General features: G+C 39.8%; 1 protein-coding gene across 4 annotated transcripts; it reads left to right on the forward strand.

Moving 5' to 3' along the window:
• Positions 1 to 2,703: 2,703 nt before the first annotated feature.
• Positions 2,704 to 95,544, forward strand: PAX3 (paired box 3). 4 transcript variants are annotated; one of them, XM_033112286.1, is made up of 10 exons: positions 2,704 to 3,176; positions 4,475 to 4,710; positions 6,109 to 6,238; positions 7,378 to 7,512; positions 64,789 to 64,994; positions 73,741 to 73,906; positions 75,367 to 75,581; positions 93,251 to 93,497; positions 93,994 to 94,024; positions 94,177 to 94,781. In XM_033112286.1, the coding sequence occupies exons 1-10, from the start codon at positions 3,092 to 3,094 to the stop codon at positions 94,241 to 94,243; spliced, it is 1,518 nt and encodes a 505-aa protein (XP_032968177.1). In that variant the 5' UTR covers positions 2,704 to 3,091; the 3' UTR covers positions 94,244 to 94,781. The 4 variants fall into 4 exon arrangements, with proteins under 4 accessions (XP_032968177.1, XP_032968174.1, XP_032968175.1 ...); XM_033112283.1 differs by having other exon boundaries at positions 93,994 to 95,544; XM_033112284.1 differs by having other exon boundaries at positions 6,112 to 6,238; positions 93,994 to 95,544.
• Positions 95,545 to 144,179: the final 48,635 nt, after the last annotated feature.

Raw genomic sequence — 144,179 nt, forward strand, 5'->3', positions numbered from 1 at the left:
TTCGAAAAGATGCAGGGGAGGCGCACGCTTCGGAGATAGGGAAGGAGTGGCTGGAAAGTCGAACTGGTGGTGCGTTCTTCGAAACCAATCTGGAAAACCGGGAACCACCCCGCCCTCCTGCGACCTGTTGTGAATGGCTGAACCCCGGCTGGCTCTGGGCCTGGTCTGGCATGACTGCGAGTGGACGCCACTGGCAGCCGGGGAGCCTCAGTCAACATCGCTGGCCTGGCCTTCCCGGGTCGGACTTCGAGGACACTAACCTCAGGGAATTTAGACTCCCGAGGTCGTTGGAAGTGGCCTGGCACCCATACGGCCCCCCCCTGAGGGTGCCCTGCCATCCCACTGGGGGTGGAGGTGGGGGGGTGGGTGGTGGAGAAGGGCCTTAATGACGCCCACAGCGCTCCGGGCACCAGAAAAACCGGAAAGGATAGACCCCAGAACTGCAGACCCCAATCCACACACACCTTTGTGGCCTCTATTTGCACTTATTTTTTTTTTTTAAATAGAAAGTGGTGGTCGGTTTGTGGATGCGCGCACTGAACCAGCACCCGCAGACACTCGAGATCCGCTTCGACCCGCAGTACCTCTTCAAAGATTCTCTGGTTCTACGGCTTCCGCGAGGACGCGCAATCCGGGAGAAAGAGTCTGCGGCAAGCGCGTCCCTTCACGTATCCGCTGGCTTTCCAGAGAGAGAGAACGCTGGGCAGGAGAGCACACGGTCAGCGCCCGGAGGGCTTGAAGATGAGCCTTCGGCTCAAAAACAAGGGAGACTCAGCCCCCGACGTTCTTTAGCAGCTCACCACCGGTCCTGGGTTCCTTTTAGCCTCAAGTTGAATTTGCATTTGCCCTCTTGAAGTACACTTTCGGTACCTCCCTCCCCCAACAATTGCCGCTGACCCTCGAAGTGCTCTGTCTGCTCCACTCAACCTTTTGGAGACAGAAAACTTGGAAAAAGTCCAGCTCCCGAGATGCACTCCCTGAGAAGGGGTGTAGGAAACAAGGACACAGACTTTGGTGGCCCCCAAGTGTGCAAAAAGGAAATGAGAAACTTTTCCCTTTGACAAATTGAATCATTTTATGTAAAACCAAGTTGAACAGGGCTTCATTCTAAGCAGCGTCTCAACTTTGTACTATGAGTGCACATGGGGCCTTCCCCCCCTTGGGTGGGTAAGGGGATGTCCAGACTCTTTCGGATGTCTTTAGAGGCCTATCTTGGCTGCTCCCAGGTCAACCAAGCCTTTTGAGGTTGGGCCCAGCCAAAAACTGCCTGCTTTTCCCCACGTGTGAGAGGATTTTTAAAGGGCCAACTTGCATTGCAGACTGTTGAACAGCTATACTCCCCCCACCCCCATCTTGCCTTCTGATCTTGCCTTAATTAGGGGGTTGGGGACCCGAGTTCACGTAAAAACTGTCAAAGGAGTCGGAGGAAGGGGGGACTGAGAGAGAGGGGTGGAGAACTCCAGCGCAGGAAAAATTCAAAAATCGTAAAAGGGAAAAGGGGGAACTTGAAGCCCAGAAGTCATTGTTTCCTTTATTTCAAAGGGAAAAACCTGCCTGATTCTCATCCTTTTGATTGATTAAGGCCCTGAATACCTCGCAGCCACAGAGTGACAGTCCCTGAATAGACTCTAGCGAATAAAGCGCAGTGCAGAGCGCGGGGCTGGCACTCGGGGGTGTAAAGGAGGCGAGTTCGCTGGCACTTACCAAGTTATAAATAAAAGGCTATGCACAATGGTACCTTCTCTAAGGACAGACAGTCTTTACAACACTCCTGGCGTCATATCCTGCTGGGGACACTTCAGTTCCTAGCCAAGACTTCGCTCCTTTTATTTTTCCAGCAGTTTAGTCTGAATACCATAATAAATTCCTGAGAACAAACGCTGCAGCCGGGCAAAACCTTAACACGTAGACGCATCTCCGCCGACGCATTGGGATCTATACATCGAGATTTAGAGCTGGGGCTTCCCAGAGAAGTTTTTTCATTCAAGAAGAGGAGACGGTTTTCTTTCCTGGTCCCCTCCTAAGCCGTCAACTAGCTAGTCCTGAGGCCTCCCCAGACTGCCTGGGCTTCACACTACCTCTGCCCCCAGACAGAGAAGACAAAAGAACTTATCAGCGCAGCCTGGACTCCTCCTGGGAGGAACCCCACTGGGAAGACCCCCTGAACAAGCCTAGGCCAAGGGGCATTGACTAGAGGAAGGAAGGCTAAACATGTCTGGGGTCTCCCAATGCCTTCTTATTGGAATTGCGCCCCCTCCAGTGGCAGTAAGCCAAGAAAAATAAGAGAGAGGGAGCGAAGGAGGGAGGGAGGGAGGGAGGGAGGGAGAGAGGGAGGGAGGAAGGAAGGGAACGAGAGAGAGGTTGAGAGAGAAGGAAAGCCAAGGAGAGACACACATAAAGTAACAGAGACAGAGAGACAGGGACCCCTCCCTACTCTCAGCAGCTGTCATCTCCCTCGGCGCTCTCTCCCACTTTCCACGGGTCTACCTTTCTCTCCCAGGGAAGGGTCTCATCGCGGGTCCCTCTGGGGCCGGCGGAGGTCTCGGCATTGCGGAGGATGGGAAGAGAAAGTGGCCGCTGTCGCCCAATCAGCGCGTGTCTCCGCCACCCGGGACTGTCTCCCCGTCGGCCAATCGCAGCTCAGGGCTCCTGACCAAGCTTTGGGTGAAAGAACTAATAAATGCTCGCGAGCCCGGATCCCCTCACTCGGTGTCACCACGGGAGGAGACTCCGGCAGTCCGCGCTCCCGCCCCTACCCCCCTTCCCTGGCTCGTCGCAGCGCTCTGAGCCCCCTGCCCAGCGCCCCCAGCCGCGGGGCCACTAGCCCAGACTCCTACCAAACTTTTTTGCCCTCGGCTCGAGATCCTGGACTCAGAGGCCTCTCAGCCTGCCCCTTTTCCTGGTTCCACCTCGAGCCTCTCCCTGGACTAGGAGCGAGCAGTCCCCCTTCCCGCGGCCCTCCCTCTCTCTCCAGCCTTTTTGGGGAGGGGCTCTCCACGCTCGGAGAAGTTTCCGAGGGTCACCAGCGCCAGGCTCGCTTTTCTATCTCGCCTTTACCTGGATATAATTTCCAAGAGAAGCTGCCTCCAGGATGACCACGCTGGCCGGAGCTGTACCCAGGATGATGCGGCCCGGCCCAGGACAGAATTACCCGCGCAGCGGGTTTCCTCTGGAAGGTAAGGGCCTTAGCAGCATAAGGAGCCGGGTCTGGGCCGGGGCTGCTCCAGCCTATCCGAAGTCTCCGTAGGCTTTTTTGGCGCCCGAAGGGACCCCATTCCCTGAACACCCCCCCCCAGGAGGTAATAATTGGGGCGATATCGTACCCGATTTTCTCTGCAAAAGAAGGGCCCGTTCTCTCCGCAAGCCCTTACATAGCTAGGCGGCCAGGCCTGCTCTGGGCAGGTCCACTTTCCCCTGTTGTTTTGGAAAAGCCATAGTGGGGAAGGGATCAACCGGCTTGTGAGCACCAGAAAGCAACTCCTGCGCATTTTGTCTACCCAAAGACGTCTCAAAATTGTCTCAGCTGAAGTCCATATTTGCTAAACTCTTGTTACTTCCAAAAGAATTTTCTTGCTGGGGCAAAGCTGCGGTGGCGGGCGCCCGCCATTCGACTTCGTGCTTGTGATTTTTAGTATTAATTGATTAATTATTTAGAATTTCATTCATCTTAATTGGCATCTTGAAGTTTCTGTAACCCGTTTTGGAAACTGCCTTTCTGTTAGCTTGAGGGTTCTGGGAATCCCGGGAACACAGGAAGTTTTGTAAGCCCAAAGCTTTTTAGACAGTTTGAGAGGTTGGGACGTCCCAGCAGGGGTGCTGATCCGGGGGCTCCTGCCCTTCGACCTTGGTGCAGAAGAGAATGTAATAGCCAGAGCGTGAATGGAGGCGAGGAGCCCTGCCAACAGACCTGGCTGTCGTCTAGGTCCCGAGGTGTAACAGGTGACACGCGCTGCCACCTGCGGGCTCCTTTCGGGACCCTCTTTGATCCTTGGCTGCTGCCCTCTTAGCCGGAAACCCCAAAGGCTATCAGCTCTTCCAAGTCCCTTAGAAAGGGAGCAACCCCAATTGTACAGTGTTTGGTGTGAGCAGAGTTTCCAGAAGGCCAGAGCCCAGGTGAACTTCTGTCTGCCAGGAGGCTGTTTCTTGAGCAAGATACACTTGGTGCCAACCCTAGGGTCCCCCGGTTCCCCAGAGTTGGGACCTTTCCTGGGCCTAAAGGGAAGGCAGCTTTTCTGGGGCAAGTTATTTTACCCTAGCTGTTTTCTTCACGCAAGATTTCGTGCCCCTGAATTGCTTAATAATTTAAACAAATGTGATTGAAAAGGGTTTGTTGTCGATCAGTTTCAGTGCTGAGGTTGTAACATGCGCATTGGCCAGAAGAGTGCAAGTTAGGTGGCCTCATCTTTCGGGTTGCTACTCTTAATTCGCCGGAAATAACTTCGCGTTTGCCTCTCTTTTCATCTTCTGCCCCCAGTGTCCACTCCCCTCGGCCAGGGCCGCGTCAACCAGCTCGGTGGTGTATTTATCAACGGCAGGCCGCTACCCAACCACATCCGACACAAGATCGTAGAGATGGCCCACCACGGGATCCGACCCTGCGTCATCTCCCGCCAGTTGCGCGTGTCCCACGGCTGTGTTTCTAAGATCTTGTGCAGGTACCAGGAGACGGGTTCCATCCGTCCGGGTGCCATCGGTGGCAGCAAGCCCAAGGTGAGCAAGGTTCTGGAGGCTTTTGGGCCTGCAGTCTCCAGGTTTAGGGGAGAGCGGGCTGGGGTGAGGGTGGGGTGGGGTGGGGTGGGGTGGGGGGTGGCAGTGAACTGCCATCTGGCGCTTTCCAAAGAGTTATTTTTCAAGTCTGGAAAGGTGTGTGTGTGTGTGTGTGTGTGTGTGTGTGTGTGTGTGTGTGTGTGTGTGTGGTGGGTGTGAGGGAACTTGGTTGCTAGCTGAGCCAAGGCTCCTTAATAAAGGCTAAGGGAAAACTCCAGGCCTTCTGCAAGGAGATAGAGCATTTTAAAAAAATTTTTTAATGCCCCAATCCTGTAATTCCTCCTCGAATTATTTAAATAGGCAAACACCAAGCTCTATGCGCCCACCTGTTGATGGTTTCTTCCCCAAGTATCTCCCCAGTTCCCACTGACTGCAGTGCCCTTTCCAAAACAAACCTAAGGAGCCACTTTTGGTTTTTTAATGTTTTCTCTCCCAACTCCGGTCCCCAATCTCCTTCAATCCAAATTGTCTTCAAGGAGTCAAAAGCTGGATGATTTGCTTTCCGTGTAATGAGCCAATGACTGGCTTTTAAAAAGCAGTTTGGTGTTATCATCAAATTATTTTTGTTCCCCTTAAAAAAGGAAAGAGAGTCACTCAGGCTGGGGCTGAGTGGGAGGGGATTGTGTCAGGTCTGCCTTTTCTTCTGGATGTGGGGAAAATACAATATAATTTTCTGGTTGCTATAGGGCAAAATCAAAAGAAGAGTTCTGGTAAACTTTAGATTTCCAAACACTCTTGTCTCCTCTCCCACCACAATGCCCTTTGCAGCCTAAGAATCTCTGGAAACTCATAACTGGAAAAAAAAATTAAGAGCCAGCCTCTCAAATTATCCATAGTTGTTGTTCTCTCTAACTAAAATCTAAAAACCTAGATCTTTACCTTTTGCATTTCATTTTGCTCTTCACTTTAGTTAAAATCCTGTGCTCCTCTGGAGAGGCACAAGTTGCAGATCTAACTTGATTGTTCTGCTTTTCTTTCAAGCACTTCTTTTTTAAGTTTCATTTTTCTGTTGATTCTGTGTCAGGAGTTGCTTTTCGTTATTTCCAGAGACCAGGAAGTGCACCCCTCTCTCCCCAAATGTTATACTCTTCTTCATTTATCCCCATTGTCCGAGCTTATCTGGGAGAAGGGGGGTCCCTAGGCTGCTCTAGAGTCGGGTGCTTTCTTGTATGCCCCGACCTGAAAGTAAACTGCCTCCAAGAGTTGGGGTCATTTTACTAACAAGGGAGACCTTCCCAGGGGATGCAGGAAGGGTCCTCGGGCCTGGCCGGGAGGCAGTGGGGCCACCACATGTGGCTCAGAGGGCTGGGTACCAACACCTGCCTGCCTGTTCTCTTAAAGCAGGTGACAACGCCTGACGTGGAGAAGAAAATTGAGGAATACAAAAGAGAGAACCCGGGCATGTTCAGCTGGGAAATTCGAGACAAGTTACTCAAAGACGCAGTCTGTGATAGAAACACAGTGCCCTCAGGTAACCAGGACCATTAACGTCTTTCTGAGGCGTGGCCGACGGTCTCTCGATCTCTCGCTATTACCCGGGCGGGTCATCTGAGACATAATGATCCCAATGATCGTCCCAGGCCCCCACCAGAAATATCCACGAATCAGGCATTCTTGGCGTTTTACGGAGGGAGCTACGAGCTGTTAGGCCTGGGGTTGAGAGACCGCCGCAGAGAGGTCCCCAAAGAGGATTTCTGTTGAGGAAGCAGAGCAGGAAACGCAAGGCGGAGGCCAAGCGTTTATTAATATTGATGTCCCTTTTTAAAGAGAAACAAATGTTTTGGTAACCCCAACCGAAGGGAGATGGGGCCGCGCCCGCTGAGGCTTTGCAGTGTTCGCAAAGGAGGGGAGGCTTCGCAACGGCCGGCAGTGTCCCCGAGGGTTCCAGGGACCGGCCGGCGCCCCCGGCAGCCGGGGGAGGCGGAGGGAGAAGAGGGGCGAGCGCAGGGCGCGCGGGAGTTTGTTTTTAATTAAAAGGAAACTCCCTTTTCCCCCTGCGAGAACGAGATATTTCAGAGCATGGATTTGTTTACCACACTGGAATCTGGAAAAAATAAATGGGGGAGAGTGCATTTTCTTTTGATTTTTACAATAGGAAACGATTCTGCAGTTGAAATTTAAACCCTTTATAGCCTCCAAAAAGAAAAAAAATAGTTGAATTCCTGGGGACAGTCCGCTGTGGTTCCTCCTCCCTTAACTCGAATTGCAGGGCCCAATGCCTTCAGGTGTGTGTGGCGGGGGGGATGCCGGCTGGGCTGGTGGGAGAATTCTCTCCGATTGGAGACAAGAGCCCTGCTTACAGAGTCGAGAAGGGAAACGCTTCCTGCTGAAAAAGAGGGACAGAGATGGCAGTTCCCAGCCTTAACTTGGAGATGCCAGCTTCCCAGACTCCCATTTCCCTGTTACTAGGTGCTGATTACGGGGTAAAATGTTTGAGTGGGAGGCTGAGGGGGCCGTAGAAGGACCAAGAGGCCCCAGGAAACAGGAGGAGACAGCAGCGGGCTTTGCGGGACACCCGCTCTAGGGCACCGGCGGGGGGGGGGGGCTCCCTCCTTCCCAGCCCTGCCGGTCTCAGTCTTCCGCTCTCCCTCCCTCCTCCCGCCCCCCCAGTGAGTTCCATCAGCCGCATCTTGAGGAGTAAATTCGGGAAAGGCGAAGAGGAGGAGGTGGACCTGGAGAGGAAGGAAGCAGAGGAGAGTGAGAAGAAGGCGAAACACAGCATCGACGGCATCCTGAGCGAGCGAGGTAAGCGGCGGCGCGCTCAGGGCCTGCGCCTAGGCAGACAGCCGCGCTCCGACGCTGGGGGCCTGAGGGCCGCCGGCCCGGCTCGTGTCAAGGTCCTTCTGGCTCATCCTCGCTGCTCCCGGGTAAGAGCCTCCAAGTGAGAGACCAGAGACGCATTTGCAATGAAAACAAAAATCTCTGTTCTGTTAACGAGCTCTGTTTTGTAAATTTCTTCTGCATCACCTTCAGCCTCCCTCCCCGCGGTCTAGAACTTCGAGTTGCACTTTAGGTCCAGGGCCACCCTCTAGCCGTCAAGCATACAGACCGGGGGTCTCGGATCGATTTGGGGGGGGGTCTGGGGACAGTCCGTGAGTCTCTGGAGGTTGAAGGAACGTTTGCGTCCTCAGGACAGGCCCGGATCTCCAGAGTTTCCCACTTCAGAGGAGGGAGGGCGGGAGAGAGCAAGAGCGAGCCAGCGAGAACTTTTTAAAGCAGTGGGCCCCCAAAGTTGCCCCACATCAGCTGCCTTATGAATATATATGTGTAAGTTGGCTGGTTGTTTGTTTTAAAGTGGTTTTCTAATATGATGGAGTTTGATTTGTGTTTGGCTGGGAAGTAAAACCAGCCAAAGCTCCGGGTCACAAACCGAGGGGATTTGGGTCTTAGGCCGGCAGTGGTGGCACTCTCTCCGCCCAGGGGTTCGGACCACCCGCTCTTACTTAGTTACGACCTGTCTGCATCAAGAGCAAATCTCTCCTTCGTGGAATCATAAGTGCAGGCTGCTCCCCTTTTACGTGCTGTAGCATCACCTTTAGACTGTAAAGGTATTGACCCGAAAGGGAAGTCAATCTCATCTAGTGAAACCGGAAGGGAGGACTGCAGGAAGGGGAGTCTCAGCAGTTTTGCACCTTAGCAGTTTTTGCTTTGGAGATGGCTGCACCTTTTCAAATGCACAAAGGGTCTAGAGTTGCTGGGTGCCCCTGCCCACGCCTTGGGTTCCCGCCTCTGGGGCCCGATTTTGTTGAGCTGAGTTGAGTTTTGAGTTGCTCGGAGCAGTCACACACTGTGACCAGCTAGGTCTGCGCCCTCAGCCGGTGGCGTCCACGGTGAGACTGTGGTTGTGAAGGTGGTCCCTTCTTTTGCCTTCATTGCCCAACCCCTGCCGGGACTCATGGCTTTCTGGAACAGCAGCTTTATGAACTAACGCAAAAATCTGTTCGAACCTCGAAGAGACACAGATTTGGATGTTACAAATCCAAATGGCTGATTTCGGGGATAAACAGAAACCTAGATACTCTGGCACACACACACACACACACACACACACACACACACACAGAGGCTATCAAGGAAAAAAAAGAAAAACACCAAAAACCATGACAGGTCGCTTCCTTCCCTTTAAAGTCGTGGCCTCACATGGTCTCAGGTCTAATCCCCTCCTTTTGGAGGGGTGCGTTATTGCCCTAGTCTCTGAGAAGACACCCCGGCTTTTATTCCAGGTCTAGATATAGCGTAGAGGTGCTGGGGAGGGACGAAGGCAAGAAATCAGCAAACTCGCAATCCAACGGGCCCCTGTAGGCGACGGAGCCAGGAAACCAGAGCGTCAGAGATGCTAGCGAGGGGTCGGGGGTGACGTGGCTTTGCTACATGTTGCCAGAGGCACCGGCGCAGTAGATCCAAGGCTCTATGGCAGCACAGGCAACCGAGGCCCAGGAGACAAAACGCCCCAAATGAGCTGGTCAAACATTTGTACAACTTTTCCAGCTTTTACAAAGAAGGCCTTCTCTACACAATCTACACTTGGAGATGAACTTGGGAGACAAAGCCTGGAGAGTCCATTGAAACTCACACTTTAGCTTGGTCCAGACAAAGCTCCAGCTCGGAGCAGCTTGATGTGAACAAAGGAAGGCAACCTTTTTATAATTCAAGGAGAAAAGAAGAGAAAACAGCTCCACAAAGGGCCGCGAATAGACATTATGGGCTTGCAATGAGGGATGAATTATTCAATGAGCCCCGATAGCTGCTGCGCCAGGAAGTTTTATGGACTCTCCAGCGTGGAAAAAGTGGCCATTTCACCTACAAAATGTTTCTAGTCTTTCGGGCCGTCTAGCTGGAACGGCTGCCATTCAAGGGCAATTGCTACCATTTTTAAAATCAGAGTATTCTCCCCAGCGGGAGCTGTACCGTTGAACACACACACACACACACACACACACACACACACACACACACACACACACCTCGGAGGCTGAAGCCTAATTTAATTTGGGGTTGTCAAGGATGATGCAGCGTCAGTCTCTCCAGTGCCTCTAGCTCCCTTTCCAGATGAGCCCTGGAAGGCAAGAGGGGCCCAGAGAAAGGAGAGTGAAGAGTAGTTTGAAGGGAAGTTTAGAAACTTCAAAAAATTCCCTGTTGTTAGGGCATCAAAAGTCACAAGTCACCCTGCTTGTAAAATACAATGAATGTTGTTAGTAAAGCGCTCTGAGCGCCCTGGCCGAGGAGGGTCTTCGGGTGCCCTGACGAGGGTGGCATGCTTTCTCTGGAGGTTCCAGCTTCCGTGTGGGCCTGGCGGGTGGTGCTGACACTTGCTTTCCAGGGGCACCTTTCTGCTTGTCAGACACTAGGACATAGGGTGAGAAGCACCCTGAAAGGTCAGAACCGCTCTCGTTCTTCTCTCCAGGGGCTTGCTCTTTCTCCTAGATGGCCCCTTTCATCTTACCAACTTTTCCCGGTCCCACGTCCAATCCAAGAGCGGCGCAGCGTGCGGGCCGGGTGCGCTCAGACCCTTGCGCCGGTGCTGGGTCTATCCTCCCAACTTCTCTGCGTCTAGAAGAGAGTGGGGCGGCTAGGGAACACCCAACCCCCCCATTGCCCAGTCCCTGGCCCTCACGGAGATCTGAGCAGGCGCAGCCGGAGGAGCCAAGCCCCGGTCGCGGCATCGGGGGCTGTGGGCACGGCCCGCGCTGCGGCCACTCAATGGGCGCCTCTGTTCCTCCCCCGGCGCGGCCGAGCAGGCCCTCGGGCGCCGCCACAATGGGCCGGCCCCCACTTCTGCGCCCTGCGCCAAAGCGCCGCACCGCCCCCTCCCCTGCGCTCAGGCCCGCTCGCAGCTTAGCTCGCCGGGCTGCAGCCGACTCAATTGCCTCCTTTATGTCCTTCTCACTTTCATCTAGACACAGCCCGCCCCCCCTCCTCTTTTTTTTCTCCCTTGCCTGAGGCTCACATTAGTGAAATTTCTGCAACCTCCCCCTATTCCCCCCCCCCCTTATTTTAAAGAAAGCCCTTAACACAAAAGCAGTGACTAATCAATAGAAACTGCTTCTTCTTCTTCTTCTTCTTCTTCTCCTCCTTCTTTTCCTCCTCCTCCTCCTTCAGCAGGGTGACGCTTTTCCTGTTTGTGAGTTTTGGGAAACATTTTTGCTTTGTGCCGTAATGGAATTAGAGGACAGATGAGGACTGTAAATGGACACGCGACTGCAAGACTCTCGCTTAAATATTTAGATGCAACGTTACAATTACTGACTTGTTGCAACGACTTTGAAGTGGAGGCTCGAGGGTGCGGGGGGAGAGAGGCCAGATCGCCAAATTGATGTTTTGATTGTGGCTGGAGATACACTTTCACAGGACTTTCCCTCTTTTTAAAATCACTAGTGAGCGTGGGAGGTTTGCAACAATTTCAAAGGTTGAGTTAGGAGATCCCAAGCATAGGAGGTCCATTGGCGCTTATATTCTTTTCATATCTCTCCCTTCCTTTTTGACATTTATGAAAAGCAGTGCTGGTTTTGTTCTGTTTTGTTTTGAATTTGAGAAAGTCAAAGTGCCAAAAGTTGTGCTGGGGTCCCCGTTCTGTTTGTAAACTTGTGAGCTTTTCTAAAATTAACGAGAACGACGTCAGCTTTCCAGCAGGGCATAGATAAGGCCAATAACAACGCACAAAAGTTTTAAAGGTCCTTGAAGTATTTCATTTCCAGTGGAATCGTGAAAAGAGTACTTTATCATTAAATGGCGTGGGGAAAGTACTTTATCATTAACTGTAATCGAGGGGAACCGAACGAAGGCCGTTTCTTTCCCCAGAGTTAGCTGGGAAGGACATTTTGGCGCGAGGCAAGGGGGTGGGGGACGAACTTTCCCACAGATTAAAATCATGGGGTATAATAAGATCTGAGGTTTGTGGCATCGGAACCTTTATTAAAGTGGACAGCCCACTCTCCAAGCCCATTTGTCAGAATCACGAATTTGACACCAATGTTGTCTAAGTCTTCAAAGTAAATTTCATATATTTCGAAGTCCTTGCAGCGCTCAACAGTGTGTTTAAAAATGTGTTGGAAACCTCAGAATTTGAATTAAATTAGAACACCACGCTGCGTTCTTTTCAAGAACATAGCGGTAGCGATTTTTCCGTTGGAACGATTGAAAAGGAAGCACCCGAGTTCCGATGTAGGTTTTTCTTTTTCGCATGTTTGCTTTGTTGGGTTGACTGCTGTATGTTTACTTTCTAGCCTTATTGAAAACATGCAGATTTTCTAATTAATGCTTGAAATCGTATGTTTATTTTGGGTCTTGATTTGATTGTTGATAGCACCGGAACGAGGACGAAGGGCTTCAAGTGCGTAATAATTACTGAAGGGTCATTTAAGAGTCCCCAGGGCTGCGTAATAAAACCCACCCAGGCGATGAGGCGGAACCTGCGAGTGTGCCTGGGTTCAGGGCAGTGCAATATGCGGAAATCAATCAGGTGGATAGGAGCAGCGCCCCTGAACCCAGTTTCAACATCCACGAATTCATATATTTTTGAGGACCAAAAAAAAAAAAAAAAAAAAAATTCTTCCTAACCATGAAGTTAAGTGTTTAAGTTGTACATAACTTAACAGTCAAGGAGAATAAAAAGCTGAAGCAGCAACAAACGCACAAAGGATGGAAGAGAGAGAATTTGGTCAGGGCTGGGGCAGAGGAGGTTCTTTTCCGGGAGGTTCTGCCCCTGGTAACTTATTTATGCGGGTAAATAAAGATTAAAGAACCATTAAGAATGTAGATATAGAACTAACAAGACACGAAAAGGCAATTAAGCAGTCAGTTTAATGCCTTATCTCATTGGCTGCTCTGGGGTTGTTTTACAACTAGGAATTAAAATCTGAAAAGGAAGTTTTCAGCAGCTCTGGCCAAATATTGATTAAGTAGCTGTTTGTTGATATCATTGTTACACATTAAAAGGCCGGGATGGTGGCCCCTCAGTGGCCATCTTCTATTGTGAGAGATTCTTAACCACTGAGATCAAAGAGGGATCATTTCAACTTATCTGTCTTGGAAAATCCTCCTTTTCCTCTGAAACCTCTAAGGAGGATTGACCAAATTCTCTTTAAGAAATAGGAACCGAAAGCAGTTACATGTCTTGGGTTGGTAGAAAAGAAATTCATGGGGTGTTTTTAATTATCCTACTGTGATTTCTTGTTTAGAACTTAGGCTAAGATGGTGAATTTATCATCATATAGATTCTCATTTTCAGGGGGTGGAAGGAGGCATGAAAACTACTAACTGCATGTCGCTAAATTTCTAAATATGGAAGTTTCACTGAAGTTGCCTTCCAAGCTGCAATGATGTAAAGGAAAGATGCCAGCTTTTTATGTAAAACTAGGTAGGGAATAGTTAAATACACAGGAAAGTGGGAGTTATATTGACTACATTTCTCTACATGTGTTTCCATAGTTTATAGATGCTTAGATGGATCTCGTATATTTTTAAGCTCCCTATAATGAAAGAGTAGATATGTGTTTATGTGCATCATTAGAGTTTATTTATAAGTTGGTCACTATGAATTATGCTGGCAGGAAACTATACCCAGTTGCACCAAATAAAGGTTTATTGGTTCTATGGATTACACTTTCTAGAGTCATCAGAATTTGAGGTAACGGCATAGCCTCCTAATTGATCTCTACCACTGCTGTTGAATGCTAGGAAAAATATTTCCCTGAATGATTTTATGACTTTTATTTGCTGTTGATTTTTGGATGAATTAGTAGACTCTTTTGGGGGGAGTTTGCGTGTTAAAAATTCAATGTATTTGGATAGATTTTTTTTTTTTTTTTTTTTTTTTTTTTTTTTTTTTTTTTTTTACTATGAAAGCTAAAATTCCTGCAAGGGCTTTTTTGGAAATACCATCTCTGCGCTTAATTTGCAAATTCCAATGAGCCACTCTAAGTGAGGTTGTGAAATTTATGCCAGATTCAGGCTTTGGATATTCAGCTGTGCGTCATGGAGCTGCCTGTGTGGGGGGATTTCCTGAATCCCCTTCTCTGATTATGCTCATTTTAGTACTAAATAGTTGTTCATAAGGCTTTATTTTTATTTCATTTTAGTTTGTAGTCTTTCTGGTGTATTTTTGAACAAGATGGATCTTGACATACAGAGTCAGAATCCTTAGCCATATTTTCTATTATTATCTCCCAATTAATTAATAATCTACCCATGCTCGAAGGTTCTTTGATATAGGCCCAATCATTGCAGTGTAGAACAACTGCCTAAAATTGATTAAGCTGGAAGTGGCAGTCAGCTCAGATCTGTTATGGTTACCTTATCCTGGGTCCAGATGCAGCATTGGAGAGTTCCTTGTTGCGTATCCCACATGTGCATGTATGTTTCATATACCTACTCAGTTAAAGTGGCTCTGCTCCCTTGGTTCTCAGGCTATGTGTGCATATAGTGCCAGGGAGACAGCAGAGTTGAGCACCAAGTTGGGCCTGATCTCAATACCAAGGTATAATAACCGACTCAAGAACTGGCTTATGTCAATTATGTCTCAATAAAGATGGAAAAAATAAATAAAACTTTGACATCATTGTTAAAAAAAAAAAAAAGAACTGGCTTCCTTTAGCGGGGGAATTGTGATCCGAGAAAGTGAAAGGGAATTTTAGAAGTTGGCATTCTCTTGGAAGATGCATACCAAAGTGGGAGCTGAGGACCATCTTCTGCTCTGTTGGGAAAGATATCCCTGCCTCACTTATGCCAGTCTCTGGTAGAGAGTGGCACAGCTCAGCTTTCAGCATTCCCTTGCAGTGTTAGGTCAAACACTGAGCTCCAACAGTGTTGAACTTTTGCTGGAATCAGGACATCTCTCCTCTAAGAAAGCTTCCCCTCGTATTATTTGTGTTGGGATTATGCTCCCTAGTGAACAGAAAATATATAATTTCCAGTTTGTGATTGGAAATTATATGCCCAATTTTCAAAGTGACCATTAACATTATAAAATATCTATTCAAAAGAGATGAGTTAGAAGCTTCTCCATTGTCAACAGGAGATAATGAAATCCATGGGAAGTATTTGTTGAAGACACTTGAGGAATAATAGGCTTTTTTTGATTCTTACCTTCAATGTCTGTTTTCCTTCCTACCTGATGAAAACTAAGAAAAGACTAACAGATAATTTCTGCTATCGAAGTGGCCACTTCTCTATAAAAAAAGAAATTGTATTTTAATAAAGAACAGTGGTGTGAAATTTAGAATTTGATTGGATGCACATTTCTCTTAGAAAGGAAAATCTTGAGAAAGACTTTTACCTTGCACATTGCACGTAGCGAAGTTTGCAACATTTAAATTTTTGCTGCAGGATTTTAAGTAAACAACGACTACGAAGAACCCCTTCTCTTTGGGGTAAAGCAACTTGATCAAAGTAGCCTCAGTTTTTATGTCCTTCTTAGTGCAGTTATTGGGAAATGAATTTTCCCCAATATAACAAATTAGAACTCATGACATAACAGCAAACTAGCTGTATATTTACCTCATTAAACCCATCCAGTGATTTCTTGACTCTAACGTACTTTCATTTGGCTAGATTTACTGCATCTACAATAGTACATTAACATCAACTCCCAATGCTAGGAGCCAGTTTCCCATTCATCCTGGATCTAATTCCTGGATCTAATGGATTTCATTTTAAAGTAGCTGATCAAAATGCTTTGTGAAAAGGATGGGAGATCTTCTTGGCTGATTAATATAGGATGTAGGGAGAGGAAACGGTACTGATATTCAGCACTTAAAAAATTTCCAGGATCATATTGAGACTTGAAATATTGAGACTTTATCATGGCTTAAATGAATGTTTTCAAAAGTTTTGTAATTGGATGGTAGGCATATTTTTGGAAACAACTGCAGAAATAAATGTACTTGGCCTTATATCATTAGCTGGAAATGATAAGTAAGTTAGAGTAGACTAGTTAAGAAAGGAAAGCCAATTGCTGTGCAATTTATATTGCAACGTGGAATTGGTTTAGTTTTTGTGTACTTTCATAGTAAATGCTTATATGATCACATGCAAATTTGCGTTTTGAACAGAAAGCCTACATTTGTAGGCTTGTGATTTTTATAGGTACATGGATATGTTACAAATACAGCCACTCTAGCCCTCTGATCTTATTTTATTATTATTATTATTATTATTTTTGGCAAACTCTAGTATAAGGCATAACTTAGCCAGTCAGCAGGCACTTGGGCATCAATATCTTCTTGTTTCCTTTATAAGGTCTCTCTTTTACAACAAACATTTTGTTTTTAAATAATTAAAGACTCATTGAGTCTATCTTCAAACACACATTTTAAAATTCTCCCAATATTCAAATACATTATCATGGTTAAGGAAATCTTGGCCAAAGGGTGTGTGTGTGTGTGTGTGTGTGTGTGTGTGTGTGTGTCTCAATTACCATGGTTGAGTTTAACCTGAACTAAAGAAAATTAATTGGTCCAATTCATTTTATTATATGAAAAGCAACAGGTTTCTTCTTTCTGAATCCCCACTTGGCCAGTTTCCTGATTGAGGTTCACTAAATCAATTGAGTGTTTCCTGTCTTCTCTGACTTCAACACATCCCCAAATCCTTTTCCATGTCTTTGTGTTACAAGAGCAGAGTACCAAGGTAAAAGTGGCCTGTTCTTGCATCACTAATTTTGCTCTAAAATTGAGACAAAGCAAAATTCAGGTGTGACCCTTTGAACTTCAGTTTCAACATCTGTAAAGTGCGGGCACATCACACCAACTTCCCAGGGTGACATGAGAATAAAGTGAGAAGATGCAAGTTATGTGCAAATAACACCTATCACAGGAAAATTCAAAATCTTGGGGAAAAATAACCTCTGAATATGCAGAAACTGACCAGCCTACTAGCAGATGGGCTCTGCCCAAGGGCAGATAAAAGCTTAATTCAGGGCTTAGGAGCAACAATGAAGACCAACACACACACACACACACACACACACACACACACACACACACACACTCCCCAAAGTCCATTTTACTGAATCAAAAAAATTGAGTTTATAAGAACTATTTAAGTAATAGATCTTATTGATTTAATAGAGATGAAAAAATAACAAAATTCTAAATCCATTTACTGAGCTGTCAAAAGATATTGCTTACTTTTTCTCCTAGTTCTATAAAGATTCCTTTTCTCCTTTAGATTAGCATGGCTTTGTATACCACCTCCAAATCAAACTTTTCTTTGTCTGTCTTTCGTAGAAGTTCTTTTTGCTCAATGACTTTGACGAACAAGTTGCTTTTTGAAAAGAGGTCTCCTACATACATTCTTACTCCTGGAATCCTGCCACAATAATTGGTTTTGTGGCATTTTGGGGTATAATTTCTCCTTATGTCTCTTCTTCAGCCTACTTCATTGTTCTTAAACATCCTTATAACTCCACAGATGAGACTGTGTGCATTCTTTCTTGGTGCCTGATTCTTCTTAATCCCTCTCCTTTAAAATTTGAGTTCAGAAATATTAAGGAAACTTTCCAATTTGTTAAGCTGGAGGATACATTTCAGTGATCTTTCTATTGGATGTCTCTCTAGCCAATCTCAAAAGCTTGGGATTTCTGTCTTACTGGGGTGCGATGAGAGGGTGAAAGAAAGCAGCCGGGCTTGTGAGGCTTTGGGGAGGCTGGAGTGCTCCTGCCCCGTTTCTCCTGCTGGAGCAGCTTGCCAGTGTAGCCACTGGAGAGAAGAAGGCTGTTTTCTTATCCCCACATGCACTGGCCTGACCTGTCTCCGAAATAGGTCAGGCTGGGGCACAGCCAGTTTATGCAGCTGTTGTGGCTTAGGCTTCTCAGCAGGCAGCCGGGGCTCCTTGGCCGGCAGTTCCCCAGTGAACTGATAAAAATTCACTGGCCAGTCATGGGGCCTTCCTTCTGGTCTCTGCTGGCCCCCTGAAGGCTTTTAGATGCGAGGGGACTCTTGGATGATGGAGGCCAACTCTCAGCCTCAAAAGGGAAGCATTCTTTATTCCGAGGATTGTACTCATGTGGATCCAAACACTCAAGTGAAATACATGCTCTGTCAGGTTTTATTTTAAAATCATCGTATTTATTTTCGACTGGGTAAAACTTTCACTCTGTACAGAATTCAAAGGATAGAATGAGATGTACAGTGACAACTTGTCCTCTCACCCAGGTCTCTCAGTATCTTGGCTATGTGTCTAGAGTGTATGTGCATAAGCAAGCAATTACATTTCTTTCTTTCTTTTAAAAATATTCTCTCCTCCCTTTTTGCAGAGATGGTAGCCTACCGTGGAAGCTATTCTGTGCTTTGCTTTTTTTTTCTTTTTTCTTCCACTTTAGAATATATCTCCGCAATTACTCCACACCAGGGTCTGATGGTTGACTCAGCCTGTTTGTAGAGCTGCATAGTATTCCATCATATTGGCAAGCGATGATTTAACAACATCAGATTGTTTCCACTCGAACAACACCATTTGGCACATGTGTGAGTTTATTTGTAAAATAATTCCTCCGTGGTAGGGACAAAAGGAATAGCATTTGTAATTTTGATAGCTTTGGTGGCATTTGGGTTCTGTGCGGACAACAAATGGTGGAGGAATACTTAGGAACCGTGGAGTGGCCACTTTTGCGCAAGAAAAGAAAGAGACACTTTTCTCTGCCACTGTAGGTCTAGAGAAGCATAGGTTTTGAAATTTCTGCTTCAGAAGTTGTTCTGCTAACAGTGATTACACTCTGCATATTCCTGTAATATTCAGTTATTTCTCCAAATAGAACATTTCTCTAAATCCAAGAAGAGCTTTTTTTTTTACTTATTTGTTCCTCTTTTTATTCTTTTTTCCTTGTCTACTGTTAACTTCGCTTTCACTGCCATCAAAATTAGCATATTTTATGTTAAGCATTCTTACTTAGTTTTCTTTCCGTGCTGAGAAAATTATGGATAGTTTTATAACACTTTAGAGGCAACATGTTCTGATTATTTAGCTACAAAAGAGAAATTGTCTTTCTGAGTCACCAAATTAGGTTTCAACTAGTGAGAGGGTAGGTTATGAATACTAAAATCTGGCCTTGTATTAATAATTTTTGAAAAGTGCTGGCCTGATGGTCTAGGGGTTTCATGAGTTTGATAAAGGCTAATTTTGAATTTTATGAACTTTTAGGGCGTATGTATCCGTTCCTTTCTGTGCACAAAAGACTTTTTATGTTTTTGCACATGCCTTGCCTCCCTCGTATCAGCCTATTTTTTCTTAAGTCCAATGCTTGGGAATTCAGCTTTTGATGCTGCCATGTACCTGGCTTACTAAGCTGGAAGTCCAAGTCTGTGAAAGGAGCCAGAAAGAATGATGCTCCAACTACCGAGAAAAACAACCCTCTCCAAACCCTCCTGAGAAAACTGGAGATGCAAACGCCAACAAATAATTAGAAAGTAAATGTTTCAAGTCATTTCTTGTTAGGAACGGGCCTTTCAGAAATCGGAGAACGAGTTAGGGTCTTCGGATTCATTTTTGAAAATCAAAATTTTGATTCGGTTTAAAAAATAACAGAAAAACAAAAACAGGTCTTCTTTCTTGACTGTTCTTGCCACTGGCCCCAGAGCATGTAGCCCTGTTCTACTGGGTCTGAGACAGGAAGATAGTTCAATGCTAGAACTTTCGTTTGCACTTAGAAGGCGGCTAGCTGAGTGCTCTGGGTTCTCTTCCTGCCTCCCCTCTGACTGCTTATGGAAATCTGAGGAAGTCAGTTTGTGGATGTAAACAGACCTGCCGTTAAGTTAAGAGCATCTGTGAAGAGCTGAGAGGAATTAAAAGCAGTTTTTTTCTTCTGTCTCTCAGCTCTGTGCATAATTTGGATTGAATGAGGCCCATAATTTGTGACATCTGATTACTACCTGCAGAAGTATGCAGCTCTCCACATAGGAAGGAGGGTGTAAGGAGAGTTAATCCCAACGAGAAAAATGTTTTGTGATTTGTTTGTCAGGTGGCTGTGATGTTCCCAACAGAAATTTAGACCATAGAAAATAAGTGGTTTTCAGGCCCGCATCGGCAGAGTAACCACACTTGAGATTCACAACACATCATCATGTTGTTGTCATCCACATAGGTACAGGGACGTAGCAAGTGGAGGCATTCTTCAGGGCACTGGCGCTGTGTCAGCCAGCAGGGTGTCAGTAGGAGGGATGTCCCCTCTCTTCTGAATTGCAGATTTGTAACTTTTTAAAATAAAGAGGAACCCGTGAGTTCATCTGGAGAAAATGCTTCAACTTTCCATTTCATGATTCCCAAGTGAGTGGGATTTCAGAGTCTGGAACTGTTGGTTATATTTTGGAAAAATATGGAACTTCTAACATCCTCTCAGACCATTTTTGAAGGGAGATGGGAGTCCACTTCCGGAAGTCTAGCAAAGAAATGGGGGGGGGGGGTGTTTTTCTCACAGTGCCTCCGGCAGACCAGCAATTTGCCAGAGCGGAGTATGATTTGGGAAGCCATCCAGTGTGGAAACTTTCCAGGTGGTAGATTTGCTTGGCTTTTGTGCAGACAGGGCACATCCGGGACTCGTGTGTGTGCACGACACACATTCATCAGAGGGCAGTAGAAAGGCAACTTCTATAGTTTCTTACTGGAAGCCAATGTCTGCCTGTGGTCACTGGCCCTGCCAAGCTCTGAATACTTGCTGAATTTTTGTCTGAAAGAAGAAGGCAAATGGAAGACCAGGTACTTAGCATCAGGTCAGAAACTGCGAAGAGCCAGGCTTAAGAATGGAGGGTCGGGGGTATGCTGGGGTATCAGCGAGTTCCCCCTTATTCAGGGAATCGGCTCCAGGTAGAAGGCCAGAGTGGACACTCAAGTCCTGGCGTATGTTGGCTTCAGCTTCTGGGCTTTTCTCAGTGAACTTGACTTCTGTGTCTTGTTTTTGCCTGTGGAAGGTGTCAGCTGGTATTCTCAGGGCATTCCTGAGCACAAAGCCACTTGGTAGCTGGAAAGATCACATCTTGTTTTCATCAGAGGCTCAACAAGTGGCCAGTAGAGTGTGGGGACATATAGATTCTTCTGCAGGTCAAAGGCAGTATTCATTATGAGTCGCACCCTGGTGTTATGTTGTCCTTTGCAGGCAAATAGAAACTAAGCCACTCACTGCACAGGCTTTTCTTCCTGATGGGGTCCCTTGGGCAGATAAGGAGGGGAACAATTTCCTTATTACAAAATACAAATGACACAGAGGAATAAATTTGGTCTGAATCTTTGTTTGCTGGCTAACTTTCATCATTTTATTGAATTACTATAATTTAATGTTACTAATTTAAACTAATGATTTCCCCCTGAAATGAATCCTTTATTATTTTTTTTTCAAATGGAAAATCAAAATTAAATTCACTAGGAAAGACAATGATTATCATTCACAGTCAAATTTTTGGTACTTGGAAAATCCTTTTAGAAAATATTTAGGAAAAATAGAAAGAACAGTCCCTCAAACTATAGTTTATAGGAAATGATATTACCAGAACAAGTTTGGGTTTTTTTTATAGGGATGTTTAAAGATCTCCCTACTCCCAAGCCTCCTCCCCCAAACTCTTTGAAAATGTTTCCCCCCACTTTCCATTCACGAAGGTCTCTATGGGCTGACCTTAGCTTAAAAAACAAACAACAATAACAACAACAACAAACAGAGGCCAGTCTCAAATGTTCCCTCTCATTTTCCTGACCCCCCGACCCTGTCCCACTTCCATCTGGCTTACCCTCCCCTTGTGCACCCCAACTCCACACACACATATAACATATGCTTTCCCTGAGCTCCACATCGAGACTCAACCCGGTACCTCCAAAAGGACCCTGGGAGCTGACAGCTTAGCATGGAAGAATGAATCCCTAATGGCAGAATTCCAGTATCCATGCAGGAAGGGTTTTTGGTGGGGATAATTTCTGATGCTCCTCAAATGACACTCCAGCAGATCCTATCTTCACTGTGAATGGGCAGGACTAGTTCTGCAAGGAAGGAGCTCCTTGCTGGTGAGCATGGCCTGCCAGTACATGATACCATGCTGAGCTACCCAGAAGGTGGCAAGCCCAGGTGGGGCGGAGAGCAGCCTGCACCACAGGTGGGTTTTGCACACTTCCTGTGTGCCAAGGAAGGCCCTGGGCTTGTGTCCTTTGGGCTTCCCAGCCAAGAGCAGGGCCAGAAGGATAAAGGGTCTGTTTTAGCCTATCACTGTGGGGCCCATCTTGCCTCAGAGCTCACAATGCTCCCCAAGGAGCAGATGCTTGATCTGAGCTCTCACACTTCCAGTGGCACCTGGACAGTGGTCAGAGGTCAGAAGTAATGAGGCTGCCCTCCACAAGAAGACTAGGGGCATCCATAATTGATCCACTGGCTGGGAGAGTTTCTGGAAGGCCAGAGTCTCCTAGACTTTCAGTGCTGGGATCCTGGAGAGCCTCAGAAACACATTGCTTAGGAGGTTGGAAGCCACGAGGGTCCCAGTGGAACAGCTGCGATTTATTCCACCTGCGTGCGATAGATGGGGCTCACACCAGACTGTGGTGTGTGTGGACAATTAAACTGATCCCTGCTGAACCCCCAACATTGGCACTTAGACTTGATCGGTGATTTATAAGTATTAGGTAATAGTGGCGGATACATCTAGAAACAGCCTACTTCTCCTCCAGGCCCTGTCAAGTGGGGATGACAGAGGAGCCTTTGCCAGAAGTGGGTTTACTGGAGAGCGAATGAACCTTCAGTTCCAGGGCACCTCACCTGCCTGGGCCCTTCCAGGCTCTGGAAGGGGTCCTAACAATGTCCTCATGTCATTAGGTGTTTGTACATGTTGCAAAATTAAGGTATGTTGGTATTTATTTCTCAAGAGGGGCCGCCCAAATTATAAAAGCTTCAGGTCCCATAAAACTGCATCTACCCTTGTCAGCTTAGCATCGAAGAATGACTAAGTTAAGAATGACAGTTTAGGGTGGGAAAGGCAGGGGTGCATGGAGTATGGCCGTGGCACAGCTGTGTGTGAGAGCAAAATAATAATAATAATAATAATAATAATAATAATAATAATAATAATAATCCGCAGTTACCCTCTACTTGTATCTTGGACTTTAGTGTTTCCAGGATGCTTCCTCATTTCTTATGCCTTAGCATCTTGTTTACTATGGAGCCAAAGTCTGGGTCTGGCAGCCCAGAGCTGCTAAGAATTTAGCCCTATGGCCCTCACACCACACAGCAGCCTTGGTCCTCGCAGGGAGCCCCTGTGGAGAGGGATCTTGGATTGACTCCTCACGAGAAGCAAAGGAGCATCCATCCACTCACTGGATACGGGCAGGTGGGCAAAGCCATTAATATATTTTGGGCCTTGGTTCCCTCAGCTGTAAAGGTTGCATGAGGCAATTTTCAGATGTTTCTTGTAGGTCTCTGAAACTATTACTCTTTGCTTTCCCTCACTGGACTCATTCTCTCTTCCTCTGAGAAATGGAAGCATTGGCAAGGTGAAGGTTACAGTCCCTCACAGCTTGGGCAGGTGTGGAAGCTGTGGCCACGTCCTGCTCCCAGCCAACTCTTAGAAGTGCCAGGCAGCTGTGTGAGGATACAGTGGGACCTTCAGGCAGCCAGGGAATCAGGATGGAGCTGTGGTCCCTCGATTTCTTAAGTGAGCCACTCCTACCAGTCCCGTCTCTGAGGGGAAGGATGCTTTACTGCTGGAACAGTGAGGATGGGAACAGAAGTTTGTTGTGCCATTGAACAGGTGGACTCACAGGCTCTTCCCCATCAAGGTGGGAAATGCATCCTTTATTGCGTCTCCTGTCATAGCTGTGGCTTCCAGATGAGGCTGGAAAGGCCTGAGGGTATTGTTTGGAGAGCTTCCCCTTAAGTTACAGTTGCTTAAGCAAGACTGTAGCATTCTCTTTCAAATCATCAGTGCCTAGACGGTTTCCCCTGTGCCCACAGAGGGACACACGCGACTTCTGATAGCTGACCAAATCTGGGCTTGAGGAGAGAGAGAGAGACTCAGACAATGATGCCTTCACTTTATGCGATTCTGCTGTCATCTCTTAAATTAGCTCCCTTGCTAGCAGTTGTCAGAAACTGAATTGCACAAACAAAAAAAATTTTTTTGCCTCTGAGTTAAAATACATGCGTTTATGCTTACAAATAATAATAAAAAAGTATTGGAATCAATTAAATGTTTCCATGCAAAACAGCTTGTGAGAAAACTTGTAAAGATTAAACAGGAGATAATTTCAAATTCAAAACCTTTTGTTTTTGTAAAGACATTGCTATGAAGCATTTTAGAAACTTGGAAAAATATAAGAAGCATTTTCTGTTACATTGAAAACAACTCAAGCAAGATGTCATAGCCCATCAAAAGTAGATTCTAGTATTTTTTTCCTTCACTATTTTACTCTTATTTTTATGGAGGAAAATTATTTCAAGTCAACATCTATTGCATATTGACCTCTTAGGTATATGTATATTCTGGAAATAGAAAATGACTCATTCCAATTCTGCAATCCTTTATTGCAAAGACCAAATGATAAAATAAGCAATGTAGAAAGCACTGTGAAAATTCATTTTTTGTTTGAGGACTTTTAGCGTATAAAATATCTACACTAATATTTGCATGAACAATTTTTCTTCTGAATCTGATGTCCGTGGCTCAAGTTTTGTTGTAGTTTTCTTTATCTTAAACAAATAATGCTACAAAATATCTACCAATCTTTTAAAATAGAAGCTGAACGTTATAAAGTGAAAACATCAGGAAGAGGAACTATACCCCTTTAGACATTCTGAATAATAAGTACTACTGTTTACCATATGAAAGAGTTTGTTTCTATTTTTCTTAGTGATTATCCTGTAGTCAGATCGAGTGTGTTACAATTTGGAACTTTGAATCGCAAATTAAAATTTTTGTTTGATAAGAGTCACTATTTGACCTATAGGTAAAGAAGAAATCTGATCTTAGCTACTTTTGGTCAACATTAACATTTTTGTTGAGTAACTCCATACAAATCAAAACAATTCAAATTATTGACTCTCGAAAGCAAAACTTTGACTTATACTGCCACATGAATTGAGTTCTAACAGGTTAGAAGAAGTTGAATTTGTGAATGTTATGGCACACATTTATCTAATATAGTATGAATAGCAAGATTATTGTATGACTTTTAAAACAGCAAGCATTTATAATACTTTGCCAAGTTTGGGGTGGTGAGCAGTACTGGATCTCAGTATTTGATTTCTTCTACTTATTTTTTTTTTCATGTTTTCTTAGGGAAGTGCCAGTTGAGATTCGAAGAAGAGTTGTTATTCTGTTTAACTATATAAAAACATTAAAACATTGTAGGGAATGCAAAAATACATGTGCTTCAGGTTAAAGTATTGAGACATTTTGGATATTTTAATAACATTTCTGTTATAAAGTAGCAAAGGAAGACTTATTTTTTAACTGCCTTTATACAGGAGGTTACATTTGCTGATTAAAATAATTTGAACACTTTGGAAGAACACTTTAACTTTCTAATGGTGAGACAGACATTTACTATTTTCCATGCTGTTACTGAATGAGGTGTTTTTATTTATTTTTTAAAAATTTATAGGTAAAATACTACTATGACTATTTACAATTGTTCAGAAAGATTTTAAAAGTCAATGTGAATACAAGTTTATATGCATAAGAGGAAATGAAATCACCAAATGCTAAAACTAAACTGCAGAATGACATGACATTCTGTAACATAAGGTAAATAAATATACATTCCACTGAAATTATTTATATTAATAATGTTTAAAGACTTCGTTGTACAATTCATTTGGATATTTGAGATTAAACACATCCCTTTAAAATTTGGAGAAAATGAAACTGTTGTTATTTGCAAGGAGAGGGAACAGTAGAGCAGAACACATGTTAGAATATCCTTATTCGAAACATTCTTCAAACGCTAAGAAGTCTGCATATTTTATTTCACAAGTTCTTTGTGAAGTTTATTTCTCACATTAGGATTAAAAAGGTAATGTCCCTAGAAACCAAGTAAATACCAAACTCCAAATTCACGTGCAAGGCAGATTATAATTTAGACTTTCTTTTCTTCAAGTGGTGAGAATGTCTAATGAAGGAAATGAATTGAGGAACAAATTTAAGAAATTATGGCACCTACTATGTAATATTGTAGTTTTCATTCCATTGTGGTCTCAGGAATTGTCAAATTACCCAACGAAAACAATGATTGTTTCACGACAGGAAAAAAAGAAAAGGAAAAAAATTACCCAGAGATGCTGCAACTTACAAAGCAATTGTCCCCACTAAGCTTTGTGCAACTTTAAATACAACTGAATATTAATTCTATCAGACCTAGTTGACTTAAAAGCTAGGATGGATCAGGAGCTGATTTTTGGCATTCCTTCATTTTTCCACTCTTTTGTTCACTTGACACACAGCTTTTATACACTGGCTTTGCGGCAACCACTGGCATGATCTCTGAACAATCTGTTCGAGGAGGACCGGCTTCCTCCAACCAGCAGCCAGAGTTTTAATTAAATACTGTTCGTCCTGTCTGTCTCAAGCAGCTGAAGAAATAGCTGTTGGCGTAAAGGTACCAACGAACTTATGTTTTCTGGTGTTAATAGGGAAGAAAACCCTATGTGTGGTTAAAACACACGCACACACAAAACGCCCCCACCCCAAATCATGTGATGGTTAGTATTTTTAAAGTTAAGAAGAATCACCGCAAAGCAGTGACAGTCCTGTCCGTGGAGCTAGACTTAGTGTTGTCAGGGACATGCAGGTTGAAGAAATTATTTTGTTTATTAATTCAGGTTGCACGGCCTGCCAGTCTGGCTGGAATAGAAAGGAAAAAGAGGTGTAACTCTAAGCACACCCTGATTTGTTCTTATTACATAACAAAAGTCTATTTCTTTATCATGTTATCATTCAGTTAATAAAAATTAGCTACAATAACAGCATCAACTTAAAAACCCCTCAAAGTCCGGGGGATTTTCTTTCACAATGAACATGAATACTGTTCAGAAATACAAACAGTCAGGATAACTTTAGGTCTGAAAGAGAAACCTGGCAAGGGTAATTGAATAAGCCTGGGTCCCTTGACTGTGTCATGGTGAGGGCAGTCAACATGTCATAATTAGGTTTATTGAGGACCATTCCAACAATCTGCTTCTATTCTTCCTGCCTTATTGTCCACAGCTAGGCAAATAGCCAAGGGACAAAAGGAATCAAGTGCTGACAAAACATGAAAGAGGAAAAAGATTTAGCTGCTTTTATCAAAGAAACTGAGAAGGACTTTGTGTAAATAAAATAAGTGACTGGCCATCCTGCATTTAGGCAATGCCGTTTTCATTAGAATTAATTCTTGACATATTGGAAGAGTTCCAAGGGAAGGATTTCTACTTCTGACAAGTTTAATTTGTAAATTAAAAACAGTTGGTTAAACATGAGCCTCCATCAACAAAACTTAACCAAAGCCATACTCGGCAAAGACCTAAGCAGGTGAAAAAGAGAATTACTTTGAAAACAAAGTCTTCCCCCAAATTATGCAAATTCTTATTACTTCATAACAAATGTTTCCCATTGAAGCCTACAGCAGGATGTCTGCTCCTAGAGGTTTGTTTAGATCACATTTTCTTACCCTTTAAGCCTCTTTAGTTGACGTAACACTTACTCTGGGCTGGTTCTTGGGAGAAGTGGCAGCAAGCTCGGAAGAGACTGGCTTCCCTTTTTTACAAAGTCAACTAACAAACTTTTGTAAGTCTACAAATTTCAGGACAGCCTGCCCTGCTTTTTCTTCATTGAAGGTGAGAACTTCTTTCAAGTGTGCTTCTGATTCCTAACTGGGGTAAACAGCGGAGGCTACCATGCAGTGTTTCCTGAACTAAATACTCACTAGATCCCAGGTCCACGTTGTCTGGTAGGAGGGTTGCATGCAACGCCAGCAGCTTTGTGGTTATGACTTGGTGACACAGAAAAAGTGAAAACCTTCACTTTGGAGAGAGATCCAGCTGGCATCTAGACAGCTTTTCAGTTAAGTCTAGGAAAGCCCTTTCATGGAACAGCTATTTGTGAAGTTGGACACCTTTTCTTTTGCAGTTTTGCAGCTTGCAGGTTAAGCTTCAGAGAGGGTGTCTTTCACCTGAACCTGAATTTCAGAGTACCTTTTTCAAGCTGCAAATAGGACGGTGGCTAGAAAAGAGAATGCTATCATAAAGGATTTGTCCCTTGGGAATATAAGTTTTATGTGGGTATCAAATGCCCCTTCATTTAATTGAGAGTTACATAGGAAATAAGAAACCTATTACGTGGGTAGCTTCAGTGGCTAGGCTGTTTAGATTTTAAAATTTCACATTGCTTGATTTCACCTGACATCAAGGCACATTGGAGACTTACATTGTCTTATTCCTTGGTACTTGAAATTAAAGTGAAAAAATTTTTTTTTCTTATCTCAAAGAATCATAGTATTCCATCAGAGAGTGGGTGTGAAAAACAGTTTAAGAAGTGTAAAGCCTTAGACAAATGCAAGATATAATCATTATCGCCAGCATCAGATTATTGCTGTTTGAATGGAGTTTATCAATGGCTGTGTTTATATAACTGTCGCTCCTGGGGAAGCATTGAAATATATGGGCCACTTATCTTGTGGCTCATTAACCTGGGTTTGCAGTGTCTTGAAGTTTATTCCACTTGTGATTTTGATAAAGAAACCACAGCACGTTGGGCTGCCCAAATCTAGCTCTGCACCAGGTAAAACTGTGATTTTTATGAAAGGTTTCGGGGCTGAAGACTTGGCTTTTCATCCTAGTTCACTCTCTTAACTAGCTCTGTGATCCAGGGAAACTCAGTAGACATTCTGAGCAGGGGGCGATACTGTCGTTCCACTCCTAAGAATTGTTGTGATGTCTTCGTGGCTCTGAACACATTCAAAGTTCAGAACAAATATTATTTCCTTATAACCTGCTTATTGCTTTTGTACTCATTGGAATAAGATTTGGTGTCCTATCGATTTGCCTTAATGCTTTCTCAGAGTCCAGATTAATAAGAATTCAATGGATTTTCCTGTGGTCAGTCCAAAATACACTGAAATGATTCTGTATCCAGGACATAGGGGACCTAGTTGCTAGGATAACATCGCTTTAGTGCAAGCAGCACGCATATCTAGTGGAAGAGTCGTATGGGAGAAACTGCTTTTAAGGGTTTGGATTGGGGCAAAATAAGTCTTTTCATTTCCACATTGTTCCGATGCCTGTTGGCTCATGTCACCAGATTGGAAGGCCCTGCAGGCCAGGAAGGAGTTCCTCTGGAAGGAGCTGGAGATTTATGCAGACAGGCTGACTCTCTGACATTTATTTGCTGCCCTTTTCTCACTCTATTTTGGCAACTCTGAACCAGATGGACAAGCTCATGGAAAATCAGGCCAGTGAAGAGAACATGCTTTTGATTTCTTCAAAGATAAGGGAGAACTCTTTCTCTCTTTCTTTTAAAATCGTAGTAGCAATTTTATATGCACAGATTCAAAACTGGCAACTCACTCTTGGAGACTGATTGAAATGTTTGAACAAGGACCTTCCTTGTTACATCATCGAGAGTAAGTAACATAAGCTCTGTTTACCAAGACAGCCACCGAAGAAAGGTCCAGGCGGTCCAGGCGATGGTCTGAATGTTATGTCTACCAGAGGCCAACCATCCACTTTGTAGCTGGGCATCAGCGGTGCTGTCTGAGCTTTTGCTAAGATGATAATTCACCAGGACTGAAATCCTTCCTTAATCACCAGCCTCTCCAAAAGCAGGATGAGGAAGAGGGGAAGCATGGCTTACTATTTCACTCTGTAATCATTTAGGATTTGAGCTGTATTTTACCTTACGCTGACCTCTGGTGCTGCTGGTGTACTCATTCTCTGGTTGCAGCTCCAGTATAACAAGGGGGCAATGAAGACAGTGCCCCGTAAGTGGTGATTTCTCTGGGACAAATGGAAAATATGGCCGACCTGGAAGGATGGGTGGATGGATGGATGGATGGATGGATAGGTAGGTAGATAGATAGATAAACAGATAGATGGATAAGTAGATAGATAGATAGATGTGCTTTACTAGTTCAGGCTCAAACTAAATTCTGTGTGCTGAGGCACTGAAGCATCGATAATTTAAGCACAAATATTCATATCAAAAGTAATTATGTCTCGAGCATGGGGACTTTATTTGGTGAAAAGTTACTTCCTCCCCCACCCCCATTTTAAAGTCATACCATTTTCCCTTTGCGTTGCCCATGGCATAAAATTTCAGACTGCAACTACCTTATCTCGGGCCGTGTTGTTGAACTCGGTCCTTGGAATTTCAATATTTAATTTCAATATTTAAACCTGGGATTAAAACGGTGAATGGATTTGCTAATTAAGTGCAGCTTTTTTTTTTTTTAAAGGAACGTATCCTAGGGGATGTGCAGCTCATGAACTTCGCCTTATTTATGTTGTTGCTGTTTGTAGCCTTTTTTTTTTTTTTTGATTTGTTTACCCTTGTTTGTTTGAACTAATCACTACTTAGGGAAGAGTCCTCACAGGACAGCCTCCCTGTCCCGAAGCCTTTAGCCTCGGTGACCATTCAGGCATAAAAACGTGCTTATCTGCAAATGAATGGCAGCTCTTTGCTTCATTAAAGCCCCTTTCTCTTTTGGCACTCGCATTGTGACCCTTTGATATTAATTCAAAGGGCAATTAAAGAATGCGGCCCATCTTTGAAGTGAGGCATTCGAGGCAAGGGTAAGGATGAACCTGGGCCTCTGACGGACTGTGTGTATTCAACAGGCCTTTTCAAGGCAGTTTGAAGTGAGTCAAAGAAAATGGGCAGGAGAAGGTCAAAGAGAAAAAAGGGGCTAAAGAAACAGTCTGTATTTGTTCGGAGTATTAGCCAAGCAAACTGCAAATAGCAACAAAATGAAACAGTTAATAGAGCAGCCAGACAGAGCCATGTCAATCACTTAACTTGAACAGCGTTCGGCCTCCTGAGGCTCCCTCCCTGTGTTACCTAATTATCTTGGGAAAGGCAGTAACTGGAAGTAATGGTATTGTATTTCTTTCTGCTTACTGCCCAGAAAAGGTGATAAATACTCCCTGCTCCATAATTATGCAACATATATACATAAAGGAGTAGGAGGAGGGTGGGAGGGGGCCCGAGGGGGGCAGGGGCTGCATTGAAGTTGAGTTGCTAGTTAAAGGGCCAAATATGGCACAAATATGGCATTTTCAAACATTAGCATGCTGGAGGATCACTTAACTCGTTTCATCTGGAGCTGGCTGAAATATGCATGATGTTTTTTAACAACCCTTAAAGACAAACACGTTTACCCATCTAGGAAAGTTCTTTTTTAGGGGAAAAAAAAATTAGGCTGCAAAAGCTGTGCTGGAATAATATGAAGGCTTTGGCTAACATCCCCCTCTGCCCCCGTGAAAAGGCGGAGATTCAGAGTGAAGGCAGCCACTTGGCTCCTCGCTGTCCCCACAGTGCCGGGATGTTGACACACCCTTGGGGGGAAGGTGGCCCAAAAGCACTCCTCCGTGACAGTGCTGGGAGTTGCAGACGTTACCTAGAGGCGTGAGGGGGGCGGGGGAGGACTGGCAAGTTGATTGGAAGCTGCATGGGTTTCTGTTAGTGTGGCGAGAACTGATAGTTTTGGATTCCACTTTTATTGGTCATTATAAAAAAACGAAAGAATAACATCAACCAAGCCCTTCTTTTGAAAGTGTGAGCAGATTTTATAAAAGACTTCCAGACTCTCCCAGGGGTAATGAGGTAACGGGAAAACCCCAAGCACCCATGTAAATGTCTGCAAAGGGGTGGGAGCGCATCTCTGAATCGCAGGGACGTGGCTGGATTTCAAGAGGCTTTTGTGGACTCCGTTCAGATTATTTGCAACACGGGCTGTTGCAGATTTTTTGTTTGATGTTGCATTTGTGCATAATGGGTTTTGTTTGGAGGAGCAGTAATAAATCTGAAGGATCTGTTATGCAGCTTTTTGACATACTGTTCCAGAATGTAGCTATTAATATAAAAGTCTCTGCCTTTGTAAAAAATCCATTATTGAACTAAGTACTCAAATGCTCTGTCTTTTAACACACCAATGGTACATTGAAAACTTTCTCTTCTTAAAAAAATCTTGATTTGTGGGGTCACCCAGGGCAAATTGTATACAAAACCTGGAAAACAAATTATATGGTTAATTTTTGAACATATTGCTAACTTTGACTATTTAGTAGAGCCTATCCATAAATTCTCTCTCCTGTCCTGTTTAATGTTGTGACAGAAAAATGTTTGAGGGGTTACGAGGAATTTCTACTCCAGAAACAGTCAACAGAGCAGTAGCTGATTAACTAACAGGAATCCACTATGTGAATTGGTAAATTTCCTTAGATGTCGTGGGAGAAAGTTACCACAAATAATAATAAAAAAACTGTAATTAAACAATAATCGTAAAAAAGGGAGAGAGGGGGAGCAAGCAATAGAAATAGAATAAGCTAGGACATTTTCACCAATAAAAAAATAACCATGAAACTTTTCCATTTATAGAAAGAAGACATTTCGTTTTTCAGTAATTTTGAAAAGTTTTCTTACTTAGTTCCAAAAATACATAGCTCATTTTGATGTCCTTTTTTAGGATGACTACAAATCATAGTATCTGGAAATCTTAGAAAATGTCCAGGATCTTAGAACACTGAGAATATTGCCATCCCTTTCAGACCAAAATCAGCTCAAATTTGGGAGGGAAGACGGAGCTTTTGCTTTTCATTGGGCTCTTCCCCGCTCTTTCTGGGTGATGTGCCATTGGGCTCTTCCCCGCTCTTTCTGGGTGATGTGCAAATTTCCGCCAACTTTTACCCTTCTAGCCTCTTTTTCCTTACTCTCGGTCCCACACAAACCCAACATTTTTTTATTTCAAGAAGTGAAGCCTGGGGAATAGTGGCGAAGCAGAACAACTTGTTTTTCTTTTTGTCTCCCACTTGAATGTTGCCCACTGCCCTGAGCTATCAGTGAGAATCATGTGCCATCTCTAGGTGAGACTGGTTCCGAAGTCAAGATAAACTTTACCCTTTGCTCTGCCTATACCTCGGTGAACTTGGATTGAAATGGCTGAATCTACAGTTATTACACGTGTAGCTCTGTGACGCCTACTGCATGCAGGTTCAATGTCATACGCTTTCATAGATTTACAATGCAAAGGACCCAATTCTATCATTCCGTAAATTGCTGCCTAGCGGTACATAAGGAATTCCTGGAATCTGTCTGATCTTTGGGATCTCACAGTTTTAGTGGTTCCCTCAAATCAGACTTGACCCTTGGATCGACAGTTAGCCCTTCAAGGGCCAGGCAGATGATGATGACAAAGCAACCATAGAAACGTACTTCCTATTTTATAGCTAAGGAACGCAGAGGTTTAGAGAGGCTGAGTAACACAGCTCGTAAAAGGCAGAGTGGGGCTGGGAATCCAAGTTTGCCTGACTCCAGAACTGGCACTCTTAACTGTCGCACTGTGTAACGGTCTCGTGGCTTCTGGGAAGACAAGAGGCATTAAGAAATTATTAAGGAGGGAATCTGTTTTCAGGGAGTGTGCCTAGCTCCTCTGCAGCTGGCTGGTCTATACAATGGGACCAATAGTAGTGTTTGCCTTATAAAATGGTGATAAGAATGATATGAGAGAATATACAGCAGCACCAGGGCCCCTCAATAAGCGTCAGGTATTGTGCTTGTTGATCTTATCCGTGGGGTGTGGCTCTAAGGTAGGCTTCCCAGGAAGCTAATAGAGCTTGAACATCAGGGCTCTCCCATGCAAAGACCCTTGACAGTGCTGGGAGTTTGCTGACTGCTGTAGAGGGTTGTAGGTGGCGAGAGGAAACCAGGATGCAATCAGGATGTGTTTCTATGTGAGCATCCCTAGTAAATCGCCTCAAGAGATACACACAAAAGGGAGCCCTGGTAACTTATTGTGATTTCCCCCCTATTCTAAACAAATATTCACTTTGTACCTGGATTTTGTATTTGTAAATTTAGGTTCTTTTACAAAGAGGCTCCCCCCAAACCGGGTTCAGCTACTGGCTACTGCCAGCAGTATTGGGCAGGGCCTGCTTTTAAACCCTCGGAGAGGGACCCTGTGTACTAGGCACCAGTGAGCCAGGTTCTGGTGTGGGGTTGGAGATGGCTTCTTTACTGATTGCTTAGTTAAGAGTTGGATTAATGCACTGGCTCTATCTGAGACTTCTAGCTGTTCTGTCAGATTCTAGGCATACGTGCATGTACTAAAGAAGGCCAAACCACCATCCTCTTCTGGAATTGTTTGTAGTCTGGCTTGCTAAATTTCTAATTCCCAATATCCTGAAAGAGAGGAAAAATCTTGCTCTGGAAACCACAGGAGGCTAACTTAGAACTACTGGGAAAGCATAAAACCTGGGGACTCAGAATCCATTTGAAAGCAAGGATAACAGAACCTGTATGAATAAGGAGACTAGGGCTTGTTCAGAAACCAGTTCAGACTGTGTTATGCGAAAGATATAAACATCCGCACAAACCACTTATCGAGTGACTACTGTATGTCGGTGACTGGAGAGAATAATGAGTAATAAGACATGCCCCCAAAGCCTGGGAGGCACATGAACACAGGAGCAGACCACACAGCTCTAATGTGTTGAAGTGCTTTAAAGTCCAGGGTGCTGTGGCATTGCAGGGGAAGGTCGTCTGGCTATCCCCGGGTCAGGAATGCTTCCTGGAGGAGAAGATCTCAGAGCTGCGTGTTAGCAGGGGGACTAGGAGTTCACCAGCACAAAGAAGACTAAAAGGAAAGGCATTCCATGCAGAGGGAACAGCATGGGCAAAGGAACTGAGCAGTCAAACACGTCGTGTGTATAGGAAATGGCAGGCAGCTGAAGACAACAAGGGATCCTGTCACCAGAATTAATTTGCCTTAAAGGCGAAATAAGTCCCCCCCCACTTTTGTCTCTTTTCTGTTCTGTTAAAAATGAATAAGCAACATACTCTCAAATACAACCACGTTTTCAAAGGCTAGGTAGGTCACTTTGCCCCGAGTTTTACTGAGACATAATTCACATCTAACGTTGTGTAAGTTGAAGGTGTTGATTTGATACAAAGTGTTGATTTGATACATTTATAAATTGTAAAATGATTACCACTATTACATTAGTTGACACACGCCTGCATCACATCACATAATACTTCTTTTTTGTGATGAGAACATGGAAGATCTACTCTCAAGTCTATAATACACTATGCTGTACATTAGATCCCCAGAACTTATTCATCTGGATTTGTAGTAGAATGGCATCCCTGACTTGGTAGAAGTTTGTTCCCTTTGACCGACATCTCCCCTTTCCCTTTCGCCCCCAGTCCTGTGTAATCACCTTTCTGGTCTCTGTTTTTATTGAGTCTGGCCTTTTCAGATTCCACGTATAAGTGAGAGCGTACAGTATTTGTCGCTCTCTGTCTGACTTATTTCACTTAGCATAATCCCCTCACGGTCTACCCATGCTGTTGCAACAGGCAGGTCACTCTAACATTTGTTATTAAGTAAGTGTTGTTTGAAAAGAAAATGAGTTTCGTACTCTTGCGTTCTATTTTTTTAATGGGTCAAAAAGTTCTCCCACTATGAGGGACCGTTTTGCAGGAACATTTTTGGGAAGAAAGAGCCTAATGCTCAGAAATGGGAAGTCCCCTGGAATGTAAGAACCTAACTCTAACTCTTCCTTTATGCTTTGTTCAGGGAGGTAAGCTGAGCATGGAGTTATAGACTCTTATTAATTTTTTTCTAGTTTCCTTCTTTTTGTCACTTTAAATTGACTTTATGAATTTATCATATAGTAAAACAGGTGTTTCTGGATTTTTTCTTGGTAATGAGGTAAAGTTCGTATAACATAGAATTAATCGTTTTTAAATGAAGAATTCAGTGGCATTTAGTACATTCACAATGGAGTGCAACCACCAGCTGTCTCTAGTTTTAAAATATTTTCATCACCCCAAAAGGAAACCCTGTACCCATTAAGCAAGCATTCCCCATTCCTCCATTCCCTAGTAACCACCAGTCTCGGTTCTGTCTCTATGATTTAATTATTCTGGTTATTTCATATAAATGAATTTATATAATATGTAACCTTTTGTGTCTGGCTTTTTTCACTTGGCATAATGTTTTAGAGGTTCCTTCATGCTGTAGCATGCATCAGTACTTCATTGCTTTTTATGGCTGAGTAATATTCCACTGTCTGCATATGTTAACAATTTGTTTATCCAGTTGTCGATTGTTGAACATTTGGGCTGTTCCCACCTTTTGCCTGTTATGAGTAGTGCTGTTCTGAAGATATGTGTTACATGTAGTTGTTCTTTTTTGCAATTTCAACACATGTATAAATTCATGTAACCACCGTCACAATCAAGATACAGTATGGTTCCATCATCCCGAATAAACTCCCTTGTGCTATCCCTTTGAAATCACACCCTCCTCCGGCCCTTAGCTCCTGGCAGCCACTGATCTGTTCTCCATCAGTGTAGTTTTGCTCTTCTAAGAATCCCATAAATTGAGTCATGCTATGTAACTGTTTGTGACTGGCTTCTTTCACTCAGTATATTAATTTTGAGACTCATCCAAGTCATTGACTGTGTCAATATTCTGTTCCTTTTTATTGCTGAAAAGTGCTCTGTTGAATGGAGTTCTATTTTATTTGTTTATCCATTCACATGTTAAGGGACATTTAGATTATTTCCAGTTTTTGTTCCTTATGAATAGAGCTGGTATAGACATTTGAGTAAAGGTTTTGTGCAAACACAAGTTTTCATTTCTCTAGAAATGGGGGTGGGATTGCTGGGTTATATGTTAAGTGTGTGTTTAACTTTATAAGAAACTGCCAAACTGTTTTTCACAATGGCTGTGCCATTCTGCATTCTACCAGTAATGCATGAGAGTTCCAGTTGCTCTGCACTGGTGGCAGCCCATGGTATTGTATTTTAGCCTTTCTGACTAAATTCTGACTAGATTTTAGCTATTCTGACGATCTACTCATGATTTAATTCACATTTCCCTAATGGCTAACAATATTGAACATCTTTTTATGTGTTTATTTTCCATACAGATATCCTCTCGGGTGAAGTCTCTGTTCAATTCTTTTGCTCATTTTAAAATTATTTTGTGTTCTTACTGTTGAATTTTGAGAGTTCCTTTTTATGTTCTGGATACAACTCCTTTGTCAAATATGTGGTTTGCAAATATTTTCTCTCAGTCTTTAGCTTGTCTTTTCATTCTTCTAACAGTGTCATTTGCAGAACAAAAGATTTTGATTTCAATGAAGTCCAGTAGGTCAATTCTTTTTATTTTATGGTTGTGCCTTTTAGTATCATGTTTAAGAAATGTTTGCCTAGCCCCTGGTCATGCAGATTTTTCTCCTGTAAAGCATAGATTTTATATTTAGGACTATGATCCATTTTCAGTTACTTTTTGTATGTAGCTTTATGTTTAGGGCAAGGTTTATTTATTTTGTGCAATTGGATGTACAGTTGTCCCAACACCATTTGTTGAAAAGACTATCCTTTCTCCTTTGAATTGCGTTTGTACCTTTGTCAAAATCAACTGGCCATATTTGTGTGGGTCTGTTTCTGAACTCTGTTCTGTTCCACTGATATGTGTCCCTTTACTTTGCCAGTACCACAAATGTATCGATCACTGTAATTTTGTAGTAATTCCTGAAATCCAGTAATGTGATTCCTCCAGTTTTCTTTTTCAATATTGTTTTCTGCTATTCTGGTGCTTTATCACATACATTTAAGAATCAGTTTGTCTATACCTACAAAATTCATGCTGGGAACAGTTTGTTTTCTGAAAGCTGTTTTGATTTAGAAGAGTTTTAGAAATCAGAGAGATGAAATAAATCTATTTTTATTACATAAAAAGTTAATAAAATTATTGACCAAGTTGGAGATGTTATTCTATTACAAATTCTTCTTCTACGTAAGTGCTCCATTTTGGTGAAATGATTGGCTGTACGTCAGAGAGGTTATACAAAGTCATGCCTATACCAGCGATAAACTTTTAGTCTCCACACATTTGACCTGCTTTCTGCATCTGTCATGCAATGCTCAAATTCAGTTTCAGAGAACGAGGAAGGTATACATGAAACATCTAATATATGTACATGTAGAACACATCAACCTACTCTTGGCTTTCGTATCATTTATTTAATTTATATAGTTTTAAGCCTTTGGGTCCTTTCAAAACCATTTGCAAATGTACAATATTATAGGGTTTCCAGGCCAGTGTTCTTGCCCATGAATTAAAAACTAGAATATCAGAAACTCAGGTATAGAGGTAGAAGGTAGGAAGTTTGGCTTTCCTTTTCTGCTTTGAGTGACGAAAGAAATCCACCCTCAGAAGGGGATAATTAGAAAGATGTTACAAACTTCCTGGTATCTTTTCCTCCAGGTCCAGAATTTCATTGCAAAGTTTCAATGAATTTTGAATGCCATGTCCACATGTTTTATACAAGTGAATATGTATACCAGGTACTTAGCCTGTTTTTCCTTTTATACCAATTTTCTAACATTTACAATAGAATTAACATTTAACACAAAGTTAATGTTAGCATTATGAAAATGAGCTGAAAATATAATCAAGGATTCAACAAGTGAATCTCAAATTTGGCAGAGATTACCTGTGACACTCTTGGGTTTTCCAGGAGGTCAGTCATTTGGACATGTTGGGGGCTTGCTATGTGCATATCACGTCTGCTAGAATAGTTCAGTTTTTCTATGTAAATTTGGAAACTTTGGGTTAAATCTGTTTATTGCAGATCACTCCTTAAAAACTGTATGTTGAGATGACTATCCAAGGTTAAAGTTTATCAGTTAAGTAATTTTAGGAATTTTGCATTGAGACGGAACTGCATTGAAGGGTGTGGTGCCGAACGTTTGTGGCTACCTGAGCTCATTTTAATTATATGTATGAGATCTAGGTGGCTCTAGGTGATGCTCCAATGGTTCCCAGGAAAGCATTATTTTTAAATTTTGTGTTGCCAGAAATACTTTTTTCGTTCCTCGATCAAGACTTTATGGTGTTGAAATGCAGCCACATGTAAGTGAAAAGTAGTTATTTGATGTCTTAGTCAACGAACAGGTAGAAATATGGTTTAGTAAAATGATCACCGTCCTGCAATGATGATTAGAGTAGTTCGTTTACATGTCGTGTTTATTAGCAATACAACTTTAATGTTGTGATGGGCTGCAGAGTCCATTGCTTTCCCCGCCTCAGACGTGAAGAAAGTGAGGCTCAGAGAAGTTAAGTGACTGACCCAAGGCCACTGAGCTGGCAGTAAGTAGCAGAACCAGAAAGATAACTCATTTTCCTGAGACCAGTCTGTAAGGACATTTTACTTTTAGATAAATTCCTAAGGGAAAGGATGACTCAAAGTACTGTACCTCTGATTCTAAGACAAAAGTTATTAGGTATTTAAAAATATTTTCCTTTAAAACAAAAAGAAGAAAGACAGAAATGCTGAATTCTGTAGCAGCAGCTCTGGCTTTGATAGATATCAAAAGATATGGGCATTTGCATTATTCTTTCTCTAAACATAGTGTTATTTCCCAGTGTAATTTCTCTGTTTGGACTAGTAGTTATAAACCCCTTTTATTTTTATGTTTCTAATAGATGTTGATTAGTATAATGCTATGCCTGGTATTTGTATTTGATATGTCATATATTACCTGCAAAGTGCTTATTTGCTTTGTACAACCTTTTCGTCTTACCTTTTGATCAAGATGTAAAACAGGCAAAAGCAATGTGATTCCTGCCGTTAATGTAACATGATTCCAGGAATTAGGAATTTCAATCTCGGAATGTATCAGGAAGTGGTGAATGCACTTATTCAACAATGATGTTCTGTTGGATAAGTTGTGTTGGTTGCTTCTAACTCTGTGTGTGTGTGTGTGTGTGTGTGTGAGTTCATTTAGAAGCAATAAAAGTAAGTTTTTCTTCTTCCAACAAACGACTCCTGGAAGGTAGATCTCAGCTGCTGTAGGTGAGGTAAAATATAGAATAAATTTAGTTTAAGAAAATTAAAATGTTAAGATTAATTTTTTAAAAAAGGAAGCCATAGAGGTACAAATCTGCAGAATCAAGTTTCCTTATTCCAGCTTTCTTGTCCAGGCCAGTTTATCGCCTCACTTCACAGTGGGCCTCAGGGTTTGAGATTTTTATAGCATGTGTTAAATCAGTGCCATGTAGTCAATCCCATATTGGACCCAAGAGAATAAAAGTTGGAGAAAAACGAACAAACAACTCAGCCTTACCAATAAGAAGGCTTTCTTTTTTTAAGCACCGAATTTCAGATCCCCCCTTTGTCAGCACCCAATAAAATTCAGATTAAAAAAAAAAAATTGTTGGGATGGAGGGATTGTGATGGTGGCACTAAATCTTCTATTTTTGAGATTTGGATCTCTGGTATAATTCAAATTAATAAGTGTAATTAAATAGAAGATTTAGTGCTACCATCACAATCCCTCCATCCCAACAAAAATCCTCCATCTGTCCCAAATATTTTCTAATTGCAAACAATATACAAGGTTTAGGAATCAAGTCCAAAGGTTAAAGGTTCTTGCTGGCGTGCCAAGGAAGGAGGAATGAGGTATATTGACCCATGTCAGTTTCCAGATTCTGGGGTCAAGCTGTCGTTCCTAAAAGGAACAAGGCACCTTCAGAAAAAGTGTCATTATCAAACAACAGGTCAAAGTTTATCTCTAGGTCAATGAAAAAGGGGTGGGAGCTTGTCATTCAGGCTCTGAATATAATCTTTGTATGAAATACATTTGAGACAAGATAGTCATGTTGTAAAAAAATTACCTTATGAAGTTTATTAAATATTATTTAATAATAGAATCAGGAAAATGTTCTCACATAATTAATATGAAGAAATAATAATAATAAAGCTTCACATACATTATGTAATTTAATCCTTGCAACAATGGTATGAGGCAAATATTATTCCCACTTTTCAGATGAACTAATTGAGGCTTAGACACACGAACACCTCTTCAAAGGTCGTAGTAAGGGACAGACAAATGCACTGTTCTTTCCACCACTACAGTTCCCTCCAAAACCACATGGATGGTGTGATATGAATTAGTTCTAATTTGATTTAACATCAAGTATACAGAGGGTGCCAAAAAAAAATATACATATTTTAAGAAAGGAAAAAAATTGTATTAGAATTGTAATACTCAATATATACCAATAACAAAAGATGAATACAAGTCACATGTATACAAATTTTTGTCACCCCCAGTGAGTGTGCTTGAGAGCACTCCAGAAAATCAAGTCAGTTTTAGGATGGAAGGGTGTCCCGAATATTCCTCTTACTTGAAGCAGTTCTTTTTTTCCTTCCCTTATCCCCAGAAGGGTTTTCTGTCTGTCCCTTTACAAAGCTCCTTCTGTCCCTGCCTGGATGGCCCCCCAGCAGGGGTGGTGTGGGAACTCAGTCAGCAGCGCTGGGGTGACCAACAACCGGGCCCTGGTGAGCTCAAAAGGGCCCATTTCCTGCTAGGCCACAAGCCCTGAGCCATAGGAGGCCGGGACTCCCAGCTGATCTCAGATGTGCAGGGCTCTGGAGTATTCATGACTTTTCATTGGTTTTTTTAGGATAAGATTCTGGGAGGACATTTCAATCAGTGACCATTGCATGCCTTCTTACCTGCATTCAGAAAGATGAATTGAGACAAGTAGTTAATATGATTATTTTTTCTACACAAAATACAGGATGTTTTGAAACAATGTCTGGAAATTAGGCAGTGTCTCCATGGAAGTCATTGAGGACAGGAGTCTCCCCAATTAGCATGATAAAACCTCAAATGATTGTTTATTAAAAATTCTCAAGCTAAGGAGGTTTTAATTTTTCTGGTAGCTGTGGAGGCAAAAAAGGATTTGTTCTGACATGGTACTAATTCTTTAAACATAAAAGTGTATTATTTAAAAAACAAAAGTGTATTGTTAAAATGTAAAAGTGTAATTATTAAACATCAAAGTATATTATTAAATATGTTTGGTTATATGAGTTAAAAGCAAAGGAAATAAAATGCATCTTTAATTACTAAGTTGTGAAAACTTCAGTAGTTGGACAAAGAGCGTGAAGAATTAGATACGATCTAAAGGTCTAAGAACACTGAAATATTTATTCATCAAATATTTATCGTGTCCTTATTCAGCGAAGACACCTGGAGATATTTAAGTGAGGTGTAGACAGTTTAAAATGTATATCTATGTGAAAGTGTTTCCCCCCTGTTTAGGTAGTTTTTCTTTACACACAAGCCTGTGGCACAGTATGCCTATGTGTGCCCGTTCTTTGAACATTTTCCAGATTTTACCAGCATGTTATAACTATTATTCATTATATTTACCATCTCCAATTTGCCTAATGAAACAAAACCGTCTCACAACTACAGGGTCTATTTCAATGCAGGTTGAGCCAAAGTTTAGTGTTTGGTGGTTACATCTGCACCAGAGGAGATCAGTCAGGCCAGTGTAACATTTCAAAATGGAGAGCCAGTTCATCAAATCCAGTAACTGCCTTCTGAGACGGAGTCAGGTTACTCTCCCTAAAACGAGTTGTAGAGTGGAAGCTAACATTAAAAATACTCGCTTTCGTCATTGCTTTCGGATTTTTAGGGAAAGGAAATTTAAATGATTATTGGTTTAAACATCACTGTTACACTGTATTCATGAGAAAATGAGACTTCTAGGTTACCAGTAAAGAAAGTGAATTCCTTGCAGTAGAGAAATCAAAGAGCGATTTCGAAGTCTCCTGAGCTGAAGGCCTGGAGGAGGTTAGGGGTCTCAGTGCCTGGGGGATTGTCTCCGTGGGAGTGGAGAGGGAGGGGGCCAGATCAGGAAGCCCCTGCCCCTGGGTGAGCCCCAGGGATCAAGGAAGGACTGCAGGGGGCTCAGAGAGGGAGGGATGGCATTTGCGAACCTGAGGAGGTCCGGCTAGGGCTAGGATCAAGGAATCTTCCAGGTTACAGTGAGCTCAGTTCTTGGGGCTGGTCGGAGGGAAGAATGGTTTTCTGTGAGCAAAGTCCTTCATGGAAACTCCGAAAACAGCTTGCTAGGGTGTGGTGTGCCTGCCAGCCAGTTTGTCCCCGTGGAATGTGATTTATTCTGGCACACTCCCAATCCCAGGAGAAAGAAAAGAAGCAATGGGCTCCAAGGCTTCCAAGGACAGAGCCTGGCACAAGCTATAGAGACTTGATTGCTCATTCTCAAAGTCAGCTCTCACACCTGTGAGTAAAGAATGTGGCTGGGTGTGTCTTTACTGATCAAGAGTAGACATTTTCCTAAATGCACTTTAGCACCCGCTGTAAGACAGCATGCATTTTGTCACTTCAAGGGGATGTTCTAGTTCGCACCCATTTGGTGCTTTATGTGTGCCAGAAATTCTGTCATCACAAACACCATGTAAAGTAGGAATTGTCACCCCTGTTTTACACAGGAGTTCTCTAGGGTGGGGGAGGTTAAATAACCTGTAGACAGCCAGGTTGTTAGAAATGTGACATCCGGGATTCGACTCTACGTGCATCTTACTTCAAAATTTAACCCAGTGGTTCACCAACTTCACAGAACCCAAGAGTCATACATAACAGGACCTGAGTTCATACATGTAAAATGCTCAGAACATTGACTGACATTGTAAATGCCGGGTAAGTGTTAGTATTATTACAATTAATTTCTGGGTTGCTTGCTCAAAAAATATTTCTGGGATCAAGTGAAGGGATTTTGATTTTGCAGATCCGGGGTGGGGCTCAGAAATCATCATTTTAAACAAACACCTCAGGTGATTGTGATGTGGTTGCTGGTGGATGACATCCCTGTATAATAGTAATGCTGAGCATTTATCACCTAATGGGGACTCTCCTGCCAGGAAGTCCTGATACCCCTCCCCCATCTCCTTGACACCTTGACTGCATTTAGGGCGGCAGACATTTTCTACCACATACCTCTAGAGGGGGACTACCGCATTCATTCTCAGTATTAAAATCAGATTCCAGGTCTCATGTTTTTGAAGACTATACGTTCCCTCTTTCTCCAGTGAAATCTGTAAATGAGTCTGGCTATTGAACGAAACAGAATCTCTATTTCTATTAATATTGCAATTTTCCCCACTGACTGAGTTGAGAATAGAAAGTGGAATAGTAAACCTTAAGTATATGAGATTCTATGATAAATGCATGCTGATATTAGTTAAGATGTTTGACATACTTGCAGGGTGATACAAAAATAAGATCTCTAAGTCATCATCGTGTGATTTCAGCCAGCCACAAAACTCTCTTGCACCCTAACTAATCATTGCATTGACAGAAAATCAGTTTAGGGGTAGACCCAGAGATGGTCTCAAAGATGCCAGTGTGATAAAATAATACTCACAGACTGGGAAATCCAGATTTCCAAAGGTTTTTCTGGCTATTTAAGAGGCCCTGAATTGCAGACTTTCAGGGTAACCTTATATGTCTGAAGTGTTGGACAATACTTGCTGCAGGAGGAAGCATGTCAGAACAGACAAAAATATTTCAGTACAACAGAACCAGTCTAAATGGAGGTGAGACAAGACTGAAAAATGTAAGGTAAAAAAAAAAAAGACTGTGTCAGCTACTCCCCTTCAACCCCGGCAAATGACATATCCACTGAACACAAAATGGGATTAGAAGTCCAACTATTATCTGGTTAACCATCTAGCATAAAGTGAAACTCTGCATTAAAAAAAACAAAAACATTTGCGATTGGTGTTTCCTGGAGATTGGATGTCAGGTTTTTTTTTTTTTTTAATTTGCTGTTTGCTAGACTGTGAGCTCTGTTCTGTTCACCTTCTTTCATGCACTGCTTTGCACAGAACTAGACATAGAGTGGGCACTAAATAGCATTTGGGGAATAAATAAATGTGGAATTAGAGAACAATTTTGTGATGAAGTTATTAAAAACTTTGATCTCTTTTCCCCCCAGGCAAGAAAATATATATCTAAACATATGCATGATGTAGGTTGTGTCCTGTTATCTTTGACAACTTGTTTTATTGCTATTTCTGGGGGTGCACCATTTAGGGTTTAGACGTACAGACAGCATGAAGTTTTGGATCCTGAATCAACCCCCCAAATGTCTTTAGCGTTTGAGAAAGTTGGCATACTAATCTCAAATCAGGATATATATTTTATACTTCAACACTATAATTTCCTTTCATTTTACATTTCTACTTTACATTTTCCAAAGTCTACTCGTACCCCTGTAAATTGTCCCTCACAGTCACCTGGGGGTTGTTATTACTCTACAGACGGGGAATCTGAGAGCCACACAGTTTAGGCAATTTGCCCGACTGAACGTCTGGGTTGAGAATAGAATCCTGGAAATAGAATACCAGTGCCTTCTTTTGTTCTGTTGCTAGTTTCCTTGTTTACCAAAGAGGTGAATTTGTTGCCTTGGTGGTGGCCATCTAGATTACAAAAAACGGGAATGGTGTATGGGGCATCAGGGCACAGGACTAGGGAGTTAAACGACAACTGTGATTCCAGCATTTCTGCAGGGTTAGCCAGTGGTTCATGTCAGAGGTCACTGAGTTCATGGCACGGAGATCCAAGACACTCCAAGTGTCTGAAGTCAAAGTAAGGTCAACATTAAGTTAACATAACCACCGGCAGCCAAGACTTCAGACCACCTGGAAAGGGGTTGTTTAATTCAGAGTTTCCTGGTTCTCTATCTCCTTGTGAACTGAGCAGTAGTTTGGTACTTGGGTGTAATTAATCCATTAATTACACTTGGCACCTGCTCTATGAAGTTGAGTAGCATCATAGACACATGGGCCCTCATGGGAAAATACCCCCACAACGCTGGCTTCATGCATGCGTAGACATGGGGGAGTGACAGCAGCAGGAGTAGGGTGATGCATCCCTCCATCCACACTGCAGAGACATCGGGACTTCCCTCATGCTATGCGAAAATGAGAGTTTGGGTTGTGTACTGTGCCTGCCCTTGGGTGATGACTATGGCAGTGGGTTTTGGTGGTGACAGGGACTGTGGCACAGAGTTCATCAACATAAGTATCTACATGAGAAAGAAAGAGATGCCTAGTCCACCTCATCTCCAGGTAAATCTCTCTGTGTCTCAGTTTTTAAAATCTGTCAAATAGTGGATAATAATGTTAGTTTGAAGATTAGATGACTGAGAGCAAGTAAGGATGATTGGTAAGGTACCTGGTGCATATAAAGTATCTATAAAATGTTGGCTGTTGTATAGACAAGGAAATTTTTTTTTTCTGTAAAGGGCTATGTAGTGAAAAATTTTGGTTATGGACTGTTGGTCTCTGTCACAACCACTCAGCTTGTCTTTGTAGCGCATAGCCATAAAAAATACGTAAATGAATGGGCATAACTTTTATGTTCCAATAAACTTTATTTATGGATACTAAGATTTCATTTACTTTTCATGTGTTGATGTTATTCTTCTTTTGATTTGTTTCAACCATTTAAAAATGTGGAAATCATTCTTAGATCACAGGACATTCAAAGGCAGGCAGTGCGTCGTGTTTGGCTGACTGGTATAGACCTCCATATCTTCAATTTGGAAATAATATTTTATTTCCTAGCACCACATCTATGTTTGTAGTGATTCAATAATTAGAGTTCTGTTGGTAACTTCTGGCTATGCAACAAAATATGTGGTGGCGTGTTGACAGTCTTTCTCATTCACCTGAGATCGGCTATACCCACAAAGTGGAACACTTCTAGAAGACGATTAAAGTGATGGGATAGGTGGCTCTTTAAACTGAAAAAAAAAAAAAAAAAGGTACATTTTCAATTTTGTGGAGTCTTGGCAAAGTCAGCTCAAAATTTCATGTTTACTAAAACTTCCTTAAGTGATAATGTGTTAGAACTGCTAAGATGAGGGAAATTTAGTGTTTGATCTATTTAAAAATATGAAGAAATGTAAAGAAATTTAGTCCCAAGTAAATCACTTGGGGGAAAATTGTGTGAGAGTCTATATCAGAATTTAAGGAATCTCAGATGAGAATAAAGCCGTATCTTCAAACGCAAGTAAAGAAGAAATGCAAGGAGCTATTTTAGTAAGAGAAACTCTAGTGCCCTTGTGTGTGAAATAGCCAACCAATTTAAGCAAAAGCATTGTTTTTTCTTGTCACTTTGTAATGGCCCCATTTCTTTCACTCCAGTTTCTAGTATATTATATCTGGTCTAAGTCTGGTGCAAGTCCTACTTTTTACAATAATTTGTTCCAAGTTTCTGTGGTGCAAATATTTTCTATGCAAGATGTTACAAATTAAAAAAGATTTCAGATGCTGGCTACAATGTTGAATTGACTCAAGGTTGTTTGCAAATTCTCATAAAAGTCCCAAGCTGTTTGGGGGGTACATCTCAACACTGGAACGGTTTCTATTATTACAAAAGTAATACACGATCATTGCAGAAAAAATAATATTTAAAATAAAATTTCACGAGTTGTTTCAGTTGCCTTCCTTCTGAGGCCTAATGAATATAAGGAACATACACATGAAGGAACCACACTCACGGTATTGATTTTAGGAGGATATCACCATCCTCACGAGATCCCTACCTAGTAGGATAGGTCCAGGTTCCTAACATAATTCATGAAGGTTAGAAAACAAAGCAAAATGGCCTCCATATTTATTATGAGGTTCTCTGAACTATCCATGACCTGTATGTTTTCATTATTACATTTTATAGGATGAGCTTTACTCACAGGCTGAGGAAGTGGCTACCTCTGAGGGTAGATGTCAGTGGAATTGGGGAACAAACCCCATGCCCGTGTGAAAGATTCTGGGTAGTTTATAATCATGAGTATTGGTTGACTTGTCTGTTTCTACTATATGTGGGAGGGGGTAGAGTAGGCTGTCATTGTGGTTGTTTGGGGATGTTTAATTGTGTGCATTGCAGAAAGAGTGGATGTAGAAAGTGAGTGTCTTTTTCTTGAGCATTGCACTTAGGGACTCTGGTTTTACCAGAGGTTATTGAACAGAAATGGTTTCACAATGAAGCTGACTTCAGAGCTCTCATTGGCAAGGACTCCTTCCGAATCCCTGCAAGGGGCCCCAACAATGTGTCACATAGTCATGCAATTTTTAAAAAAATATGCAAAAGAAAGAGAGGGGGGTGTGGGGGGATAGAGTGGAGCTACTAATGACGGAAGTAAGGGAAGGGCGGGAGGACGAGAAGAAGGAAGGAAGGAAGGAAGGAAGGAAGGAAGGAAGGAAGGACAGGCAGGGGGGAGGAAGAAAGAAAGGGAAGCAGAGGGAGAGAGCTCAGTCTAACTCCACCCCTCCCTCCTCCCTCCCTCCTTCTCTCTCTCTTTCTTTCTTTCCTTCCTTTCTTTTCTTTCTTTTTTTTTGTAAAGAAGAACTCCCTCCCACAACGTATAAAAGCTTCAGGTCCCACAAAGCATGATCTGCTTCCGGTTCTGTATTTTCGGGCTGGGACTTAGACTTTTCTGGAAGGGGAGAAGAAAAACATCTTTGTTGATACGTATGTAGGATTCTGGAAGTTGAGAATAGATCTTCCCTAAGTCCTCAGACTACAGAAGAAATCATGAAAAGGAAAGATTTTTCTTGTTTGAGAGAGGAATGATTCTGTTGGTGTCCTCCTGTATTCAAAGAAAACCAGAAAATTTGAGAAAAAGGGGCAAATGTCTTTGTTGATCAGAGAAGAACCTCATACACTCATATTTTTATTTTCTGTAGAAAGTGAAAGGGTAATTATAATTCCTCTTAATTTCATATTAGCCAATTAAGTTTGCTTAATTTGTGTTCCATTGCCTATTAGAATAAAGACAATGTGTTGAAGATGATGATGACAAAAATGGTTATGTTATGTGAGTGTTACAGTTTACTAAACACTTCCACATATTTTCTCTCATTGGTAACTCTTGAAGTCAAGAAAGTGTCTCTTTATTGCCTGTGGATGCCTCCAAGATGAACTGTAATCCTATGAAAAATTGAGGTAGAATGGTTTCCATGCGCCTTTCAATTATTCTTTCCTGATTTTGTGGTAAAGCCATGACACCATCAGTCAATTTCTCTTTTTCTGTGAATTCTTCAACATCATAGGAGTCGAGATACCCATTGAACTTTGACACACAAAGTCATTTCTCTTAGAATGGCCTCTAATTTTTTGCTTGCAAAACTATTCAACTGGCAAGCAAAGGACCACGTCTCCTCAAAACCGGCTCTTAGTAAGGTGGTGTTTGTGTTCGTTAGATTTGTCTGTATGAACTTACCAGTGGCTTTGCTGACCTCTGACTGTTTGACCCTTTAAATGAAAAAGTATCACTGGGACACAAAACCAAATTTACACAAATTCAAGGAAGCGGTCAATCAGAGAAGTAAGTGTGGTTGCAAAAGACTTGACCTGAAAGTTTAGTCACTAGTTCAATTAAGAGGGAAAGGTGCAGAATGTATGAAAAGTATGCAGTATTCTTGTAGGATAAAGAATGGAGGAGTATTTGTGACTGGGAGGTTCAGGGAAGGTTTTGTGGAACTGGGTTTTGAGACCTACGCATGACATTGTATAAAGATGGACAGATAGACATGCTAGGTAAAACAGACAGTGAGTTAGGGTACCAGATTCAAGCTATGACAACAAATCCTTTGTCCATTTTGGCAAGCACGTGGGTTTCTGGGAAGTAGATTTGTAACAGTCCAGTGAAAACTTAAAATTCCACGCGGTGAACTCTTAGCAGGTTTTTGTGTACATGTTCAACCTCATATTAATTTTTTTTCCTCATTTTAAAGCTGATTTAGTCAGGAATATATTAATTATTATTTCTTGTAAATATTGGTCATTAGTGATAAATATCTGAATATACGTGTTACTTCAATGAAGAAGTTTGTGAATTATATTAAGAAATAGATGATCTAGAAATCATTTTTTATGTATTTTTAAAGTGAAAACTGGTGATTACCTACTTAACTCTGACACCTAATTGTCTTGCTGAGACTAAAGGCAAGTTCTTTTAAATACTCTGAGTGTCAACTTCATTTTAAAAACAAGAATAAAAATGTCTAACTCACAGTGTTGTTATAAAGATATAATAAGGTAAAGAATTAAAAGAATCGGAAACAAAACAGCATCATATAATGGTTAGATGTATGTCAAATGATAGCAATGATAAACATTTATTTATTTTTCCTCTAGGCCCAATTTTGAGTCCAACTCGTTTCACCTCATTTCACTAATTTTTGGATTCGGTGGGTCTGTCAGTGAGAGAAGGACTAACATAGGCAACTGGAAAATGGAAGTCAGTTCACCCACAGATTCAAATGGGTTGATGGTGTGACAATCAGGAAAGAACCAGAATTTAGAGTTTGAAGATCTAGGTTGAGATTTAACTCAGCCACTAACAACTAGGTGATGACAGAGATATTCTTTGATCCATTTGAAGCTCAGTTCTTCTTATTTTTTTATCTGAAGGTAAAGTGTGGTCTGATGATCTTTAAAGTGATTTCCAACTTTTAAAATTCTATGCTAAGCAGCACATTTAACACAAACCATGAACATCACTAGCAAGTAGTGAACAAAAGATTTTAAAGAGTGACATATTCCTAATTTTTTCCCCTGCAGTTTACATTGTTAGTTACCTGGGACATTGTGTTCCTGTGCTTCCATTGGTTTTCTTCTCTAGCCCATCGTCTCTCTACTCATAGTCTTACGCTCAGGCATTCACACACTGCTCCCGCACTGGCTTCCCGATCTGGTGTCTTCTATCAGGAAGAAGAAAGCACTTCAAAGACCTCCTCTTACTTAGTTGCAGGCTGGTTAGAAATGGGGATGGGGATTGGGGAGGAGCGGTCAGTAAGAGCAACTACCTTGGATACCTTATGCCTTTGAAAACCTTTCTTAAAACTGTGACTTATTTATTGTGACAGTAGAGAGAAAGATATATGAGTGGTTTCAACGTTCTTTTGAATAAATTATATACCTGAATTATGTGACTGCAATGAGAAAATATATCATTTATCTTGGTCCTCATATCTAGAGATGTGCAAATGCTTATATTTGCATATTCAAATGTATCTACAGGTGTATATTAGCAAATTGGAAGGAGTAATGCTATATGATTTCAGAACTCATGTTAAATTTTCACGTAACAGTACTATCAACCAAACAATTTTGTTGTTATTACCAAAACAACAAAGATAAATTCATTTGAATACTTACTGGAGGAAGGTGTTGTGTTTACTTTTTTAATATGTAGCTAATCCAGAAAGAGTTTTAAAAAACTTATATTTTTAATAGTATACCAGAACAAAAGAATGGAAGGAAACACAGTAAAGGACTTTGTTCACTCTATGGATACATCTATCTATCGATCGATCAGTCAATTCATCCCATCCATCCATCCTTTACCCATCCATTAATCTTAGTTTCTAATTTAAAATCAGTAGTGATTGTTTTGGATTCTGGGACCATCATTGTTTTCAGACACTTCCCAAATTTTATTTGATAATCTAATGTACTTTTGCCATAGAAAAACCAAATTTTATTTGATAATGTAATGTACTCTTACAATATAAAAACAAACATACCCACAAAAATAAGAAATATATTTTGTCCAAGAAACTCTTCTTAAGAATGAACTTATAATTGCGTGGTGAAAAGTAGGGTTTGGGTTTGAATTGAATTGGCAACAGTCTTTAAATGTTGGCATTTGTCGGGACTGATTTGATGGGGTGATTTCCAGTTAAAATTACTGGCTGGTGTGGGTGGGAGGATGAGTAGGACCATCTTCCAACTGCGTCCAGGAGGGTACTTACCTTATTCAAATCGGCTAAGGATCAGGACATGTTTTCAGACCCTCACTCCCCACTGTAGGCCCTCTGAGCAGACTTTCCTAACTCAAAAAGACTTGTCATCAAGGTCTTTTGGAGAAAGCAGTGTTTGGGGTCAACCCACTGCCTCTGAAATCACTTGCTGCATTCTTATTCCTCTTTGCTTGGAAAGAGGGTTGAGCTTCTTCTACTCTCTTCTTCCCTCCTCTCCCTTACTCTCTTCTACATAGCACTTTCTTACTCATTTCCCTCCAGTTCTGCCAGATGATTCCTGAAAAGGCAATGTGGAGAGGCAAGGCAATTGTCCAGTAACTCATGTAGAAACCCGCTACTGAAGAAATTCTTGATATTTTTTTTGATTTGGCTGCCTGACATATTCACATTGGCTGTTGACATGAAACAAAATGATCAGATAGTGCATTTCTCAAAACTATGCTTCATGTTGTCTGTATAGATTCGTATCAGTATACATAAAGGAAGCTAAGAATTTGCCTCCAAGCAAACATAGTCAAAGTTCTTCCTCATGGAAACTGAAGTGAATGTTGGCATAAAGGAGAGGCCAAGTACACTTAATTTCTTTTAGGCTTGTTGCCTGATTTTGTTAAGCTCAGCCTTCTTGTTTAGGCCTTGGGGTATTGGGGAGCACAGACTTTATTTACTTTCATAGCTACCTTAATCATTGATCTCACGTTACAGACACAGGTCGGGGATGAGGAGGAGCGGAGGACCCTGGCCTATAATTTGGATTTTTAACCGGAATTAGATATGGAGCAAGAGCTGAATATCCATTGTAAATGGATACCTATATACTGGCTGATTATGGGCAGGGTGTTCAGAAGAGAATTTCATAAATTCGGGAATGTCTACAAACATCTTCAAAGTTTTGGTGATGATTTTTCTCCCTCACTCTTAGAATAAACATAAACATTCCTCCCCAACCCCTAACCCACGCGACTCCTTTCAGCCCGGTGGGCTTGGGTAATATGAAGGTGAAGGGATGCAGAGGGGGCTACCTTTGCTAAGGTTACGTTGTGGGTTAGGGGCTGTTCTATGCTTTACAAACCATCTCCTTTCCTTAAAACCAGCCTTTGAAGCAGATGTTTTAAAGACAATTTTACTATTGAAAAAACTGGTTCAGAGGGTTAGATATCTTGCCCCAAATCATAGAGGAAGTGACCAAGAGGGTATTTGGAGGAGATTGGCTTATTTGCAGAGCTGGAGGGCTTCCCAGCATGCCATACAGCTTCATTTGCCCAAACCTCTGGTACTGCCTCTTTTGAGTGCAATGCTGATTGTTGCTTAGGCATAAAGAGAAGAAAGAAGAATTTCAAAAAGCAGCTGTCCCTACCTGAGGACAGTGAAAAATCCTTCATGTCATCTACTTAGTCATCTCGACTGGTTTGCCAATTCCTTCTGGGGTCCTCCGGTGGGAAATGGCACCAATCTGAAAGTCAACCTTCCAGACCTGACCCTCATACCTTTGCAAGAGGAAAGGGAGAAATCACACTCTCTTCTTCTTTATTATCCCTTTCCTTCTAGCCTCCAGCAAAGTACTTCTTGCACAGTAGGTATCCCATGAGCGATTTCTGATGATGACCTTGATGGTGCTACTAATTCCTTTGCCAGTGAGAATTAAGCTCGGCTTTCTCTGTTGCCTCCAGGAAAAGAGTTTCCTCTTTCATTTATGTTCAGTGATTACTTCTTTCTATCTTCCAACAAGCAGTAATTGACCCAGATAAGATTCGGATTTTCAAAACAGCTTCCTGTGCTGCTCCTTTTCTTCCTCATGGAACCCAATAGAAAACGAAAAGCAAAGAAACAATCTTGAAATGCCATATGGGAGGTGTCAGTTTAAAGCAGTGAGGTATTAATTTGATCTCTATATTAAAGATCACAGGCTCACGGGATCTATGGCTCTGTTATTTAGTAAATAACGTATCTAGGTTTTTCAGCCTCAAGAGGCTAGTTAATCTTTCTGTTGCTGCAGGGCATGGCTGGATTATCTTGTGTATATACCAATACTTTAGTGGAAAGAACACTTGGGAGTTAGGTGAGTTGAGTTTTACTTTCTGAGTTTAAGCTCCATATATTATTCATATTTGCATCCTGGCACCAAGGACAATATCAGTCATATCTTAGGTATTAAAAAGCTTTACTAAAAGATGAGTGATTTTGAGGCAACGCTACTTGCTGTCTCCTGGTTTTCGCTGACAAATGAAGGGACTGGACTAAGTTTTCTTCCGATGAGCTGCCATTTTGTAAGTGCTGTGCTCTGATAATTCATGTCTCTGAGTCATTTATCTCCTTAACCTCCTTATGTAGCTTCTGACACAAGCAGTGTAGTTTTTGACTTTCTTCTTAAATCTGCCTTTCTTTTATTTTCCGAACATTTCCTGGCATGCTAACCCTGGCAAAGTTTAGTTGTGGATAAGCTGTTTAGATTTTGCGTGTTTTAGGGTAGTCTTGTCTTAATAAGTGTGACAAAGCATCCTTTTGTTTTCTACCCCCTCAAAGCTTCCCTGTGTAACTTGTTACCTCTTTCATATATTAAGCCTGGTTTATTTGTTGACTTTAAAATGACGGAGGCACACAATAGGAAAAATATTCGATCGTAGAAAATCAAGTTGAAGTCAGGGTGGTTCTTTCTTTGTTGATTGGGTCATGAGTCTCCTTGTGTCTTATTTAAAGCTCTGTATATATAGCTAAGGTTTAGGTTCATAGCCAGAATTCTTTCTTAGTAACCATATTTTCACAAACACTAACCACCACTGAAAGTGTCACTCACCTTTTATGGTCATGTTTTTACAGCTGATTTACAGCGTTGACTGTAACATCTGAATCCTGGCACTGTAGACCAGGAAGAAACAAAATGTGACAATATTGGCCTTGTCTTTCTTCAAACTCATGTCAAACCTACTCCTGAAATGACAATGTCAATAAAATCTTATATTTGACATATATGATCTTATATCTGGGTAGCCTCTCTGAGTTCTCATGGAGCAGGTACATTTCTCTCTAGACCTTAACTTTTCTCATCTGTAAGATGGGGGTGACAATTCCCCTCCTAAGAGGGTTTTGGTAAAGATGAAAGAAAATGTACTTAAGGACACTGGAAGCAGGGGTTGGTTATAGTAAGCTGTCACTGAGTCAGTGAAGAGTAGTTTTTCTATATTGCTATTAACTATTATTGAGTTAATTTTGCCCAGAATTTTGAAGGAACCATCCCAAGAAGGGCTTTGAGACATCCTTGTTCTGCCTCTGGTTAGCCAGTTTACATGGAAATTTTTTCAGAGGTAAGTTGTTCTACATGGCAGTGGATGAACCACACATGCACCAGAAATCTGGTTTTAATTCAGATGCAAGTAACAAAAACATAAGCTAAATCTCCTCATAAGTGAGTCTTTTGCAACATGGTTTTCGTTTCCCTATTAAAGATATATTTTTCCAAAGAGGAAGGTGAGTATGTTTGGGGAAGTGAAGTGGCCAGACACAATTATTGCTTAAACTGCTTATTTTTTTGTTCGGATAGCATTGAGAAAATTAATGGTAACCAACCTAGAATATGAGTATTTCTAATATTCTACAGTTCTGAATAAATATAGTATAAATGGAAGAAAGGTACGTAATTACTACATGGAACATGATTTTCTGTTCTATTTCATAGGGTTTTTTTTTTCATACATAACATCTTAGAAATGCGTATTTAATCATGGGAGATTAAATATGCCTCTTGTTCTTTCAAATTGTTTGCAGTGTTTTGATTTTTTTCCTAACTCCATTCCATTGAATATCTATGAGTTGTCACATTTTTAGTAAGTAATAACTGTGTCAAGCTGTGCTAACAAAATGTCCCAACATAACTGTTCATAAGCATTGTCATTTTAAGAATGAAACAGTTTAGCTAACGATTTATCTCTTATAATGCAGCACTTGGGGCAGCTGTATGATTTGTCTCTTTAGCAAGTCAAGTAATTTCTTTAACAAAATGTTAAGCACAGATGGGCCATAAGCTGTCAGTTAACTATTATTGTGTCTGCATCTGCTTGCTTTCAATGCACTGTTTTATGTATTCAGTCAGTTACTTAGCTGCCGCTCTGTGAAAAGCCGAACCTACTCTGATTGGCAAATAAAATGTTCATTTGTCTCTTCTTCCTATTGTTTTGTTTTGGTAACACATGTCAGCAGCTCAATTACCCAGTTCATTAACAGCTCCCAAAGGACATGATGGCCAGCCCGTGATAAGAGGGGCAATTGTGGCACATATGGTCAATAATAGCCTCTCTCTTGGCAATTGTAAATAAAAGTCACTTGGCCCTTTTCCTTTCACGAGAACTACTGTTTTCCTGTTCCCCTTACCGTGCAAATTACCTTTCTTTGCCCCGTGCAATCCAATCCCACTGGACCAGAGCCTAGTTTACTGCTTTTAGAGACATGGAGAAGTCACAAGGATAGAGCACTGCCTCTTCATTGTAATTATGACTGACTTTTAAGCTCTTGAGGGAGAAAGTTCTTATCAGGGGAGACTATTCTTAGAAAGCTGTTAGCTGATTAATTAGTTAACTAATCAGTTTTCCTAATTGAATAGCAACACATTTTCTTGGGCTTTCCTCTCCTTTTTCTCTTTGAAATGCTCTGGTGGCGGTTACCATGGAGTTTAAAAAAGCCATTTAAAAAAATTTGCAAATAGAAATTATTTGCAAGGTTGGGGTAAGGAAGCATGACTTCAGCTTTACTCCATGGGAGAGATTCATGTTGTCAATGGAATTCTTGTTACACACGTAAGTCTCAAAATAAAGGGTTTAGGAAGCCACTGGGTTAATTTGGGTCAGTGTCAGGGTCCCTAAGCCACTAGCATCCCTCCTTCACTTTACGCCTTTGGAAGGACGTGTGGAAACACAGTTTGGTGGGGATTTTGTGGCTCCCTTAAGCTAAATGTTGCTTGTGTCGGGAAGAGAAAGGATATAACCATGTTTTTACTTAAACTCAGCTACTAAAAATAATCCCTAGCAAGGCTGCCCTGAATGAAAGAAAAATCAGCTTTCCCCCACACCCCTTTACTTCATTACTTTTTTAAGCGACTAAGAGTAAAGTGGTGGCTGTTGGGAGAGAATTCCATCCAGAGAAAGGTTTCTCAGTGTAACGTGGATAGAAATTCAGCTCGCACCTGAAATTCAGATTTTGGAACCTTAGGATACGGGGATGTTGGGCTGCACAACTCAGTGCCTTGGAGGCAGCTTGGCGGTTCTGCAGCCTCTGCGTGTCAGCCTTATCTTAAATAAATACCCAGTGGTCCAAGTGGTGCTTAAAAATCACTCCTGGACGTGGGAGCACAGGGCGGTCTTCCTGAGCTGCCTCTGCAGCAGGCCATATTCATAACCAATCTGTACTCTCCTCCCAGGGCAGCAGGCACTCGGGGAGTTGTTGAGTGTCAGGGTTTATTTGTGCTATTTTGATTAGCACCAAACCTGGCAGGAGCTTATTTCCTTCTAATGACCCCGTGCTGTGAGAAGGCGGCTTCCGAGGGAAGGACTTGGGTCCGAGGGGAGGGGAATAGCGTTACATTTCGGCAGCCCTGCAATGGGGACTGCTGGGCAGGGTAAGAATGGGTCAATGGCTGGAGGGTCTTCATTACATTACTGTTCTTCAAAGCACCTTCTGTGCCTCCAGGAAGCCCAGAATAGCCTGGCCGTACCTTGTCCCAACTTCTTTTGCATTTGCTAAAGATTCTTGTGCTGGCATATTTGCAGGAGAAGTGTAGAGGTAATAAAAACAAAGAAGACCCTCCACCCCCAAGTAGACCGCTGCTTTCGTTTATAAACGACCCCTCTGGCTTACCAACTAACAAAATAAAAATTGCACGGATCCTAGTTCTGGGTTAGGGAATTCTGGGAAGTTCATTTATTACTTCATAGATTGTTAGGTTGTACATACTTCTAGATCTACCTTAGGATTTTGTTGTAAATCCTGGGTTTGTTTCTTTTGGAGGTGTATCTCTTTTCTTTTCTGGACATATACAATGTAAAACAGGAAAACAATGTCACCAAGTACTTCTTAGCCTGTGAATTAATGTGGAAGAGAAGCTTCCAGGTGCTGAAGTTTCTCAACTGGATTGGATTAACCCCTGCTGTGCATCCATTTCTACCTCCCCTCCTCCTCCCTCCTCTGGAGAAAAAAACAAAACAAAAAAACCCACAAAAAACCAACTCCCTTTTCTCCATCCACTCCGGCTTTCTTTGTGTCTGCTGCTCCCCTGCCAGGCAGGTGTCAGAGCTCTGAATGAGGGTAAATGCCCCGTTGATGGATTCCACAGATGGAGCATGGAAATCGAGAGAATAGGCCTCAGCCACAGGCCATTTCTTGGGATCCAACAAAAGCCCCCAAATAAGTCAACAAAAATCCCAAAGATCACAAAGGGAAAATGTCATTTGTCATTTACTCTGGGTCTGTGAGGGAATATCAGTCTTGCTTCACTCCTGGATTTCACCCGAGTAAACACGAGAGAGGTCATTCACATCTCTCTCAGTGTAAAAGGGCTACTTCAGATCAGAAAAACAGTTAGTTGTCCCATTGTCCCCTTTATGTGAATGGAGAAACTCACAAACACAGGAGACGTTCTGCAATTAGCCAAGTAGGTGCATCAAACTTCAAGTTGACCTGTTAAAGACCTTATGGAATATACCTATGAAGTACTCTTAAATTGAGACACAGGATGAAATGACCTCATGGACCTCTCAGGAACAACTTCTATTTTTTTTTTTTAAGTCCGTGAAACACAACTTTGACTACAAATGCTGACCAGTCTAGCTTGGAAAGATTAGTACAGATGGAAAGATCATCTGATTGGTCTGAGGCCATCTTAAAGGACGGATGACTAAGGAAGTTCAACCCCAATTCTCGCAGAGCGAGATCCCCCACCTCCTCTCCAGTCTGTAAGCACATTGTATTATATCTGGGGCAAACATCAAGTTTAAATGGTTGTCATGTTTTGATTCTTTAATTATTTAAATGAAAGGTCTTGCTGAGAAGAAAGGTAGTGTGCCAAATTCATGCTTGTGAATTATTTTGTTTCTCCATTTTTTGCCTGTCTCCCGTCTCTGAATTATATTGGTCTGGAAACCAATAATTATAGAATTCCACATGACTAAGTCTCTATAAAATTGAGGTTAGATCGCATGTATAATAGCGTTAACTAGGATGAAATAGTTCCTGAGGCTACAGGAGAGGTCACAAGGGGTTAACGGACAAAGACATACACTCTAATTCTGTAATTCCTTCTTTAATTAAACTTCATGGTTGGTCCGCTGGTGGTAATACTTCTGCCTTCTCCTCCCAGTTTGATTTGTTTCTGAAGGAAGAATTTGTAATCCTGTGGGGGTATGATTGTTGCTTACGCTTGATCTTGATCCTTTTTTTTTTCCCCCACTGACAATGTTCATTTTCCTGAGGTTATTCTTGGGAGTTAATGTGAAGTCATTGGGATAACTAAAGCTGTGGTTCCTAAGACCTAAAATTAGCCTGAGATAGAAAAAGAAGAAATGAACTTGCTTACAAAGCTCAGAGTGGAAACACTCAGGCACCTGGTGAGAGGTGACATTTCCCTGTGATCACTCTGGGATTTCTGCTGAATAACTTGTGAATATTCAACAGATTTCAAGTGATTTATTCCTGTACTTTTATCTAAAAATAATTTGAGATAGGGATGTAAACACCCTAAATAAATATTGATTTGGTGTTTACTATGAAGTTTTAAAAATACATCCTGGTGACCAGGGAGAGAAAAGTGAATAGATCGGTATTTTTAGGGCAGTGAAACTGATCTGTATGATACTATAATGGTGGATCCATATCATTATAAATTAGTTAAAACCCATGAAACTGTCCAATAAAAGAGAGAATCCTAATGTAAGCTATGGACTTTACTTTATAATGTATAAACATTGGTTTATCAAGGGTAATAAAAGTACCACACTATTGCAAGGTATTGATAACAAGGGAAAAATAAGTGAGGGGAGAGGAAGGCGGGTATAGGCAAGCTCTGTACTTCCTGCTCAGTATTTTTAACCTAAAACCGCTGTAAAAATAAATTACATTAATTAAAAAAAATTTGAGCTTCTTTACAGCTCTTGATTATCTTTCACTAAGGTGTCTTTTTTAAAAAAAAACACAAAACATTCCTTCTTTCCTTCCTTCCTTCTTTCTTTCCTTCCTTCCTTCCTTTCTTTTTCTTTCTTTCTATTGGGGAATATTGGGGAACAGTGTATTTTTCCAGGACCCATCAGCTCCAATTCAAGTCATTGTTTTCAATCTAGTTGTAGAGGGAGCAGCTCACTGGCCCAGGTGGGGATCGAACTGGCGACCTTGGTGTTATGAGCACCAACTGAGCCAACCAGCTCTAATCAACTGGGCCAACTGGCCACCCACTAAGGTTTCTTTAATATCAAAAAAATAAGACCTTAGTAAAGATATAAAATGAGTGATTAGTTCAACTGCTTGTGAACAACAGTATGTTCTAGATTAACCTTGGGTCTTAGAATCAAGGGTCTGTGATGATTCTTATTGGAGACTGCTAATGGCCAGACTGACTATTTTGACTTCTTAAATCCACTCAGTACCTTGGCAAATGGATTCTTCTTAGCGCTTAATTACGTTTAATAATTATACCTTGTCTATATGATGAGTTCGATATATATTTATTGAATTGAATTCAATTAGAAAAGTTGTTTGACTTAGTATAAAGTGCTGATGAAATTGTTGTATTTCTTAAAATTTCATTTGATTCTAGAAAGGTTTTGAAAATTTGGGACAAATGAGCAACAGTGACAATCAGCTAAATGATTTACATTGAAATTCCTGTTTTGATTTGTTTCTGGTATCCTCTTCAAAAGCAGTGTGTGTGTGTGATTTAAAGGAAATCAACACCTAATTAGGACATACCAGGCTGCAAAACAGAGAATATGTTCTTAGCGGTCTCATAGACCTGGGTTAAATCCTGAGTAAACAGGTAAGCTTCCCTAATTGTGTGACTTGAATAACTTCTCTGAGTCTCTGAGTCTCAGTTTTCTTTTTCTGTATGAGATAAGTACTTATTTCTTAGGGTTTTTGTGTAGTTACCTGGGCAAGGGACAGAAATCTTCATCCTTTTGGTAAGATTTGCTCCAGGTTCATTGGCGGCATTGAGTTAAACTCATATGTAAGTCAAGAATGGATTATGAGGGGGTTTTAGTAATAGAGTCAAAACTTTCAAAGTCTGAAAAACAAAAAAAACAAACAAAAAAAACTTTCAAAGTCTGATAAGAATATGGATTGGGATAAAATCTGAGAATTGTTATGCAATTTAAAGCAGTAAAATTTCCACTTAAAAGACCATGTATTGTGTATTGATACATATTTTCTTATGAGAGTAATTCTGGAATTTGAAATTGGAGGGTTGCTACCTTTATTTAAGGAATAATAAAGCAAACTTTGTGAAGATATGTGTAGACTATGATCGAACAATTTAAACGTAATTGAAAATGTCCCCTTAAAATTAAGGCTGGACAATAGAAATCATCTGTAGAGATTATATTACTGAGGAGATTACATTTAATCTAGTTGCCTTGTCCTGGCAATTTATTACACATGTAGGTAACCATCTTAAGTTTTAGATTTTTTTTTTTTTTTTTTTTGCAAAAACTGAATAATTCAAATTCAGGACATTGTGAATCATGGTGTAAATAATGAATTTGATTCCCGTTGAATGATATAAGAAATAGCTAGTATTTCTCAGCTGGTAGATTAATCTTGGGTTGTTGACTTAACATATTTCAAAGGCCCACATCATTTTGGGATTTACAGATGGAGAAAAGTTAGAACTAGCTTGGAAGATGGTGGCTTCTTATTGCCAGAAATGATCAGTTGGTTCAGATAATTTCCCTCAGAAAAATCATTTCCTCAGTGTCTTTTGAATTGATGCTATGTGGAAGTTTTCCTAGTTAGATGCAGTCTTTGGATTGCTTTTGAATGAAAGTCTAGAAATAACAGTAGCAATTTGTTAGCTTGTTAAAGAACATTTTATTTTTGATGGTAAAGGCTATCATATTGAACTCTTAGAGAGTATGAGTCTTTAATCACCAACTGTTGCTGGTGCTTCATCATTTTTTTTGTCATGTCCTCTGAAAACAATTGATAATTGCTTTCCAGAAAAATGCAGTATGCAAATACGTAAGAATTTCCAAATAATTTTAAAGGATTCACATCCCCCCATCCAAAAAAAAAGCTCATGTAAATAGATGGGAGACTCATTAAATCAGAATTTCCATTTAAGAAGATAAAATGGTGGCAGAAAAATCAATGTTAGTTCAAAACTAAATTTTACCTGGCACTTTCATTTATTCAAAATGTATTTATTGAGCACCTACTATGTTCTCAGGCTTCTCACAGTGAGCAAGGCAGAGAAAAGCCTTTAGCTCCCAGAGTTTATATTTCGGGGGTGGGGGGTGTTGATTGTCAAGGTGAAACAAAGTGGTCTTGACTCTCAGAATTAGCTCTTGCTGGGTACTTGTTACTCTGAGCAGCCCTTTTTCTTCAGGAACCAGAGACGATTTTGATTAATTGACCTGACAGCGCATGGCACATCATATTTACTTGGGAGGATTTAATAACCTCGGAGACTCCCAAAGGCATCATGAAAATTTCCACATACTATTATCCTAATGGGATCATAGTAAGAGAAAGTGCAAGCACCGATATGAGGTTCTCACAGGCAGAGGAAGCTTTTGGTCAGTCCTTCAATGCTGTTGAGTTTTTCGCCTGATTTCACATTAGAAAGAAAAGTGCGGGCAACAGAGACCCAAAGCATGGAAGGAAAACATGGAAGGGAATTTATTGTCCTCTTAGGGATATAACTAGGTTGTTTCTTGTGGTGTGTATTATTTTTGATTTAAAAAGATAGAAGTGAAAGCAGTTTTTTTTTTGATAAATTGTGGCAGGAAATATTTTCTATACATGGGAATTCTGAGAGGGTAAACAATAGTTAATCTGGAATAGTCTAGAGAGGTGGTTCTCAAAATGTTGTCCAGGATCAGTAAAATTGTCATCAATCACCTGGGACTGTGTTAGAAATGCAAAATGTCAGAGTATACCCTAGACCTACAGATCAGAGACTGTGGAAGCATGGACAGCAATCTGTGTTTTAACAAGTTTTCCAGGTGATTCTGACACTCCAAAAGTTTGAGAACCACTGCCCTACAATGAGGCACAAACTCTTGCTCTTTGAATTTGGCTCACATTTATCACACATATAAACATATAAGTTGCATGGGGAGTTTTTGAAGTTTATAATACAATGCATAACATATTTCTTAGCATGTTAATACTTCTTTATGATATTCCCATACTTTAGGACTGTCTGTTTTCTTTATTTAAGTTAATATGAAAATACCGTAAAAGAATACTAAAATGTCCTAAAATAATTAATTTATATTAAACTATTTTATTTTATGTTAAATTAGATAACATAATTGAAAAACCAAGTATGGCTAACATACAGTTGATGCATTGTACATTATAGTTCCCTTTTGCTTTTCTGCACAAATATTTTTTAAAAATTGTCATATATATTAAGTCGTCTTTAAATTTTACAGTGTTTGGATGTGAATAAAATGTAGAGTATGAAAATATTAGAAAACTTAAAATTATATTTATGGGTTATTTTGGATGGGCACGTCATTGGGCAGCTTATAATTCATCCTGACGTAGAATGAAAGTTTAGATTTCTGTAGGGCAGAGTTAAGTTTGAACTGAAGATGCAAGAGAATAGTAACACAGGAGATTTTGCATTCTCATATTGCTTCTAGTGCCACCTGCATTTCCTCAGGTCCGACCAGTCGGAGGTTACAATGAGTGACCTTGACTTTGACATTAATAGTCTACAGTTTTCTGGCTTTCCTTCCCCATCTGCTGAGAGTGCATTTTAGCCCCTTTCCCAGAGGATCGCAGATATTTGGGGAGTTTTCAGAGCACGTTTGGATGTGCTCAGGAGCAAGGCTGCTTGGGTTCCTGGTTATACTTACAGCCTGTGGCCTGATGGCCCTCTGATGGCCCTCAGCCACCGCCCCAGTGTGCAGGGCCTCCGGGGAAGGGCTGCTCTTCTGCCCAGAGCCCTGTGTCTAGTGCACCTTCAAACTGCAGAATCCTCTATAAGCAAACAGGTCCTCACAACTCAGAGACAGCATACTGTATCGTGAACTCGAATGCCTATCTAATTTCCCAGCTCTTCCTCCTTTCCTAGGAACCTACACACAGATTGGAAGGTCTCCCTCCCCAATGCATATTAATACTGGTGAATGCAAGCTTTGGTGGGGAGGGGGCCGCAGCAGGCCTGGTTACATGGAGAAACCTATGTCGTTGCCCTGGGCCCCACACTCACGAGGGTCCTGGGCTCAGCTTTATGCTCTGTTGCTAGCTTGAACTTTTTGAACACAGGGACCTGTATTTTCATTTCGAGCTGAGTGCCTCCAATTAGGCAGTGGTCCAGGGCAGCTGCCCGTGCAGTCAGCAGACCCCAGATTCAGAACTTCCTTTTGGGGCAATTTACCAGACTACCCCTGCTTCTTCTTGAGTCTGTTCTTGAGATTTGCATTAGAGGTATCCACACTCTCCTTAAAGCATTTCCCAGAATCTGGTAAGGAGATACTAAATTTAAACTAGATTTTTCTTCTAGGAGCATTAGACTCCAAAAATTTATAGGAATCCTGTAACTGTTCCCTATGATTGATTTTTTAGATGCTAAGTCAATTTTGGAATATTTATTTAAAAAGTCCCTTTTGTTAACAGATATTTTTGGTGTAAACATTGGTGAAAGTTGATGAAGAACCAAATTAAGTATGACTCATTCGTTAGCCATGCATTAAACTACCTATTAAATGCTAAGGATGAGAGTCCTAAAAATGGAATAAGACCTGTCCCTGTTTTTTAAGAACTCCTAAGAGGCCTAGAATGACAGATGCAGAGAGTGATTATTTTTCCCTGAGGGGCTTGCAGATAGGGTCGGGGAAGAGAATAAATACCATTTAATAATATAATACCTCCAAGAGGGGCGTGGTATCCGTGGAAGACCTTGGGAATGCCCCTTAGACTTGGGTCTGAATCACTATGGCTTGGTCACACTTGCTTCTGATTCACATTTTATCACTTGTTTTCTCCTGTGCTCTTAGCCTCTGCACCCCAGTCGGATGAAGGCTCTGACATCGACTCTGAACCAGACTTGCCACTAAAGAGGAAACAGCGCAGGAGCCGAACCACCTTCACAGCAGAACAGCTTGAAGAACTGGAACGCGCTTTTGAGAGAACCCACTACCCTGATATTTACACCAGGGAGGAGCTGGCGCAGAGGGCGAAGCTCACGGAGGCCCGAGTACAGGTACTGACGTCTACACCCACGTCCTGCTTGGATCCAGGCAGGAAAACAAAAAGCGTCTTCTCCTTTAAAGCCTATTTCAAACCAAGAAAGTAGATACAGTAGGAACAGCACATCTATGAATTTTAGCCTGTAAGCATTATAAAGTTCTTCCGTCTCTAAGGCCTTTTCTTTATGTTTTGCCTTGTCATGATAACGATGTGATGACCTCTTATTTCTTTTTATTTGCATTTGCCTGGTTCAACTCCCGGTCCCCCCATCCTCCACGCCCACCATCTCTTTTGTTTTAGATTGTATACAGCAGTATTTTACTTTGCTAACCAGTCAGAAAATCTTTTTTTTTCCTTAATAGGTTGGTAAATCCAATTAAATTGGTGGATAACGATGTATACGTTTGGCTTCATTTCTGTCATGTTGTTTGATACAAGTATTTTATACGTATAGATTTTGAAACGTGATCTATTGAATTTGCTTTCGTTGTGTTCTCAGTATTTGGGAGGTACTTATGAAAATGTGCATTCTTATTTTAAAATCTGGTTATTATTACTAGGAGAATATGATTATATCAGATATATCACACAGACGTGTGTCAATTCCTGGTAGTCACTCCTCATTTCAAGAATCCTAATTGTGTGTGGGGCACTATATGGACTTTGGGGGTGGCACCCAAATCATGGTAAACCAAATCTGAGTGGTTCCTCCGTGCCAGGCACTGTTCTAAGTGCCTTGCATGAATTAACCCATTTACTTGTCATTGAAATCCTGGGTAGTACGTACCATTATCATCTCCAATTTATTTATCAGGCTAGTTAAGTCACTACCCAAAATTAAACCATTTGTAAATGATAGAGGTAATTGGATTCCATATACTTGTCCTCCAGGTCCTTTCAAAGATGAAGCTGTGCAAAGGTATATAAGGTAAAAATCCTTCCTTGGAAGGGTTTTATTGTTCAGAAGCATTTCAAGTAACCATAATATTTCCAGAACCGTTTGAATTATCTTTTTTAGAATTTTTAGAAGTACAGTTGACCCTAGAACAACATGCGGGTTAGTGGCACCGACCCCTGCCCAGTCAAAAATCCGTATATAACTTTTGACTCCAGGAAAACTTAGCCGTCCCTCGGTATCTGTGGGGGATTGGTTCCAGGAACCCTGGCGGACACCAAACTCCAAGGATGCTCAAGTGCCTTGTATAAAATGATGCAGCTCAATGAATACAGATATTTACTAAAAAACCAGAAATCTGCATGTAAGTGGACCCATGCAGTTTACACCTGTGTTGTTCAAGATTTACCTGTACTCTGAACCCTCAGGAAAAGACAACTTTGGTATAATATGTTTCTAGTGAGTGATACAATAATGTTTTCATCAGAAATGATGAACCTCCCCGTCCCCGTAGTAAAACACTGAAAGATTACAAATGTCTTCGGGTAGCCTGGCATGTCTTGCTGCCCCAGAAGTTAAGTTACCTTACCTGGAAACGTTGTGTTATTCCCAGATACTTGACTTTCATTTCAGTCAGCAGTGGACTGGTCCATTGATATGGTCTCTAGGGTGAGAAGGTCTCTAGAGTGATCAACACTTTCTCATAGGGAGCCATTTTCCTCTCCTATCATAGAATTTTACAGAAACAACCTCTTCTGGGTTTCAGAGCTGAGTTAGAGAGATTCTCTTATTTAATCTTATTTTCCATAGGATCATCATAGTGCTAAGAATGTCAAGGAATGCCGAGATCAGTTAAGACAAGTCTCTCAAGGAGCGAGTATGGGTAACAAAGTAATCATGCAAACAATTCAAAAACAAAGCAGATGTGATAAGTACCATAAGAAAGAGACCAAGGGCAGTGGGAATTGAGTAGAGGAAAGGGTGAGATCTTGTTGGAGTCAACAAGAGAAGCTCATGGAGAAGGCAGATTTGAGATGGACTTTTGAGACTAACTAGATATTCATTGGACAGGGTGGGGGGGGGAGTACAGTAGTAAGAGGGAACAAGAGGAACAAAAGCACAGAGAGTTGGAAGCCCATCAGTTGCATATAGGTGATCTTTCATTTTCACTCATGTTGAGGGAACAGTGAATAGTTCACTAGGATTGGTGGATAAGCAGTGGTGGGTGGCAGGAAGGACTATGGGGGGAAGTCAAGGCTGAGGATATCTGTGGAAGGCTTGGGTTTCAGGCTAGGACACACACGCTTGATGCAATAGCAGTGGAGGCTGTAGGCGTGAAATAGGTCAGTGGCAGTGGGAATGGAAAGGATGGCAGTGAAAGGTATTCAGAAGTGGAACGTAAGCAACTGATTGTATAAGCCGGAGGTGGGTGAAAGAGGAAATGAAGAGAGGGTCCCAGATATATGGAGGTTTATAGCATACATGTTTACTGTTGATACTATTCAGTCCCTCTGCCTGTTACATTGGGATATGGAGTTCCTTCCCAGAAATGACCACCTCTAACCACACATCATGATCATGTATATACATAAATATTATCTTATTACATAATAATATATAGTATACATATTATAGTATTTCTATAACAATGTTACAACTGATATATATGTATATACATATATATGTGTGTGTGTGTGTGTGTGTATATATATATATATATATATATATATATATATATATATATCTCAAATCTATTTTGCTTTTATCACAGTTCTGTGATTACCTGGTTTCAATGTGAAGTAAAGTTCATTCATCACTTTACTCTTTCAGCAAACCTTTATTGCATACCCACCATAGTCCAGGATTTGGTCCCTATTCTCCATGGCTGGCCAAGTTCACATATTGGGTGTGTTCTTAAGATAGATCAACTATCAGCTCTGAACTCAGAGTCCAAAAATAAACACTGATTTTAAAGAAATCAAACAAAGAAAGTGATGGAACACTGAAAAAAGTGTTCAGTGTTGCTCTGTCTCATTCTTGCCTTGGCCAAAGACGAGGATGAGGGATGGGATAAATCTGAAGCCCGCGCAGCTTGTACAGTGCCTGGCATTCGCGTCTGGCTCAATGAATGTCAAAGGAGAATGAGAATGGCCCATTAACTTCCAGAGGACAGGGGATCAAACCAATAAAGAGTGGTTCATATTTTTCTATACAGTGACCTCGTCTCCAAAGCAGGGCCCTCATTAACCTAACAGCTGTCCTAATGTGGCTTTAACCCGGTGACTTTTTACATTCCTTATGGCTTCATTAGTTCCCTTGAGACACATCATGTCCTGCACTATGGCTGTGATGTACAGCCTAACAAATTCCCTACAACACCCAGCATATGGATCTTTTACTTAACCCAGCAGGAAAAAGAAGGGAGTAGTTAATCACTGATTAAAATGCCAGAACAAAATCCTTTAGTTTTTAGAAGGATCTGGGAAAGCAGTAGCAAAGTCAACTCAGTTTGAGTGATAGCCAAAAAGTGTGAGTTAGTTTAATTTGGCGCACCTGGGAAAACCAAACACCAAATCAAAAAAAAAAAAAAAAAAAAAAAGGAAGAAAAGAAAAGAAAACAACACCCCAAACACATTCCATTCCATTTTTCTTTTTTTCCTGAGGAGACGTATTTCTAAACTCTTCTGAATAGAGATGAGACTAAAGCTATAATAGCTTAGGCTTTTGTCAGTATTTCAGAAAAATTTGTTTGGACAGTAGCTGTTATGTTTATCATAGCCAAATCTAAGTACACAATCTAAGAATTGTTGTACACCAAAGATTAATTTGCCCAGTTTACTTCCTAGGTAGCTGTTATTTTGTAAATAATGGCAAGCATTCAGGTATTGTGGGGAAGAATGCCTTGCAAATATTTGGGATAGGAGAAAGTTTTAGTAACTATTTTATCTAAGAACTCCCCAAAGCAGGCAAGTATCATTCTCTTTCATCACCAAGATAATGGAAGACAGGTCACAGAAACAGAATTTCTGCTTGTAGAAGGAGAATTTAACTAGGGAGTCAGAAGTTGTGAGTTTTGGTCTCAGCTTGCCAAAAGCATTTTGTTGAGCAAGTCACTTAATTCTGCTATAATTGCTGTAATCCTGCTGTGCTTCGGGTTTTTTTTTTTGTTTTGTTTTGTTTTCTTTTTTTAAATTTGTGTGCATTAGATGAGATGATCTCAGTCAGTCTGAGTCTGTGGATGACTTTAGGAGAATTGAGATTTGTACACAAAATGTGATTGTGTGTGTGTGTGTGTGTGTGTGTACAGTGTTAACTGGGGAGAGGGCCTCTGGCTTTTATCATATTGTGAAATACCACCTCCCCCTGTTCTGTCTCCCAATTAAAAACTGCTAGGATGCATGATCTGTCACTCAGGACCCTGCTGGCATCAGTAATTTGGGGTTCTCAAAGAAACTAATGGTGACTGAAAGCCATCTAACAGATCTGCATAGTTCAGAAGCTGAGATAGGTATGGAATCTTTGAGCCTAAACTCCATAATGAAGCAAAAATATGGTCATCCTGCAATTTATTGCAGGACTTGGCTCTTGGAATGTACGGGGATGCAGTTCAGTGTGCTGTCACGTGTGTCTGTGGTCCTCTGACACTTGTGGGAGGGAGCATGGCATTTCTCCACGTCAACTTTGCTCATCCTGACCTCAGCCTCTCACCATACAGTGGTCAAAGCTGGATGGCAGCAATAATGGGGGGCTGGGAGAGTGTGGTCTGAAAAGCCAGGGGCTGGAGTGAATGAGAAGGTCCAGGGGAACTAGCAGCTTGTCCTGAATTTACCTGCTCAGAAAGTACTGTATTTGGCTTTGTAGCATTAGACATCACCAAATCTAGTGTTTAATCAAGCATTTTATAATCTTGTTATGAATTCTCTTTCTAAGGATTAAGTGTTACATTCTTTCCCTATTTCCAAATTGCATTTGAAATAACCCATCTGGAATAATGTAGGTTAGATTGCCTTTGAGGACCACACCAAAAATGTGAACCAGTAATTTATGGATGGACAAAATTAGGCTTACACCATGGGACAATTAGCACTAATCCATGAAACTTGGAAGCAAATTTGACCTCAGTCTTCATTCAAGCCAAACTGGCTTTCAATTATTTGAGGTGTTATTTGGGCATTTTCCTGTTTGCTCATGGGCACAAAAGGCTTTGGCTGTAGACCATAGAGCTAAGAAAACAAAGCAGCCTTTAATTCTTGAGTTTCTCAGACAGAGGTGGCAATGTGACATTTTTACGTAATAGCTAACATTTATTGAACACTTAATATCTCTCTGGGATTCTTTTAAGGGCTTTGATTGCACTGTCTCATTTAGTTGTCACAACAGTCTTATGAAATAGTTTTTTATTTTATTTCTTCCATTACGCAGATTAGAAAACAAGAGTTCCACAGATATTGTTCAAGGTCATCGCGGTACAAAGGGGGGGAAAGGGGGAAAGCGATTCAACTTTTGCCTGGTCTGCGTTTGCACCCATGTTAATAAAAAGTATTACTGTATCTTTTAAAGTACTAAGTTTATCCCATCTCATATTGTTGAGAGTCTGCACAAATTGGTTACTTCTTTTACTCATGGAGAGAAAAATTTGTTAAAACCTTATTTTTCTTTTGTGATTCTATAGCTTTCCCCCCTAGTTATGATGTTATGGGGGTCTTTCTGTCAACTTAAATTTTTTCTCAAAAAATCATTGGATATTGTATGACTCCAGAAATGGATCTAAAGATCATTTCCAAAAGGCATGAATGAATATAGCTTTGTGGAAGACCTCTGTAGGGGGATTTACAAGTAAGGAGAGATCCATGGGGCAGATGAAAATGAACCAGGCTGCAGTTCATCAAATGAAGTAAAAACTTCAAGGGAATGTCTTTCAGTTAAAGATGGGGTGGTAACAGTATTCCAGGATCACTGTGCTTGGCTAGTTTGGGTATTTAAAATAAAGGTTATTTTAAGATCAATCTTTTCTTTCTATTAAAAATAGAGGGTATGTCTTTTATGTGTTTCAAAGAATAAAGAAGGAAAAGACCACTTCCCAATTTGCAACTTCAGTCTATTTTTTCTTTAATGTTTCTTTTGGCAGATCAACTGGTTCTAGGAGATGCAGAAGGTTAGCAGTGGCAAGATGATAAAAAATTTGGTTAATTGGCCAGAGACAGGCAGATCTGTCTTTAGTAAGCCCTGGTTCTCCCAGAGGACTGGCCCTCTGGACTTAGATAGCCTAAATTTAAACAACATTTAAGTTCTTTTCTGTGGCAAACTCTTTAACTTCCTGTTGAAGGTTTGTTTTTCAGTAAAGATTTGCTTCCCAACTATTTCTCTTCTGTTTTATTGTACTTTAAATATAAGAACTTTAAAATCCAACTCTTGCTGGATTTACTCAATGTCTTCAATATTTTTTGTATTGTTTTGGAAAAATATAACCAGAAATCTTATGCCCCTAGTCTTTTGGATTCAATCATTTGAAGCTATTTGTAGAAAATTATGATGCTTTTCTCATTTATTATTTGAAGAAAGACATTTTTGATTAAATAATTGGGTTATAGAGGAGTTAGAATGAACTTGAATGAAAAGTAAGTTGAGATTATTGGAGTGATCAGGCATAGCCACCCAATGGATAAATCAAACTTGGTTTACTTATGCAAAGGTTACAGAAGGAATTTGGCATGGAGAGATTGACAACATGGCTCTGATAACGCCAGAAGTGCAAGCTTCTGAGTTCGTCTTAAAAGAGCTCACTGGTCCAATTGAAAACAGTAGGTCTGAATGAATGAAGTCACATGAGAACTTTTGGAAATTCCACTCTTCTCCCAGCTTAGTACAGAAAGCTGGAGATGCGCTGCACGAAGGTTGGTTTAGATAGAGGTGGGGGACCATTTTACCTGAGCCAGGTGGTCTTGTTAATCTCAAAGTTTTATAATATATGACCACAGTGTGTGGAATAGTACAGTACACTCAGGCATGAATATGGCTCTAATTTTTCACCCTCAGCCTCCTCTGGCTAACACAGCTTGTTCGAAGCACATCTCTGAACACAGTTTTCTTACCCCATGCCTCTGGGAGTCATAGTAACAGACACTCAGATTTGCGGTGAGAAACCACAATTGATGTGGACCTCAAACTGAGTGCCGTTCATGCTTCTATTATCCCAGGTGGCAAGTCATTAAGTTAAGTAAAATGCTAATTCAATTATGTATCAACATAGGAAAATATTGACTTACCTTCTTTTCCTGTTGGAAACTTAAGGAGTATTCAATGTTAGTATTTTGAGGACGTTCAAACAGCTTTCCTTACCAGTATCTTGCAACATGCTTAGAGAAGACCAAACTCTTTTGCAGACAAATGCTTGAGGGGATAGCAAACATTTAACCTGAGGCCTTGGCAAAATATTTGTTAAGTTGGGCTTTCTTGCTCCAGAAAGGAGAAATTCCACCCTCCATTCTTTTTAAAAATTTCATGACATAAAAAATTGCAAATAAGTGGTATAATTGTTAACTTCGTTCTAGGAGGAAATTAAGTCTTATCTTTTCTTAGACATGCTGGTCTCCTGCATGTATCACCTCCATCTGGAGTGACTTTTTGTTGAAATCATGTCTGTTAAAATGAGTTGAAACTCTGTCTCCACTCTAAACTTTTCCTGATTCTCTGCATTTCCAGAATGGAGCTTCTACCTCTAGTGAGCAATTATTTTGAATTCTTTGAAGACTCTGTGAATTCTAGGAGGACGAGACTATAAGCTGCTCAAGTGCAGGAATCTTATCTTATTCTATCATCTTATTCACCCCTTTATCCCTCTGACCCCAAGCACAGGGCTTTTCCCCATATAAAGTTTTCAATGAACTTTTGATATAGGAATTGGCATATCTTTAATTGGTAGACATCCTCTCTCATTTAGGGGACACCATCCCATATACACTCTGGAAAAATCATTCAAAGTTCTGCCTTTAAATTCTGCAGGTGTCAGAGCTGTACAAGATCATGAGGCCCATTCAACACCTTACATCACAATGTCTCAATATTTTTAGATGTTCAGTTACATTTCTTGCTCCAGTCACTGCTATTTTTCTCTAGCTACACCCACAAAATACTTGGGCGTTATGTTCCTTGAAGGCATTTTCTTATATTACATCCGATTTTCCTGAATGAACCTGGTTAGCATAGTGCCTGGCACAGATTAGCCTAGCTGCATAAAGCTGTGGATGAAAGAAAGAATTAATTATTTAAGGGATCTCCTTAGAGGAAATGCTTTCATTTTTTGAATGAAATACTTAACCTCTTTGGCCTGTATTTCCACTAAGATCAGTACAATGCCTCACACTTTGAAAGGGATGTAAAACGTCTCCATTTAACCTCTTGGTCAGTTTATATGACTGTCCAGGAGCTATGCCCATAATGACAATAGAAATACAGAGACAGACTGATAAGAATATAAACTACAAGGGTGAGTGTAATAGGCAAGGTCAAATTGGGACCTATGTTCTGTGGAGGTCAGAGGCTCATGGATCCTCCCTAGAATACAAGAAAGTAGGAGGGTGCTGATGGTGACAGTAGGACGTTCCTCTTGTCCCATCTCCTGTTCAGCTGTCCCTGGATTTGCGGGGGCCTCTGCAAGACCATGGAAAGCGCTTGAAGCCCCTCAGTGACCCCTGACATTTAACTCTCCTTTCTCCCCTGACAACGCAACACAGAGGGTGGAGAGCTCTTGCTTCTATTTGCCCTGTCAGTAAGCGGTCTTTAATCTGTTTTAGCATGAAAAATTCATTAAGAATGTACTATTATTTCATCAGTGAAATCCTCAAATTTTAAATTAAATCCATAGGTCTGGTTTAGCAACCGCCGTGCAAGATGGAGGAAGCAAGCTGGGGCCAATCAACTGATGGCCTTCAACCATCTCATTCCGGGGGGATTCCCTCCCACTGCCATGCCGACCTTGCCAACATACCAGCTGTCGGAGACCTCTTACCAGCCCACCGCTATTCCACAAGGTATGGAGGAAGGGAGTCCAGGGTTTCAGTGTAACTCCCTATCATTTTTCCTGCTGTTTATTTTATGTCATGCTGACATGGTTGCTGTTTGTATGTTAATTACATTCCACTAGGTTGTCCTGAACGTACCAGTCCCATTCCAGAAACATAGTTTGTTTTGGGACATATCTTAATCTCTCTAGATGAACTGTGTTGTGATATAATATGATGTCAGTATTTGAAAACAAAACAAAACACTGAAACTAAGCAACCTTTCTGAATAAATATGCAAGTTGCTTTTCTTTTGTTAAAATTTTACCTCTTCATTTGTATTCCAGTCTGCAGTTAACTGAAGTTCTATGATGCTTACTGACTGCAGTAGTGATAGAGGGAAGATAAGCTTTGATTAAGTCACTATTTGTTAGCACATAGAGGTGAATGGGATAAACCGTAAGACAAAATTATTTTGGATTATGAAAGGTAGCGTTCCAGGCGTTCAAAACCATACTATTGTATTAATACTTACGTGACTCGAATGTGTATTTGCTAAAGAAGCTTGAGACTTGGAATTCTTACAGTGGTTAATTCTTATGTTGATTAATAATATTCACTGTCAAAATAGGTTTGTTGGCATGTTAATCTGATTTCTGAATTCCTATTCTGGAGGAGTGTGCCTTGAAAGTATTATTAATATGTAAATAAATTATGTACTTGCACATACGAGGTCTGGCGATTAAGTTCGTGAACTCATCCTAGGAAAAGTGCTACATACCTCATTGCTGAATATCACTATGGTCACCTTGGAAGTACTCCCCTTGGGAAGCTATGCACTGATGCCAGCACCTAGTCCACCCTTCAATGCAATTTTGGAACTCTTTTTCTGGAATGGCCATCAGAGTTGTTGTATTACCCTTGATGTCCTGAATGTCATCAAAATATCTTCTTTTTAATATTTCCTTTATCTTCGGGTAAAGAAAGAAGTCACTGGGGGCCAGATCAGGTGAGTAGGGAGGGTGTTCCAATACAGTTATTTGTTTAGTGGCTAAAAACTCCCTCACAGACAGTGCCGTGGGAGCTGATGCATTGTCGTGATGCAAGAGCCATGAATTGTTGGCTAAAAGTTCAGGTTGTCTAACTTTTTCACGCAGCCTTTTCAGCACTTCCAAGTAGTAAACTTGGTTAACTATTTGTCCAGTTGATACAAATTCATAATGAATAATTCCTCTGATATCAAAAAAATGGTTAGCAACATTGTTGCAACAAGTTTGCAAACTTAATTGTCAGACCTGGAATTGTGCAGAGATGTGCCTATATTCGTCACAAGTGGTTCTATACCTGCATGGGAAGAAATGCAGCCGGAAATTAGCATTTGGCCTGACCTACAGACACTACTGATGGCTTGGTGACTGTGAACTTTGGCCCTGAACTTACGCTGCTGACCCTCACAGGGACTCTATGACTAACCATCTTCTTCGTTGCAGCTGTGTCAGACCCCAGCAGCACCGTCCACAGACCTCAGCCGCTCCCTCCGAGCACTGTACACCAAAGCACTCTGCCTTCCAATCCGGACAGCAGTTCTGCCTACTGTCTCCCCAGCACCAGGCATGGATTTTCCAGCTATACAGACAGCTTTGTGCCTCCGTCCGGACCCTCCAACCCCATGAACCCCACCATTGGCAATGGCCTTTCACCTCAGGTCAGTCCCGTGTTTCCAGACAGACGATTTGCTGTATACCAGAACCAAACAGTCAATTCCCTGAGGCAGTCGTATAATGAATTGCCAAATTTAAACCATAATGTATGCTTTATACAAGCCACATGATTTCAGTTTCCTAGTTTCCTTTCTCTCCAACCTTCCTACAGGCTGTACCAAAAGTTGTAGCTTAGACTTAAAATTCAAGTGATTTTTAATGTAATCACAGAGATTTTATGTTTATACTCAGTTGTGAAGGCGTTTGTCATCTCCACTCCTAGTTCCGGCCTTTGGGTAAGGAACTTACACACACATTTTTTTTTTTAAAGGTATTTGGTCAGCTGATAGGATTGTGAGCAAAAGCAACTAATAAGCAACCAGCTTTTATAAAACAATTGAAGAGGACGCAAACAAGTTGTTTGGGGAGAGACCCAGCTTGTGACTACAGTATAAATGAGTTATAAATGCACGAATTAGGAGAATTACTGCTCTTTGGGATTATATATTTGGATGTTGTAATTGTTTTTCTAATTTGCATTGGACTATGAGCTTTTCTTGAGAGATCATATTAATAAATTGCCTTGATAATTGCATGTCAGAGGGTTGGTTAAATTTCCTACATGTGGCATCTGTCTGAGGTTGACATTATTAGCAGTTGTTTAAATACAGATCGCTTGATTTTATTAGAGAGCTCTTAGCCCAGGTGGCGAGGATAGCTGCCCGCTAAATTTGGAGAAATGTCACAAAGGCGTTGCAATCTATAATTGCAATCGAGAAGCTCTTCGGGGCTGAGAGTGAGAGTTTTAACAGCTTTATCTTTTCTTAACCCCCTTTTTCTTCTTGGTGGTTAGAAAAACAGAGAGGAGCTCAGAATGACACAAATGAAAAGTGAAAAGACAATTATAGTCAATTACACACTAATCACTGACTATCACCGCTGCCTAAGCACCAAGAGGGCATTCTAATAGGCAGAAAATGAGATTTTAATGGCACAAAGGGTGGCCAAAATAACGACTCATATATCTTTGCCTTCTTCGTTTTCTTCAACTTGTGGTTTGCGTCTTGGGAGTGGAGTTCCTGGGCTCTGCTCAACAGTGATAACTCTGAGCAGCTGAAAAGTTCAAAGCCATTGGAGTTGAAAAGAATGAATAGTAAAGGCAATGAAATAAACATTTCTGCCTGAAGGCAAAAGTTCATAAATCCTTTTTTGTAACAGTAAATGTAATTAAGTTTCACAGATTCCTGTAGCACATCCTGGGATTAAAAAGAAAAAAAAAAGAGGTGGCTTTAAACCTCAGCCGAAAAATAACAACATGAAAACAATAAACATGCTTCCTATAGGACTTTAATACATTTAATTTCCAAGGGCTGGTACTTGTGAATGTGATTTTGCATGAAAATCATGGACTTATATTAATAGCTGCATCTTTAAAATGCCCAGATTTGTAGCATGTTAAGTGTCTTCCGCAGTTTAGAAGTAACATCAGAAGTAGTTATCTCTGCAGTTTTTTTTAACATAAGTGGTTTTGGACCATAGAAAAGCTTCTTAGGAATGTGATTTGGTAGAAAGTGTTAATAATAGTGAACTTCAACCCTAACCAGTTCTGTAAGGTGAGACCCAGGATTCCCTCAGTGTTTCTTAATGTTCAATCATAATAAATATAAGAACACAAATCTGTTTTCTAAAAGTGAAACTGTTAATTTTTTGTATTATAAGTGTATCACCTTGTATTTTGTATACATGTATTTTATTGTATTATATAAGCATTGCATAAGTGGCATTATTAGCCCTTGATCTTGACACTGTCAATCCTTGATTTTTCCAGAAGACTGGCTATGATTCTAGAGTTGGCAGTAGGGTAGCAATCCTTCCAGTATCAAGCAATGGAAAATTCCACAGGCAGCCTTTCCTGTATTTCTTGACAATGCCCTTACATATTATGTTAACTCCTTACTGAAAACGTTGCACATTTCCAGGATATTTTGCATTTCTACTATACATTTCTGCCTCACACCACCAGTAGGGAATCCATGTTGTTTTGGTTCTTGTAGCATCCCCAAAGAGTTAGAAAAGAGACAAAAAATATGAAGCTCCCCCTTACTTCCTCAGGCAAAGTTGAAGAATGAAAGACAGTGAGTGAAATCAGTATCTTTACAAAACATCAGTATCTTTATAAACATCTTAAAACAAGGGAATAAGAGAATTGGGTATTAGAACTCCGATTTCAGTAGCTTTTGGGATTTATCACTTCTCAGGACTGTAAGCAGAGGGAGCAGGGTTACCCTACTTTCAATTGTTTGGCTTTATTAAAAGTATTATGAAGAAAGGAACTCACGTCTACCAGCCTTGTTTACCTGTTAACTAAAGCAGAGAGTAAAGAAAGGATGGTGACCCTTTAGTCTTATTATATAGAAGTGCTTATTAATATATTCTTGGACGATATAATATTAAAGTGAAACTAATTCTATGATTACCATTCTCCTCTTCTTTTCCTCCTACTCTTCCACTTCCTCTGCCTGTATCTGGACATCTAAAATGCAGACAAGTCAACTGAGGCTCAGAGAGCTTGTGACGTGCTGAAGGCACAGGACTCGTAGTAAGAGAACTGGGATTAGAACCTAGGATTCTTGGCTCCTGGTCTACATCTCATCCATCCTAGTCCATTCACAGTTACATGATGAGGAAACAGATTTCTTGAAAAATAGAGGCAGGGGGCTTTCGTCATATTTTTAAATCATTTAGTAGAAACTGGTTTTCTAAACTTTTGGGTTCAGGTTAATCTACATTCTTTTTTGCTAATACCCTCTACGTATTATTTTATTTTTTTTTGCTTTATACACTTCTTCTATTAATCTTCTAATACACCCCCCATAATAATCTATATGCTTATTGTATAAAACGGAAATATTTTTAAAACTGTCTTTAGAGTAGGACAAAATTACCCATGACAACCACTATTAATTTCCAGCTCTTCTTTTTGGGTCTTAGGCCTTTGAGAAATATCTATAACTGCTGTGGTAGTGCATACAACTTTGCATCTTGCCTTTTCTCTATCTTTACCTTTTATCATAGTCCTTTCCCACCTATTGATTTAAATCGAATTGGAGCTAAAGTTCTTTGAGTCATTATGATCAATTCACTGTAGAGCTCTTCTGTGGAGGCTATTTGCCATGTTCAAAATATTTGTGCATTTTATTTCACTTTTTTCCTAGTGTCATTGAGATGGCTGTATTATTTGCCATTCAAGCTTGAAAATGATGGGTGAGAATGTGTGTGAACTATTGTACACTGGGCTTTCTAGTTTCTTGTCAAGGAATTAATAGACGCCATCATAGGCATATTGTGCCTCTGTATGTATGGACTTCAGTTGCTTTTCTTTTGGGGTTTCTGACATGTCTGCCCCCTCAAGCCAAGATTCTTTTAAAACTTGGCATCAAAGCCATTAGCCAAATGGTGTGTGTTAGATGCCCTCAATCCTTCTCTCGTGGAAGGTCTCAGCTTTGCGAAGGATGGGTATGGAGCATGACTCAGGAAGGTCCCCGCCTGTCCAGCTGATCAGATTGGAGTAGCAGTGGACTGCTATATATTTGTGACATTATACGTCTCAGAATACTGCCAAAAATTTTAGAAACTATTCATCTCTTTCCTCAAGGTGCTGACAGGTTTTGTGCACTACTGAATCGTTGGCAAGTTTATCTTGTTCTGAAGGAATCAGTGACTATATCTAGGGAACATTCCCATTTTAGTTACCGAAAAACTGAGGCCAATGCAACATAATCGTCTAAATGACAGAGTGAGTTACCAGCAGAGTTAAGAGCCAAATCTACCTCTTTTCCAGTTATTACTAATTCTTCTATAAATAGAAATTACACATTTCATTTGTTGGAGAAGCACAGTGTCCGAGAAAGCTTTTGTGAGCTCCGGCACTCATATTCAACCTGATTTTCCTGTAGGCATGGTGGAAAGTCTTCAAAATTGGCGTGTTTGGCTTCCCATTCCTTTAAAAACTAGATCTGTCAGGGAACTTGAGGCAAGATTCTCAAGTGATGAGTAGGTGGGGAGGTAGGCTAATGACCTCAAAAATTTCTGCTGTCTCTGAATTGTATTTTGTGTGAACTACATGACCATTTTAGGAGATGGGGCTTACACTCGTCTATGAATGACAAAACACCCTCTGAGAAGAAAACCATTCAACTCACTCCATAAAGGGCTTTCTCCTGCAGTAGCAGCCTTTTTTCGAAAGGTTCTATACCCTTGTTGTGGGACAATACAGAAGAACACAGTTAAGAGAGACCATGTATTTCCCCTTCGAACCCAGATGGTATGTTACCAACACCCTCCTGCATGTGCAGGAGAGAAAAAGGAATATTGACTTGGAATATGGTGTACCAAGGAAATACCACCATGTGCTCAAGACATGAGATGGATTAACATGTTCTTCTAATTAACTTTCCTTTGCGAGAAACGCTACCCTCACTGTGTCCCCCACCTCCAAGACACACACAACCAAACCCCCAAAACAAGGCCAATTAAATTAACAAACTTATCATTTCACGGCCTACCCCCACCCTACTTCTACTAACTCTGCACTTTTTGGTGACAGCTTCTAATGATTTCTTGAGTGAAATACAGTATCAGTGGGTTACATGGTTTCTAGGAAGCTTTTTTTATTTTATTGTGATGTAGTATACAAAAATGGGCCAACTTGGCTGCATTTAGTGTTCATCAACCATTGCAAATGATTCTTCAAATGTTTTGGGTTTGGTAAAACCTAAAACACATTTTGCCAAGCACTTTTCCTTCTTAATTTTTCAAACTGTATTTTAGGGAAAATTTGATCCATATGGTTTTAATTCATTTACTCTTATATCATTGACATTTTTTTTTTCCTATGGAGCCATTTGATATCCAAGAAGCTTTCTGAGCCTTTCTTACGTTTGTTTTAAGATTTCCCTCCTTAAAAAGAGGAAGTCCTCTTTGCAGCCTCAGAGGCCATAAATTTTGAGTACTCTCTCAATTCAGCAATACTTAAAAATACATTTGGTATAAATCTGGATTATTACGAACACATTTTGTGTCTAGAGCAGATGGGCAGATTTTCGTTTCTGGTTTACGAGTGAAACGAATGACAAAATAAGAAAATAGGGTTAAATTACAAAAAAAGGTTTTGTTTTAGAGAACGTTTAACTGTTATTAATAAATCCCCATGGTGAGAGCTATGCTCAGAGGCCTCATTTCAAAGTTTGTCCGGGTCCTTGGTAAGAAGTAATTGAGTAACGAGTACACCTGTCCTATTTCATGGATAATCTCCTGAGGAAAGAAAAAAAAAAATCTCATAAAGATTTGTGTCCCTGGCTTGAAAATGCTTGAATGTTTGCTCACCACTCAGCAACTCAGGAACAAAGCCTAGGTCTGCAGATCTCATCAAGTTTATCGACCGTTCATCTTTTAAGTCTGGTTGAATCATCCCAGTTTTGTGGGCATGAGACACGGTCCCAGAAGTAAACTCAAGAAAGAACAGATAGATCTTTATATTAATGAGATGGTGGTTAATGACGAACGATGTCAGGATGAACTTTTGTTCTGACTCCCATTTCACAAAAGAAAACCTTTAACTTCACCACCCCTCCAGTTGCTTTTAAAGAATAATATTAAAATTGAGATTATTAGTGTGTAATGTATGTAAATTGCATATTTGGTGTCAGCTACGCTTATTAGGCAGTTTCTCCATTTCATGCATATATGTATTAGACTGTCGAGGTTCCAATTCAAATTCGATTTCAATTGCTCAGCACAGTTTCTTTTGACAAACATTTGTTAATCCTGAAACTTATTAGGGAGGGACATTTAAGTGTTAATATGTGTACCCCAAACTCAAGACTGCTTTTGATTTAGCTTGTCATTTTGTGGACCACAGTATTCACAATTATCTTGAATTCCTTAACCGCCTGGCAAGATGATGGTTTTTGGTCCATCGTTGGTGTAAGGGCTTACTAGAGATCAGCTTGTTTTGTGGATGAGGTACAATTGCTAAGACTGGTTGTGATGGATACTTTTCTGTTTCATATCAGGAGACAGTGTTTTTCACTGTGGCATGATTGTTCCTTGACCTTCACTCGTGCTCTTGGTACATACATGTAAAAGCAGTACAATTTTCCCTGGTGGCAGGCCAGCTTCTGTTTCAAGGCAGCTGATTTTATGGACATTTGTAAGCACACATCCAGATGCCCGGCCAGTTGTTCTGTGCATTTCACACACGGGTTGCAGATCCTGTGCCCACAGCCTACTTTTATCATCGTGCAACACCAGGCAACCAGGTCGCCTGCCACCAGCCCGTTTCCCAACAGAGCTACTTCCTTCCATTTACACTTCCCAGAAGTTCATTTGTGGAAGAAAAAGGAGTGATTTTGATGCAAGAGATTGGTGGGGTGTCAAACAAAGCTTGGACAGAGAAACAATCTGTACCAAAGTGGCAGCTTCTCCAAAGCTTGAGTCTCTTTCTGTTTCATTTCTAAAGTAGTTCATGAGCTCAAAACCATGGCTGCAGAAGCCTCGGATGTTTATAAAGACTCAAGGATGTTTACGATCATAAATGAGCCCATTTCAGCTGTACCAGAATAACCATTAGCTATTTGCATGTTTCCATTCTGCCATATTAGGTTTTTGAGATGTTCTCTCTGTGGTGAAAACACTGCTGCTAACCCATTTGTTGAATCTATGCAGATTGCAATTGACTTGGTGCCATTGATTTTTCTCCGAGGACTGTGGTCGCTACCCTTAAAGCATAGGAGGAGAGCCCTGGTTTATGTCAACTCTAGCCACGGTCTCTTGAATTTAGTTACAAATTTGGAGAATTGTGAGAGAAACAACCACTAGGCCAAAATCTCCGTTTTTAAGGAAAGGGAGGGAGGAGCAGCCAGTGACTGAATCTCACATCATGTCACTGAAAGGAGCCACAAGGAAACCTTTCTTGCTGAATTAAAAATTTTTGGTTTCTGCTGAATTGGTTTAAATAGAAACTCCATCAGTGACTTTCTGTCGTACATTGCACAAATTAAATGCCACAATCCCAGCGTTTTTAGGCCCATTTGAATTCTTTTAGCCCTTGCGGAGGAAAAAAAGGAGTGTGATTACTTGGTCTATAACGAAGCTACTAGAATGAAAAGTTTTTCTTTGTAGTTTGTAATATAGGGTAAAGCTGCGCTGAATTCTAGTGTGCGGCCAATGGTCTGAATCAACCCTTTATATGTGGTTGGAATGCAATGTAAAGCTTTTAATTTATTACTGCATTTGCAAAATGGCAATATCTACAGAAATCTGAATACTTGCATATTTATTCAATTAGAGGCTGAATGTATGCTTTGTACTGCAGACACAAAAAACTGGATTCAGTCATTAGTTGTGTACTATTTTTTTTTTCCTGAAGAATTTGCCTCTGCAAAACAGTCTGGGTTTCATCAGAGGTGTATATTTTTCAATGTACAGTATAATATTTAAAAATTACTCTTGACATTTCGCTAGAGTTTAGTAACTAGAATTTCAGAGATTAGTGATTGCATTGTCCCTGTTGATCAATGGGCAAGATGGAAAATTGGGAAACCCTTTGAGGTGGTGCGTTTTGTAGAATCCCCGGGTAGTATTTCTACCTTAAAGGGAATATTTCTTAGCTGTGAGATGATGGTACAGCTAGTCTTCAGCCTTGAACTAATGAAAGAGACAAGCATTATTCAAAGAAATCATTACCTTTTGTTTTTCCCACAAAATGCTGCTGTCTCATTGTGTGCAGCGTGCCTTGAAAAATTGAATTAAACTATTGCATCTGTTCTAAGATTAAAAAGCCCTTTATAGAGCTGATCTTTATGACTCGATGGGAAAATTTCTAGTTCAATGTCAACCCTTCCATAACTCTTCCAGGCAGAATTTCTTGTGTTAGCCTCTGTTGATGTCACAGTGCTGTGTTTATACTTGTACCTTGTTAAAACACGTATCACACTGTAATATATTATCAAGTATCCATTCACTCCTTTGACTATGAGCTTGCAGAGGAATGGTGCTAGGACACAATCATCTTTGAACACCCAGAAACCAAACAGTGCCTCGTAATAAAATTATTGTTCCCCAAAGTGGGCTCTTTGGAAGAGTGGTTTGGGGAAAAAGAATTCTGAATCAGCAATTTGGTAAATGTTACAAACTATATCCCTTTGTCTTTCAGAGTCTCAGTACACATTAGCCGACTAAAGGCTCTGACAAGGCTTGGGGTATGGAAACATGTTTTACAACTTAGTGTTTTCTAATTTAACTATGGAGCCCTTTGGTTGAGTAATCAAACTACCAAATTTTGAGGAACAATTCCTAGGAAGTACTGAATGAGAGAAAACACATGTGGAGGCCCAACTCATGACTCTTCCATTTCTAAAATAGTTCCCTTGATTTTTTTTTTTTACATGTCAATGTTTCTTTCTATTTTACATCTGATGTTATCTTCTGCTTCAACACATTGTCAACCTTCAGTATAACAACTTAGCAGGAAAGAGAGGAATTTTAAAGACAAAGCTGTAAACTGCTTAATAATGTTTAGATAAGGCAGATAAGGGAGTAGAGGAAAGAAAGAGAATCCCTGTTTAGTGAATTGATTGTAATGTGGGTATAACTCGTCCATTTAAAGCAAGAGCCCCTAGGTCAAAGATACTAGATTCCGATACTTATCAGCCCCTCACTGTGTGTCATCAGACAAGTTGCTTAAACTATCTCAGTTTCTATTTCATCTTCTTGTTAAACTGGAAAATATTAAAAAAGAATTGCCCCATAGAGTTATGTGAGAAACACAAATCTTTTTGACAAAGTAATAATACTATTGCAACATGGCTTTCATTTTTGTTTACTTAGAGATATCACGCAAAAAAAGTAATTTTGATTGTTGCCGGCAAAGAGAGCAAATGTGGAAACAGAAATATATAAAAAAAAGGCACTTTCTTGGTGGACTGAAGTATTTTCAGGTATTCCACTTAGACGTTTTAAAGAACTGAGGACTCATGTTGGTATCCATTCAGAATGCAGTATTTGTAATGTGCTTGGAGTATGAGAGTCCCCAGAAATGCAACGTACAAAAATGGGTTTTGTTTCAATAATTCAGATCACAGTCTCAGGAGAATTCACTACAATGGAAACAGGAACCAACGACTCCTCACTCCCTGAGGCTAAGTGTGGGGAGGAAAGAGGATTGTCTTACTGTTTTCCTCTCCTTATTTTTGTTTTGATTTATTGAACTAGAGTTCCGACGTGCATACGTTTTGAGAAATATGCAATCCATCTTGTGGGATACTGGATCCTGGGTAAACTGGAACCATGCTGCTTACCTCAGCGGCAGGGCAATCTGACGAATCTGTGCTTCTCCGTCCCCAGCAAACGGTAAAGGTAGCTAGAACAACAGGTATGGTAGAAAGATTTTAGGAAGGAAGGGGCAATCTAAGTAATTTTGAGTTAACCGATTGTGGAGCATTCTTTTAATCACTAGATCACGAGGACTGTCTTTTGTCAAGATCTGTAGGAACAGATTTCACTTCTGTAGATCGAAGACCTATGGAAGGGGCTTCCCTGTATGGTGCCAGCCCACATAAAGTTGCCTGTGCAATAGGAGTCATAGCTACTGCTCAATGTATTATCAAAGACACAGGCAACTTTTTCAAGCAGAAAAGCAACACAACATTTTGATTGGTCCAGTGCCCCTGGCATTGGATAAGGGAAGGAATTAAGATAGATAGGACCTTAGCTTTGTGGAGTCGTAGCTTCTGGTTCTTGGAAGACTGTGTGCTCAGATGTTGTCCCATATTTGTTGAGTTGCTACAAGTTTCCATGCATCTAAATGAATGCTTATTCTGCCTTATCACAAAGCCCAGGAAACTGAACAGAAAACATTTCCTAAAGGATATGTTCATTCTTGACATCTACTCATTAAATCAGTATCACTTGGTCTGTTCACTTGGCTTTGTTTTCTATCCTAAGGACATACCCTCCTTCACATGAAGAGAAGGGAAGGGAAGGCTTTCTTCTAAATCTTCAGGTGTTTAGTAGATGGAGTGTTATGACATGGAGTTTGGGCAGCCACCGACATATTTGCCTCCTTCACACATAGTTTGGAAGAAAGGAGAAATTTCCTTGTTGAGTTAGGCAACCGTTTTCCTCTTAGTGAGCTGGAATGTCTGCCCTCCATGTTGTTAGAGTTTTGGGTGAAAGGGAAATTTTAGTGGAATGGGAATTCAGTGGAGCCCAATAACCCTCTTTGGAGGGGCAGAGCTGAGTCCCTACTTTCCAAAAGGCAGTGTGGATTTCTAGTTTATTATAAGATTTTTTTGGTGACTCTCAGACAGAGCTGGGCAGTTAAGGTTGAGCAAGGTTTGCATTCATGAATCCAAAGGTGAACCAGCCCTGCATTTCCTTGAATGCAGGTTTAGTTTATGGGCAATTAAAGATAAGTTTTAAATGCCATCTCATTGAAGTAGTGTGGGATGCCCAAGCACAGAGCTTTTCCCTTACTATATTTGGCATCCTAGGTCCCAAAGGGTCAATTAATATTCAGTAAACGTGTCCTGAAGTAGTCATGAAATTAAACCAAGATATATGTTGGATTTTCCACAGTCATGTTTTCAGACAGGTTTTTGAAACGATGAGAAGTTTGAGTGCTTACCCTTTAAAGGGCTACTGTGGTTGTGAGAAATTTCCTGAACTAAGAAGAGTTAACAGCAGGTAATGTCATTCCTCCCAGAAAGAGTTTAGTGTGAGACTCTGTGTTAAGTGATGAATGAGGGTATCTGACCCACATCTGTTTTACATTAGAATGGAGCATTGCCCTGACATCCTTAGGAGCATTTGTCAAGATTCCCTGGACAGAGCTTCTGTAAATTACATGCTGCAAATGTGTCAGGGTCAGATAAGAGGATATCATTAACTCCCCCAAGTTTATTCAAGGCTCTGTCAGTCCATCTTAATATGCTAACGGCCAACAATTTTCCTTGAGCCGTCTTGTTATATTTTTCATTCATAGAAGAAAAAATATATATGCTATACCCCTTTATTATTGCACATGTTCTTTTCTCATAAATCATATTAATTGTAGACATGGTCACAAAGCATATTAAATGCAGGCATGCGTAAATGAATTAAAACATATGAGAATTTTATTACGGCCCATGGTGGGTCTAACAGTCAAATACCAAATGTATTAACTGGCATACTTTTTCATTTAGGTGAAATAAGCTTTTTCTTAATGGGCATTATTTTATTGATAATAGGTGGGCATAATATGATTGTTCATCATTAGCTAGAAGTAAACTATATACAGAGGGTGCCAAAAAAATGTCTACACATTTTAAGAAAGGAAAACTGTTATTAAAATTATAATACTCAATATGTACCAATAACAAAAGATGAATACAAGTCACGTTTGACTTCTGCAATTACAAGAGGTTCTCAAAGTGGTTACGATCAGCGTCCAGACACTTCTGATTATGGTGAACTACTGCTTGAGCAACGTTGACCAAAGTGTCCACTTGTATACATTTTTTTGCCCCCCCATATATGTATATATGCATATACCAGGGGTGCCAAAAAATGTATACACAGTATTCATCTTTTGTTATTGGTATATATTGAGCATTACAATTTTAACACAGTTTTTTCCTTTCTTAAAATGTGCATATACTGCATACTCGTACACAGTATATATAACATATAAGGTATGTATGTATGCATCTTGCAAGCCATTTTCCGTTAATGCTTTACCTAGATTTATATTTTAGTCATTAGTCCCTAAAGAACATTGCTATCAATTTAACAGCTTAGCTGTATTGAGAAATAGGTATTCTAAAGAATTGATAAAATAAAAGTCATTCTGTAATTTGTCACAGAGCTGGAGATTAACGTATATGTGTTACTTAGGGTTTAATAGAGACAGTATTTACTGTGCTCTTCACAAATAAAACTGGAAAATATATGCAGCATATGTCTGGTACTAATACTGTTTCATTATGCATTAAACATAGCTACTTGTAAAATGTTAGCTAAGGATTAAAATAAACAATAAGGATGTATTTAGCTGGACATTTAAATCCACTGTTTTTCTATCTGGTTTGGTAAAGGTCAGCCATGCCCTTCCCATAACTCTCTAGGTCTGGGTGAGAAGGTCACCATACCTACCTTAAGAGAAACTTCTGCCTTCAGGCAACTTCCCTCTTACAGCTTTCAAACAGACAGGGCCAAAAAATCTAATTATTTAGATGCTAATCAACTGCAGGATAATTCCTAAGGCATTTGAATCTGAAAACAACATGTTCAGGAAAGTCTCGGCTGTTCAAATTTAGGCTTTTCAGTCTCCAAGATACAGTCACTGAAAATTAACCATTAGATGACTCCATCCGTATGGGCAAAAATCATTTGGACAAACATTTGAATATTTTTGTTTTGGTTCTGGAGATAAATGATATCCAAATTAAAAAATAGACATATAGTCAGTGGACTTGGATGGAAAAGTAGAAAGTTAAAAAAAACACTTTTATACAAAACTGTAATTCACAGCGGTTTTCTAAAAAGCAACTAAATGTATGTTATTAAATATTAAATCAGAAGAACATCTGGTTACTTAAGAACAAAAAAGAAAATAAAGACAGGAACCAGGACTTCTACTAACGAAGAAAGAAGCATCTAGATGTTCCTCATAATTTGCTAAATCATTTTAGATTTCTGATAAGCTCTGAGCACTTTCAAATGAAGGCAAAACCCTAATGCTTACGCCAAGACAAATATTTTCCAGACACATTGTTTAAATGTAAATCTTAATTTGGGCCATAGTTTTTATCTTTTATATTTAATCTTACAATAGGAAAATTAATTCAAGAGAAATATGGCATGAAGCAATTGTAAAGAGTTAGTTTTTCCTGAACCATATAATCTTCCAATCAAGATATAAACAACCTATTTGGAATTCTGAAATTTGATAATGAGCTTAAAGAGATCTTCAGAAAATGTCTCTAATGCGGATGGCTGAAGAAGTGTCAGCTCGTGATTCTGACGCTTTGCATTTGTTTTTAAAAGTAATCCATAAAACAGTTAAGAAATGGTGTCTAGGAAATATTTTTGGAGGTAAAAATTTAGAAATATACTTAATAGATATTTTTCAGATACCACACTTACGAGTTGTACTCAACTAAAAGTAAAAACTAAGTTCTTCCCCCATGTCCCTTCCCTATGGGACAGAACAGATTTTTATTAAAGGACAGTTCGCTTCCTGGTCATTGCATCTACTGGATTTATCTGGCGTTTAATAAGAACGTGGTTAATGTTCAGTAGACAGATCTGAGTAACCCTGAGTTTATTTCTTTTCCTTTGAAATTGTTTGTGAAAGACAGGCAATTGTGCTTTCCTCTACCCCAAATTTAAAGAAAAAAAAATCAGACAAAAATGCCAACCCTATAGTTGAAATAGCTTACTAATGGTTTCTGAGGGGAAAAAAGCACACGTTTTGCAACAAATGAAGATTTTATTTTACCTCTGAATTACAAATTGCTATAGGAAAAGCATGTATAAAAGAAATCCTGAGGATATTCTTAAAGAGAAAATATGACTGAAAGACATTCCATAACCATATTGGGGGAATTCCAAGAAGTTCGTTTACCAACTTCTTTGTGTAACAAAAAGAAATTTCCATAGCTTCCCTTGAACCATATGAAATACAAAATAGCTTTCAAAGAAACATACATAAAAGTGTAATGGGACCCTTCCATAGAGATTTGAGGTTTTAAATGATGTTGGGGAAAAGTAATGTATTTTGTAATTCTGTATTCACTATTTTTTTCCAACAGAGGTTTCATTTCTAATTTTTAAATTAGAAGTGATTAAAAAGATGTATATTTCTCAAATCTCAGTGCAAAATATTGAAATACATTGTATTAGTTACAATTTGTTTTATTAATTTCAATTTCAGACCAAATATAGGATAGTATTAATGCCTCTTTCCCCATCCTTCTACAATTCTTAAGAAACAAATCACAATTACAGTATGTGACAATCACGGTGGAAATAATAATTTGTGGGACAATGTCTGTATTTTGAGCTCTATCAGAGAAGTGAAAGGGACCAAAGATAATTAGTCTCTGGTCGTCTTAATTTCTTCACATTAGCGGCTGCAAGTATTGGGCTGCTGAGCTAAGAGCTATTGCTAAAGCGGAAGCTGTCACTAGCTTCCTGTGTGACAGTGGCAATACTGACAGGAAGACCCAATAGAACCTCTTCTATTCCATTCACCCAGCATCCATCCCTCCTGATTGAGTCGCACTCATGGATGTCTTAAAGACATTTTGCCCTGGAATCTTTGAGGAACTATCTTTCTATTGCCCTAGATAGAATATGGCCCTGGCAGATATCTTTATCCTCCAATAGATACAGTCAAGGTCTTAGATTTAAATCCTGACCTACAGTTTTTTTTCAAATTCAGCAACTTCAAAAGTTGCTTCATGACCATCATAAGCTGGATTTTGCTTATAGGAAGGACTCATGTCTTCTCTTTTAGGATCTTAATGGCTTTCCCCCGCCCCCATAGACAGTTATTGCTGCCTTCAAAGTTATACAAGCAAAAAATGAAGGCAGAGGATTAAAAAAAGTTTATCACAGCAATGTACATATAGTTCATGGAAGAGTATGCATGTTTTGAATAAAATTCTGCTCTTACTCCCCAACTTTAACTGTATATGGAGTATTCCATTTCTCCCTTAAAGTGATATCCCATTAACTGAGTTACAAGTACAGATCCTCATGAAGGACACTGTTAATTTAAAATATATTTCCTTTTTTTTTTAAAAATGTCTTTTTTTAGTCTAGTACCGCTGGATAATTTTCTTCTCTGAATTGATACAGTTACAAAATTGCTTTTTCTAAGTGTTTTTTTTACACAGCACAGCTTATTTACAGGAAAATATTTGTACGCTGTGTCATTATCCTCCTTTCATTAAAAAGTCACATTTTTCGTATTTTTATTTTTTCTATCCATTCTTGTCTAGTAGGCCAGTATACTAAGAGGTACCCCTGATTAAAAAGGAGTGTATTTGGCACTTACCAACCTCTACTTTGAAGACTCTTTTCTTCTAATAGACACAAGTAATTTTGGCTTGAAATAAAATATTTAATAAATTAGTATATCAATTGAAGTTTATGAATTTTCCAATATACTACTGTAAAATCATCTCTATAAGCTCTAAGAAAGGCAAAAAAATACAAAAAACAAAAAACGAAACAACCCAAAACCCAAACAACACCAATAAAAAAACCCTCCCAAACCAAACCAATGTAGTTGAAAGAACATTCAGGAAATAAATGCATTCTAGGTTGTGTTCAAGTTTTTAAAATGAGAAAATGAAGTCATTAACTTAGTATAAAGAGTGTTGGATAGGACCCGAAGAGAATCCCAGCGTTCCACTGACTTTCCAGCCTCATGGAGCTCTGAGTCCTATTAATTTTTATTTTGTGATTTTCATTTTCCCCCAATCTCCCATAAAACATAACAGTGCTCTGTCAGTATGATATTTTTTTTAGAATATAAGTAATTTTTAGAGATTTTAAAAAAGGTATTTCACCACATAGCTCCAGGAAATCTGGGAATATCTTTTAAAAGTTGGGTATTACTGTGTTGCTTTCAATGTGTTGCTTTACAATGGCCCATCTCCGCATGTGCTGACACACATACCGTGTTTCCCTGACAATAAGACCAGGTCTCATATGAAGTTTTGCTCCAAAAGACGCATTAGGGTTTATGGTCAGGGGATGTCCTCCTGAAAAATCACGCTAGGGCTTATTTTCTGGTTAGGTCTTATTTTCGGGGAAACACGGTAGTAACTCAAATGAAAGGGAAAATAGGACCTCTGGGGAAAGGTGAGGGAAATCAGCAGGCTGTTAAAATGGAGTAAGAAAAGGTGGTGGTGAACAGATTCTCTCTCTACAGAAGGTGGTGAACAGATTCTCTCTCCTTCTGCCCCCATCCTCCGTCTCTTGGGGCTAATTGAAGATGGATCCATTTAAAGCTGTATTTCAAGAAGATTTTGTTTAGCTATGAGGATTATGCAAACCTTTCCCAAAGGGGATTGTGGTCTCATTGTTTTTGGAATCTAATTTAGGATGCTTTCTGGGATGCAAGACTTGTCTCTCCCTCCTGCCCTGCTGGATCCCCTAGATCCAGGCTTGTGTGGCCTGGATTTCCTTGGAGGATAGCACAGGGCCTTGAGTCAGGCATCGGGTTTCGTTGCTGCCGGCTCGTCTTGCTCTTATTTGTACACTTTAATCTCCATATGCTTCCAACGTCCTAAAACACAACAGGACTATTATGGCAATATTGTGTGACTGTGGGCCCCTGCATGTACATACTTTGTAAACAGGTGATATTTTGAAAGCAAAGGAGACCCTTCACCTGGCAGTAGATTTCCACAACTGCTTTTTGAGCCCTGCCACTGAATTGTGTGAAGTTGAGAAAAATCACTTCCTCTCTCCTGTGGCAGGTTTCCAGCTGCAAAATTAATTATCCACTTACTTCTGTCACAAGGTGTTGTAAGGGTCAGCGAGCTTGAGTTTGTGAAGCATGTCACCGCGCTAATCTGCAAGTTGTTCTGTTATCACAGTTCTGTTTTGTTTTAAAGTTCTCTCTTGTTCTAGGGTTATTGACAAAACTGAACGGACTTTTTACAACATGTTTGCATTTCAGGTTTTTCTTTCCATTTTACACTTCTTTATATGAAAAGTTAGTTTAGAGAAGAAATGAAAGGCTAGATAATGGAGGCATTTACTTTATAGTTTGTTCGTTCCTCATTCATTCATTCGTTCATTCACTTAGTACCTCATATGTGCAAAGCACTCTGTTCGGTGCAGGGATATGAAGCAGAGTAGGTTACCCCCTCAGAGCTGTCACAATTCAATGTAGGTGACTAAGGTAATAATTACACAGTGGGAGGGATGAGCAAAGTACAAGGAAGCATCAGGGAGGGAGCAATTATTTCTAATTACTGAAGGAGACAGCCAAGATAGGGAGAGGAAGTTTCTTGAGAGGGAACACTTTGAAAAAAGACATGGGGATCTCAAAATGCACAAAAAGAATTTAATTTAGATTCATTTAACTTAAATATATGTGTGTGTGTATATGTGTATGTATATGTGTGTGTATATGTGTACACACACATATGTATATGTGTATACATATATATATGTAAATGCCTATTTAAAATCACATGTGAAACTTCCAGATATACTATATGGTTAGACAGTCTTCTATATGAACAGATCTAATTTCTCCCTAGCTCTGTCCCTCTGTCCCCGTGTCTCTGTCCCTCCTTCCTTTCCCCTTCTTTGATATTCTAGTCTGATTTTATCACAAGGAACAGGGTGTAATATCTCTTTCCTGTCTTCTTTCTTTTCTTTTCCCTTCCTCCCCCCTTTCTTCTTTCTGAAACTGCGGTCAGATGTTATCACTGGGCATGATGTAATATCTTTGCCACTTTGAATTGAGGTCACCGTCTTCTGGACAGCTCTTGAACAGTAGATTTCTAAAGAAATAAAACTGGGATTTTTCCAGGTATTCTGTGAGCTGTGATCTGGTCCCCTCTGCATTCTCACTTCTTCCCAATCTGCCTGTTTATTTTAGGTAATGGGACTCCTGACCAACCATGGTGGGGTACCCCATCAGCCCCAGACCGATTATGCTCTCTCCCCTCTCACGGGGGGCCTGGAGCCTACCACCACGGTGTCGGCCAGCTGCAGTCAGAGACTAGACCATATGAAGAGCTTGGACAGTCTGCCAACCTCTCAGTCCTATTGTCCACCCACCTACAGCACCACGGGCTACAGTATGGACCCTGTCACAGGCTACCAATATGGGCAGTACGGACAAAGTAAGCCTTGGACTTTCTAGGGGGTATGACTCCTGGAAGGGTGAACAATTGCAGCTCTTCCTCAAGAAAGGGGAGGTGGCGGTACGATTCAGGCCTTACCTCCCAGTGTCAATTTTGTGCTAAAGTCAGCTGATTGTTCCAGCCGGGGCTCGCTTGTATAATTATTTTCTTAAGTGATGTCAACAACATCTTGCGGTTATTAATTGAGAAGATGTGAAACCTGATTGCCATGAGATAAAACACAAGGGTTGGCCAAAATGCAATAACCCCTGGCATTAGAAACACATGTTCTTAATGAGGTCGGTTCAAGGATCATATGGAGTGTAATCCCAAGGACACACAGTTGTGTCAGACTTGTCTCAGGAATAAAAATATTAGTCTGGATCCTTTGATACCACAGTATTAAATATGACATTGTCAGCCTGTAGCTGATTTTGCCCCTTGCTGTGAATTGTCCCAGCGTGACCTAAAAAGCTGTGTGTGTGTTTCCTTACAGGTGCCTTTCATTATCTCAAGCCAGATATCGCATAAGTGGACTGTCCACTTGGAGATAAACCTGGCCCTGTTTTCGGTCTTCACAACCGAGACATGAAGAATATTCTCAGAAAAAAAATCACCCCTTTGGGGGGCAGCCTTGACAGGAGACAAAGGAGAATGATTGATTTTCTTTCTCCAGTCGTTGGTTTCAAATTCTTTTGAACACATTGGACAAAAGCAGTGGAGAAAAGGAAGACCCGGAACAATAGACAAATGCAACATTTTAAGGCAATGAGTTAACATGGCTATGTATCAAATATCCCAACTCTTTAGTGCTGATGTGATATCAAGGAGCTAAAACATTCCGTGTGTGTGTGTGTGTGTGTGTGTGTGCGTGTGCGTGCGTGTGTGTATATGTGTGTGTGTGATTTATCTGGACTGGTTTGGGCAAGCAGAATGTTCTAAAATATAGTCGCAGAATTCTCTAAGGTGTAACATGATTGATGTCCAATGCTGACACTTCTACAACTTTAAAACTGCTCAACTAATGAAGCAGGAATCCTTGACTTTTACACACTGGAAATTGATCTGAAAATAAATGCCACCATTTTTAGGAAGTTAGACTAGATGTAAAGGACCTCCCAAATAAATTATTTGTTAATCTTATCCTCATTTGTAATTCAGTTGTTAATAAATGTCCCGGAAGGACACGTCTTGCTAACAGGATTATGGGATAACAGGAAGAGGAGCTTGTTTTTTTTCCCCCGTGTGGGAGAGGTGCATGATGTTTTCCCAATTCATTTTCATTTGGAAGCCAACCTGGGTGGGGGGGGAGGGCGGGGTGGAGAAGAAGTGATGTGCATTCCCACAGCTGCTTATCAGTGTGCAATACTGTGTACCTCACCGAGGCTTTGGCGATGGCCAGGGCCGTAGAAACAGAATCAGAACTATATTTTTGCAGGTGCTTTATTTTCGCAGCCCGGGATTCATTGTGGTAGAATGCAGTGATGTTCGCCATTTGCTGGACAGTCAACAACCCGGCTCACTCCTTTCGATTAGAGACCACGATCGAGAATAACGCTTTTAAGATGACTACGTTTACATTCTTCTCTTTTCTATGAAAGGCAGGGCAAGTACAGAAATGGCCACATGGCTCTCACATACTTTTAAATTATACAATGATATCCAATATTAAAAGATTATAAGAACTGAGGTTTACATACATTTATGTGGTGACATTTTAGAATGTCAATAAATTTGTTTTTTGAGATGTTAAGAGGAATAAGAAGGTGGAAGCCAGTGTTATTTATTTCTTTCTATCCTTGGAACCATGAACGAGGTAGGCACAAATCCATTCCTTTTAGAGCTACAAACTATGACATAGTGAGTTAGTGAGACTAGACGTAGTACCGAGTTTAGTTCATACATTGGTCTTAGAGGGTGATGGGTCAAGAGTTCTATCTTTGTGTTGCAGCCTCAACCAACAACAATGTGTTGTAAAAATGTCTTTCATGTAAAAAGTGCAGTAAATATTTACTATTTATAATGAATAAACAGTTATGAAAACTTGCCCAACATTGCTTTTTTGAGGGAACTGGTGAATGTCGTATTAATAAAAACTTGGAAATGGGGAGCCAACAAAATGTATGCCTCACTTCTAATAGTGCCTTTTAGATTAGACTGTAGCATGGACAAATAAAGTTCCACAGCTCACAGCTGTATTCTCATGAAGAGGCTTAGTTGAACACAGTTTTAAGGATTGAATTTTGTGTTTCCATGGATGTGGAATCCAGAAAACACCCTCAAGGCCCGCTTCCTCTTTCCTTGGTGCTGTCAGTTATCACATCCCTTCACTGTTACATGGGAGCATATTTTCCTGCAGAACACTTACCTCTATCTTCATCTGCAATGGTTATCTCCACTGAAATTTTTATGGAAAGCTCTCATACGAGGTGTGATCAAACTCTACGGTGACTGTTTAAATAAAAAAAAAATTACAACAGTAAAAGACACATTGCATTAATCCCCCTCAAAATACTCCCCCTCACTTTGAACACACTTATCCCATCGTTCTTACCACTTTCTGAAGCAGTTCTGGAAGTCCTCTTTCGTGAGCCTCTTTAGTTGTGAGATCGTGGCTGCCTCGATATCCTGAATCATTTGGACTTTGGGGAAGAGCCAGAAGTTGCACGGTGCCAGATCCAGTGAATACGGTGGATGAGGACACACCATAATGTTTTTATTTGACAGAAATTGCCGTATACCAGAAACGATGACAACACAGAGTGTTGTCATGTTGGAGGGTGATTTATGGCAAACTTGAAAACACACCTCTCAACCGTAGCTCACAGCCGACTGACTGCACTGAACAAGTTGAAACTTGTCACACACTGTTACTAAGGTTCAACGTGCCACTTTCTGTATTGAAGATCCCTGCCTTTCCATTGGATGGCACTGGGCAGCAGCCTTTACCACATTGTTTGATCACACCTCGTATTTTGTTTTAGAAACTTTCTTCACTCATGAAAAACATTTCTACCTATTTCATTCACTCATCCTTCCTTTCTCCCTCCCTTCTACTCTCCTTCTCTTCCTTCAACACTTATTTAAACACTTATTTGTTTAATGAGAGTCTAAATATGCCAATCTTGGTGCTTGGCACTGGGTTATAGCTGTGCTTATAACCTAGTGGATAAGGCAGAGGAGTAAATACATAGTTAGTATAAAGCAAGAGGACTTTTCTCTTAAGCAGGGAAATAATTATAATACCCTCTGAGGTTCTTACTTGTCTTAACTTATCCCTCCCAACGTCTTATATGAAGCTGGTGATGGCATTAACAGCTCTCTTTTATAGATGAGGAAACTGAAGCACAAGGAGCTTAAGTGGGATCACCTAATGGCAGAGCTTGGATTTGAATCCAGGCAGTCTGATTCCAGAGCCAATGTGCTCAAACTCACAGCCTCCTGCTTGTCCAAGGCCAGACCTATGAGAGAGGATCGTATAGTCACAAAGATCTACAGGAGTGCTCGTTGTTCAATTTGGTAGCAACTAGCCATGTATGGCTATTTAAATTAAAAGTAATTAAAAATAAATAAAATGAAAAGTCAGTTCCTCGGTCGCACCAGCCACATCCTGATTGTGCAACAGCCACACGAGGCCCAAAGCTACTGTCTTGAGCAGTATAGACAGAGAACATGCCCGTTAAGGCAGAAAGTTCTGTTGGGCAGCGCTGTTCTAAAGCATGTGAGTTCATCTTTTCAAAACCTCAAGGACTTGAAGTGCGCTAGGTAAAATTTCCCAAATTCTTTAAGTGCCTTAGATCTCTTTAGCTCACACACTTGTCCATTCAGTCAAATATATTGCCCTTTTTCTGACAATTATCTATTCAAAAAATATTATAAGAAGAGGTAATCCTTACTGAACACTTACTTTCGTTATCTTGTTTGATCCTCACAAAATCCTGTAAGGCAGACGTTTATAGCCCCAATTTACAGATGTGTGGCCTGAGGTCTACAGTTGTTCATCAGTTTGCCCAGGGTCGCACAGAGCCAGACATAGCAGAAACAGGCTTGACTTCCGCTCAGCCTAGTGTCAGAACCTATTTTTATTTACCCTTCCAAATGGTGCTTGCAATACTCACTTCGTTATGTCAATCTATCTTCGTGCCAAACTCAACTTGAAAATAGGCATTAAAAAAAAAAAAAGCATCGATTCCCATTACATGAGAGAAAAGCTACCAGGATGTGGGATTACACCATGAAACTGATCTTACACATCACTTTCCCTTCCTTCCTGATCTCAGAACTTGCCATGTATGGCTCATAGCTCTTTTTAATATACTTCTGTATGCCATTCTCTCATTTCTGCATGTCTCTTGAGATCTGTTCCTCTGCTCATATTTCTCATGTTGAAAGTCTCCGTAGATCTGTTTTTTTTGTTTGTTTGTTTTGAATCCATTTCCGAGGGAATAGGGATCTGACTTCCCCAGTCCAAGTCCTTTCGTCCCCTGGGACAAGCAGCCCTAAGGACTTTGAGCCCTTGCTGTTCAACTGAGTTTCAACTTGATTGTGTATGGAGGACTTCCCCTGTGTCCACATAGTTATATACTTTAATTTGTAAAGTTAAAAGCAAAACCTGAAAATAAAAACTTGAACTCATTCAATAATTGATGTATTAGTGTCAGAGGCTGAGTCATTCCTTGACAACAATTTTCCTAGGAATGGATGTCATATTGCATATCTGTGATGGGAACAAGCATATTGTTTTAGGCTTTTAATCAGCCCCATTTACAAATGTATTTTCACATACCCTTGGGTATTTGGGGAACATCCTATGTTAGAAGGGACCTTCATTAGTGCTGGCATATAGAACCAGTGTAATGGCTCATGGTGTGAGTTTAGAAAGAGCCTTGAGTGGGAGAGGAGGATAGATTAATTAATACTCTTTGTGTGGAGAGGCCACGGAAGAATTAATCCTCAAGTTACCTAATCACCACACGGAACCAGAACCAAGCTCTCTATAGGACAGAAATCTATTTTGGAGATGAAGACTTAGGCCTCAACCATTCTGAGTAAATGAGTTTTGGTGTTTCATCACTTATGGATGAAGAGAGCTGATGTCAAACACTGAGGAGCAGAACAAGTTTGACAAGGGGCAGTATTTATGCCAAGAGAGCCACACGGCTCGCCTCAGCCATAGACAAGCCCTCACAGATCTGGAATTAAGTGTTAGATGATCTATACGCGAAAAGAAAGAAACGAGAAAAGGAAGAAGTGGAAGTAGGCTTATGCTTCTTACCAAATCCACTGACATGACATATTAGTTTCCTAGATCCACTCTTCAGTATTGCAGACCATTGGGTCCTAAGTGCCTCGCGCCATGGCTGACCCACAAGGGGTACTCAGTACCTGCTTGTAGAATGAACGAACAAATAAATAAATGAATGAAGAGTGACTCTCTTATGCTCCCTGTCCCCACATGATCTTCTGAAGAAGGAGCTCAACCTCAAGAGTCTGTGAATTGGGGGAACAAGGATGATACTGCAATAATCCCTGCAGTACAGGGACCAGCTGTTTTGCTCATGTAAAGACCAGAGGCACGCAGATGGTCTTGAGATTGGATTGGCGCCAGGCTTTAGGGAAGGAGTGGGAGGCCGGGGGCCTAACAAGTCACTTGAAAGCCACATTTCTGGTGTTTCTGAGCAATGCAGACGGCACAACTTTTTGATTTTTTTTTTTTTGGATTCACCACTGGGAAGATTAGAACAGAAGAGGGGGTTAGACAGTTGGTTTCTTGCTTAGAGCACTGGTTCTTAGCCCTGGTTATATAATAATCTGAGGAATTATAAAATAAAAACAAAGCACTAAAACTTGTGTCCATCCACACTGATGGACTTAGAATCCATAGAGATGGATTCGGGGTCCATGTATCAAGAACTCAGGGAGAGAAGCCTTTGGCTGCATTGAAGCCTTGGCCACACTTGACCAGAAAACTGACTGATGAGTTTTCTGGGACCTGAAGCAGTGGGTAGGGTCACTCACCACAGCAGAACTGAGGGAAGTCACTTTGAAATGTGGAGACACTTTAGCCTTATCTGCCCTCAAACCCCACCACCTGCTCTTGACCCAGTGGAAGAGATATGGAGAGAAGCAGTGACACTGTGTGAGGGTGAGCAGTGGAATTATGATTTGGTCGGCATTGAGCTCTGGTCCCACTGTCTCCCCAGCTGGAGGTCGACAAAGCCCCACCACACAAAAATCAGTAGTGCTGAGGTTTTTCCCAAGAGGTGTGTTGACATCTTGTTCCCCAGGCTCTTGTAATCCTGTGGCATCCAGGAGACTTTTAATCATGGAACTGGAAACATAACTGCCTTTTGATCCTGCTCATCTGGCTCCCCCCGCTCCACGAAGCCGAGCGTTTGTAGACCTCCTGAGTCTGAAAATAATCTCGACAAACATCAGCTCTTTTCACTACTTGTAGAGTGAGGGCAACAGGCAGTGTTATTTCCTAATTAATTAACATTCTCGATGCTTATCGAGCGCCTACTGTATGTTGGGCAGTGGGGCTGTAATGGTGAGTAAGACGCTTCTCTCTGAATGAGCTGGAACAGTAAACAAAGAGTAGGAACATAAAGTGACATGTAAGGTAAAGTGAGGATGGGAACCCAGGGAGGGAGGGTATACTTCCACCCAGCCCTGGAACACTTTTCAGAAAAAGTGACCCTGGAGCTGAATCTCTAGGGATCAATCGTAAGTTACTGGGCAGATGCAGTGGCAAAATGCATGTCAGCACCATTTTCTAAAAAGATTTTTGTTAAAATAGAGCTAACATACAATATTATATTAGTTTCAGGAGTACACCATAGTTCTGCAACATTTATCTGCCTAAAGAAGGGATCATCTTGATAAGTCCAGCAAACATCGGACACTGTACTATGTTATCACAGTATTATGGACTATATTCCTCCGCTGTGCATGACATCCCCATGACTTGTTTGTCTTATACCTGGAAATTTGGACCTCTTATTTTCCTTCACCTTCTCCCCCATTTCAATTTATCAATTATATTTGACATTCAATATTATTTTATATTTCAGTTGTACAGCACAGTGGTTAGACATTTATATAATTTAAGAAATGATCCCTCTGACTAGTCTAGTACCCACCTTGCACTATACATAGTTATTACCGTATTGTTGACTATATTCCCTGTGCTTTACTTTACATCCCCATGACTATTTTGTAAGTACCAGTTTGTACTTCCTAGTCCTTTCATCTTTTTCACTGTGCTCCCATCCCCTCCCATCTATTATCCCAACAAATCTAGTACCCATCTGACCCCATACATAGTTATTATAATATTATTGACTGTATTCCTTATGCTACACCCTATATCCCCATGTCTACTGTGTAACCACCAACTTGTACGTCTTAATGCCTTCCCCTTTTCACTCATCCCTAAGCCCCCTCCATCTAGCAACCATCAAAATGTTCTCAGTATCTATGAGTTTATTGCTGTTTCATTTATTTATTTTGTTCTTCAGATTTCACATATAAGCAAAATCACATTGCATCTGTCGTTCTCTGTCTGACATACTCCACTCAGCAAGTATCCTCCAGGTCCATCCATGGTGCCAAAGATGGCAAGAACCCATTTCCTTCCAAGCAATATTTCGTTGTACATATGAATCACATCCTCTTTATCCATTCTTCCATCAACAGACACCCAGGATTCCTCTACATCTTAGCCATTGTAAACAATGCTGCAATGAACATATAGATGCACATGTCCCTTCGAAGTAGTATTTGGTTTCTTCAAATAAATACCCCAAAGTGGGATTACTAGGTCCTTCTTTGCCTCTTGTTATAGCCTTTGTTTTAAAGTCTATTTGTCTGGCATAAGTATTGCCACCCCAGCTTTTTTTTTCTTCTTTTTCCTTTCCATTTTTACGAAATATCTTTTTCTATTCCTTTGCTTTCCATCTGTGTGTGTCTTTCCATCTGAAGTGAGTCTCTTATAGGCAGCATATGTAAGGGTTTTATTTTCTCATCCATTCAGCCCTCCAATGTCTTCTGAGTGGAACATTTAATTTACTTACATTAAAAGTAATTATTGATACGTATGTAGTTATTGCCATTTTATTATTCGTAATTCTTATGTTTTTATTTTTCCATCTTGAAGAAGTCCCTCTAACATTCCTTACAATATTGGTTTGGTGGTGATGAACTCCTTCATCGTTTTCTTGTCTTTATCTGTCTTTTGATTTTAAATGATGGCCTTGCTCTGTAGAGTAGCCTTGGTTGTAGATCCTTGCTTTTTACCACATTGAATATTTTGTGCCATTCCCTACTGGCCTGCAAAGCTTCTGTTGAGAAACAGCTGACAATCTTCTGGGGGGCTCCCTTATAAGTTCCTAGTTGCCTTTCTCTTGCTGCTTTTAAGATTCTGTCTTTGTCTTTAACTTTTAGCACTTTAATTATAATGTGTCTTGGTGTGGGCCTGTTTGGGTTCATCTTGTCTGGGATTCTCTGTGCTTCCTGGGATTGTATATCTATTTCCTTTGCCAGGTTAAGAAAGTTTTCAGTCATTAATTATTCAGATAGGTTCTCAATCCCTTGTCTTCTCTCTTCTCCTTCTGGTACCCCTATGATGGTAATATTGTTATGCTTGATGTTGTCCCAGAGGTGTCTTAAACGATACTCATTTTTTTGGATTCTTTTTTCTTTTTGCTGCTCCGATTGGGTTTTCTGCTACCTTGTCTTCCAAATCGCTGATTTGATCCTCTGCTTCATCTAGTCTGCTGGTGATTCTTTCTAGTGCATTCTTCCCTTCAGTTATTATAATTTTTCACTTCTGAGTGGTTCTTTTTTATTGTTTTTATGTCCTTGTCCGTGCGTGCCATCTCTTTGTTGAAGTTCTGACTAAGTTCCTTGAGCATCCTTACAACCATTGTCTTGAATTCTGTATCTGGTAGGTTGCTTGCCTCCATTTAATTTAGTTATTTTTCTGGAGTTTTCTCCTGTTCTTTCATTTAGGATATATTTCTTTGTTTCCTCATTTTGGCTGCCTCCCTGTGTTTGCTTCTATGTATGAGGTAGATCTTCTATGTGTCCTGGTCTAGGCTGGGTGACCTTATGTAGTAGGTGCCCTGTGGGGCTCTGACACTGTCTCCCTGGTCACCTGCTCCAGGTGCTCCAGGACTGCCCCTTGCGTAGGTTGTATGTGCCCTCCTGTTATAGTTGAGCCTTGATTGCTATTGACATGTCAGTAGGTGGGATTGACCCTCAGGCTGATTGGCTGTGGGGTTTGGACATATCCACAGCTTATAAGCTGCTGTGTGGGGAGATTGCCCCAATGAGTGGAATTCACCCCAGTGGGCTCTGCTGCCTCTTAGGACCACACTTTGTGTGTGCTGCTTATAGGGCTAATTGGGCAGTGCTCTGCTGTGGTCTGAGCCAACCGCCAAGTATGTTGGTTCTGGGACCTCTTGGGAGGGGATCTGGTGCAGGCCCAGGTCACCCACTCCCTGTGACCAGCTGGGGACTACCTGGTAGGAGCAGTAAAGTGATCTGCAGTTGTTCACTGCTTGTGCAGGTGGGAGAGACTATGCTGCAAACTGAGGATGTCTGCCACCAGTACAGGGCCTGGGGTAGCTAGGCAAAATTCCAGGACACAGAGGCCTGCTGCCACCTGCCAGTTCCCTTAAGTTCAGCTACCAATAAAACCTTGTGTGGTATGTGAGTTGGGTGAGACTGGGTCTCAGGGAGTTAGTAGAGTGGGAAGAGTTGTGGTCACCAGGTTAATGTAGACTCTGGTTTGGTGCTGGTGCAGACCCTAGAGCTACTCAGCAAAAGTCTCAGAGCACACCGAGGCCAGCTGCCTCCCACCTGGGGCCCATGGACTCTGATAGTTTTCCAAGAACAAGAGCAATTTGTTTGGGTCTGGCTGCTCACAGATTAAATGCCTCCAGTGTTGGGGAAGTTGGGTGGGGTGGGGTCTCAGTGAGTCAGCAGACCAATCAGATTCAGATTTGGCCTGTGGGGCGGGCTCAACACATTAAAAATGGTGGCTCTTGCTGGCTGCATGGAGGAAGGACCCCACAGAGGAAAAATGGCGACTGTTCCTCCAGTGCCTCTGACACCCCCCAAGTCACCATCCCTCCCCTGGAGCCCAAGGTGAGTGTGTGCAAAGTGAGTAAATCTGTGTGTGGGCCGTTTAAGAGGACATCTGGGTTTCCCACAGCCTTCCATCCCACCTGGATGGTTCGAATCCCCGCTGTTTTTCACAGGCAGATATTGTGGGGGCTCCATTACCTGGCACCAGTGCTCCAGCCTGGAGGGACTCGAGTGTTGTTGGGGTCCCTCGCTTCTCCAGGGGGAACCTCTGCAGCCAAGCTATCCCTCCCAGTTCTCAACCGCCACAGTGAGGTTTGGGGCTAGCCCATTTCTCAGCTCCATTTTTATATGATGCCAGCTGTGTGGTTGCCAGACAAAAGAAGCCAAGGTGTTCAGACAGAGGCTGGGACTCCCAAATTATCCAGTAAGAGAGGTCCATGGCTACTGGAATCTCCAGTTTATAGGGTTCAGAGGATCTGAGATTAAGCAACATGGGACAATTCTTGCTTCATTAAAAATAGATTGAGAGACTTTCAACCTCAGGGGCCCAATAAGAAATTCAATGGAGAAGGAACATATATCTGCCATAATTATCATCTTGCTGAGCTGTCCCATCAAAAGCTTGGTAAGGATGCAATGCCAGCACTTAGTGGTCCAGCTGCATTTTCATCAATGGAGAGCTCTTCCTTGGAGGTCTGGACGCTGCAGTGCCCTTTGTTACAAGCTGATTGGGATGATCATTCTTGCTAATTATCCAAATGTGTGTAATTGGGTGCTTTTCTGAAGATGGGCCCCAAAGTATTTTTTTGTTTAGCCTTGATGGCCAAAAATGGGAAGAACTGCCTTCTTTTCTTTTTGTTTTTTTAAGCTCCAAGTTTAATTTTTTTTGGGGAAAACTGTACTGCTCTCCTTCCCCAAACACACTCTAGTGGGTCTCTTGATTACGTAAAAGGAAAGCAAATATCCTACTCTGGGTTGGAGAGGAAAGAACACATAGCTGTACTACAGACAATGAAGAACTAAGTAGCTTTGCAGATGGATGTCAAAGGCTACATTTGTAGGTGGAGTTTTATGTTTGCATGTTATATTTACTTATATGAAACCAATTTCTTCTTTCTGGGCTTGGAAGAATAGAGGACTGCTGAAGGGAACTAAACTGCTCCCCGAAGCACAGGGGCAGGTGGAGGGCCCCGTGGGAACATTTGGGTCTGAGGGTGCTGTACTGTCAGGTGATCACCGGTCATGTCAGTCAGGGTCAACAAGAAACAGATGCCACATTGAATTTGGAAATACAGAGAAGGTTTTTTTAATAAAGAGATTATTTACAAAATTGGAAGGGTATAGGGGAATCCCAAGGGATCATGCACAAATCCCAGGAGAGTAGTAGAGCTGCTATGAAGTGGGGAGGGAGAGATTACTGGAAACTGGCAGAAGAGAGAGTAGTTGGCTCACAGAGTGTCCTCTGATGAAGGGACAGAGAAACTAGAGGTAATTGCAAGGGAAGCTAGGCAAGGGAAAACTGTCTTGGCCTCACTTTCCTCCTCTCTCCTAACTCCTGCTGGGGATCCCATTGTCTGAACCCACTCAGAATCCAGTGGGCACAGGAGCCAAGCATTTAGGTCCATATAGCAGTTCCCTACAGAAAGAGCAGGGTGGATAAGGGTGGAGAGGGATCTGAGAGGGCCTACAGAGTGTACCAAGGTTTAAGTTTTCTGTTTTGCAGTCACTTTCTGTTATACCCAACCCTTTAGAAAAGTAAGGCCTTAGCTGTTGTCCTAAAGCATTAAGGGGAAAGTCCATGCCCAAGTTGGAGAGAAGTGCTATAGTCTTTGGGGACTGCAGACCTAGGTCTTAAATTCTGGGTCAGCAATTTAAAAATTTTTACTAGCTGTGTGATTTTGGATAAGTTATCTAATATTTCTAAACTAATTTCAAATTCTGTAAAGAAAAATGGTGATGGTTTCTTTATTGAACTCTGTTGAGGGTTAAATGTTAGCTTGTAATATGCTTGGCCAATGGTGAGCAATCAATAAAAGTTGGCTATTAATATTATTAGTTAATCACATTAATCACAAAGTACAGATTATCAAACGTGTTTCTGGGCTTTTAAACTTGCACGTTAAGCTATCCAAGTTACTAAAATAATGGTGGGATTATTTTTTAAAATTTATTTTTAATTATAGTTGACATACATGGAGGGATTGTTTTTAATGACCCTGAAGGAGAAGTCACCAAATAGCTCTTTAATGTGAATAGAATATGTTGAGAAGATGTATTCATAGTTTCTTTTTTTTTTTTTTGCCATATATGGTCACAGTTTTTAAATGACTCTCTCTTACCACTCTGAGTTCCAAAAATAATGGGACAGAAGTTACAAACAAGAAAATAATAAGCTGACCTCTGCTCTAGAGAATCTTTACTGACGGTAGCTTATTTATCATAGCAACTTTTGTCATAAAAACAGGTATATTTCTAAGACCCAAAGAAAGTACAGTAAGGACCAGTCTGAGACAGTGGTCTCCAATTCCCCACCCCCAGTGCTTATACATGGAAGAAATGTTTCCCTGGAAGTCTGATTCCTAACAATGGTGTGAGAGTACTGCGGGAGCGTTTATTGGGGATATTAGAAATCTCTTGAAAAGAAGCTTTTCTAATTTTTATGGAAACCTGTATTTGCAGGAGGGAAATTGTGAGTAGATTTTTTTCAGGCACATGTCTGTGGGCTTTTAACCTCATGGTCCAGGGCAGGAAGTCATCTAGTGTTTGACTACCTAAATGGTCATTCCCCTCTGTCTTCTTTGCTGAAAGAGATCCAGCTTTGTTCAGTTGCACGACAGCCATGTAGCTGGGTCAGATGGACTCAGTGGAATCCAGGGCAGGGATGGGGAGGGAAAGAAGAATTGTGTCCCAATAATGCCATTGACATACTCTTGAAGATGAGAGGGAGGCCAGTGTTAACTGATAGCACAGCCGGACCCAGGCAGGCCAAATGACCTTTTGAATAAATGCTACAAATTACATTAACAATTAGAAGGTGAACTGAGAGTCATTAAAGCCTGAGATCTAACTTTTTAATTCGTTTATTTGGTAAATACTTTTTCAGAATTTTCTGCCAGCCAGGAATTGTTTTAATGTCTTCAATGTTTTGTTGAACAGACTTTGTCCCTGCAGAAGTTCATGTAGGAGGTTAGATATAAATGAGTAAAGAAACAAACACATAATTGGAAGTTGGAATTGCTGAGTGTTGGAAGTGCTGAGTGTTGGAAAGGAAATGAATAAGATACAAAGAAAGAATCATGGGACCTAAGTACTTAGACTGAGTTATCAGGAAAGGCCTAGAAGGGAATGAGAGGAAATGAGCCTTGGGAAGTGAATAGAGATGCTTTCTAAGTAAAGGGGACAGCATATGTGATGATCCAGATTTAAGAAAAAGCTTTACTTCTTTGAGATACTGAAATTAGGTCCTCCAGTCCGGTATGCGGAAGAGGAGAGTGGTGGAAGATGAGCCTGGCTTGGCTGGGTCGTGCCAGGCCCACCTGTGAGCCACAGTAAGGAGCTTTGATTCTGTATGCAGTGGGAAGTGACTGAAGGCTTTCAAGCAGATGACAGATGCTATCTAATTCCCACCCTCTATAGAGGACTGGAAATGCTGGGAGGATAGGTGAGAAGACGCGACCTGAATGTATCACTCTCTTGAGAGTACTGGCTGTGGAATCAATCAGATGTGGGTTTGGATCCTCCTATTGGATCTCCTATTATTAGCCGACTTATGCCCTTGAGGCTGTAGCTTCTCAGAGCTGCCATTTTCAAAATTAATTAATACTTACCTCATTCAGATGGTGAGATTAACTGGGTTAATTTTAAGTGTCCTAGCATAGTTCTAGCACATATAGTGAACTTTCAAGAAATGTTAATTCTCTTGCCTTCCCTACTGGGTATAGATAAAGAACATGTTACTCTGCTTCTTAGTGAGGAAGAGTGTGTATCATAGAGGACTTTGAGTTGGTGGGAAAAAGAACAAAACAAACAGGGAAAGGACATTAATCTGTTATGGGGGTAGCAATATCTGCTGGTATTTACTTCAAAATGTTAAATATTTTGTTTTCATTGTAAAAATAGTAAAGGTCCATTAAAGAAAAATTAGAAAACACAGAAATATATAGAAAGAAGAAAAAAAATTCATCTGAAGAGCCACAACCCAAACACAACTGCTGATAATAGTTTGGTTTTCTTTACCTCTGCACTTGGGATAATGACACCAGACAGTGCCTACTTGTTAAAGGTGCTGAAAGGAAAATGAGATCATATTTGTGAAAAGTTTTAAAATTTTTGCATAAGAGATAATATATAAATATAATGCACTGTTGTTTTGTCGTCACTTCCAAAATGATCGTAACAATGTTGCAATACAAATTTTAAATATTGGGGTGCTCTTTTGTGTTGGTCAGCCTTTCAGAGTTGCAAGCATTGCTCCAATATTGGGGAAAAGAAGACATCTTGACTACAAGAAACTTGGTACCTCATAAACTATTAACTAGCCACTAAATGGCTTTTATACCTTTTGAATCATTTATTTCATTTAAGCAAAAGTGTTAATTACGGAAAACTGAGGATATTATGCCTTATGGCTGTAGAGATGACTTGGAACTAGTTGGTTTTTCAAATGATATGTAGTTAAACTGTGTTTCTGACAGCTGGAAGATTTTCATGCATCAAAAAAGGAATTGGCCGAGTTCCTACGCACACACAACAGCATATAAGACCCCATTGTCTAAGTGACTAATATCACACCACAGGAAATCAGCACTTGGGCGTAAATGTCTTCCAGTCTTTGGAAATACAGTGTATATTATCCAGTTACTCAGTCTGTGTAATGAAATAGGAAAATAGTCCAGGAAAGACACATCCCACTTGACCTTTGCAGAATGATTTAATAAAGTTAGCTTGATACAAAACTATGAAAGAGTAATTGCTGATAAAAGTGGAATTGTGGCTTCCTTCTTTCAGATCCTCCTTTCTTTGGAAACACTTCACAGGCTCTATTAACTCTTTAATGCTTTTGTAATTGATGGCATTTGTCCCTGAGGCCATGTTACCAGCTCTGGATTGGGTTCCATTAGAGCAGACATTCTGCATCTCCTAAGTTTTCGTCCCCTTTCAGCACTGGTCTTGATATCTTTGTCTGTATAATTAGGCAAATGTTTTCAATTGTTTTTATGTGTGTACACATTTCACCCCTTTTACTGCTATCTTGATTGATGTTTTATGGGATACATTTTCAATTGGTGGCCTCCTCCATTTAGAGAGGTGCCAACGTTTGCTTCTGTATCCACTTAGGACTCTTATCGGTTCCATCTGCAGGTGTAACTGAATATGGCCCCTCACTTTCTGGGTGAAAGCTGGACCTCCTAGGTTTTCTAACTGAGGACTCTATTTTCCCCATCACTTTATCTGCTGTTATGTATTTACTTTATGGTGTTATTCTGATGTAAAATGAAATATAGGCCTACTCGAGAATATTTGGAGACTCTGGAGAAGTTTAAAGAAACTTCTTTCTGGTTTTAGAACTAGCATCATAATTGCAACCATCAGCTGAAATGATTTCTTCCCAGAGGCCTCTCTGATGTCCCAAACTAGTCACCTGGTCCCTCCCAGGACATCATGGGGCTTTATTTTCATCAGAGCCCACATTATTGCCTGATCTCTTCGCGCTCATTTATTTGTTTGTGTGAATTGTGAGAAGTGGGGATTTTGTCTGCCTTATTTATTGGAACTTCCCCTGTGCCTGTAATTGCCTGAGACACATTTATTGCTCAGTAAATATTTGCTTAATTAATGAATGAACCAATTTATTATTTTAAAACACATTTTCCTCTTAACATTTAAAAATACTGACTAGTTTGAATGTGATTGGTAGGTTTCTGTTTCTCTATACAGTGGCGTTTCTTTTCTATGTTGTTATTAGCCAGGAAAGGCTGAGTGATGCTGCTGAAACAAACAACCTTAGCTGTTAGTGGCTTAAGATAATGAAGGTCTATTTCTTGCTCTCTCGACATGTGCAATGTGGGTTGACAGGAGAGCTCTGCTCATGGCCAGTCAGTGCCTCTGCCTGATGGAGGTTTTATCTCTGCACGTGCTTTCAGGGTGGCTGGGATAGAAGAGTGAGTTGGGCCTTGGCTCTTAAAACTTCTGCTCAAACATGGCACATTTTATATCTGCTCACATTTTATTGACCAAAGCAAGCCAGATGATTTAATCTCAGAAAGGATGGGGGAAATGCATCCCCACTGTGTGCCAAGGTCTGGCATTATTCTAATAATAGAACTCATGTTGACAACATAGTTTAATAGAATACTTGGTCAACAATGAAAAGTAATTTAATTTCTTACCCTAGACAACCAGTCCTTCTCTAAAGAACCAGCCACTATTAACAGGCTCTGGTATATTTTGCTCAAGATACATAGACATATGTGGATATATGTATATATCTCTTGTTTGGTATTCAAATATGAATATTCAAAAAACACTATTCTTTTTTTTCTTGGTTGTTGGATTGTTTTATTTCTACATTAACATATATATGTTGAAAACCTTCCTATATATATCATGTAGTTCTCCCGCATTAGTAGTCATTGTCAGATGTACCGTGATTTACTTAACCACTCCCTTTTTGCCTGAGAAGTAAGGTGCTTACAATCTCTTCCTTTGAAAACAATACTGATAGTGCACGTGGAAGAAGCTGCTGTGATGTAGTGTAACAAGACCCAACGTGGCTTGGCTTCACAAAGATCTGGTTTGAAATCCCAAATCCCACTGATTACCTCAATAGGCAACTCATTAAACCTCATGAGTCTTGGTTTTCTTAGCTGTAAAATAGAAATATTCACTCACCCCTCACAGGGTTGTGACAAGAAGTAAAAAAGATCATTTTCCTGAAATGTAATGTCTGTTCAATAAATATTTGCTGGGTGAGTGTTTCAAGTCATTGAACTTGAATTTAAGGGCTTGTTCATATTGAGTCTTATTATAATAGTAGGTAACAGGAAGCATTCAAATGTATGGGCACCATGGAGATCCTTTTTTCTATTGTCATGTATTAATAGAGGTTTGGATATAAATGCAAAAAAAAGAAAAGAAAAGAAAAGAAAAAAAATGATACCATCCTCAAGATCCTTGTGCACATGCAAAAATAACCGTGGAAGAAGTGCTCATGACTGGGCCTTTCAGTCCTGTCAATATTATGCTTTCCGATGACTGATAAACTGCTACAAAGAAAGAGAACAAGGCAGAAAAGGGTCAGTGGGGGAAGGTCTAGCATTACGTTGTGAGCTGGGGATTTTCTCTATCGACCTACTTTCATTTCCAATGAATGTCCTAAGTGAAAATATGGACGAAATTAACTATCCTGTTATGGTAAACCATTGCCTACTGCAAAGGTAAATGAGATGCAGGTTAGCAAAAAATCAAATAGTGTTTGCCAATACATGCATTCATTGCAACTTCCTTACTAAGTGCCTCTCTTACACAACTCATCATCATGGGCTGAAGTTTTTTTGCCAAGTGTGTAGTTCTTGTTAAGTGAACATGTGGTGTCCTTTGATCTATCCTATCCTATCCTATCCTATCCTATCCTATCCTATCCTATCCTATCCTATCCTATTTGGTTCTATCCTATCCTATTCTATTAATTTTGTTTTATTTCATGTCATTAAAAAATTCTGATCAAGACCCCTACAATCACTTCATGGTCAAGATTCACAGTTGGAAAAATCATGCCCTCAAAACTTTCCATTTTATTCATGCTGCTAGCCATCTAGACAGTGATATCACCCAAATTTATTTCCATTAGAATAACACACTTCATTTCTTATATTTTATTAGCCAAAGCAAGCCATGTAACCATTTCAACTTCAAAAGGAGCCACTCAACTTTTCCAAATGGATGTCTACAAGGGAACTCAAACTTGATGTATCCTAAGTAAAAAGCTTTATTCCCTCTGTCATGTTCTGATTTTATCATATTGCTCCTCAGTTAAGTAAATGACATCACCATTAAGCCAGTTGATCATAACCCCAAATTAGGAGTCATTTTTAACTCTTCTTTTTTTTTCTTCTCATGCTGCACATCCAAATTATCAGTGCTTGGTAGTAGATTTGCATTAAAAACATATTCAAATCCAATCTACTATTACTCCTACTGCTAAGATTCCAGTGTAGCCACCACCCTCTCTTACCTAGACCAGCACCTCAATGCTCTCCAAATGGAATCTTTGCTCCCATTCTTGCTACCCCACCCCCAAGTCTGTTTTCCACACAGCAGCCAGGGTGACTCTTTAAAATGTAGGTCAAATCTTGTAACACCTGTGCTTCTAATGACTTTTTCTCACACGTAGAATAACATTCAATCAGTGTTTTTCAAAGTGTGGTTTGTGATATGTGTGTGGTTTGGGTGTATGTACATGTATGTAGGCTGGCTTATGGTGCAAAAGTGTTTTTCTTACTTTTAATTGCAGTAAAAATTTTTGAAAACCTTACCTTTTATAATCTGGTCCCTGGGTCTGTTTATAACCTCCTTTGTTCTAATCTCCCTGCTTATTCAGCCCTAACCACATTGGCCTCCTTGCTATTTCTTAACACCTCAAGCACCCATTACCTGAGGACCCTTGCAGGTAGTCAGGTACGTCTTAAAACATTCATCCTCCAGTTATTCTGCAGCTTCAGTTTTCTTTATCTACTTGGAGACTCTCCTCCCTTTCTTCTTTGTCATTTTCAGAGGCCTAAAGGTTGGTTCAAAAAATTAGATTGTAGAAAAAAGAATTAAAAAAAAAAGATAGGGGACAAAACTTAGGTATTTTTCTCCTGGATAATCCTTTTTTAGAATATATATATATATATATATATATATATATATATATATATATATATGTATCATCCTTTCTTATAGGACCAGCATCTCAATTCTCCCCAAATGGAATCTTTGCTCTCATTCGTAGTCTAATATTATATATTATATATAATTGATTCATTCAATAACATAATTGATTCTATGCTTCTGATAACCAAACCAGCTTCTCTTTCATGATTTGCTGTTTCTCTGTTTTATATTTTAGACCTTCTAAGTTATTTGGTATTTTTATTTTTCAAGCAATTAATATTTTGGTTATCTCTTTTATTGAGAGGCATGTCAATAAAAAGTTTAAGAGTCTACACACCTCCCTCTCATCTCGCAATATTAACAGTATCCTTTCACTTACTCCTTATGTTTATCTATAACCATATTTGCATGTACTGGTTTTTGTTTTGTTTCATTTTTAGCACATTATCCTGTGCTATATTTTTTCATGAAACAGTTTATATAATGAACATCTTGCTACGTAATACTGCAAAGGGTGGATCTGTTGTAATTCATTACACCATTTCCTGATGGATGGATTTTTTTCTGTTAATAAATATATTGGGGGTAAACCTCTTATATAAATTTATATATCCTTCCATACTGGCACTATTATTTCCATAGCATGGATTTCCAGAAGTGGGATTTTGCTGTGGTAAGCCACTCTATTTTCAGTCAAGTTCCCACTGGTTTCAGGAACCTATCATCCTTCTAGCCTTAGCTGCAGTCTGGTTCCCACCCTCATCCCACCACAGTGCACACATGATGGCAACAGCAGGTGGTAAAGTAGCTGTTGTGGCTCCTGACCTAAGTTGTTTCTAGTGACCACCCCTAGAAGTGACAGTCTGCTCCTTTTGACCCCTGACAAAGGAGGCAATTAATATAAAATTCATGTGCTTTTCTGGATTGTATTCTGTGCTACCTGCCTTTAGGAGGAATTTGAATAAAACTAAAAGTACCTGGAGTTTAGGAAAAAATTTACATAGTTTATAAAAGAGGAAGGGAAAAATGAGATGCTGGTAAATGCTATTCAAAGTTCCATTAAATCGAATTACTGAGAAAGAATATATTGAATATATCGTTAGAGTATCAAAATGCCATCCGCAATTTTTTTATATAACTTTACCACATTGGAATTTAAATCTTTATTTTTATTAGAATTTATTTGGCATTAGTGTACATACCGTAACAACTTTTTAATTTTTACCCTTCATTCTAGCGTCTCTTTCATGATTTGCTGTTTCTCTGTTTTATATTTTAGACCTTCTAAGTAATTTTGGTATTTTTATTTTTCAAGCAATTAATATTTGACAATTAAAAAAATCTGTAGTGCAAAACAACCCCAAATATCTTTACTTTTAGGTTAGCTGTCGTAATGGCAACCACGACAACAAAAAAAAGCCCAAACTCAAAGGAACTATGTAGACCAGGAAAAATAAAAAAACGGAAAGAAAGAATTACTATAAATTCACCAGGAATAAAATAAAAGAAGTGGTCACACACACACACACACGTGCACGCACATTCAATAATAAAGTATACGTTCCTTTTTAAGATGGCGTAAAATTAATTTTATCAAATATATACAACTTGAAAGACTTCCTATATTTTAAAGTGAATTTAAATGACGAATTCCTGATATGAAAAGGATATAATTAAAAGGCCAAAAGGTAGTAATACAGAAAGATCATTATTGAATGACTCTATATAACAGTGTTGGCTACCTGGTTTTACTATATCAGAGACTTAAACTTAGAACCTAGGGCACTGATCAAATAAAAACCAAGAAATGAAAGGGAATTTCTTGACTTCATTATTGTTGACTACGTTCTCTTAGCCTGAGGTTTTTTTCCATGAGAAAATGAAGAATTTGATTCTAGAAAGCAGTGGGGTTGTAGCACAAAACATGCAAGTATAGTGCTATTGCTTCTTATTCTGATCTTACTCAAGTTCATCAGGGAAAATTAACCTTGGCAGCCTAGTCAGTGACTAAATCTTGATATTTTTCTGGCTTAATTCATAACATAACTGTAAGCTATTGCTCCGTGTTTATATTTCCCATCCATTTCTCACATTTCCAAAGCATGCTGATATGTGATCCGGGCAGTTTAGCTACCATAATTGGCATTTTTCTTGGGCCAAAAGGAAACAAATTCCTTATCCTCCATACTTTTTTAATTTTTGAAAAACAACAAGTAACATGTTTAATCCTCTTTTTGATCTTTTTTTCCTTTTGAATTTTCCTTATATTCTTTCCCTCTTTTAATCTTTTACTCCCTTTTTAATCTTCTCATTTAGCCCCACCCCTTTTATTTGACTTCTCGTTATGTATTTCTTTAAAAGAATTGGTCCAGTCAATGGAAATGGGTCTTTAGAGTCTGTTCAAAGAGCCATTATCCACATTTAGAGGCCCCACAATTTCTTTAAAGAATTTTGCTGCAGCAATTGCCAAGATGTTCCAGCAGACTTATCTTTCACAGTATTAATAGAATGTAAATCTTGTGGACAAAATAATGCTTAATGAAATTATTTCCTAGGATGAAAAATTTTTAAAAATTAGATTTTTTCATCTTCTGCACGTATGTGTAAGATAAAAGTTTATCTTAACAACTCAGAACATTGGTAATTGATTTAACAAGCCACTTGGCTTTTTCAGTCAGAAGTATCCATATCCACCCTTTTCTTTAATTTCTGCTTTCTAATTTCTAATAGACAACTTTGGTGACAGTGATAGTGGCTGAAGGACAGGTAAATTTCAGATGCAAACACTGTTGAAGAATTAGTTTTATTTTCTTATGCCATTTTGAAACTCACATAGCAGTCTTATTGTTCATGCGTAAGGTAAATACACTTTTAACAATAGCCAATAGATTGGGAAAAAAGGAACGAAAGAGAGATTAAAAATAAAAACATGTAGGCCTTCTACATGACTTGAAAGACATTTAAAATGGGTTGCCTATTTCTCTTATAAGTCACATTTTCCACAACACACTCATAAGATGTTTGGCTGCTGGTCTAATATTACACCTTTCTCTTTCATCTTTCTTTTTACTACAAACCCTTAATGGCAAACGCAGGCAAGCCAGTGATACTGATATACCGCCAGCTTAGCATGTGAATTAGTCATCAGACAATCAGTTCAGGGGTCAGGCTTAGAGAAACAGTGCAAAGTTTGCAAAATGCAGGTCGGCAGAGGCGCTCTCCACTTCAAAGGGGGCGTGCTTGGCTATGAGAATTCGTATCCCGGGCAGAAACAGCTGGGATTGTCGTTTGTCCAGAGATGGAAGGTTTGTGTGTGTTTGAGCATGTTTGTGGCTGAGATAGGATTTCACTACTTTGTAAAACAACAATTTACTTTAAATGGTTGTGCTGGTAAAACACAATAGGAAGTTAGAGTCCACAGATGCCTGGGTCAGTAGTATCAAGCCAGGGGACCTGATCCAGGACAAACTACACTCAAAAGACATCTGAAATTTCCCCACGTGGTTGACCTGCCTAGGACAGACAGTTCAGGGTTTCATTTTCTGAGAAACTTATGAACGCATTTTATTTTTTGGTGGGGGGTGAACTTAGAACGTAGTTTTATTTGGGAACTGAATGAAAATACTAAATTTGGAGTCTATTCTGAAGATTTGAAATTATGCTTTTTATATCTTATTTTTTCAAGGGCACATAAATGAAATGAGAGGTATGATTCTGATTGTTATTTGAAAATAATCTATACAAAATCAATGATTCCTTCTCAACTTCAGTTTATTTTTCCTAGGGAACAAAATGGGAAGTCAAGCCTGCATGTTACCTTAATATTAAAACTTGTTTTAATTAAAGGTGAAATGAACATTTACATTTGTGTTCACTCTGCAAGTGCGTTTTAGTTTCAGTTTTAGAAATGCATTTTCTTCTCAGGGCACTTAGGGTTTTAGGGCAAATCATCCATGATCAAGTACCTAGAATTCAGTGAGTAGAGAAGTTGTTGCCTTACAAAGGAGGAAACAAAGGAAGAAATGAACAGGACACAAGCTTGATCCGAAGTTGAAGGTTCCCCTTTTTTATTCTTGAGAAAGGCTGCAGTAGGAATCAAGAGAACTGGATTCTCGAATCTCTCAGTGTTTTTCAACTACTGGAAAGCAAAGTAAAAAATGCTACAGAAGAGACAAAATCCAAAATCCAAACCATATGACAATGCCTATTTCTTCGTTTTCTTTGTCATGCTGTTTTGCTCTTTCCTGGCATTAACTGTCTTTTTGGGTTATAGTTGCTCCAAAAAGCCATTTCAAAGAAAGATCTGTACCAGGGGTTCCATGAGACTACGCGCTAAAATGACAGTGTCACTTTGAAGACGAACATATTACGAACGTATTCTTTGAAGACTGAAACAAGAACACTGCACTAAATACTAGTACAGGCTCCTATCTCATGGGGGTTGTAGACAATATATTCAGCTAATTCCAGCTTGATAAGGCAGAATTATTGCCTAAACTCAGATCATGCCTGAAGCAAAAGGAAAAAGGACCAACTTCCAAAAACACTGATTTATTTACAAAAGAACTTTCAAGAAGCAACATGACTTACAATGACTTTTTCTCCCTTTATAAGTTGGTATTTGCATGCCACTAATTTATCATGAATCATGAGTAATGGAATTTTTTAGATTGTGTTCTTTTAAATTTGGGGCAGAAAAAGAAGAAAAGCCATTTGAATCTAGAATGGTGAATAGTTCCAAGGAATTTGTCAATTTGTCACTTACGATATTATCTGGCTGGAAAAACCATGGGTTTTTGCTTTCATGGGAATTAACTCTGGGAGTATGAGTGGTGTAGCAGAACATGATTTACCCTTCCTTATGAGCTAATACCACTGAATATGGAAGTATATCAGTTCCTTGCCTGCCCGCCCCCCCAACCTGATTGAGTTCATATGCAATGGGAAAATTATTAGTACAACATCTGCAGAACATAATTACAGTGCTGTTTTAGATCCTCTTACTGGAAAGTTACGAGTTGAAAGCTGACATTTTTCCTTTCCATGACTTGAAAACATTCATAAATCTTGTAACACTAGTGTTTCTCTGATTTTCATTGGTGGCCATTAATGGTCATTTATTTCCAAAAGTTAGTCCCATGAGTGTAAAACAAAAAAAGTATATTTTTAAATACTGATTAAGGCAAAGGCCTTTAATGCGCATTTATTTACAACGTATCAGATCATCTAACTCTTTTTGTCAATGCTTTCTTTGACATGATAGACCAATTTAGAGGCCCTTTGTGTTTGTTTTGATATCACAATTTTCAGTGGCATTCTTGGAAGGGTTATAAGAATGACAACATCATCAATATTAACAAATGTTACTTTGCAAACATTATTAATAAATAAGGCTGGCTCTCACTGTCTATAAAAGCATCGCAATTATTGTGTTGAGGCTAACATTTGCTACTGTGCTACAAATTCATTAATTGAGTGTCTACTATGTGACAGACACAGCTCTAGGAGCCAGGGATAGAGAGATGTGAAAACCAAAGTGCTCACCTTCATGGAAATTATATTCTAGTGGAGGAGACAGACAATAAATAAATGCCAGGTCAAGTTGTAATGGTAAGAAGAAAAATAAAGCAGGATAAAAGGTTGGGGTTGGGAGTGCTGTTTTAGGTAGGGGGTGACGTCCAGTGTGTCTGGGTATTTGAACAGGCTTGAATGACAAGAAAGGGTTAGTAATGTGATTATCTGGGTCAAGAAGATTCCAAGCAGAGGGCTAAGAAAGTGTGAAGGCAATGAATGCCAAGGGAAGAGCTTGGCATGTGGGAAGATAAAGTCAATGGGGTGTGGGAGGAATGAGGGGAAGAAAATGGGGGACACGAGTCTGGGAGATTTGGGAAGGTCCAGATCATGCAAGGCCTTGTTGGTCACAGGAAGATCCCTAGATTTTATTCTAAGCATGAAGGAAAGGCCCTGGAGGGTTTTGTTTTGTTTTTTTTTTTTTTAAAAAGATTGCTCTCACTGTTGTGTGAAGAACTGATTCTAGGGAGGCAAGAGAGGAGTCAGAGATCAGTGAGGAAGCTACTAAAATGGTCTAGGTGAGAAATGATGTGTCTTGGGCTCATGGCTGCTTGTACAACTATGTAGGTTGCGCACAGGCTAGTGTTACCAACCACAGTTCTGCTCCGTTGTTCTTCTGTGGATCAGTTCTGTTTACGATCCAAAATCCAGTTTTGTTTAGTCTTAGTGTGAATTTAAGCCATACATAATTAAGATGTGAAAATCATCCATATTAATGAGAGGCATCATTTTAGATCATGAAATTGCTATTTTTTTAGTGCAATAAGCTCTAATGGGTTGGATCTTTGGCGTATCATAATTTAAATATTCATTTTTCAGACATAATGAACTCATTTAGGAGAAAAAGAAATACATTAGTTGGATAAAATCGAGACACGGAGTGATGGATTAATAATCATGTATTAATTTCAGGGAAAAGTTCCCAATACATTTATTAAATCATTGTCATTGCAGGAAAAAAAAATCCCCCAGACTTCAGCAAGGACAGTTGTCTCAGCTCAACTAATCATATTTCTATCCTGGGATTTTTTTCTTAAGCTTCAAGCTTTAAAATGAAATACAGACACAAAAAGAACACCAAATAAATGCAGAGCCTAGACACCACCCCTCCCTGCCATCTGTTGTAATACTCGTGCTTCCTCTACCCTAGTTCCACCCTAGTTCCGATTCCCTCTTGGGAGCAACAGCAGGAAGGAATACCTTTCCTGGTGTGATTCTTTTCCAGTGGAAATACTCGTTAGCAAACTGCCAATGTCACAGATGACTTGGCTTGTATGAACTCACACCCCTTTTCCTGATTCTCTACTTGGTTGTTCCCTCTGCTGGTTCCTGGTTGGATTAGATCCCCTGGATGCTGAGAACCTCAGACAAGGATTCTTGAGCGACTGACTCCTTGCGGAGTGCTCTCAAGTGAACACTGTCAGGGAGTAAGAGTGGCGGAGGGAGACAGAAGCCCGGCAAATCGTGGTTTCGGCTGAAGCCCAGCCTCAGTCTGATCCCACGTGGAACTCCGGAGCATGTGTGACACCAAGAGTTGTTCCACCTTGCGGAAGGGGCTGTAATGACCTGGCATCTTTGAGCAATGCATCTCCTCTAGCCAAGGATAATTCTTAGGTGAAGGGGATAGCCATGGACTATTAGCACTCATCTCAACCGGGGGTTGGGGTGACCCGTTCAGTAGTGGGTGTTCTGGGTGGGGCACCAACTGTGTTTACTACACTCCTGATCCGGCTCCGTGTGTCAAGTGTTCCTTCCCTACACGTACGTTTATATGTATCTATAAATTCCATGCACGTATAACACACATGCAGGTATGCAGGTATACCTATGCCTCTATGTATATGTGTATACGTACAATGTGTACATATTACGCGTTTGCGTATCTGTATGCTTATAAATACAAGCCTTTTAATTTTGGTGCTTTCCTCATTCCACTTTTGGTCTATTTAGACAAAGTTGGGGTATAGGTCGGTAGTTGGGTACAGGTAGTTGGCTACTGGGAATAGGATCTGGGGAGTCCTGTGACTTCTACTAGGAAGATGCAGGTATGAGAATTGGTACCTACTGGGGTGGGTGGTGGGATGGAGATTTTCTCAGGAAAGCCGATGGGGGCCAAGAGGTTCCTGAAGAAGGTACAGCCCTGGTACCTATGAGTGCGGAATCAAAAGGGGCAGGACATGGCCATTTATATGCTCAGGTCACTTGTAAGTCAAATTTTCTCTAAGAGGCAATAGTTTGCTTTGGAAATTTGTAGTCTCTCATATTTTGAAGCTTAAAATGAAAGATATTTCCTGGGCTGTGGTGTGGGGTAAATGTGGAGGCAGCAGGAGCAGCTGAGTGATGGAGTAATTACTGTCTCAAGGTCAATTTCATCTTTAAGATTTGTGGTTCTGTGGCTTCTCTTTGATTTTTTTTTCTTTCTGTAGTTCAACTTGTTATAGAAGTGATGGAGTTATATCACTTTTTATGAGAACTTCAGGTCAGTGAAAAACACCACTGAAGCTCTTTTGACAGTTTACATTATTTAGTTCAAATGTGTATTTAAAATTTTTGTGGTGAGAAATGATAGGTATTTGCCTTTTTAAAAGGTTGTTGTATGGATGCTTATGATAGCTTAAGCCCCACAAAACTGTTTTAATACTTGGATGTATTAATAAATTATCTGTAACTTGCTATGTATGGAATCTCATGCTCTATCCAAATGGGTGAAAAAAAAAAAAAAAGAGGCAAAAGCATGTCTTCTTTCATTTGCTACTTTTTAAGAATTGTCAAAACCTCTTTGTTTCTTTTCCGAGCATGGACCCTGCAGGCAGAAGCGATGGTAATTTTAGAAATGGGCAATACATAAGGAGGCCAAATCCAGGAGGTCATAACCTCTGGCTTCTATAAGTAAAGAACTGCTATTTTGGGAGAGCAGTATTTGTGATGTTCCCTGATTATCTGCTGATCTGACAGCACTGAGGTGTCACAATTGGCCTCCAACCTCATTTTCCTACCAATTTTCTTGAGACAAAACACAATCAAGGTCCATCTGGTACTGACATCCTCTTTCTGCACTTCTGCATTTTTGTTTCTCTCATATTCTGAGAAGCTTTAGAATATTTTGTTAATATTTTGTTAACATGTATACATGTTAACTGAAGACTGCTGAAACTTTCTGGCTTATTTTGGTGATAGTGGTTTTTTTTTCTTTTTGACATTTGATGCAGGTCCTGATTTTTGAATGTTCAGAGACCCCTGTTTGACTCTCCATCAAGGGCACTGTCTCTGTAATTTCTTTTCTCCTTCAGGCTTTAGCGCTCTAGAATTTTAACTTTGGGCTATTGGGCAAGAGCTATGTTCCCCTAATGGAGAATCAGCTCATGCTTAATGTTTGAAGCTATTTTAATAGGCTTTTAATGCTTGAAATTATAAGCTGTCATCATTTAAGAAATGTCAACAGCCAAAAATGTCTTCATCTGGCATGAAACTGAGATAGAATGTACACTTTTAAGGGCTCTTAGGAAAAGGTAACATTTTCAACAAATGAGTGAAATAAATTAGAAGGTGGTAGCTTTCAGAACTTAGAAGTTTACATTTAATCATGTGATATGAGATAACTTCTTCCCAAAGAATGGGTCCATTTAAGCAGCAAGATGACTGTTTCCCACGACCAGAAAACACTGCACAATGTTTCAGATCACATGGCTTTAGAAATATATTTTACGGCTTAGTGTGTGGGACTAGAAGTGGGTGGGCAAAGTTTTCTTAGTTTAAAACTACCAAGGCATAAAACTTGTTTTCCCCTGTGGTTTAAGATGTGTTCTGAGACACCAATACACTCTTCTCAAAGCGAAGGCGCTCATCAGCAAAGAGCTTGCAGATCCTAGTAACCAGCTGTTGGGAAGGAAAGTCACAAGGTAGCTTCTCTAAGACAGGAAATAGACAACAATATTTTTTTCTGTAAACGGCCAGAGACTAAACATTGTAAGTTTTGCAGGCTAAGAGGCAAAATCTAAGCTATTATGTAAATACTTATATAACAAGTGAGAAAGCATTTTCCACAATTTTTTTTACTGGCAAGATTAAATATACAATAAAAACAATAATTATTGTGTACAATTTTTGTAATGCAGGTCTATTGATGAGAACAATGTTTTCTTTGTGGGGGGGATAACATTTCACTTAATTGGGGTTCAAAGTTGGTTGCCATCATCAAATCAATTGGAAATATTCATCTGTAAAAGCCATTCTCAGCTGGTGGGCCATACACAAACAAGTGGGAAGCTGGATTTGGCCCATGGGCCATATGCTAAGAGAACCCACACAAAGCACCATTCTCTGGATGCTTTGTGTGAGTTTATTTCTGCTGCTTGAGGAAGCATAGCAAACGTAGAGAAATATATATGTTTAAGAATGTATATATGAAACAAAAGTAGTAGTTTATCTCCACATTTTTTTTTTTTTTTTTTAATTTAAGAAGTATGGTTCTCTCTGCCTGGGCTCACAGTGGTAGATTCTAGCCCCTTCTTGCCCAATGAATGGGTCAGTCCCCAGGAAGCCTTTCTGCTAGGCGTGGCCTTTGGTTATAGATAATATTAAGTGTATTTCTTAAAGTTTTAAATTGCCTACCGTATGTCATGTAGGGATACAGTGGTGAGAAGGGGTGCTAGGTCCCGCTCTTAGGAATTGCTTCTGATTGGACAGCTCACGTGTGCTGGACATCTGCCAGTGAACCACGACTAGGCTACTCCTCACTCATCATCATATTTAGTTTCCACAATAACCCCTTGATGTCCTATTTTTATCGCCATTTACAGATAGGAAGTAGAACTTAGAATAATAACTAATGATATCTGGGCACCTACTATCTTCAAGACTCAGCTCTAAGTGCTTTACATGAATTGTCTTATTGAACCCCAGCCCGAATGCAGTTGGTACCATCGTCCTTATTTTACAGATGTGAAAACCACGGCATGAAGAGATGCGAAGCTGTCTGGTGTTGCTCAGCTGGTGAGAGGCAGAGCTGGGATTCAAACCCAGGTAGTCTGTGTTCTAGCACCCAGGCACTTAACATGTTTAGAGAGATTACCTTTCTTGCCCAAGATCACATAGGTGGTAAATGGCAAAATTAAGACTGGGACCTCAAGAGTCTGATTCCAGAACTTCTTTCAATCATTGCCTGTGCCCAATGGTCCCTGTTGTTTTGGTTTGTCACTGGGATCAACCCTTCATTCATGAACAAGTTGATTCCAGGGTAAAGGAGGGAAGTGGGTCTTGTTCACAAGTTGATAAACCCAGGAAGCAGGGATGACAGAGCCCCATTTCTACCCTGTTTCCTGATCGACAGAGGAGAGGAGGGTCACACAGACTGAATGTGCTCCGTGGATCATGAGCTTGAATCCGGAGGCTTGGTTGACATGCTTATTTCCTCACTGATCTCAGGTAAATCACAATCTCTCTAATCCTCAACTTCCTTATCTGTAAAATGGAGCTAATAAAACTTCCCCAGAAGGGAAACTGTTTAAAATGTTCTTGTCTTCTTTGATGCTTAGTTTTCAGGATCAGCTTGGCGAGGCTAGAGACCTGTGATTTAATCAAACATGAATCGAGATGCTGGTATTTTCTAAATGTGATTAACATCACAATCTGTTGACTTTAAGTAAGGGAGATCATTCCTGATAATAAGGGTGGACTTCTTCCGATCAGTTGGAGGCCTTAAGAGCAAAAACTCAGGTTCCCTGATGAAGAAATTCTGCCTTAAGACTCTAACATAGAAATCCTGCCTGACTTTCTAGCCTGCCCATCTGCCCTACAGAGTAGGTTGTGGAGAATTCTGATTGATCCAGCCTCTGAGAGGCACTTCATACGTGGTCACTAGGTAACTACAGCTATAGATATCCTAAGGCCCATAGAAAATCTTTGAATCTTGGTGAAACAAATAATTGAAGTTTCCACATTTACTTTCATTTAGTTGACACATTTCAGGCCTGCAAAATAAAAGCACTCCTACCTTTGAATTTCATTCCAATTACAAAATGTATTCACAGCCCAATTTTCTTTGAGCAGTAAGTACTGCTGTGGTAAAAATACAGATATGGTTCCATCATCATAAAGCCTGATGTGCTGATTAAAGGAAAACGGCATGGTGGATTGAAAGATGTTTTAACTACTATATCTAATTACAAAGAAGAACATGTTCCTTACCAAAATTTGAATGCGTCCTATAATAAAAACAAGGGCAATTAACAATCAAACAAGCAACTGCTTTCTTGACAGGCAGATGACACAGAACAGGACTAAGAAAATGCAGAAAGGTTTCACTTGACAAGGAAAGCTGAGATGTTCCTTCAATTTGTAAGGTAAGATCCCAAAAAGCATATGACTTTGTGGTTATAAGGCCAGGGAGGGCCTCAGGAAGTACTGGAATTGCTATGCTTGGGTCTGAATTACTGAAGAAAGTCCTATTTGTCTTTAAAATGGGGGGAGAGGGACATGGATTTATGAGTTCTCAAAAATTTTGATATAAAAGACACTTTTTCCCACCTGTGTAATTTTACTTGGAGACAAGGAAGTTTTTGAACGCCTGTTTAAATTTGTGTTATCCTTTAGCTATTTTATTTTATTTTTATTATTTTTTGAGGTGATATTGTGGTTTTATTTTTTAATTTATTTTTATTTATTTATTTAAATTAAAGTTTATTGGGGTGACAACTGTTAGTAAAGTTACATAGATTTCAGGTGTATAATTCTGTAATACATTATCTATATCTCACATTGTGTGTTCACCACCCAGAGTCAGTTCTCTTTCCATCACCATATAATAGACCCCGTTTACCCTCTTCTAGAGTCTCCCTCCCCCCTTACTCTCTGGTAACCCCTAAACTATTGTCTATGTCTATGAATTTTTGTTCCTTCATTTATTTGTCTTGTTCTTTTGTTGTTTTCAGTTTTATATTCCACATATCAGTGAAATTATATGGTTCTCTACTTTTTCTGTCTGACTTATTTGCTAAGCTACTTCATTTTATATTCAGAATTTTTCAGTCTGGCCTCCTGACTATCCCGTAGGTATTTGTACAGTCAAAAAAGTTAATATCCATAAGTTACCATGAACTCTGGTTGAAAAATCCTAAACAAGTTTAAAAAAATTCTCAGTAAATGAACCCAGTTCTTTAAAGGTAGGAACGTGTGATGTGATATTCCTCTCCTGGTCATATAGCTGCTTCTTTCCCCACAATTATTCTTAGTAAGTCTGAGATTGGGCTAATGGGCTGTTCATTGTCAACTAAGGGGATGAATCCTTTCTCCACAATCTATGGTCTCCAGGAACAGGGAGGGTGTATGATGGCTCAGAGTCAGGCAGGATTTTCTTGGCTAGAGGCCCTGGTTTACAAACTGAAACATGCATAGGAATCACCTGAAGAGCTTGCTAAAAATGTAAAACCTTGGGCTGCACCTCCAGAGATTCTGAATCAGTAGTCCCGGGGTGAATTTTCCTTTTTAACAAATACCCTAGGTAACCCAGAAGCAGGTAATTCATGGACCACATTTTAAGAAACACTCATCTGGAGAAGAGTTATCCACTTTTTCCATTTTTCTTTGACCTGAAACCCATAGTAATAAATGCTTGCACTCCCAGCCCTTAACGTTTGTTTGTTTATTTATAAATTGCTACTAACCTAATTTTTTATATATACATACATTCTGTACATTGTAACATATATAAGAATGAAAGCTAAACATTTTAGGATGCTCTCAAGAGGAGACAATACTATTTTATAAATATTAGAACCTTATTTTTATTTATTGTGGTATATACTCTTTTGCTCTCACTAAAATATTAATATACTTTAACTCTTCATTATTACTAATTATATTTTAATAAGAGCAGTGTGATCGACCCCATTATTTTGCCCCATTATTTTGAAACTATGGCTTAAATATATTATGAAGCATTTATTTGAAGATCTGTCTCAAAGTTCAGTCAGTTTGGTCTTTGATTATCACAGATTTCATAGCGGAAAAAAACCACCTTTCAAAGATGCATAGATTCAGATGAACAATGTGCATCCATGGCTGGGCTTTCTAAACTATGATACTCATTTTTTAATTCTATTCATCAATTACGCAATATTTTAATTGAAATGTGGCTGGTACATTTCCATATTTTTTGATGTCATTTAGTTTTTTTTATTTTTCAAATTAATCAGAATATGCTGAATTTTTGTATTTTTCACAATTAAAACGAAGAACTTTGAGTTTCCCTATTTGGAAAATTTCCAAACAGGTTAGGAAGTTCTCCAGGCATGAGCGCACGGCTCTAAATTTTTCTAGTGACATGCCTGTTTTTCCTTCTACAAGTCATGTAATAGTGAAAACATTTCTGAAGTTCTGTTTTCAAATGCTTGAAATTCATAGCTTGAATTACTCTCTAAAAGCAATATCGTTTTTCAGTTATTATTCAAATATCACCTTTATTTTGAAGGGACAATGAAATGTAAATATATAGATAAATTTAGATTTAGATATAGATGGTATAGATCTGCTAAGTAGCACACAACTGAGAGCTACTAGTCATCACAGAAAATGATGGAACAGAAAATTTGGAACACTTGTTTTGTAATCAAAGAAAGATATGTAACTCTTTTTTCAGCTGGGAAACTTTCAAAATTACTTTATTAAGGGATAACCAGGGAACTTCTGTGGTACCAAAGCTTGTCATGATTATTCCATGTTATGACAAAGCACGATGAACATTCTGTTACAGGAAAGTGCTATATATTTTGGTTTTTTTTTGAAAAGTAAGCATGTCAGGAATTCTGCATTTCTGGCTTTCATGTCCTGTTGCAATAGCTCTGAGCAGGGCCGGGTATGAGTTTCAAATGCGATAATATCTCTGTAATCTTAGCCCAGAATTGTTTGTTTGTGTCAGACAAACATTTTTTTTGTCTTTCGTTATGCAAAAAACCTCCAAAGTGAGTTCAAAATATTTTCCATTAAGTTTCAGAGAAATTTTGTACATCCCTGACTATTACATGACTTTAAAAATTGCCGAAAAAAATCAGTTTGGATTTCATGTTGTTGATGCTGAGCTTTCAAATGTCTTCCTCACCAGGATGCCTGAAACCCATCCTTAAATAATATCTCTGGTCCCATCATACATACTTAGGGCGAAGTCATTGTTCGGTATAGTGGATACGAACTCATACTTAAAAGGGTTTTGATGATGTCTAATTTTGCTGGTTGTCTTTTTGTCAGATTTGATTAGATTGTCATTGTTCTTTACCCACCAATAGGACTCTTATTTGTATTATGTTTATTACATGGTTTCTTTGCCAGACTCTTTAATTCACTTGTCCATTTTGTTACTTGGTTCAGTTAAAATCAGATGACATCACGCCTAAAATAGTTTCGTTTGACACATGTAAACTGCAGAATTTTCCAGTATGCTGCCCATGAATACAGGAGAGCAGGTGGCCCTGTCAAGCCTCGCTGTGTCAGGAAGCTTCTGCCCCTCCCTCACGTACCCCAGGTACCAAGGAATACCTGGCATACGGGCTGAGAGAGGGCATTAGGGCCAACCCATACATTAAATATTAAGAAAGCATAATTTCTCTTCCTTACTATTACAAAATATAAGTAGAATGTCTGAAATTGTCTTCCTCCACCCCAGTAATCACTTTAAGCATCCCCTGTGGTGTGTTGTTCTACCACTCCTTAGAGATGACAGCCATGGAGGATAACTGGGAAGGTACTCACAGATGTAGGACAGCAGGATGCAGGAGATCCAGCCCGGACCCTTTAGATCCACCCCTGAGGCCGCGTGTATGCTGAGATACATAGTACAGAGCACTGTACACTCACTCCAGTAAGGGGTGTGTGTGTGTGTGTGTGTGTGTGTGTGTGTACGCACATGCGTGCACATGCTTCCATCATCCTAATCATGCTAGTCAAGGAAGCCCTGCATTCTACATTTCTTACAATGTTGCAGATTATTATAAATTATTCAAGTAAGGAACTTCATCCTATGAATTTATATTGACATATCTGTGATTTGAAGGTAACATCAAAAATGTGGAGATGACTGTTAAAGCCTTGACACTGATGGTAGCTTATATATCCCTTGTCTTTCTGAAGGATACGGGACTATATGTCCTATGACTGAAGGATCTTCTGCCTTGTTCATTGCACTGTCCCACAGCACAGAGAGGGGTGCATAGTAGGCACTTGGTGAGTATTTGTTGATTGAATGCATGAAAGAATAAGCAGCATACATTTCACGTACTTACCTCTTTGCCGGCCTCATACTATTTTCTTACCCTGGTTTCCCTTTGCACTGATTTACTCATGTATTTCTTTCATCGTGTATTTCATGTATATTTCTAAGACTGCCTTGAATCAAAGAGTAGTAAAATGATTCATATCATTACAGTTTTCTTTACTGAGTGCTATGTGCCATTGAGTGCTGGGTGTTTTGCTAAGTGTATTTCACAGACACTTGCTTATTTAATTTTCATACAACCCCAAGAAGTAGGTATGAGAAGTTCTATTTACAGCAAAAATGAGGTTTTGAAATGTTAAATAACTTGCCCAAAGTCACACTGAGATAAAGTTGCAATTCTGGGATTTTAATTCTGATCTACTTCTTTGCAGAGCTTGTGTTTACAACTGACTTACAATGAGATTACTTAAAAGTTTTGGGAAGGGGAGATAAAATAGTAAGACTTTTTTTTTATTGCTTTGCAAATCCATGTTCTTCTAACAGCATAAGTCTTCTTGGATTCATTGTTTTCAAATGTCCTTGAAGATTTTCTCTGCATTTGGGCCAAGTTGCATATGCCACATCATACTCAGGCTACCTAGATTATATTTGGCCTGATATTATCACTTGAAATATTATATATGTGTGAAAACAAGTCATTTAATTTTTTTAGGAAATATTTCAAAATCAGCCTTGGTTATGTAGTTAGCATCATCAACTGTGAATCAAATGGTGACTCCATAGACTTGGAAGGAAACAATCACAAAGCAGGACGATAGTTTTCAGAAAGACGTCATGTAGCATTTTATCTGGGGTTCTCTATATCAGAACACATTTAATTGGCTATTCCATATCCGAGTATAAAGAACTTTACAGCTTCTGAGCATGCGCTATTATTAATAAGGTCATTTTTAGTGCTACAAGAGTCTCATGGAAAGGATTTGTCTTTTTCTCTCTCAAAAATCTGCCATTCATCCCAGTTTTTCTCAATATAAATAGCTTTTTATTTGGAAAAAAAGAATCTTACGTCTCTTCTCTACCCGTCCCCACCTCCTCAAAATGGGAAATCATCTAGAAGCTTTAAGAATGTCATTGTGGAAATTACCCACCCTTGGTGGATTCCATAGTAACAACCACAGTCACATTCCAGATGAATTAAGTGTGCATGAATTGCTGCAACTCTGATGCTCCACTCATTCTGTAACTCTCATTATTGCTGTATGTCATTAGCATATCAGATGTCATAATCTTCCTTAATCCCGTGAGACACACCTCCACCCAGGTCTAGGTGATTTCAAGGCAAATCCTGTTTTTCTGTGTTTGATGAAACACTAAGCCTTTAAAAACCACCTCATAATCTCTCTAGTAGGGTTTAAAAAATGGAAATGAACTAGTTTTTATTGCCTACGTGTGTTTGAAAACATGAAGGAGATACCAAAACGGGTATAACCAATGTGTCTTGAAAACTTGGGTTGTCTGACTTGTCCCTAATTTTCGTACCAGATCTCTTGTGAAGGTACATGGGACCAAAAAACAAAACAAAACAAAACAAAACAAAACAAAAAACAAAAGACATGTAAGTCGAGGCAAAGTATGGCTCTTTGAAAAAGAAATAAAGATATCTAATGATAGATATGAAACTGTGTGAGTGACAGAAATGAGTTTCATTGTAGCAACTGTTTCAAGAACATGTCTTTTGTGAAATTTGCTTGAGGCTGAAACCACTCTCATTTACTTTAAACAGTTAAGTACTTGAAATAGCACTGTTTTCCTCTGTTAAGATTCATGGGACTTATCACATGAAAAACAAAAAAGGATAGAGATGACTTTTGTTGCAGAACTCCCATTTCTCTATTCCTTAAAAAACATGTTTTCCAATGGCTGGAAGGGCAAATCAACATACACAGAAATGGTTAAATTCTTATTTGGAATTCCATGGGAATTAGCAGTCTTAGACCAAGGTTCTGGCCTAAAATGTCATGATTGGACCATGACTTCCTACGGGGCTGCTGTTGACGGCCAGTTTCTTGTTTTTCTTTCTTCAATGCGTACTTATGGCCAGAGGCTGTTTGTAATGGGAGAATTTTAAGAAATTCATAAATTTAAAACACCCCACACATACGAAATCTTTTCTGAGTGTGTCATTCTAAAATTCTTAACCCAAATTCACATAAACTAAAGCACCATAGCCATCTCTTTGTAATATTCTCTGTTATGTTTAACTTTTATTGGTCTTTACCACATATAGGTAACATCACGAGTAGAGCAATATAAATTGGCCATAACTCACTTTTTTATGTTTATTTCTTTGAAATACATGCATCGCGTATTTAATTTTAGAGCAAACATAGTCTATAGAAATAATGCAAATTTGTATGCCTTGACAAAAATGTTTTAACATGTACATTTTAAAACATGTTTGTATAATATGAATTAACTTGCTTTGTGTATAGAACAAATATAGACTCTTCAAAGAAGAAAGCATCTGATCTTTAAAAACTGAGTTCATTGAGGTTAAATTGTGTTCAGAGAGTTTAAGGTAAAAAAGAAAAAAGGAGATTATACTCTTATGGCAGGAAGAAGCTCATTTCCAGGGTAGAAACCCCTGAAACCCATAAAATATGTTCCAGATCCAAGATCTGATGAGTTCATGCATCCTATCTGGACGCTCTACTTCTGCTAGAGAGAGAAACTTGGAACCCTTTTCCTTTCATTTACTGAACAGGAATAAAAATGCCCAAAGTATATGTGAGAGACAAGTTTAAAAATTAAAGTAATTAAAATTCTGCCCTGTTTAACACTAATGATCTCCTTTTATAAATCCAACCTTTCGAACATTGAAAATGCAAAACTGAAATGTGGAACAAACCAATGCTTTGGACAGACCAAAGCATTGATGAATATCTGCTAAGCCAACAGCAATATGTCCATTAAAATTCAAGAAAAAGATGAGGATACCCGAACCACGGGTTCTTGAGCTTCTCTGTGCCATAGACTCTTTGGCGATCAGGTAAATGGACCCTGTCTCAGAATACTGTTTCTATGTGCCTTGAAACAAAACACATAGGATTACAAAGAAAACCAATTATATCGAAATAATGATCAAAATATTTAAAAAACACCCAGTCTGTGACCTAGTAATGGTTGCATCTTTATTAATGCATCGAATACCAAGAAGTTTGATAACAACCGTCATTTTGAAGTAAGCATAAACATATACGATACTTTGAGATGTCTGCAAAGTTATAATGTGATATGAAAATATCTGCTATTTCTATTGGTTGCAATGTCATAAAAATCCTAATAATACTGTAGTTTGTTGAGGCAAATGCTAGATTTTAATTAAGATTAGTGAATCTGAAGATATACTTTCTTTCTATTCAACTTCACAGACTCCCTGAGATCCACTGAAGCACCCCTTCAGGATCTGTGGACCCCAGGTTAGGAAGCCCCCTCTAAATATAACATGTAAGGCCATGGCCCCAAATATTCTGTTCCATAGGTTTGACTTTGGTCAAGATTTTGCCTACAATATTTTGGTCATCTTAGTGAGTGAGTAGTGTTTACCACATGGGTATTTACTCCAAGGATATAAAAAGCAAAAAAATAAAAAAAAAAATACACAAAAAAACCACACACACAAAAAAGACGCAACAACTGGAGCGTGGTTTATTTGTTTGGCTTGAGGTTCTTTCTTTAAAAGTGAAAGAAGGACATCTCTCCTTTTAAAAATCCAGACCCACTAAAGTTTACCCCATTTTGCCTGTAATTATATTCTGTCAAATAGCACCCTTTGATTTGTATTTTTGTTTAACTTTTTATGTGCATACATCTGAGCAAGGTAATTGTTGCACATTCTTCAAGGGAAGGGTTATCTATTATATTTTTATTTATTTGTGTATTTTTGTATTTAGAAAATACCTAGCAAAGAGACATGCATAGAGCAGAAACAGCAGTTGCAGATTGAAAGAAATGACAGGCTATAAAATACCAATATTCACAGTGCACCTTTTAAAAATCTTTTCCTAGAAAAGTTAGAAGTTATTTAGGTTTTTTAGCTCATTGATCCTTTTACCCTTTTGAGATATGGAGTAAAAGGGAAAGATGGCAAATACAATGAGTATAGATAAGATATTCCACAGAAAAGTTGTGTTTCATAAAACCTTATCATCATAGATTAAGAATATTTTGCCAAGCTACCTGACAGATTAATGTCACATCTTTGCTAAATGGCCACCCAGTATCTATTGTGAAACATCGAACTGACTACTTCCTGAGATAGTTAATTAATTAATTAATTATTTTGGTAATCATCTTATTATCAGGAGTACTTCCCCAGAATGAGGAATATTTGTCTTCCCTTTGCTTTTAAGAAATCTTTATGATTTGCAGAGTACCAGGAAGCAAGAATTTTGCCCTGAGGGCTCTGTCTGAGGACTGGAGAAAAGAGAAGACATTGATTCTCACTTTGATTTTAGCCACAACTAAAGTGATGGCAACAAAATAACTTTTAATGATCCCATGTGACTGAACCCTCATTTTTTGAAACAGATTCTATTGCAAAGTTTATCATGTGACACGTCTGGCGTCAGGCATAATAGATTTGAATCCTAGTTATAATTCCATGAACTGGTGTAAATTACTAAATTCTTTTTAAGTTTTAAGTCCTCTTCTGAAAAGTGGCAATAGTCATATCTTTCTCATAGAATTTGTAGTGAAAATTAAATAAGATAATGAAAGAAAGTTATCAGTTTAGTACTTAGTAGATTAGTAAGAACGCTTTCAGCTGCAGGTAACGGAAAGATCCAAGTCAAAATAGCTCAAACAACAGGGGAATTTGTTATCCCATAAAATAAGAAGTTTGGAAGTAGGGAATTATAGGGCTTGACTTATAGGATTCAACCACGTCATCAGAGATCCACATTTTTAAAATCTTTCTGCTTTCTCCACCAATTTCTTACTGTATTTGATGCTGGACAAGTCATTTAGCCTTTCAAGCCTCAGTTTTTCCATCTGTAAGATGAGGTGAATAATTATGCCTTCCTCATCATGTTGCTTTTATTTTCAGGCTTGTCAAGATGTCCAAGCAGCTTCAAACCTCATGTGCTTGCATAATAAGGGCCACAGCAGGTCTCCTTTTGTATATTGTTGGTCGACATGCATCACATGACCATTTTATAAACCAATCATTGGAAAGAGGATTGGGTTTCCTATGACTGGCTTAAATTAACCAGTCCTGAGGCTGGGGAGAATCATTCCCACTTTTTTTCAGAAGATGGTCACCTGATTACTGAGCAAAATTCAGGTCCTTTAAACAAGGAAAAAGGGGAGGAATGGATGTTTGGACACAGCCAACAACATTATTATAAAATCAAGAAAAATAAAGGATTGTGGTGCAGTGGCGATAACATGAACCACCAGTTTCTTACTGTAGATGATGTTGGATAAGTCATTTAGCCTTTCAAGCCTCATATTTTTCCATTTGCTAAATGGTGGTGAATAATTATTCTTGTTCCTCAGGGTCATAAGAAGATAATGTATGTGAAAGCCATTTATCAAAAGAGTTCTCTTCAATATTTATTTAGATGTATAGGTAATATATTACGATGATATTATGATGACTTCTTATGAATAACAAAATTATTCAGCTTTTCCATTTCAAAGCTAACAACTGAGGCTAGTTCTCTTGTGGTTTCTCATATGATCTTAAAAAAAAACTTTTATATTTGTGTACTATAATAAACATACAAAAAAGTGCATAAAATATAAAGGGAAAACTTAACAAATTGATGTAAAAACAATACTGCATAATCCTTATCCAGGTCAGGAAATAATATTACAGATGCTCCAGGAGCCCCATGTTGTCATAGAATCTTTAGATGTATATTTTTTGTGTAATCAATACATTTTGTTTTTGTATCTAGTAGTTTGACACTGTCTCATAACTATATCAAACTATTTTACATTCTTGTATTGACCATTCATTTCTATATTCTCCTGCAGTAATTGTTATCACTGCACAAGCATTTATGGGTGTATGTTAGGCACTGGGCAGGCATGATTCTGTCTCCTTATGAAAGCACTCCTAAGTGTAACGTTCTTCCCATGATTAGAAGATCAAATTTCTGTTAACATGAGCTCAGAATTTCAGATTATTGTGAAGTTAAGCAAAATTTCACAAAATTTTCAGAACCGTATACTTATTCAATTTGTGTTTTTTTAACCACAAAGATTTGTCAATTGTTGACAAATTTTTTAAGAAGATTTGTTTTTCAGTGCACATTATTCATTTGTCTTTCTCTTTTTTCCTCATGGGTATCACCTCCAAATTTTGCATTATGTCTTGATATTTTTTGCTTTATAAAAATATTTAAGTAGTTTAGTAATGATTGGATTTGAGGATTTCCAGTTCCAATCAATGTGGAATAACAGGAATTGGATTTACCCTGCCATCTGAAACAACTAAAAAACTGGACACTAAAATGACAACACTCAAGATATTGGACATTGGTCAACCAAGGTCAGCAATCCTCAATAGAGGTGACCCGTAGGATCACCCCAGTTTATTTCCTTTAGGAAGTTTCCAGGCATCAATACACACAGTGCAATGCAGGACGATGCACACAATCTCTCTGAATTGAGATGACAGTCTGGGGGAAGACAGGCAGCTAGAGTGGGCAGGACAGAACCCCAAAAAGGAGAGAGTTGTTCAGAGAAAGAATGCCACAGATCTGAGGAAAGTCTCCTCTCCCCTAAGTATTCATTTGAGTGTTGCTGAACATATGTATATAAAGAAACTTCTTGAGGTTGGGAAAGAATCATTCAAGAGCATGGTGCCTGCAGGTCACACAGGGCCAGAAATAGTGATTGTTCCCAATGGCCAGAGTGAAAAATCTCATAATTCAAGAGGTATCAGTTAAAGGTACTAAGAATTGTCTTTCCTCAGTATCAGGGAAAATAAAACTAGACTAAACACTACTCTGGTTTTGCCTAATTAAGCAAGATCTGGAAGGCACAAGCTATTTTCGATTAATTTAACTGTGTTATAGAATAAAGTTCAAGAATGTTTATAGGAATACAGAAATATGAGTAGTTAGCTCCCAGCAAACTGAAATTCACAATGTCTGGCATCCAATAAAAAATTACCAGGCATACAAAGAAGTAGGCAAATACTACTAATAACGAGGAGAAAAATTAATCAAAAATGACTGAGAAGTGACACAGATGATAGAATTAGTAGATAAGGACATTAAAATAGTTATTATTACTGTATTCCATATATTCTAGAAGCTAGAAGAAAGATTGAACATGTTATTGGAAGATATCCAAATGACCCAAGTCAATCTTCTAGAGATAATAACCTCAGTGTCTGATTAAAAAAAAAACCCCAAACAAACAACAAAAGAAAAACCAACACTGGATGGGATTAATCATAGATTGAACATTGCAGAAGAAAATATTAATGAATTTGAAGACATAGAAATAAGAACTATTCAAAATGACACACAAGGGAAAAAAAGACTGAAAAAAGAAAGGACAGAACATCAATGAGCTGTAGGAAAATTTCAAATGGACAAGCCTATATGTAATTGTAGTGCCCATAGGAGAGGATAGGGGATGAGGCAGGGCACAAAATATATTTGAATGGTTGGAAACTTTTGAAATTTGATGAAAAGTATAAATTCACAGATATGAAAAGGTTAACAAATCCCAAGCCCCAGAAACATAAAGAAAATTATATCAAAACATTATAATCAACTTGTTTAAAACCAGTGATAAACAGAAAATATTAAAAGTGACGGTTGAGCTTGAGACTCTTCTGTTTTGCCCCCCATATCTCTCTCTCTCTCTCTCTCTCTCTCTCTCTCTCTCTCTCTCTCTCTCTCTCTCTCTTTCTCTTTGTCTCTCTCTCTCTCATACACACACACACACACACACACACACACACACACACACACACACACTTTAATTAATTTGAGTGAGGTCTTTCTGTCCCCAGTATTTGGTTTGATTAAAACTAAGCATTTACTTTGTGTAACTACAGAAGGATGATTTTTATTTTAAAAGCTAATTCATCTGATTTGGAAATTGCATATCCCCTTAATCATTAGTGCGACAGCTGTTTCCATGTTCTTGCCTGGGAACCTGGCCCCCAGCAAATGTTTCGCCTAAATGTACAACGCCTTTAAGCTCTTGGTGATTATCTACAGCAATTAGGATGCTATGACATCTGGTGTCTTCTTGATTAGATCTTTCATGAAAGTTCTAAGTGTTAAGAAATAAGATGGTGAGGAAGAGCAACCCCTTTCATGGAACAAAGGCCCTTTCTTTAGATCAGACGACCATTTAGGAATAGGACGGACATTTTCCACTATGGATGATATGGGGGAGCACTGCAGAATCACGGAAAGGACCCTAGCGATCAGCTAGCCTTCTCCTCTACAATTACAAAAGAATAACAGGAGCCCCAGGAGTATTTGATACTTTCCTTCTTTCCAGAGTAGAAACCACTGACATCTACACATTTTGATGTAATGAAATTCCAATTTGACCAAATAATTTGATCATCGCCTTCATATTAGTTGCAGTAACTTGCTCTAAATGTTATTTCCAGGATGGACATTTCAACATTAGACCCTGATCATCTCAAGCCCAAAGTCCCCAGGAGTGGCCCCAAGTAACCAATTCTGAGATTTTCAGACTACTTTTACGTACATTGGCTATCCCCAAACCCCATTTTCTTTATATTCCTCCATAATTTATCATTCCATTTCTTCTCACTTTGTCTCTATACTTTTGCAAATATCTGTTTTCATAAGGCCAAATAACATACCACAAATCCCATACGATGTGAAACTGTCATTTTACCATTGAAGAACTTTCTTAGCTTTGTGGCTTCATAGTATCTACTGAGGCTGTTTATCTGCCATACCTAGCAGATAAACATATGTATATATGTAGTTGGAGTGCCACCCTTTCAACTGGGGTAAGATTACTCATCAGGCAAGAATGCCAGAGAGCTTACGCCCAAGTCTACTGGTATCAAATTTAAGGAAAATTAAGATGAGATACTAATAATACCTACAATACATGAAATCAACTAAACATTTCTGTTATTTGGAATCCTTAATTACAAAAGCCCCATTTATATGTATCACATCCAAAGAAATGAAAATTCTCACCATACCAGAAATGTTAATGCTCAGTGGTCTTACTGGAACCTTCTTGCACTAATAGATTATTATCAAAGCCTATTTGAATTATTATAGTCTCAAAAGTTAAAAAAAAGTCTCTGAGTCCATGTGTATAGGAAAGAAAACAAATTAAAGAAAGAAACTTTTGTATGAAGTTGCAGGTGGTATGTTTCAGACAGAGACTCTATACATCAGCCTATAAGAAATTTCCTCTACTAATGGTTACTCTGTAACCAGGATACTTCCATCTGTTCTCTTTTAGTGCATTTGAATGTACCAGTTGGAACCCCATTAGCAATTGTGATGGGTGCCACCTCAGCATCTTGGAAATTCCTCCACCCTTGCTCTCTATCTGCTTTGCCATTCCTCACTGAGGACTGCTGTGGCTTCTTGTGTTGGCTTCAACTTTTGGCTCTGCTTTCTACTCAGCAATCTTGGGCTTGAATCCCTTGGCCTCTGTGTGTGCACATGTGCATGTGATGGGTGTGAAATGTATGTGCTCTGTGTGCTGTAATCTTGTGTAAGAAATTACCCACCTATTCTTTTACTTTCTTTTACTCAGTCTTTGCCAGCCTTACCTCTTACCCAATTCCTTGATAGGAGAAGGCTACCTACTCAAGTCTGTCTTGGTAAAGTGAAATACCTCAAAATACCCGGAAATGTATCAATACTCCTCCTATATCCATCTCAATTGTCTAGACATGTTTTTTAAGATCTATGGTTGATATGGAATATATCAAATGCAGATGCACAGAACAAAAAACAGTTCTTTTCAGAGCCACATTTATTCCTTCACTCATATACTAATTCACTCACTCATTCATTCAAACATGGGAAAAGGTCTCAAACATGTTTGCAGTGCTGTGTTCATTGTCATGTGATTATGCTTCTTTTGTAGTCCTTATTTTGTTCAGCAATGCTATTTGTGCAGCAGTCACCTCTCTCATCTCTGAACTCTTCCAGTGTTGGGATTGTACAAAGATGAATTATACAGATTTCCTGAGTCCGTAATCTGATATCTAATGTTCTCAAGGCTCCATTAATGTCACGGGTAATTAATTACCATGATCTTTAAAACCTCCACTTTTATCATAGTACAGTTTTTGGATAACCACACTTTTCCTTCACTGAGAGAATATACAATAAGCCCTGCATGGTTTCTGCCAAAGTTCTCAATCCAGATTCCATTTGCGCTAAAATGTGGAAATGCAGCTGGTGCTTCTCAATTAACTTTATGGAACACCCTGTTGATATTCTATCTACCCTCATCATCTCCTACTTTAAATAATCTGTATGTCCTAACTTCGTGTTTTTGATACCCACCATTGGCCCAGTTACCCTGAAGCAAAGCCTCCAGCTCATTCCTATTCTTTCCTCTCCACTGCCTCCTATCGAGTCGACTCAGACCAAGTACTGTTGGTTTCTTTCTACATTATTTCCTATATTTATGCTCTTCCTTTCCATTATCACCTCTTTAGCTTATTGATTCATTAATTAGTTCGTTGATATTTACTCTGAAAACCTTTACGGGATGCTTACTGTGTGATTTGTAGAGGAATCTTGCCACCGAAATTTAAAGATGATGAAGATACCATTTTTTATTCTTTAGGAGATTAGATATTAGCCTTGGTGACCAGGCTATAGAGGCAGGACTACTAGGAATGTTCTGGAAATTCTAACTGATCTCACTTTATGAAGTTTCCACAGTATTCACACCATTAAATCTAAACCCCTCACTCAAGTGTTCAAATGCTTCCACGTTATGGCATAAACCTAACTTTCTAAATTCACCTCCCACTTCTCCTTGGGTAAACAGTACTCTATGTTCCAAATTTTACTTCTCTGATCTCTGAAAATACTTCGAATGTGCTGTTTTTTCCCCTCTCCTGTCCCATTTCTCTGCATCTTCTTCTTTATATATGCCACTCATACATCAATGCCCGTCTGGAATGCTACCTCCTTTCTTTCCTGCCTTCCCAATATGATGTCTCCCTCCTTTCAATTCACAGAGCATATTTTTGCACTTTCCTTATGTCTTCGTGTCACCCTCACGTTATAATTATGTACACAATGGATTTTAGATCTTTGAGGCAGACTGTAAATTACTTATCTTTGCTGACCAGATACTAAAAAATATTGTTAAATTGAATTAGGCATTTGACAAAAAAGAATTATATGAAAAGAAGGTTGAAGAATCAGGGTGTTAGAGCCAATTTTTCTACCAATTTGTGCTGAATCCTCCCAAATTACTTAACGTTACAGTCTGCATATGCTTGCTCACCAACAAAATGGGAATATTAATTAATATTAATGTCTTATTTGTCTTATAGAGTGGTGACAAATAAAAAAATGTTTTAACATGTCGATATCAACATACTTAGAAAATATTGAGAACCACAGAAATCTGTTGTTGGTGACTGCACCAAAGAAGTTAAGGATTTCTATGGGACGTATTAAACTGCGTCCAACACAAAAAAATACATATTTACTAGTTTTTAACTAAGTCTATGATTCAAACCCTTTGAACATCCAGGAGCTGTCATATTGATCCTAAAAGATTTTTTCCAAATAAATTTTGATCTGAGGACATCTGCAACTGGTTCTTAGTTTCTACTTAAGCTATAGGTATCAGGTTCTTTCTCAAAGTCCAGGTCATGTCTTATTTTATTGAAATAACATAAATTATACTGTGTTCTTGAGTAGTGTTTCTTTCACCCGGGCATGTTCCATCATTAACAGACTTTGAAGTCTTCTAAGATTTGTCATCAGTATTGTTATAACCAGATTTCCAGATTCCTCTACTACTTCTTTCTTTTATAATAGTTTTTTTGGGGATTAAAGGTTTTTTGTTTGTTTGTTTTGAGTTAGCGTTTTGTCAAAAAAAGCCAACATTTCCATAACACCTGAAGAAACCTTCCCTTTCATCTCTACTAAGCGTGATTACTTAGGTATAGTTAAGATGAAAACACTAATTGTGTTTTAAGAAGCCAGGCACTGGCATGTGTTGAGTAACCGCCATGGCTGGGGCATCATGCCAGGTAATTTACATACATAACCACACGTGATCCTCACAACTACCCCACTGAGTGGGTGTTATCCCCATTTTATAGATGAGAAATCTGAGGAATTAAGAGGCTCTCCTCAGGGCATGTCTTGATTCAAATCCTCGTTTGTCCTTTGATGAGTCCAAAACCAGGATTCTTATTTTCTATGGTGCAATGCCTACCAGATTTTCTTTAATTACAGAGATATTTCTTGAAGGGCTATTTTTAACTTGAGCCTATGGTAAATTTACAGATGTTAACAATGGGATTTTTATAACCTCCAACTTCACTAGTACAGCCCTCTGGATACCAAAGACTCAATAAGTTAATGTTGAAGAAAGTACATCAAGGAAACCCTTTCATCCTTATAAACTTTGCTTCAGTTACATTAAGCATTTTGTCTGCATTGCCCCTTTTCTTGATCAATTCTTCTGGACTGATGGTTTATCCCTAAGTTTTCCTATAATGAATTATAATGAGTTAACTTATTCACTGCTTCCTTAGCCTTGTAATCATGCGTTGATGGTTGCCCGAGGCCATAAAGGATGTGCCCAACTTCATTTGATCTTCTGTTATGTGCAGCAAAAGCCCTTAAAAAATTAAAAAAAAAAAAGCACAGAAATAAAGAGAATCTGAAACATCTTATAGACACCTGTTCTTTTCATACTGGGTTTCTCAATGGTGGCACCAATTGAACTTTTGGGCTGGATCATTCTTTGTTCTTGGGGGCTGTCCTGTGCGTTATAACATGTTGTTTAGCAGAATCCCTGGACTAGATGCCAGTAGCACCCTCCTTCCACGTGACAACGAAAAATTCCCCAGACATTGCCAGTTGTCCCCTAGGGAGCAAAATTACTCCCCTTCCCCCAGTGGAGAACCACTGCTTTAGTATATTACAAACATATAGTAACCAAGAGAGAAAAAAAAAACACACACAAAGACTTCTATATGTACAACAAAATCCAGGCTTCCTATTCAAAGGCACCTTTTAAAGAAGCTGAATATGTCCATGCTTAAGAATGGGTTTTATTTGATTAAATTTGGAACATGAAATTAGATCAATATTCACCTTTCCCTTAGCTGTATATGATATTCACTGGGTTGCAAATTAGGTGATTTTTAAAAGCTTTTTATTGAAAATATAGCTAACATACAATATTATATTAGTTCCAGGGGTACATCATAGTTATTTAACATTTATATGCCTAAAGAAGTGATTACCATGATAAGTCCAGCAACCATCTGACACTGTACCACGCTATTACAATTTTATTGACTATATCTCCTATGCAGTACATTACATCCCCATGACTTATTTGTTTTATACCTGGAAATTTGGACCTTTTATTCCCTTTCACCTTCCCCCCCCACTTTTAAAATTTTCAACTACAGTTGATATTCAATATTATTTTATATTAATTTCAGGTGTACAGCATAGTGGTTAGATATTTACATAATTTAAGAAGTGACCCCCGACCAGTCTAGTACCCACCAGGCACTATTCAGAGTTATTACCGTATTCTTGACTACATTCCCTATGCTGTACTTTACATCCCCCTGACTATTTTGTAACTACTAGTTTGTACTTCTTAATCCCTTCACTTTTTTCACCTTGCTCCCCAACCCCTTCCCATTTATCAACAAATCTAGTACCCATCTGACACCATCCATAGTTATTACAATATTATTGACTATATTCCTTATGCTATACCCTACATCCCCATGACTACTTTGTAACAATGGAGCTACTCAACAAAAGTCTCAGAGCACACCAAGGCCAGCAGCCGCCCACCTGGGGCTGGTGGATTATGATAGTTTTCCAAGAAATAGTGCAATGCAGGCCTGACATAGTGCAATGCACTTGGGAGAAAGTGCCTCCAGTATTGGGGGAGTTGGGTGGGCTGGGATCCCAGAGGAGCTCACCAGGCCAATCAGATTCAGATTTGGCTGGGTGGGGGCGGGCTCAACACAGAAAAGATGGCGTCTGCCTGCCAGCTGCACAGGAGGAAAACCTCACAGGAAGAAATGGCGACTGTCCTCCAGCCTTTGCTCCAAAGCCACATACCTTAGTCTGCTCCCCCGTATTCCTTTGATGCCCCCAACCCCAAGTTACTATCCCTCTGCTGGAGCCCAGGGTGAGTGCCTAAGAGTGAGTGAGTCTGTGTGTGGGCCGTTTAAGAGGACATCTGGGTTTCCCTCAGCCTTCTGTCCCACCTGGATAGTCAGAATCCCCACTGTTTTTCACACCCAGATGTTGTGGGTGTTCCTCTTCCTGGTACCAGTATTCCGGCCTGGGGAGGTTGGTATGGGGCTGGTGTCTGTCGCTTCTCTGTGGGGAACCACTGCAGCAGCCAAGATATCCCTCCTGGTTCTCAACCACTGCATGGAGGTGTGGGGCCAGCCTGTTTCGCGTCTCTGTCCCTCCTACCAGTCTCAACATGGCTTCTTCTTTATATTGTTAGTTATAAAACATTCAGCCAGACTTCAGATGGTTCTTTAGGTTGATTGTTCTATACTTTATTTAGAACAATTTTAATGTGTTCATGGAAGGAAGCAAGCAGTGTTTATTTACTTCACTATCTTGGATCTCTCAAATTAGGCAAATTTTTATCTGCCTTAAACACTTACATTTGAATCACCTGTTCTACAGTAAAGAGGAAAACCTGGGATATTTTAGTTCTGCTTTTCCCTCTAAGTTGTGTTTTTCAATTTTATTAGTGAGAGTTGAGAATATGTTTATTACTGACAGATGGCCAGGGATGCCTAGGTCAAAATGGCTTTGATTTTCCTAAGTTGATTTGCCTCTTCCTGAGTTAATTTGACTTTTTTTCATTTATTGTCTTATCTTACTTTTCAGTTTGAATCCATTTTCTATTTGACATGTAAAATGTACTTTATCAAACTGAATGCTTAATTACTCCCCAAAGAAACACCCTACCCAAGCTGAAATCTAGAATGCAAAAGAATTAGGTATCTATGTTTTTTCACTAAGCTGTCAAAGAAATCTATTTTCCATCATCATTTTGGCAAATCCTTGATTTTCTGCTGAAGTCTGCTTTCTGACTGTGTAAGTTTGATAATGTGGTTTTAATACTATCCTTTTTCAAAGTAGTTGTTTTCAATGTTTACATGCTCTGATATTAGAACTGTCTTAATAATTAGTGGACTATTCAATTAAACTGCATTTATTATCCTTTAAGCATTCAACATTCTTTTAAAAGAAATAACATATCTTTAGGTAGTATTTTATATTTTAGGTGGCACTATCTCTTTCAGTCTTCACAACAAGTATTGTGGAATAGGTATTTTTATTTTCATGTTAAAGAGTAAAAAATAAAAAGAGGCATAGTAAGCTTAAATGATGAGCCCAGGGAGCCACTGAATGTATGTATGTGTGTATGTATGTAGACATTTAATAAATATTGACCATTTACAGTATGCCAGGTAAAAGTCTAGGCCAACAGTACTCAATAGAAATAGAAAGTAAACCACAAGGTAATTTAAAATTTTCTAGTAGCCACATTAAAAAAATAGAAAAACAGGTAAAATTAATTTAAATAGTATTTTATTTAACTTTATATATTGAAAATATTATAATTTCACAAGCAATCAATGTAAATTATTTGTGAGCTGTATTTCATTCTTTTCTTTCTAAGGAGTCGTT

Source organism: Rhinolophus ferrumequinum, chromosome 8 (assembly GCF_004115265.2).
Source record: "Rhinolophus ferrumequinum isolate MPI-CBG mRhiFer1 chromosome 8, mRhiFer1_v1.p, whole genome shotgun sequence".
Classification (NCBI taxonomy): Eukaryota; Metazoa; Chordata; class Mammalia; order Chiroptera; family Rhinolophidae; genus Rhinolophus; species Rhinolophus ferrumequinum.

What these genes read in the sequence shown, in the direction of transcription:
- PAX3 (XM_033112286.1), top strand. Translation starts at nt 3,092, where the DNA reads ATGACCACGCTGGCCGGAGCTGTACCCAGGATGATGCGGCCCGGCCCA. An exon ending in CGGCATCCTGAGCGAGCGAG is followed by an intron (nt 7,513 to 64,788) that starts GTAAGCGGCGGC and finishes CTGTGCTCTTAG; the next exon opens with CCTCTGCACCCCAGTCGGAT. An exon ending in ATATGGGCAGTACGGACAAA is followed by an intron (nt 93,498 to 93,993) that starts GTAAGCCTTGGA and finishes GTTTCCTTACAG; the next exon opens with GTGCCTTTCATTATCTCAAG.